At 36.7% G+C, this 141,950-nt stretch overlaps 14 protein-coding genes across 23 annotated transcripts; 6 read left to right on the forward strand and 8 right to left on the reverse strand.

The window, feature by feature from the left end:
* The first annotated feature begins 4,720 nt into the window (after positions 1-4,720).
* LOC130720591 (protein-S-isoprenylcysteine O-methyltransferase A-like) lies at positions 4,721-7,641 on the forward strand. Of its 2 annotated transcripts, none has more exons than XM_057571243.1 (2): positions 4,721-4,947; positions 6,506-7,641. In XM_057571243.1, the coding sequence occupies exon 2, from the start codon at positions 6,619-6,621 to the stop codon at positions 7,210-7,212; it is 594 nt and encodes a 197-aa protein (XP_057427226.1). In that variant the 5' UTR covers positions 4,721-4,947; positions 6,506-6,618; the 3' UTR covers positions 7,213-7,641. The 2 variants fall into 2 exon arrangements, with proteins under 2 accessions (XP_057427226.1, XP_057427227.1); XM_057571244.1 differs by having other exon boundaries at positions 4,765-4,947; positions 6,427-7,641.
* A 1,445-nt stretch (positions 7,642-9,086) lies between these two features.
* Positions 9,087-26,728, forward strand: LOC130716844 (transportin-1). Its single transcript, XM_057566860.1, has 29 exons — positions 9,087-9,494; positions 10,023-10,310; positions 16,887-16,976; positions 17,055-17,132; positions 17,220-17,300; positions 18,217-18,267; positions 18,623-18,708; positions 19,264-19,330; positions 19,410-19,466; positions 19,564-19,593; positions 19,674-19,733; positions 19,839-19,952; positions 20,274-20,387; positions 20,867-20,965; positions 21,046-21,171; positions 21,261-21,335; positions 21,610-21,681; positions 21,836-21,946; positions 22,609-22,692; positions 23,405-23,512; positions 23,866-23,967; positions 24,253-24,315; positions 24,396-24,470; positions 24,649-24,720; positions 24,794-24,918; positions 25,448-25,499; positions 25,583-25,651; positions 25,736-25,795; positions 26,075-26,728. The coding sequence occupies exons 1-29, from the start codon at positions 9,315-9,317 to the stop codon at positions 26,156-26,158; spliced, it is 2,673 nt and encodes an 890-aa protein (XP_057422843.1). The 5' UTR covers positions 9,087-9,314; the 3' UTR covers positions 26,159-26,728.
* Positions 26,729-28,244: 1,516 nt separating this feature from the next.
* Positions 28,245-30,864, reverse strand: LOC130721321 (serine/threonine protein phosphatase 2A 57 kDa regulatory subunit B' alpha isoform-like). The gene is made up of 3 exons (XM_057572092.1): positions 30,383-30,864; positions 29,468-30,223; positions 28,245-28,838 (listed from the first exon to the last, which is right to left on the reverse strand). Exons 1-3 carry the CDS (start codon positions 30,668-30,670, stop codon positions 28,434-28,436), a joined length of 1,449 nt encoding a protein of 482 aa, XP_057428075.1. The 5' UTR covers positions 30,671-30,864; the 3' UTR covers positions 28,245-28,433.
* A 1,812-nt stretch (positions 30,865-32,676) lies between these two features.
* Positions 32,677-34,146, reverse strand: LOC130720023 (probable polyamine transporter At1g31830). The gene is given in 2 exon segments (XM_057570607.1): positions 32,677-33,816; positions 33,818-34,146. Coding segments are annotated over 2 exon segments (1,413 nt in total). The 5' UTR covers positions 34,091-34,146.
* A 1,819-nt stretch (positions 34,147-35,965) lies between these two features.
* Positions 35,966-36,712, forward strand: LOC130720389 (uncharacterized). Its single transcript, XM_057571026.1, has one exon. The coding sequence runs from the start codon at positions 36,016-36,018 to the stop codon at positions 36,430-36,432; it is 417 nt and encodes a 138-aa protein (XP_057427009.1). The 5' UTR covers positions 35,966-36,015; the 3' UTR covers positions 36,433-36,712.
* A 3,189-nt stretch (positions 36,713-39,901) lies between these two features.
* On the forward strand, positions 39,902-44,931 carry LOC130718945 (coatomer subunit delta-like). Its single transcript, XM_057569600.1, has 12 exons — positions 39,902-40,044; positions 40,144-40,198; positions 40,719-40,758; positions 41,038-41,261; positions 41,521-41,763; positions 41,885-42,059; positions 42,224-42,528; positions 43,532-43,730; positions 43,817-43,970; positions 44,274-44,336; positions 44,434-44,530; positions 44,640-44,931. Exons 2-12 carry the CDS (start codon positions 40,196-40,198, stop codon positions 44,727-44,729), a joined length of 1,593 nt encoding a protein of 530 aa, XP_057425583.1. The 5' UTR covers positions 39,902-40,044; positions 40,144-40,195; the 3' UTR covers positions 44,730-44,931.
* A 2,581-nt stretch (positions 44,932-47,512) lies between these two features.
* Positions 47,513-53,887, forward strand: LOC130717111 (uncharacterized). 2 transcript variants are annotated; one of them, XM_057567226.1, is made up of 14 exons: positions 47,517-47,972; positions 49,117-49,228; positions 50,112-50,224; positions 50,486-50,608; positions 50,739-50,947; positions 51,373-51,448; positions 51,525-51,611; positions 51,776-51,856; positions 52,094-52,126; positions 52,204-52,257; positions 52,356-52,397; positions 52,601-52,679; positions 52,798-52,868; positions 53,248-53,887. In XM_057567226.1, exons 1-14 carry the CDS (start codon positions 47,802-47,804, stop codon positions 53,341-53,343), a joined length of 1,347 nt encoding a protein of 448 aa, XP_057423209.1. In that variant the 5' UTR covers positions 47,517-47,801; the 3' UTR covers positions 53,344-53,887. The 2 variants fall into 2 exon arrangements, with proteins under 2 accessions (XP_057423210.1, XP_057423209.1); XM_057567227.1 differs by lacking the exons at positions 52,601-52,679; positions 52,798-52,868; positions 53,248-53,887 and adding an exon at positions 52,521-52,595 and having other exon boundaries at positions 47,513-47,972.
* Positions 53,888-54,316: 429 nt separating this feature from the next.
* Positions 54,317-56,740, reverse strand: LOC130717113 (uncharacterized). The gene is made up of 4 exons (XM_057567228.1): positions 56,503-56,740; positions 56,239-56,408; positions 55,589-55,849; positions 54,317-54,702 (listed from the first exon to the last, which is right to left on the reverse strand). The coding sequence occupies exons 1-4, from the start codon at positions 56,627-56,629 to the stop codon at positions 54,517-54,519; spliced, it is 744 nt and encodes a 247-aa protein (XP_057423211.1). The 5' UTR covers positions 56,630-56,740; the 3' UTR covers positions 54,317-54,516.
* A 6,431-nt stretch (positions 56,741-63,171) lies between these two features.
* On the reverse strand, positions 63,172-63,888 carry LOC130720024 (agamous-like MADS-box protein AGL62). Its single transcript, XM_057570608.1, has one exon. The coding sequence runs from the start codon at positions 63,886-63,888 to the stop codon at positions 63,172-63,174; it is 717 nt and encodes a 238-aa protein (XP_057426591.1).
* Positions 63,889-64,899: 1,011 nt separating this feature from the next.
* Positions 64,900-69,575, reverse strand: LOC130717644 (uncharacterized). 4 transcript variants are annotated; one of them, XM_057567962.1, is made up of 6 exons: positions 69,415-69,575; positions 69,188-69,299; positions 68,620-68,871; positions 68,193-68,336; positions 67,359-68,114; positions 64,900-65,315 (listed from the first exon to the last, which is right to left on the reverse strand). In XM_057567962.1, exons 2-6 carry the CDS (start codon positions 69,296-69,298, stop codon positions 65,070-65,072), a joined length of 1,509 nt encoding a protein of 502 aa, XP_057423945.1. In that variant the 5' UTR covers position 69,299; positions 69,415-69,575; the 3' UTR covers positions 64,900-65,069. The 4 variants fall into 4 exon arrangements, with proteins under 4 accessions (XP_057423945.1, XP_057423944.1, XP_057423943.1 ...); XM_057567960.1 differs by having other exon boundaries at positions 65,172-65,674; XM_057567961.1 differs by lacking the exon at positions 69,415-69,575 and having other exon boundaries at positions 69,188-69,406.
* Positions 69,576-102,071: 32,496 nt separating this feature from the next.
* Positions 102,072-103,834, forward strand: LOC130720985 (pentatricopeptide repeat-containing protein At2g17033). Its single transcript, XM_057571706.1, has 2 exons — positions 102,072-102,477; positions 102,569-103,834. The coding sequence occupies exons 1-2, from the start codon at positions 102,175-102,177 to the stop codon at positions 103,649-103,651; spliced, it is 1,386 nt and encodes a 461-aa protein (XP_057427689.1). The 5' UTR covers positions 102,072-102,174; the 3' UTR covers positions 103,652-103,834.
* On the reverse strand, positions 103,794-116,672 carry LOC130720984 (serine/threonine-protein kinase ATR). 5 transcript variants are annotated; one of them, XM_057571704.1, is made up of 14 exons: positions 116,134-116,672; positions 115,373-115,674; positions 115,158-115,282; positions 114,823-114,967; positions 114,104-114,679; positions 113,900-113,975; positions 112,918-113,233; positions 111,081-112,337; positions 107,300-110,678; positions 106,598-107,167; positions 105,221-105,844; positions 104,748-104,942; positions 104,318-104,530; positions 103,794-104,228 (listed from the first exon to the last, which is right to left on the reverse strand). In XM_057571704.1, the coding sequence occupies exons 1-13, from the start codon at positions 116,561-116,563 to the stop codon at positions 104,363-104,365; spliced, it is 8,163 nt and encodes a 2,720-aa protein (XP_057427687.1). In that variant the 5' UTR covers positions 116,564-116,672; the 3' UTR covers positions 103,794-104,228; positions 104,318-104,362. The 5 variants fall into 5 exon arrangements, with proteins under 5 accessions (XP_057427687.1, XP_057427684.1, XP_057427686.1 ...); XM_057571701.1 differs by having other exon boundaries at positions 103,794-104,248; XM_057571703.1 differs by having other exon boundaries at positions 103,794-104,252.
* Positions 116,673-118,020: 1,348 nt separating this feature from the next.
* On the reverse strand, positions 118,021-122,560 carry LOC130717163 (mechanosensitive ion channel protein 6-like). Its single transcript, XM_057567300.1, has 5 exons — positions 120,645-122,560; positions 119,613-119,736; positions 119,045-119,338; positions 118,739-118,941; positions 118,021-118,647 (listed from the first exon to the last, which is right to left on the reverse strand). The coding sequence occupies exons 1-5, from the start codon at positions 122,528-122,530 to the stop codon at positions 118,362-118,364; spliced, it is 2,793 nt and encodes a 930-aa protein (XP_057423283.1). The 5' UTR covers positions 122,531-122,560; the 3' UTR covers positions 118,021-118,361.
* A 7,195-nt stretch (positions 122,561-129,755) lies between these two features.
* LOC130720614 (serine/threonine-protein kinase STY46-like) lies at positions 129,756-137,130 on the reverse strand. The gene is made up of 16 exons (XM_057571282.1): positions 136,828-137,130; positions 136,288-136,402; positions 135,164-135,264; positions 134,872-134,988; positions 134,397-134,451; positions 134,025-134,135; positions 133,644-133,694; positions 133,375-133,550; positions 133,144-133,251; positions 132,266-132,339; positions 131,979-132,154; positions 131,717-131,812; positions 130,854-130,934; positions 130,717-130,770; positions 130,427-130,561; positions 129,756-130,134 (listed from the first exon to the last, which is right to left on the reverse strand). The coding sequence occupies exons 1-16, from the start codon at positions 137,034-137,036 to the stop codon at positions 130,057-130,059; spliced, it is 1,737 nt and encodes a 578-aa protein (XP_057427265.1). The 5' UTR covers positions 137,037-137,130; the 3' UTR covers positions 129,756-130,056.
* Between the last annotated feature and the right edge of the window lie 4,820 nt (positions 137,131-141,950).

The raw sequence follows: 141,950 nt of genomic DNA on the forward strand, positions 1-141,950 counted from the left end.
TTGAGAAACAGAAAAATGAAAGGGAGGAAAGAGAGGAGTATGAAAAATATGGAAGAAAGTTGAAAATACTTACCATGGAGCAGACGAACGGAGAGAAAAACATGATGGGTTTTTTTCATAAGAAATTCCAAAGATGGGAGGAAGAAGTATAAGTTGAATAGGAAATGGAGGAAAATGAAAGTCCTTACCTTGTTTTCGAGGAGGTATGCACAAAAATGATGCTGAAATATTTTGATTTATTTATGCTTAATTTTTTCCTAAAATAAAATATTCATTATTGGTCAGTGAAAAATTAATCAGAAATTAAACATATCAACAAAATTATTTGTATTAAATGTTCTAAGGATTCATTAATTAAATTATATCAATTTAATTTCGAAAATGTGGAATATTTAATTTTTGAAATTTCAATTCTTTAATTAATCTTGTCTAATTTAATTAAATTTTTTCGTTATTTCTTACAAATTATTTCATTGTTCCAATAAATTATCAATTCTTGAGCATCAAGGTTTTTAAAAATTGAATTTCAAAAGACAATTAATTATACTCATTAATTGTAGGAATTAATTAGAGTCATTAATTTCAATTATAAGAAATCAAAATTGTAGTATCTAAAATAGGAATATTTATTCAACTGCAAAATTTTCGAAAAATTAAAAAAAAAAAAGAAAAATGATGCTAAAATTTTTTAAAAAATATATGTATTTTATTTTCAAAAAATTATTTGCTCATTACACTCATTTTACAACTAATCTAGTAATAATTAGATTTTAAACGATTACTATAGTAAAGGAAATTCGAATTTCAAAAAAATTAATTTATATTTTAAAATCATTTTAACCATAATATTAAAGAAAAACAAATAAATGAATTTTAGAAAAAAAAAATTAAAAGATCCAATATTTATTTCTATTTGAAATAATTACGAATATTTATTATAACTATTTAGAATATTGTTAATTAAAATAAAGGGATTGCAATTATTTTTATGAATCGTATTTTCAAATTTGTCATATTTTTTTAAAATATTTGATTTATCTTAAAAAATAATTTCAGGGAAAATAAAAATTTAATTTTTTTTAATCAGAATTGATTATTTTCAAAAAGTTTAAATCTAATTATGAATTTTTAATAATGGATGAAATGAAATAGGTTTAGAGATGTTCATGTATTGTATCATGTTTTCGAAAATATGGAGGGGAAGAAAATAATATTATTTGGAATTATATCCTTACTTTGATAGTTTTTATAAGTATTACTTATGTTTTATTCTTAATAAAGATTTTACCTATATTAAACTTAGCAATTAATGTGACAAAAAAAAGTGGAAATATATTTTTTTGTTTTGGAAGGAAAATGAATTACTTAAGAGGAGACATGTGGCATAGGTCTTCTAGAAGAAAACCTTCTTTTCATATATATATAGATATAGATTGAAAAATTAAAATAACATTTACGTTGAAAATTAAATTAAAAAGGATTTAAATTAATTTTATTTTCTGATTTTTTATTATTTTTGTTCTATTTTCGAATTCAATTTTTTTTTATTATATTAGATATATTTTCAAATAAAATTCCTAGTAAAGGTTACATAAAAAATTGAAATTAAAATCAATATTAAATATTGAAAATCTGTACTTTCGAAACAGATGAAAAATTAAAATAATAATTACGTTGAAAATTAAATTAAGAAGTATTTTTTCCGATTTGTGATTATTATTTTTTATTTTCGAATTTAATTTTTCTTATCATATTTGTAATGTTTTCAAATATAATTCCAAGTAAAGGTTATATAAAAAATTGAAATTAAATATTAAATATTAAAAAATTAAAACATTAATTGTTGTGATAATTCAATTAAAAAGGATTTAAAATATTTTTGAACTTTTAAATAAAGGTTACATAAAAATTGGAATTACATGAAATGATATTAAATAGGGTGAGTCATGATTGTATGTTGTGACAAAAAAGTAGAATGAATATTTTTTTTCTTGGAGAGAAAATGGATGAATATGGAGGTGCCATGTGTCATAGATCTTCTAGAATAAACCTTATTTTCACATATATATAGATTTTTGGAATATTCCATTTCTTGGAGAAAAAATTCCAGAATATGCTCTAGTTTTTTGGATCAAATAGGATAATAAGGTCCGCTAATGGAAAAATGATGTGTGTCTCACATATAATTAGAGTCATTAATAACAATTATAAGGATAAAATGTTTAATATAGATTAAAATTTCGGAAGAATAAATCAAACTTAATAAAAACATGATGCTTATTTTCCAATTTACCAAAAAATCATGATGCTGAAAATATTTATTTGATTTGTAAACATTCATTTTCTCATCTAAGTAAACCAACAACCAATAATATTAATTAGATTTTCAACAATTATTATAATGAAGAAAGTTAAATTTCAAATGTAAAATTAATATAATATTTCCTTCCAATATATTTTTTAAAAAATTTAAATATATTTTTTAAAAACATGTTAAAGACATAAATTATAGGTTAGGAAATAATGATAGTTTAAATTAAAAGTTTCAATATTTATTATCAACATTGCTGTTGGAGTTGAACAAACAAAGGATTCCAATTTTTGTTGTGTATTATATTTTTTAATTTGTAATAAAAAAATCTAATGTTAGATTTATTTTTAAAATAATTTCAAGTAATTTTTATATTTAAAATTTAAAAAGTGAGAAAAAGATTTCGAAATAATCATTTTTTTTTGAAATAGATTTCGTAATATTACTTGAATTGTCACAAACTTTCAAAAATATAATATTTAAAAATATACATTCAAGTGTATCATATAGGATAAGGAATTATTAATAATAAACGAAATTAAATAGGTGAGAGATGAAATATGTTGTAACAAAAAAGTGGGATGCCTGTTTTTTTCTTGGAGGGAAATTGGAAGAATTTGGGGGTGCCATGTGGCATAGGCTTCTAGAAGGAAACCTTATTTTCATATATATATATAGATTTGCTATATAAATATATTATTTACGTTTTATTATTATTATTTTTTTGTCTTGACTAAGGTATCTCACAACCGACAGTCGTGAGACTAATCCCTCTCCCCACGGTCAGCGCACTAAGCGGTAGGGGCCTGACCCATGAGTTTTTTCTATTCGCAAGAGTTGAGATTCGAACCCCCAACCACTTGCTTAAAGGATGAAGTGCTGAACCACTACATCAACCCACTTGGTTCGTTTTTTTATTTTCTTGAAGTCAATTACAAAGATAAATCATAATAATAATTTTAATACAAAAAACATATGAAACAATTTTGAAAGATAGAAATAAAAAATATAATATTTAATTAAATATGTGATTTAAAAAAAACTATTTTATAATACTTTAGACGTGCTAGTTTTTTAAATATTATATTCTTATTTTTATATAAAATCTATTTTATCATTATTTCGAACATAAAATAAGAAGTCTAGTATTAATATTTTATTGAAGGATTTTCTGAAGCACCAAATTTTTTTTTATTGAAGGGTAAAATAGTAATTATGAAAACACCAGTCTTATTTTTCCTCTCATTTTCTCTCAATTCAGACCACTTAAAAATTATATTATTTTCCTCTTGCTTTATGTCAGCAATCATTTTTGCCTGGTTCATTTTTTTAATCTTAATTTCAATTTATTATAAAATCATAATTATTTGTTTAATTAAGACATATAAATTAATAAATTATGAAAATAATAAGAAAATGAAAATTCAAAATTCAGAAAAATAAAATTCAAAATTAATTCAAAAATAAAAAATTTGTTGCTTCGGAAGACCCAAAAATAATGAAATTGAATTCAAATAACAATTAAAAATAAATTTTGAAAATAATTAAATGAATACAAATTTCTAGAAAATAATAATTCTAAAAGAAAGCTTTGTTTTTTTTATAGGCAAATGTTAGTTGTTAGAAATGTTAGTAAATTTGTCTCTCCTCCGGGTTCGAACCCGGGACCCTTCACCCTCATCCCACCCAACCCTTATGGCCCTAGCTCTTACCACTTGAGCTATCATTCAGGGACTAAAAGAAAGCTTTGTAAGATAATTAGAGAATAATTTCAATAAATAATTAAGAATATTGTAGAGGATAATGATCCCTTAGAAACCCGGAAGGTCAACTGAATCCTGAAAGATTTTATTAAAACTATAAAGCAACCAAATTAGGGAAATAAAACTCAAAATAAGTAAACTGATCCAGAAAGATCTTATTAAAATTAAGAAGCAAACAAATTAGGGAAAGAAAACTCAAAATCTTTATATATCCTCATAAAAATTCAAATATTCTTATTTGAATTAGGAAACAACGAACCCTAGGAAAACCATTATAAATAGAGCAAAAGTTTGTTGGTATACGGACAGGTCGTTCAGAATGAGAGAAAGAGCAGTAGAGCAATCACTTGTGAATTGTGATAAAGATTCACGTTTTTATCATTCAAGTAAGCCTTACCCTCTTTACTTTTGATTTGATGCCATGATATTTCAAATGATTATTGTATGCATGACTAATCCGAAAAAATCATGTAAATATAAAGATACATATACTTTTTTAGTAAGACGTCAATTTCTACGACTAATACTTTATTGACATAGATTATTAAATTGACTGACAAACTATATTTGTTAAGCATGCTAATAAATTTGAAACATTAATCATGTGTATGAATGAATGATGATATCTTGTTAATTAATTTAGTAGTGCATGTGTATTTCGGGCCTGAAGACGCTACAGCCCATTAGCTTAAGTTTAGAACTAGCTTTCAAAAACAAACAAAAAACTCTAGAACTGAACCCTAGGCGTGACTTGTTTTCTCTCCTCGTTCACTCTGTCTTCATTTCCTCCACTGCAGATTTTGATGTTTGAATTTGGGGTTTTATTGTTTCTGGAGCATGGAAAATGGCACTGAAGCTGTTGGGTTGAAAAAGGTAAGTTTGGAATTCTATTCACATTCTGAATTTTTAATGATATAAACTGTTGTGTGTTCAGATTTGCTATATGTTTAGATTTTGTTGAATGTTTGGTTTTCATGAGACACAGTTTTATAGTTAGTGGATTCTTATTACGAGATTTAGGTCGCTTTGTCACTGCATCACAACAGCATGAAAACATTTGAGAATTAGATAATGATAACCCAAATTATACAAAAAACTAAAATAGAGGTTTGAAATACTGGCATGGCATTTATGCATAGATAGACAAGCCTAATTCCACATGGAAGGAGGGGTTTGATACATAGGGTCAGATAAAACGATAAGTTGATGCCATTAAGTTCTATCAAAAACTGAATTTCCCACAACAACTCCGTTTAGGGGTGATTAATCCATTGAACTCAGCCTATGTAATGCTTTGTTACAAACCTTCCATTAGCCAATTTTTTAAGTGAGAGTAGTAGGAAGTCGGCTACTTTATCACATGCTAAATAGATTATCTTTCCCACCACATTTTATTCCCCTTGGAGCGTGACAGCAAAACATGAATAAACAAGCTCCCTTCCTAGCATTTTAGTTGAATGAATTAGAAGAAAAAGAAAACTACCAATCTAATAACTATAAAAATACAGTGACTTAATTGTACTATAAAAAAAGAGACGTAAATGTAATAATTACAAATTTGTGAGAATAAATAAATATTCTTAAATAACTATTACAACTAAAATCACTGATAATGTAAACAAGATGAATCAAAAGTCTAATTAAACATTTCTATCATTGTCGAAATTCATACGGTGGATTGAATCAGATTGGGAGAGTGATTGAATATTTCCCGACATGGCTACAAGAATGGGAATGGTAGCATAATGCAAGTTTATCTTCGGTGACATGGACGATTTCAATTTCAGGGTCTTCGATTGTTGCCGAATTGAAACCGCCGATGACATCGAACATAAACAACCATTGTGCTACCCTACTCATTCTTGTAGCCATGCTCAAAAATATACTTCAATCACTTTCCGATTCAATTCATCGTATGAATTAAGATAATAAAAAAATGCTTAATTTGACATTGGTTCCTCTAGTTTACATTATCGGTTAGTTTAGTCTTTTAGTAATAATTTTTTAAGCATATTTGTTCCCTCAATTTTTAATTTTACAATTAAGTCTCTTTTTTTGAAAGTACAATTAATTAAAGTCTCTCGATCATCATTATAACTACCACCAACGAGATGAATGAAATCATTGAGGGTCTTCTCTGGTTCTCTACTTCTACATGGTCCAATTTAGATCTTCATCACCATTTTCAGCCCATGCCAGTATTGCGAACTGTTATTTTAATTTTTTTCATTGCACCACATATCAGAAGTTATGAACTTATGATTATCTTAGTGCAAACAGTTCCCAAAGTTTTTGTTTGCTTGAGACTTTGAGCTCATTTGTGTTGATCTACACCTATCCATATTTTTGCAGATGTTCTACTTGAAGTATTTTCTTGGTGATGGAATACAATTTAAAGCACTAATTTTATATTACTCCGCATCCTTTTCAGGTCTGGCCTATATCTCAGATAGTTTAATTACCCAAGTCTTTCTGTGACAGCAAATTACATTTGAACTAACCAGGCTGAGAAAGACAAGACTTATTGACTTATTTGGAAAAAAAATGACAGAAATCCTTGGCTACACCGCTTGCAGACAGTTATCTCAGATGTTCTTTGCAATAATCTTCTTTCACGGTTCTGAATATTTTCTAGCAGTTATAATTCATGGGAGATCAAGTGTAACGCTAAATTCCCTTTTGGTTAGCAAACAGTATCTTTTGGCAATGATGTTTTCATTGCTGGAATATTGTATTGAAGTTGTTTTATTTCCTGAGCTAAAGGAACACTGGGTTATCAGTGATTTGGGCCTGGCACTGGTTGTGATTGGGGAAATTATAAGAAAAATGTCAATTATAACTGCAGGGAAGTCCTTTACTCATCTTATAAGGGTTTATCATGATGAGAATCACCAGCTGATCACTCATGGTGTTTATAGATTTATCCGTCATCCTGGATATTGTGGTTTCTTCATTTGGTCCGTTGGCACACAAATAATGCTCTGCAATCCCATATCAACTATTGGATTTGCAGTTGTTGTCTGGAACTTTTTTGCCAAGCGAATACCTTATGAGGAATACTTTTTGAGACAGTTCTTTGGAGCACAGTATGAGGAATATGCCCGAAAAGTTGTTTCTGGTGTGCCATTTGTAAATTGAGAACCAGCTAATCCGGTGTGAGCTGAACTAAACCCTTTCAGCTTCATTCCAAGTAATCAAAAAAAAAACTTGAACTTTGTTTGTCTGGACCAACATAGGGATGTGCTTCACATTGCTGGAGATTTTAAGTGCTTGCTTGCAGCTAGTGGCTATGTCAACCCTTTCCATTATATGCAGCTATACTTGTTGGGAGCATCTGAAAAAAAAATCTGGTTGGGTTCTGTCTTGACCAGTTGTTAAAGATTATTAATATTCATCTGTCAAGCCTTTTGATTTTACCCCATGCAACAGTTCCTAGTTTCTTCTGCTCAAGCATGTTCAAACAAATAAAATTTAGCTTAGTTACTATTCAGTTAGGGCTCTGTTGGTTGTAATGTCTGTAGAACTGTAAAATTTCTGCTATTTTGAGATGTATCTGGCTTCGGAACCTTTTACCTTCTTTTAAAAGGACCCTTTTATCGCTTCTGGAAGTAAATTGCTAAAAGTAAATAATTAGTAAGTCACAAAAATGTGTAGCACCATTAGGCTATAAAAATGATATAATATGCGTAAATACATAATATTACTTGTCATGTGTAAAACTGAAATGCTCTCACAATAGCGTAAAAGTGAATTTTCATAATTTTCTCACAAGTATGTTTCAGTATGTTAACTAAACTACTAGCTAATTTGGTGCAACTTTCTTATTTTCCAGTGTTTATGTGGCAAATTTACTTCATGACTACTACTAAAGTAAAGTGACAACAGAATATGTATATAAACATAAACAGGTAAATAAGGGTGATTATATCTCTATATGCCTATGTTAAAAATTTGAGATGGACGTACAAGTTCTTTCAATCGTAAGAAACAATCGGCAAAAACGTTGCTCCAAGTAGAGAGGAGCTTGATTTCCTTCCACGTTTTGACCGTGTATAACAAAAAATAAGTGATGATATTTGTCTATACGCATTTCTGCATACATTCAAGGGACATAACGGTTTTTAACCGCCGCTAGCATTAGTGACGATTAAGCAATGGTTAGATATCGTTATTAACTCATGTGTCTTGGATGTTCCATAAATTTATCTGTACACCTAACATTTTTTGTCGAGAATTATAGGGGCTCATGACACCGCACAACTCGGGAGATGCAACTACGACTTTGACCCCATCAAGATAAATAATATAACTCTATGTCACAATAGAGGGGAAGTAAAAGTGAGATGTTGAGGGATGTAACTGCGACTTTAATCACCATCAATATCAGTGAAGATGGTGGAAATAGAAAAAAAGTGAACTATCGATAAAATTGTTGCGTCCTTTAGCATTATTCTTTTCAATGTTAAAACATGAGAAAAATTTAACATGAAAATATTCATTCCCATTATTCACACTCCACGATCATCCCTATTTCCTAGCCACATTGTATTGATTTCGTCACCATTGAATAAGAGTAACATTAACGTTAAAGCAAATGTTGAATGAACCTATCATGGGTTAAAATTATACTAAGAGGTATGCTAGGTGATGCAGATTTTCTTTCTTTCTACAAAACCCACAACCATGAACAAAATTTTGAATTGAAGAGTAGTCTTTCGCAGAAATCACATGATCCTTTGTTATTAACCACTATCTAAGAAATAGTGTTTTCCAAATTGTAATAAACAGTTCCAAAAAGTGGCATAATTGAGTGATTAAAGTGAAAACAACAATAATAACACAATGAGAACATGATTTGTGAATAATTATTTTTCAAAAACTTTTTAAAATTTGCAATAAAGATTCCCAATAGAAAAGTGCTATCTATCTATGATTGTGTTTTTTTTTTTGTTTATAATTTTCCACAACAGGCCAACGAAGCAAAGGGCCTAACCTAATCAGAAAAAAGACCCAAAAAGTGTGGAAACACTGTTTTGTGGGAACTCAATACTCATATCATCTCATCATGTGTTTAGTGAAAGAGTGAATTCAATTCAATTCATTCTTCTCTCTTTGCTGCCACAACACAACAACAAAAGTTTATTTGTTTTCTTTAGCGTTTCTGTCTTTCTGCTTCAAATTCGATTCTACTGGAACCACAACCTCAACCACAACCAGAAACCTTGTTTGTTTGATCGGCGATGGCGGCGGCGGCGTGGCAGCCACAGGAGCAAGGCTTCAAGGAGATCTGTGGTCTCCTCGAGCAGCAGATTTCCCCATCTTCTTCCGCTGATAAGGCCCAGATTTGGCAGCAGCTTCAGCACTTCTCCAACCTCCCTGACTTCAACAATTACCTCGCTTTCATCTTCTCCCGTGCTGAGGTGATCCTTCTCGCCAATACCCACTTCTTGTTTTCTCTCGATTTTTTGTTTCCATACTTGTTTGTTTAGTTACCTTCAAAATTGAGGGTTTCTGGGTTCGTGTTGTGTTTAGTGTTGGTGGGAACAGTTAGGATTGCTTGGTGTTGGACTGGTTGGATTGGGAGATTTAGCTTTGTGGGGTGTGAGATTTTTGTTTTAGGTTGATGTAATTGGGGAATTTTGTTTGATTTATTGTTCTGAATGGAATTGTTGGACATGGGAGAGTGATGGGTTAATGATTTTGTGAATAAGGTAGAGTTTTCTGTTTTTGGTTCCTTTGTTTTGTCTGTTAGTAAACTGTTTGATTCCCTCACTATTCAATTTGAAAAGATCAAGTATAGCTAAGATGTTTTGAAACCGTTTGAATTGCATTGCTTCCGTGATAGGGTGGTCATTAAAGTCATGTGGCAATTTATGGTTTAATGGATTCGCGGAATCCCCGGTATTGCGTTGATAATTATACTGCTACAATGATTTTGTTTTGAACAGGGAAAACCTGTGGAGGTTCGGCAGGCTGCGGGTTTGTATCTGAAGAATAACCTTAGAAGCAAGTTTAAGTCTATGCTACCTGCATACCAGCAATATCTGAAATCAGAGTTGCTCCCTTGCATTGCTGCGGCGGATAAGCACTTAAGGTCTACGGCAGGAACTATTATTAGTGTTGTTGTTCAAATAGGAGGAATTTCAGGGTGGCCCGAATTGTTGCAAGCCCTCGTAACTTGCTTGGACAGTAATGATCTAAATCACATGGAAGGTGCAATGGATGCCTTATCCAAGGTATGTTCTCCATTTTAAAGACCGTACCAAATGTTCAAATTATATTTCTAGATAAAATATTATCTTCAATCAAAATGAAGAATTATGTTTGATAAAGGTTTTGTATATCATAATGAAAAAAGAAAGCAAAGATAAGGAGTATTAGGCATCCTCCTTAAAAATGGCAACAGAATTATTCAAGACAAAGTAAATTACACATCAATATAGACCCACGCACAATACCAAGTGCAGCAATTTAATTGTTTCTCAAAATGTGATAAACTTGTTGGGGTCTTTTGCAGTTCGATTGAGAATGGTGTTTCTATCCACATATATTGATCAGTAGTAAAATGGCTAACATTTTTTATCTCTCTTCTTTTTCAGCTTGTATTTAATCCATTTTTGTATTGCTCATTGTTCCCAAAAATATCTTATCTACAAATTTACAGTTATGTGAAAATTAGCACAAATCAATTAGGGAAGAGAAAAAATATTATACAGAAATTGCCACATTTTAAGTGTATCTACATGTAGGTGTCTAGATACCCTGTGTCAGCTTCTCTGTCCTTCCCAATCCCTGGGGTGGGGTGGGGGAGTGGAGGAGGATACGCAGCCCTCAGAGGAGGAGGAGGGGGGGGGGGGGGTGGTTTGAGGGAGGTAGAACAAGTTTTGTTTTAATTTTCAACTGTAACATTAGGAATGATTATGAATTATCTTAGGAATATAATTTTAGATATTTAACGTCCTTTGTTATACACTTATACTCATATTAAATTTTGGGAAAGTTGTATCCAACCCATGCTAGACCAGGTTACTGTTTAATGTTCACTTGGTCCAACATCTGGCAGACCTGAAAAGCATGTGCTGTGTCCTGAAAAGGATTTTTCATAAATTTGGTGGAGGGACTGACCTGAGAGGCTGTATAGTGTGGTGCAATATTTCAGCAACAGTGAGGGTCTGGGTTTATGGGGGATTAGGGTTTTAGCATTGATAAGCTATTCATCAAAATCCGAATTTATGATCATGATTTTTTATGTTTTTCCTGTAGACTTATATCGTTGTTGGCCATACCATGTTAATTTTCATGTCTACTCTTCTCTCTATTCTTCCTGCACAGTTAGTTAAAACAGTATTCCATTGTAAGAGCATGATTCATGTTTATGTAGTAAAATCACAAAACACATTTTAACATATACGCTTAGTCGCCTAGAAACATAAATCGGTATATGTTTCACTCACTATTTCCTGTTTCATCAACAATCCCTATTTATATAATTTATTTTGCTATTATAAGGTAATAGAAAACTCTAACTGTATAACAGAATTGTAATATTGAATTATGAAAAGGTTGATATTACAGAAAGAGATCCAAGCTATATATATTGAGAGAAGAAGCTTGCGCAGCAAGCTATCATAAGGAAAAGCTTAGCTAACTAACTACTCTAACTGATTCTGTTATAGCTTGCCATGTCAGCAAGGCCATGTTGATACATATACTCTAATATCCTCCCTCAAACTCAAGGTAGGTGAGAAACAAGTTTCTCACGCACATTGAGTTTGCTTCTAAGGTCTTCAAAACGAGTAGGAGAGAGGGCCTTTGTAAAGATGTCAGCAATCTGATCAACAGAAGGGACATGATGAACAAAAAGAGACTGATTTTGAACCTTCTCTCGAACAAAAAAGATATCAAGTTCCATATGCTTTGTCCTAGTATGGAGAACAGGATTGTGAGTCAAAGCAACAGCCCCCATATTATCACAGAAAACCTTAGGTACTGTAAATGGAACTTGCAATTCCTGTAATAAGGATTGTATCCATAATAACTCAGCAGAAGTATTAGCCAAACTTCTATACTCTGCCTCAGTACTGGATCTGGCTACCAAGGTCTGCTTCTTAGAAGTCCATGTGACCAAGTTTGGACCAAAAAAGACACAAGAGCCAGAGGTTGACCGTCTATCATCAGGGTCTGACCCCCAATCAGCATCACAGTAAGCCACCAAAGAGACTGGAGAGTGCAGAGAACAAGGCCTGATGTGTAAACCATGATGAATAGTACCTTTGAGATACCTAAGTATGCGCTTGACAGCCTTCCAATGCTCCTCCAAAGGTTGGCTGAGAAATTGACACACTTTGTTCACTGAAAAACTAATCTCAGGCCTGGTCAATGTTGCATATTGCAAGGCACCAACAATGGATCTATAGAGTGTAGGATCTGAAAAATAATCTGCCCCATGTTTACTAAGTCTAGCACCACTAACCATAGGTGTAGAGATGCCTTTAGCTTCAGCCATGTCAGCCCTTTCAAGGAGATCACCTATGTATTTAGTTTGAGTTAGGAGAAGAGATCTATCTTGCAAGTGATGAACTTGAACACCAAGAAAATAATCCAGCTGGCCTAATTGCTTCAAAGCAAATTCTGAATTCAGTTTTTGAACCACTTCTTGAATAAAGGGCAAGAAATTGCCAGTGATGATAATATCATCCACATAGACTAGTATGTAGATGACATTAGACTTGTTGTGAAAAGTAAAGAGAGAGGGATCACAACAACTTGCTTTGAACCCATACTTGACTAGAGCTGCCTTCAACCTGTCAAACCAAGCCCTAGGAGCTTGTTTAAGCCCATATAAGGCTTTATTGAGCTTGCACACAAGAGTTTTGTCAGAATTCTGAAATCCAGCTGGTTGTTGCATGTAAACCTCTTCTTGGAGAGCCCCATGAAGAAAAGCATTATTCACATCCAGTTGGTGAATATGCCACCTTTTGGAAACAGCCAAAGTGAGAATTAAACGAATGGTGATTGGCTTGACTACTGGAGAAAAGGTTTCTGCATAGTCAAAACCTTTCACTTGATGATATCCCTTGGCAACTAGCCTGGCTTTATATCTATTTACTGACCCATCTGCATTCTCTTTGATTCTAAAAACCCATTTACACCCTATTGGATGCCTGCCCTGGGGAAGAGTGACCAAAGTCCATGTATTGTTGGACATGAGTGCATCATACTCTGACTGCATTGCAGCCATCCACTTTGGATCCTTAAGAGCATGTTTTGTTGTAACTGGTTCTGCTTGGGCCAGAAGCAAAGTGGGAAGGAGTCTAGGCTTAACAATACCAGACTTTGCTCTAGTTTGCATAGGATGCACATTGGCCACTTGTTGAGGCTGAGAAGAGCCTGTTGTAGTAGCTGGGATGGAAGAAGCAGAAGCAAAATGATCTGAAGAAGATGTGCTGGAAACTGCATTGGGAGAGATAGTTCCAGAGGCTGCAGGAGGTTCTGAGACAGGGGCAGCACTATGAACTGGTGAATTTGGCAGTGACTGCAGGGAATCAACTGAATTAGGAGATGAGATGCCAGTGGGATGAGAATGATGAGGTGAGGGGATTGGTTGCTGCAAAGAAGGCACATAAGAAATAACAGGAATAACAGAAGACAGAAGAAGGATTGGAAGCAGGAAATTCTGAGGAAAACAAAGTAGAATAAGGAAACTTGAATTCATTGAATTGTACATCTTTAGAGATGTAAATTCGACCATCACTAGCAAGACACTTGTACCCTTTGTGTGAAGAAGAATATCCAAGGAACACACATTCCTGAGATCTAAAAGAGAGCTTGGAAGAATTGTAAGGTCTGAGATGAGGATAGCATGCACTTCCAAACACTCTAAGGATCTTGTAATCAGCTGGAACTTTAAAAAGTTTGTGATAAGGACTAAGATTGCCAAGAACTGGAGTTGGAAGTCTATTTATGAGAAAAGTAGCTGTGAGAAAAGCATGATCCCAATAGGATGTGGGCATGTTAGCACAAGCTAAAAGAGATAAACCAGTCTCCACAATGTGTCTATGCTTCCTCTCAACACTACCATTTTGATGATGTGTATGAGGACAAGTAAGTCTATGAGTGATGCCTAGCTTTAGGAAATGAGGAAGTAAGGGTTTGAATTCAGTACCACCATCTGTTTGTACAGACTTAATTTTTAAACCAAACTTTAATTCAACCATAGCTTGAAACTGAATAAAAACAGTACTGGTTTCAGATTTTCTTTTAAGGAGATAAATCCAGGTAAACCTAGAAAAGGCATCAACACATGTCAGAAAATATGAATAGCCAGCAGAAGATTCACTAGATGCAGGACCCCACAAATCTGCAAAAATTAATTCTAATGGAGCAGTATAAAGAGTAGAGGAAGCAAAGGAAGGTAATCTATGAGATTTGGCAACACAACAAGAATGATATTTTGATTTATGTGGAACAGGAATTTTACAAGTGGTAAGTGCTGATTGCAGTGCCTCATAATGAGGATGCCCTAACCTAGAGTGCCACAAGTCATAAGCTGTGGGACTTGGTACATTATTGGAAGTAGAAACAATAGTATTCACTGCAGGAGATGCAGGCTTGGACAATGAAAAAGCTGAAGAGACAGGAACTTGAGGAAGATCCTTATGAAAGTTTGAAGAGTGCATGCCATCAAAGGAGTAGAGACCATCTGAACCAAGAGAACCTCTGAGAAGAGTCTTACAAGTATCCTGAGAATTGACAGTGCAATGAAACGGGTGAAATTCAAAATAAACACCATTATCCTGAGCAAACTTACTAACACTAACCAGATTCTTAGTAATATTTGGTACTAGCAAGAGATTTTTAAGAAGTAAAGTGGTTTGTGTGTGAATGGGAGAAGAAAAAGAGGCTGAACCAATGGATTGAATGGGCAAACCTTGACCATTCCCCATGTACACCTGATCATTCCCAGTCACTGACATTCCATCTGAAATAGCAGAGGCATCATGAGTAACATGATGAGTTGCACCTGAGTCAGGATGCCAAGTACCAAGAGTAGAAGGTGCAGAGGCTAGCATTGCCTGTGGTGCACGTATCTGTGGTGCTGGAGCTCTAGGAGGCAAACCAAATCCATAACCAGAACCAAATCCATAACCAGGATGTGTAAACATTCCACCAGAAGCATATGGAGAACCAGAACCAAATCCTGAGTTTGGAAATGACATTCCAAACTGTGAGGGAGCTCCATAAGGTTGAAAACCACGAAATGGAGAGTAACCAAACTGAGGCATCATGCCAAAGGAAGAACCAAAACCAAAGGTTGGAGGTGAAGGTGCTTGATTAGTCATGTTTGGCTGAGAGTTAGTAGCAGGAGATGTAGAATTTCCCCGATAGTAGCAAACACTTGCATCATGACCATATTTATGGCAGATCTGACACTGAACAGAAGATCGATCGCCGCCGCGTCCACGGTTGTTGTAACCGCCACGACCACCGCGTCCACGGTTGTTGTAACCGCCGCGATCGCGATTGTCATCAGATCGAGAACAATCGTCGTCACGATCTTCATACGCACGATCATCAGATCCAGTGCGTGAAACGTAGTTGACTTCCGACGAAGGAGGAGCAATCGCTACCGGTGGTGGTGCTTGTGGTGGCGCTGGCGACTGCGATGGCACAAGCGGTGGCGCCTGTGGTGTCGACTGCGGTGGCGCAGTCGCTTGAGCAAGAAACGCTGAAGGCGGTGAAGCTGCATGTTGACGTAGACGCAAACGATCCAAACGCGCTTCGTGCGCAATCACCATCGCTTCTGCTTGCGAGATCGAACACGGAAACTCGCGACTTGTCACGATAGTCATCAGATGACTATAATCCTCTGGAAGGCCATCAAAGATTGCCTCAAGATGTTCACGATAGGTAACAGGATCACCAATGGAGATCAAAGCATTCACTATCGACTTGATCCGCTTCAGGTAATCAGAGGTGTTCTTCGATCCTTTGGTGATGGATCGTAACTCAGATCTGAGTTGTGTAGACTGTGCGAGAGAGTGTGCATGGAAGAAATCCAGCACTGCTTCCCAGATTTGCCATGAATGTTGACAATTCACCACTGTAGGAAGCACAGATGGTGAAAGAGAAGAGAGAAGCCAGGTAAACAAAGCTGAATCCTGTTGTTCCCACACAAGAAAAGCAGGATTCTCCACTGAATTGGCTCGATCTTCATCAGAGAGAAAACGAGGAGGAATCTCAGGCTGATGAAGAAGAAAACTCTGTAATCTGTGAGTGCGCACGATTCCCTCTACATGCTGCTTCCATGAGAGGAAATTCGAGTCGTCAAGCTTCAAGAGAAGCTTGTGAACCAGCGAGGTGGAACTCAACTGTGGAATCGCAACCGAAATCGGAGTCGGAGTTGGAATCTGAGTCGGAGAAGCTCCTTCTGCCATTGAGACGAAGAAGAAAACGGTGGAATCAAAGAGAAAAATCCACTGGATCGTAGCTTGCTCTTGATACCATAATAGAAAACTCTAACTGTATAACAGAATTGTAATATTGAATTATGAAAAGGTTGATATTACAGAAAGAGATCCAAGCTATATATATTGAGAGAAGAAGCTTGCGCAGCAAGCTATCATAAGGAAAAGCTTAGCTAACTAACTACTCTAACTGATTCTGTTATAGCTTGCCATGTCAGCAAGGCCATGTTGATACATATACTCTAATATAAGGACACTATGGTTTCATTTGTCTTTGTAATGCCCCCCTCCCCCTAGTGGGAAAAGACTTTTGGTTGTTGTTAACTTATATAACTGTGCATACAGATTTGTGAGGATGTTCCCCAATATCTTGACTCTGATGTACCGGGGTTAGCAGAGCGCCCTATTAACATATTTCTTCCCAGATTATTTCAGGTGAAATCCGTATTTCCATTTTTATGTTTGTTTTCTTTTGCTTTTTGTAGCTATATCCTCAAACTTTTTTTGTTTCAGTTTTTTCAATCACCTCACGCATCATTGAGAAAGCTGTCATTGGGTTCTGTAAATCAATACATAATGTTGATGCCTTCTGTAAGTGCTGTATGGGACTTTATCATTTCAGTTCTCTGATTATTAAATGTAATTGGAACTGATAGTAGTCTAAATTATTTTATGTAGGCCTTGTACATGTCCATGGATCAATATCTTCAAGGTCTTTTTGTACTTGCAAATGACCCTACTGCAGAAGTACGGAAATTGGTGAGTATTATTTGTATGCTTGTATTTGATTAACCAAAACAAAATTCTTTACTTAATTGCTGATTTACTTAATGCTCCCTTTCCAAATCCATCTTAGTTTTGTAGTTTTGAATTGCGTGTAGTAAGGGCTGGTCCCAAGATAAATCAACCCCTTGCTTTAGGCCCCGCTATTTTTGCTAAAAGAAATAGACCCCGCTGTTTCATTAGCCTTATAATAATTGTAACTATATAATAAACCATATAATATAATCTTTATTATATTAAAAATATATAAATATAAATGACAACTCAGTTATAATTATATAGGATAATACGGTCTATACTTTAGGCCCCGGAATATTTTTCTCGTGAAAAATAGGCCTCATTTTATAGGTTATCCTCTCATAATTAGTAACTACTTCATTTTTCTTATTAATTGACTTTTTTTATCCTATTAATCCTAATTTTAAACTTATATTGCATTATTTATATCAAATCTACCAAAATATTGGCTAGTAACTACAACAGTCCACTAACATTAATCACCTATTATGATAGTTTTAAAAAAAACACCATGTCTCAAAATGTTCAAAAGATAAACTTAATATAATTGTTATAATTTCAATAATTTTTGTTAATTAGCTTACAAAGACCTCATTTTAAGGTTCACTTAATACCTAGATGTACGCTGTGCCAGCCCTACTAGTAGTTGATGGCTTTGGTCTTTTAGCACTGCCCTCTGCTTGGTGTGTATTTATTGTGATGACTGGGGAGAGTCAAGATTTGACCCTCTTCACAAGCAAACCCATTCCTCTGATTTATGATAGCATTTAACAGCAAGGAATTTGATGAAGTGCTACTCACTCGAATCAGTTATTACTATTTCTTATTAATGTTAGAGTCAATTGAAATAATCCTAGTTGCCACTGATGAACAGGTTTGTGCGGCATTCGTTCAGCTAATTGAAGTCCGTCCGTCTTTCTTAGAGGTGGGCTTCTTGCTATTGTAATTTTTCAAGTTAATTGAATATGCTTGTTTTTTGGGAACATTGCACATTGAGATGGTTGATGTACCTTATTCATTCCACCACACTACACTTCATACAGGTGTTTAATTGGTTAAGTAGAAAATTAGGAAGGTGGTCAATTTTAATGCGTTTCTTTCTGAATGCATAGCTATGTTTTACATTATTTTCTGCACATTCTATTATGTATAAATAAACTTTTAATATTCCACCTACTCAAACAAGCAAGCACATAGAAATTTTCTTATTTGCTTTATTTAAAATTAACTTTTTTCTAGCAGCTCCCTTTTATCTGATGCAATTGTTAATCACAATGCAGCCACATCTGAGGAATGTGATTGAATACATGTTACAAGTCAACAAGGACACAGATGATGAAGTGGCCCTTGAAGCCTGTGAATTTTGGTACTACTTGTTTAGGATGTTATTTTCTTAATTGTTACAACTATTAGCTGGAGCACATGGTGTAGCTTCTAGAGTTTGTTATGAATTACAAGGAAAGGAATAAACTTAACTATGTGCTTTTATTTGCTTTATATTTTGGGAAGTGGGGAGAGTGAGGGGGGTTCAGGGGGCTATAATCTACTCTGATTTGAAATGTGATTCCTACAATGGTACAGTTTTTCAATTTCGAATCATGTTGTTATTAAAAGTCACGAAGTACCAATTTCAAATCATTTTTGTCCCCATATTTGGTATAGTAGACAGCCTGATGAATTATTCTGAAATCCAAGCCATACATTGTCCATCTATGTATGTTCATTTTTTACTTTGTCTAATTGATGAATGGGGTAGCGTTTGTCTGGTCTTGTTTATGAATAAACAATTTCCTATTTCTGAAATCAGCACACTGATGCAATACGAGTTTGATATTTCTACTATAATTTATCTAGGTGATGCTATTTGTTTTGTTAAATTCTGGGTGCTTTGCATCCTTTTCTTATGGAACTGCTATTGCAGGTCTGCGTATTGTGATGCCCAACTTCCACCTGAAAACTTAAGAGAATTCTTGCCTCGTCTTATTCCGGTAAACTTAATTGTCCATATATAATTGTTTTTATCATATGAGGTTTGTAATTTGAAATGTATCTGTAACATCTATGTAGGTATTGCTGTCAAACATGGCTTATGCAGATGATGATGAATCAGTTATTGAAGCTGAGGTTTGCTCTTGGATTGATTAGTTTTTTAGATGGGTTACAATCAACTTTTGCTATTCTTGTTTTTATGGCTTCATTTGTTTTTTATTTTATTTTTCAGGAAGAAGGTTCTCAACCTGATCGAGATCAGGTCTGATTGTTTTTTTGGTTGAGTTACTGGACTTTCTTTAGTTTGGGATATTTCTAATTTTATGGGTTTTTGTACTCCAGGATCTCAAACCTCGATTTCATGTATCAAGGTTCCATGGATCAGATGAAGCAGAAGATGATGTATGTTGTATTTGCTCCATTGGTTGCTCATTCTAGTTATTTGATTGATCATTTTGGCTATATGCTTTTCTGATCTAAGCTCAATTTTATCTTACATATTTACAGGATGATGATGTTGTCAATACGTGGAACTTACGGAAATGCAGTGCAGCTGCACTAGATATTTTATCGAATGTGTTTGGAGATGAGATCCTTCCTACGCTGATGCCCATTGTTGAGGTGATTACAGCATCTTCTTGTGGTCATTCTGGAATGAGGTTCAAATTATCATAATGGCCGGAGGATGAGTACCTCTTTGACTGGGGCTCTATCAACTCAAAACATTCTGTATACATGATGATAATGCATCAAACCTACGTGCATGTATATGAGACATCAAAGGCCATAACATTTTCTTTTGTTGGCTATTCCCAGTGCCAATATTATGTTGATTAGTGCTTCTAGAGAGTTACTTCTGGATGCATTATATTGTATGACACTAAATTCTCCTTAAGCTATTCTCCTTTTCTGGATATACTAAGTTTTTATGAATGTGTGCAGGCCAAGTTGTCGGCTGCTGGTGACGATGCTTGGAAAGAAAGGGAAGCTGCTGTTTTGGCTCTTGGTGCCATAGGCGAGGGTTGCATCAATGGTCTTTATCCTCATCTGGTGGAGGTATTATCTGTTTTTTGGTTCTGATGACTTCAATTTTAGTTCCGATGACTTTAATCCAAAACATATACCTTATTTACTGAGGGAAATGAATTTAAGTTGTTCTAAAATTTGATTAAACTAAGCTAGAACAAGTTCATAACTTCCTGTTTTATTTCAATGTTCTACTCTAGTCTTACTGTTAATTCATTCATGCTTCTTTCTTTTTTCCCTGACTAGATTATACTTGTTATTAAGGCCTTCTATGGAACCCAGCCATTGTGGATAATTTCTCTCTTTTAGTAGAGCTGCTCCTGTTTCAGAAAATATTTTAAGAAGTAATTTAAGAAGTAAAATATTTTTGTTTGTTTGGTTATGATATTTGCTCCTTATGCTCACACATTTGTCCGAAAGAATTTTTTTTATGTACATTCTCTTGTGGAGCCCTTATTTCTTGCTAATTAATCTGGAATATTAATCCGTTCATTATTCTGCTTTTATAGATTGTGGCATTTCTTATCCCTCTTCTTGATGATAAGTTTCCTCTGATACGAAGTATTTCATGCTGGACACTATCTCGGTTTAGTAAGTTTATTGTTCAGGTATGAATGTGTTTTTTTCCCTCACCTGCAATTGGTCTATAAATTTCATTTATAGGCCTTAATGGGTTGCTTTGTATTAGGGTATTGGGCATCCCAAAGGCTATGAACAATTTGATAATGTTCTTATGGGTCTTTTACGAAGAATTTTGGATGATAATAAACGCGTTCAAGAGGCAGCTTGTTCAGCTTTTGCAACACTAGAAGAGGTTCGGATTACAATTTCTGTTAATTTTTATTCAATTACTTCATTTATTTCAAATTTATTTCAATCTCAAATTTGGTTTACTTATGACAGGAGGCTGCTGAAGAGTTGGCACCACGTTTGGAAATCATATTAAAGCACCTAATGACTGCATTTGGAAAATATCAGGTGATTTCCTGACGTTGATAGTTGATACATGATCTTTCTTATGTTTCTCGGAAAATAATCATTAATTGGAAGAACAACGCCTCTTTATTCTTAATACTTTTTGTCATGTTTCTTCTCATCTATGTTTGCTTAGACATCTTTAAATATTTCTCGGTAAATGAATTATCTGTTTGAAAACACTTCCTATTTATAGCTACTATATATTGTCATGTTTCTTCTCATCTCGTGTTTGCTCGGACATCTTTAATTGTAGTTTTTTTTTCCTAAACTTTAGAGACGAAACCTCAGAATTGTATATGATGCTATTGGAACTCTAGCTGAAGCTGTTGGAGGAGAGCTGAACAAGGTATGTTTTTTTATAGTAATCCATTGTAGAACAATCAACTTATGGCTCCCAACCCATATTTCTTCCAGGTTATTTGTCATTATTTATTACCAAATATTCTCCCTTTTGTTTCAAGGACATTTCTATACCAACTATATCTCTCCTTGCTTTGCAGCCTGCTTATCTCGACATTCTCATGCCACCATTAATTCAGAAGTGGCAGCAACTTTCAAATTCAGACAAAGATCTTTTTCCGCTCCTGGAATGCTTTACATCTATTGCTCATGTATGAATACCAGTTTTTCTGATGTATTGTACTTGAAAAATGTTTCATCTTGTCTATGTTATTATTTACCTTTTTAAATATTTCTTGTAAATATGCATGTTTCAATGACTATGTTAGGAGACTTGTAACCTATTGTTTGTTTGATCAATCGATTCCCAGTTCTGACATGCGTCAATGAATAATTTGACTGTAATAAGTTTAAGATTATGAAATTGTTAACCTGGCAATGTGCGGTATTTTCCTGATGGCGTTATTAGCACTATGCAAATGACACTTATCTTAACATCCTTCAAATTAGATTTCATTTGATATTGCTGATAATCCTATCTTAAAAGTACCTGAACAATTATGAGCCCATTTTTATACAGCTTACGTGATGCCATTTATGTTGCTAAGTATTTGTTGAAAAATGGTCCACTTTGTTCTGATGGCTAGCATTTTCTGTTGTAGTTCTTTGGCATGTTTTCTTACCATATCAGATTTTAGTACTATCAAAATGATATGGTTACCATTAGGATATCATTCTGGCTCTCATGTTATACTTGCATGTTTTTTTGGGAAACTATCTATATCATTTGGAATGCTTTATATTTGCTGTGTCTGTGCCATCCTATGCATTTTCATGCTCCTGATATGGAATTCGGGTGTTCAATTTGTAACAGGCATTGGGTACTGGATTTGCTCAATTTTCTCAACCTGTATTTAGGAGGTGCATGGATATAATCCAGACCCAACAAGTTGCTAAGGTGTTGATCACTTTTACTCAATTGCTCCTTTTAAATTTAGTTTACATCATGTCTTCATAGAAAGCTTTTAACTTTTTGGTTGTTTTCTAGGTGTTGCCTGTGATTTTATTTGGTACCCTCTTGGTGCTACATATTGTTTTCTTTTTGTAATATCACATTCAAATGAGAGCCTACTATGTGTTCTCATGAGTATATATAGTTTGAATGAACTGTCACGTTATTACTGTAAAGTGTAAACTTTTTGGTTGTTTCCTAGGTGTTGCCTGTGATTTTATTTAGTACCTGTTGGTGCTACATATTTTTTCCTTTTGTAATATCACATTCAAATGACAGCCTACTATGTGTTCTCATGAGTATACATAGTATGTATTAACTCTCATGTTGTTACTGTTAGAATGTGCTATTACCTCTTCTCTTTATGTTTATCGTTGATTGACCACTGAAGCACAACTAGTGCTGGGACTATATTAGATATTGATCCCTGCAATACTATATGTTATTAGATGGGTTAGTGTTATGATGGTGTGCTGTGTCCATTACTATTTGTCTACCGCACTACCATTTTGTCTACAATCTATGTATATTTGAATCTAAAGGACCCATTTCCTTTACCTTCCTTATTTATGATTAGTCTGACAGACTATTAGCAGTGGAGATTGATTTTAAGATTTTATCTTATTTTCTAACAAGTTGAGTGTGTATTTGATTACAGGCTGATCCAGCTGCAGCTGGGGTTCAGTACGACAAAGAGTTCATTGTATGCTCTCTTGATCTACTTTCTGGTCTAGCAGAGGGTCTTGGCAGTGGAATAGAGAGTTTGGTACTCATCCCTAACTTAAATTTCGAAATATGAAAACTTGCATTTCTGTTAGTTAATTACATTTCTTTTTCTTAGATATTATTTTCCTGAAGTATTTTCTTTTATTGAGCTCTAAAAAACTTCCATCAATTTATTTTCAAATTGATTGTGGCTGATCCTTTCCCCTAAAAGGAATACATTGTCTTCAATCTTTACCTTGCTTCCAAACCTATAGTTTTTGTTGTATGCATAAATCCTTGAAATAGACAGTAATTCTGTATCTTCTGAACTATGCTGTTTAACATGCTGATATATGCTTGAGATTTGTTAAATCAGAATTTGTATGATTTCTTGAGGTTATTACTATTCTATAGGTTTCAGATTCTTCTTTGAGGGACCTACTTCTGCATAGTTGTATGGATGATGCTCCTGATGTTCGACAAAGTGCTTTTGCCTTAATTGGAGACCTTGCACGAGTAAGTTAAATTTATAGCTGTGGACTATATAGTTATACTTGAGCCCCCATAGCTAGGACAGGATTATGGCCCTTATAGTCTACACAGGGTGTAGTAGGAAACAAGACATATGCTGATCTACCTTGGTGTATGTTTGAACTTTGAAAGTGCCTTCCTTTTGGAGGGGTGGGATTGGGTGGAAGTATTTGGGAGTCTACACAAACGTGAATTTACATTTTTGTGTAGGGGATTATTCTGTAGATTGTACCTTAGTTAATGATATTCTAACGATGGTAACTTGGCTAGGTCTGCCTGATTCATTTGCATCCTCGTCTGTCTGAATTTCTTGAAGCTGCAACCAAGCAACTGGTATGTATGTTCCTGGTATAAGCTTACATATGTTTGCATCTATAAAATAATTTTATTGATTTGCGGAGCTTGATGTACAGGAAATATCTAAGGTCAAGCAGGCTGTTTCAGTAGCAAATAATGCATGCTGGGCAATTGGAGAAATAGCAGTCAAGGTATGTTAATGTGCTACGTCACACCTAGTTTGATGTGTATGTGTTTGGATTTTTTTTTTACTTATTGTTTCTGATTATTAGTTTGAATAGCTTCTGGTAATAACTATTCCACAATCCATGTCACAATTTATTCATTTTTATGTAGTATTTCATTTGTAAATTGAATTTTGAATTTCAGGTTCGTCAAGAAATTTCTCCCATTGTTTTAACTGTAATGTCAAGCCTGGTTCCAATTCTTCAACATGCAGAGGTTAGTCTCATCACACTAGTAGATTATAATTTTAGTCATGTTTGGTTTCTGATTGTCTTGCTGTACTTCACAGGCACTGAATAAGTCACTTGTAGAAAATTGTGCAATAACATTGGGGAGGCTTGCATGGGTCTCTCCGGACCTCGTATCACCACATATGGAGCATTTCATGCAACCTTGGTGCAGTGCTTTGTCAATGTAGGTTATGGAGAACGTAAAAAAATGAAACTGAACATTAATGTTATGTTTGTTTAGTTTGGTAACTCTAGAACATAATAACTTTATAATGGAATCATAAGTTCAATTACATATATAATCTCGTTATATTTCATGTTTGATTGAGCGTAAAAAAATCAAATTGAATATTTTTTACGATAATGATCATATAAAAGGATTGAACTTATGGGTGTCAAGGAATGAACCCTAGATCAGTTGGCCAGAGACTTCAATACTATGTCATAGACCAGCTATCCCAAAAATCTAAACTGCTGGGTGAAGATTGCCTAGCTTTATAAGAATTACATTGACCATATCACTACTCTATGTGGGATCTCAATAGTAGTTCATATTTTCTTGTATTTAATATATTTCGGAACTCAGAATATAAAGTAGGGTAGACTAATTTTTGAACATCTTCACTTTACAATTGAGCTTGCTTTTAGATGTCCACCGTTTCCTTGCTGGTTATCTTTTTTTATTAGATTTTCTCTTGATTGATCTTTGGCAGGATACGGGATGATATTGAGAAAGAGGATGCATTCAGAGGTCTTTGTGCTCTGGTATGCTCCTATTCACATAGTTGACAGTAAGCGTTTTACTCAGCAGATTGCTCAAGTAATTGGTGTTTTGCATTTGTTTTCAGGTCAAAGCTAATCCTTCTGGAGCTCTAAGCTCACTTGTTTACATGTGCAAAGCCATTGCAAGTTGGCATGTATGTTTCCCATCATCATCATCTTAAAAATCAGAGCTGTTTAAGGTTTTTGTAATGTAACTTCTTTTATATCGATATCTGTAGGAAATAAGGACTGAAGAGTTACACAATGAAGTCTGTCAGGTTTTGCATGGGTATAAACAGGTTAGTGTTGTTTCTCTGCTGAGCGTACATCTGCCTGAAGAATTACATGTTTAAGTTATAGCTGCAATTCTTTCATCATGAAAATGAAACTATAAATTGTGCAACAAACTTGCCGCCCTCTTAATAAAGTAATCCCATGTGGTCATTTGTAAGATAAGAGTGGTGTTAAACAGTGTTTCATTCTTTGTCTTGAATCCTGATTATGCCATGGAAATTTATATCAAGATGAATAAATGCTGTGAACTAACTGGTGCGGCATATTCCATGTTTATGTTTTAGATGTTGCGCAATGGAGCGTGGGACCAGTGTATGTCTGTTTTGGAGCCGCCAGTAAAAGAAAAGCTTTCAAAATATCAAGTGTAATATAACTGTGTGACCTTTGGATATCCACCGGCCTTGTTGGTTATTTGTGTGTTGTCAAGCAGTATTGGAGTCGTGATTCATTTTCAGAAGGAGCTTAGTCCCGGTTCGAGTTTTCAGTCAGGGCTATCAGTACTTACACAATTCGTTTGAGCTTGATGGTTACAGGCAGTTCCTCAAGCCTTCTAAATATCATTTGATGGTGTTTCCTATTAGAAAATGTACAGGGGAATGACTTTCAACCTTTGGAAATGCTTGATTCTTTTTTGTCTTCATTTTGTCGTCTCAGTTTTCCAATATTTTTAGTTGGAGTTATAATAGGTTGTGCCTTGGTTACCCAGTTTTGTACCACTAGAGAGAGAGAAATTGGGGGGGGGGGGGGGGTGATTCTGAGAACTTGAAGCTTCAAGCATGTTTTTTTTGTCAAGCATGTTGAGTTCTTACAGTGTAAGTTGTAATTTTATTTTTGTCCAAGTTTTACTTATTTGAAGCCATCTTAATTGTGTTGCCTTAGGCAGCATCATTTGAATTTTGATTTTGACTCAATAAATATTTAAACGTATGTATACTTCACTGACCATGTTTTTTGCATTCTGCCAAAACGAGATATATCTGCAATTGCTATAAATACATCTAAAGTTTTATTTTGATTTTTCTACAAGTGCAATTTTTTACAATGTTACACAATCCTGTGTAATGTGACTTCTGTAGTTTATGTACTAAAGTAGGTTGATACTTTGATTTCTCGTGTAATTTATATCGTATTCAAATTCTTTTGATGTGCTGATAATATTTTGTTGTGTTAATTTAACAGTTTTATGTTACATTTATAATGGAATAAAATTATGTGTACGAGGTTGTTTGGTAAATAATTGAATCATACATTCTTGATTCAAATCTAGTTAAATATTTTGATTATATATATATATATATATATATATATATATATATATTCTATACCCGACTTAGTAGTGACTCGACTAATTACTTGGTTGGGGTTGATTTAGAATGAGTTTATGCAAAGAGTTTACCAAAAGCGCTAATTACGTAAGCTTATTTAATAAACTAATTTAAATAAACGCAAAATAGCTTAGAAGTTTTTGAAAAATAAGTTATAGAGTTCAAAAGCTATTTTTACAAACGGTTATGTCATATGATAATGTTAAAAAAACTCTTTTCAACACGGTGTTTTGATGAGACATCTAAGTTTATCTAAGTTGAAAGCGAGAATGCTTACGATTTTAAAATAGATTATGCTCATAAAAAGAGATTTATGTAATGTATATTTACGTTGAAAAGTCACTAGATTTATTATTAACTTTTTAAAGTAACATAAAAGTTTTATTTTGGTTATGGTATTCTTTATATTTTAGTTATTCCTTTGTTCTTTCATATAAAGTTACCTTTTATTGAATATCACTTGCATCAGCCGAAAACTGATGGTTTGATGTGTTGATACTTGTCATTTCTACAGCTTAGCAACCTTCAAATAACATAACCATGCAATTGGTATCCTTAAGAAAGGTTGGTGTTGCTAGCACAAATTTGCATACATTGAGTAATGTTTAGTGGGAGACACATATATAACGTTGTGGATAGGGGTGGGAATAGGCTAGGCCTAGGTAGGCTTTGCTTAAATAGGCTTAGCCTGTTTAAAAATCTTAAGGCCTGAGCCTGGCCTATGGCCTATCAAAGGCTTTTTTTCGAGCCTGGTCTGGGCCTTCCGAAAGCCTGGCTTGGCCTGGCAGCCTGTTTAAAGACCCGTTTCACAACAAGAGTTTTACGTTTGTTAATAAATTTATCTGTAAAGAAGTTATCAAACTTATAAGCTAACGGGTTAAATTATACTAAAATAATATTTTCAACAATCAGACTTACAATATTATCAGCTAATAGGTCGTGATGAAACTAAACGAGATTATGTTGGTTTCTTAGAGTTGAAGAGTCAATTTAAAATCACACGCCATATTAAGATATTTAAATACGTCATATATTTATTTTTAAAAAGACTTATAACTTTGAATCGTTATATAAGTCAATTTGCTTAAATATACTAAAATCTCAATAAGTATATAATATCAAGATATTATTATAAATTTTTAATATATAGACATCATCAAGGGTAAAATATATTTATACTTATCATATTTACAATTTACCAAAAAATACTAATCATATTTACTTAAATAGGCTAGCCTGTAAGGCTTACAAGGCTTGTTGAATGGCCTGAGCCTGGCCTTTTTAACTAAATAGGCTTTTCAAAAAGCCTAAGCCTTGGCTATTTACCAATTTGGTCTGGCCTGGCCTGGGCCTGTGGTAGGCTAGGCCATAGGCCCCTACGAACGGCCTGGCCTATTCCCACCCCTAGTTGTGGATTAAGAAACTGGCTCTTAGCAGCCGCCAATTCTATTCTCTCCCATTTCTTTTTTCTCTCCACATCTTGCTTGTGTGCCACTGATTCTTTGGTTTGCATGTCCATCACAACTTTTGCATACAGATCTGGATCCATGTCTTTCAGCATCACCTTCACACTTTCTGTTAGTTGTCTAACACTCTTACTCCAATGCCACTTTAGATTCTTTTCCATTCCTTCAATTATGATAGGAAACACTTCCACTGTTCCGGTTGATGCCATTTTGAAGAACTGCTCATTGTTCCATACATACAGTGCACGTTCTGCCACCTAACCCAAATTTATGTATCACAAAAAAATGTCAAGTGTTTATCAAATGCAAAAGTTATGTGTATTTTGGTGGTTGATCCTGAATATCTAGAATAGGTTCCATATAAAGGGTCAAGCTCAAATCCCTGACCTTTCATTTGAGGTAGAGTCGGGTCTAGCTCGAATTCAAGATTTGATCAGACTCTATCCTAAATTTGTTTGTTGGGTCACCCATAAATGAGACACTCACAGGTGTCCAGCCGTGCAAACTTCAGCGTGGAGTTTGCATGACTAAACATCCGTGATGACCCAATTATGGATGACACACTAGATAGATCTAGAATTTGCTCTGGTATGAATTCAGGTTCCTTATAGTCTGAGATACCATTCATTCACGCAATCGGAGTCATTGATTGGTTCGTATATTTCATCAAAATCGGATATAAGTTCAAAATCTGAGTTGACTTCTTTTGATTGGACGACTCATTGCGTGAATGTAGGCATTACCTGACTCTAGTAAATACATTTCCCTCTCATACTATCATTGAATTCGGGTGAAGTAAATGGCTTAAATTTGCAGCTGAAATAGAGAGCACAAAGCAAAGCATGAGTATAGAAGTAGAATAAATTATGGCCACTAATAGACTTACCTGAGAATTCCAACTGTTTATGCATTTTGTAATTTGAGTACATATGGGCAAGGCCAACTTTCTATATTGATCAGGATCCAAATTCTCCACAAGATCTTCCAGCATCCCAATTAGCAAGATTTCTTTTTGACAGTTTGTGACAGGCCAGTACTTCAAAATCCCTCTAACAATGACTCCTCCAAGCATAGGCTCCTTCTGCACAAACTGTGACACACAGTAAGCAAGTTGCTTATGGTACACTTGCATCCCCTTCGTCTTGTGCAGAGGAATCAGCACTCTCATGAGGAACAACTTGTGTTCTTCCTTCAATGGCACAGTGAAGCCATTGATTATGGTTCCCCATATCTCAAGCAAATCTGCAATACCAGGATGCTTCTCTGTCTCAAACACATAGTTCAAGAGCACATCAGTCATTGATTTCCTCATCATGGAACGGTCAGAGATGAACTTGGAATACATCTTGTGGTACACATTTTTCAAACTCTCACGTTCCCTTGGATCTTCAGATTGGAAAAGTGTTAGCAGATTGAGGAGAAAAGAGTGATCTATGTGCTCTCTTAGTGTTTTGGGGTCTGCACAGCTAACAAGCCTGAGAAGGATTTCATAGACTAGTTGGAGATGAGACCATGAAGGTGAAAATGTGGAGATGGGGTCTTCTTCATCAAGCAAATCTGAGATGCAAGAAGCAGGATTGAGAGGTGGAGGGAGTGGCCTGAAGAGGTTGGCTGAGATCATCGCCACCAAAGGTCCCAAAACCTTATAATCAGGGACAAAACCAGAACAAATGAGTTAGAGTGGCGAAAATTTAACATATTAAGCAAAACTAACAGTTATAGGGAAAATGTAACATTTGAATACTATTCTATTAAGAAAAAAATTCTCTTCGGAGCAACCGCCACCACATTTTACCCCTACCTGTGACCTCTCATGCATTGGCTTCTTGAAGGACTTCAACATGGTCATGAGCCTTGAAAGTTGGTGCCTCTTGGAGTCTCTTTGTGCAGGGGACTCTGTAGGATCAGTGAAGGTGAAAACAAAGGTGCAATAGTGAACAGCAGAGAGAAGTTCTTCATTTGCTGAAGTGGTGGGAGAAGATGGGATGGGGAAAAGAGGCTTTTCCTGCTCAAATAGGTCATGAAGTGTTCTTGGGCTGGTTTTCCTTGGACTACTTGTTGTTGATGTTGTGTTTTTCTGGCTTCCCATGATCTCTTCTTCTCTGCTTTCTCCTTGTTTCACAAAGTTCTAGTTATTTCTGCTCCATCCAAAAGCCTAATTGATATAGAGAATCAGGACATGTTCTTGTGTTGTATATAAAATCCAAGAAGACGGTGATGCCTTTGCACAAGAAACATTGGTATTTCCAAATGTTAGCAAAGCATTAGAACTTCCACATTATTGTGTTGTGAGCTGTGACGTGATAAATACAAAAGACACTTAAACATTGATACTTTATAGATACTCCATTTTTCTCTTTATCTCTCTTATTGTCACATATATCATATATCACATTCATTACTTCTCTCTTTCTTTCTTTCTCATTTTGAGTGTCTGTTGGATGTTTGTACTATACATATTTTTACGAATATTTTTTTATAAATAACTAGACATGGGGAAGGTATCTATACTTCATTGTTTCTAAGCCTTCCATTTGGATGCTTGACACATGGAATTTTGAGCATATTCAATTACCTAGTTCTCATCAACAGGTTGTAGCATTGTTCATCATTGCCTTAAACAACAGACAACCTGCTTATTAATATATTCATCTATGGTTAGTGACCCTTAGTTTCATCAAGTGTCATGCATCAATGCATGTGCCTCATTGGTCAACATTATAGTTGTATTTGTAGCTAGAGATTTGAATCATATTCTTTTATTTGATAACATGACGATGTTGAGTTAGGTGAGAAATACACCCAAAACATATCCTGTATAGGACAGATTATTTCCTGAGTTAGCCCACAAATCCTAGTTGTTTGGCTCATTTCATTGGTGTTAAATAAATAAATAAAATATCTTAATACAGTAAATAGAATGAATGACTTGTGATCATAACTTCTTTGTTTCAAGAAGGTGATTGAGCTTAAGATTTCTCGTCAAATAAAAGATTTATAATTCGGAGCTAAGAAAACATCAATTGGAAGTGTAAAAAAAAAGGCTTAAATGCACTTTTGGACCCTGATGTTTTAACTTTTTGCAATTGTCAACCCTTATATTTTTTTTCTACGAATGAGAACCCTATTCTTTCAAAACACTGCATCGTTTACCCTTCCGTCCAAATCCGTCAAAAACTTGATGGAACACGCTGACATGGCCTTCCACGTGGATAAAAGGGGGATTTAAGAAAAATGGCTTAAATGCACTTTTGGACCCTCAAGTTTACATTTTTTGCGATTGTTGACCCTGATCTTATTTTTAGTTTGAATGGAGACCCTAATCTTTCAAAACGTTGCATCGTTTACCTTCCGTCGGAAGGCCAGGTAAGTGGGTTCCGTCAAGTTTTTGACTGATTTGGACGGAAGGGTAAACTGTGCAACATTTTGAAAGATTAGGGTCTCCATTCGTAGAAAAATAAGATTAGGGTCAACAATCGCAAAAAATATAAACTTGGGGGTCCAAAAGTGCATTTAAGAAAAAAAAAAAAAAAAAAAAGAGATCACACAAGTAGACAGAGAGAAAATTAACCTTTTAGATTTGGAGTCACTAGTTGCTTATTGGACATAGTGAAAAAAACTGACACTGACATCCCCAATAAGATGAATTTGAAGCTCGTTAGTTTCTATAAGGACTTCATAATTAGTTCTTCAAAGTTCAGACCATACTTAAGAATTTCCAAGTAGTGGAACATGTCTTGAGAATAATTAACCAATATCAGTGTGACACACTATTTAAATGCTGCATGAACCAACTTTCATCGCAATTTATAAGAAGAGTTTCATTCACTTTTTGTTTTAAATTGAGTCTAACATCAGTAGGTATCTAAACATAGCCATTGACATTAGTATTTGAGCATTAGCTTAGGAAGAATTGTGCACTAGGGGACAGGAAAAAGGCCTGCATTTAATTGTTAAAAGGTTCCCGTTTTATTAGGAATCAAAAAGTATGAAAATGAGAAAATAACACATCCTCATCCTCAGACACTTGTTCTTCACAAAAAGTAACATAAACACACTTAATGAAAAAAGAAACCTATATATGTACATTTTATTCTAGAAAGCATATAAATCTGCAAGGTTAGGATTGACAGAGAATCTGAGCCATCTTTTCTTCTCCACATACTTCAAACAAGGCTGCAAGAGGAGCCCTGTGATCACAGCTGAGAAGCTTATGATGAAGACCTTGAAAGAAGCAAGAGCTAAAACCACAAATATCAGAAGTGTTGGAGGCACACACATCAAAATTGCACCCTTTCCCCCAATAGGCACTTTATAAGGCCTATACATTGACGGAAGCTTCATCCTTAACTTGACAAATGACACAAACTCCATAAGCATCCCAAAACAGTACAAGAAGTTCTCAGCAGCAACTATCTCTTGGAAGCTCAGCCATGAAAGCAAAACCACACCAGAGGCAGAGAACAAAATCCCAATGCGAGGTGTCCCATAACGTGACCTCTTAGCAAAAAACTCAGGAAGCATGCCTCTTTCTGCCATCCCCAAAAGCTGGAAGGAATCACTGCTCATCTCAGCAACAAACATTCCCATGTTTGACAAAGCACAAGCTGCTTGAACCCAAATTCTCAACCAAACACCTCCTATTAACTTAGCAACTTCTGAGAAGTAACCATCACACCAAACCTCACGGTTAACCGGAACAGCACCAGTTCCTACCAGAAGAGGGAAAAAGTGTCCAAAAACAACCAACATAACAGCATAAAGAAGAGCTTTTGGGAGTGTTTTACCAGGGTCTTCAACTTCTCCTGCAAGAGTACTAATTGAGTCCCAATAGTTCAAGTTCCAGAAAAGTGTGTTCAAGTACAAACCCCAATTCACTTTGTTCAAATCCGCCATGAGCCACCTTGTTGGCTCTATTCTGGGAATTGCTATAACTCCCATAACCAAGAAAGGAAGCAATGAAAAGATTCCAAGTGAAATAGCAGCCCAACCTACTATTGTTAAGCCTCTATAGTTCATGTAAGTGAGAGCTAAAGTTAAAACCAAAACTGCTACTATCCTTGGAAAACCACCTCCTAAAGCTGGAATAGCTGATTTCAAGTAATCTAAGAACAAGACTGGGTATAAAGCATTGTCAATGACACCACTAAGCCATTTCATCCACCCAAGTTGAAAACCCCAGTAAGGACCCAATGCAGATGAAACCCAAACCACATAGCCACTATTCTCTGGGAAGTGGGAACATTGTGCTCATTTCAGCAGTTATCAGTGCTTCTGGAACACTCCATATGAGTGGTAAAACCAAGAAACCAAGCAGGGATAATAATGGACCTGCTGCTCTTACTGTGTCTTCTACACCAAATGGTCCTCCTGATACCTCATAAAAGATCAGGAAGATCAGAGGTATGATTGAAACCTTGTGCAACTTCTTCTCTAACTTTGGAGTGGAACCTTCTCCAAATGCTACATATTCACCAACATTGGAATTGCACTCTGTATCAGTTGGCATTTCCTTTAACTCCCACTAATTCTGCATTTCAAATAAGTTAGTGTATGTTTGATAAAATTTCTGTATTTGATTCTGAACTAGAATAAATTCTGGGGTAGAAGTTTAGGTGAGTATCTTCTGATCTGAATTTCAAAACAGATTCTGGTGATCCAAATATGCTGTTAATCAAGTATGCAGATTTCTAAGCTGTAAAGTTCATAGCAATGTACAATACAATAAGACTAATCTGATTTCATATTTAATGCAGACTTCAGAAATGATTAATCCTTTTTGTTAATTTTTTTAATAAAAATGGTACAACGGAGATAAAATACCTCCCGACTATAGAATGGGACCTCAATGGCATGCTGAGGAGGTCAGCAGAGACTCATTCTTAAATGAGAGCGCCAAGGAGATTTCCTTCGGGGGGGTTATCCACCAATTGAGATTTCACTAAGGGCAGGGGATTTGAACCATTGACAAGGGGTGAAAGTTAAACCCTAGTCCTTCTTGTTATTTTTGTTGATTAGTACTTCACCTTTGAAATCATATACAATCAACTAATGTAATATTTTTAGAACTATAATCTGTTTAAAAAGTACTACTATTATGCAGTTGCTAGCTATCAATTCTGTTTAAAAATTATCAAAAAATTAATACCAGCCAAATTTTGAATGCAAACTCAAACCGCAAACAATACCTAATAATAAAGCAAAACAGATTATCATTAACATGAGAGGAAGAGAGATGATAATGAGTGATGAAAAAGGAACAATGCATAAACAAAAAAAGGAAAAAATGACAATGAATGAACAGGTTTCACCTGAATGGAGAATTAGTTGGTGACAGACAGTAACAACAGAATCTACCAATCCATCAAAAAGAGAACAAGTGAAGTGAAATTAAAGAGAAGAGAATTGTTCCATGCATTATTATCAGAAGAAAAGGGATATAACAAGCGGATGTGGATGTTAATGTGATGAAACGTGTCAAAATGTGAACAAGGTAAGAGTGTGAGTAAGCTAAACAAAATAATTTTCAAGACAAGTGCTGAACATAACAACATCAGCACAAGTTCTGTTTGTTTCAGACATAAGCTAACTAACATCCACGCATATGAATGTTTTGGTCTTTGGCTGAGTAGGTATTTAGTTTCACTTTTTGAATTAAACATAGCTAGCCAGGAAAAAAATATTATTTTTGGTACAAATTAAAATGTTAATAATATGAATATCCTTTTTTATTGAAAGGAATAATATGAATATCCTTGAAAATTCTAATTTGTTGTTTTTTTTAGAATAAGCTTTTTTTTTGAACGTAGAATAAGCTATATTACTTTCAATTGAACAAAGTGTAACATTTCTTTGCTGTTAAGTGTTGAGGACATGGCAGAAATCATATTACCCACAAGTCACATCAAACTCATAAATGAATTGGTATATGTCCAGCTTGCTCAGTGCTCACTGTGAGGTGTAATAAGATTGTAATTACGTGAGTTGTCAATTCATCATTCCATTAACTCTATCATAAATGCTTAATCACACTTTTGTTCTTTCACTTGTAGTTGTAGTACAATCAATCACGTGAGATCTCAATAATTAAGATATTTTTATTAAATCAAGAGATTGAATTTGTAATAAATAAATAAAAAATATTCAAGAAAAAGATGGTTAGTTTAAAACACCACCAAAATATCTCTCTACACACAAACTACTCAAGCTGATCCACCCACCAAAATGCAATCATATTAGTACTGTCCAGTGTCTACGTCAATCTTAAATTCTTTTATATTTTTCCATTCTATATTTTATTTTTCTAGATTGTTCTCCACCAAAAAACAAATTTTCAATATATATTATATTAGAAAAAATAAATAGTGAAAAAAATTGAGCATAATAGAGATTTTTAGTTAGTGGAGAGTGCTAATCCAATCTAAAATTTCCAACATGGAAAATCCTTCTGAATTTCCATCAACTCGTTCTCATTCTCCCACGTTTGAAATTGAGGTTGTCGGCGGCGGCGGAATAGAGATGGCGGCGGCGCCGACGGCGGCATCTTACACGAGTCTGAGGGACATCATGCCACACCCAAACAATGACAGCTGGAATGAGATACCGATCAAGAACCATCTCCTCAAACAAGCAGCTCTCGCTTACCTTCAGCCCATGTCCACGCCCCCGCCGGAGGTTGGGAACAAAGGCTTCCTCCAAAAGTTGAAGGAAAACTGCGTCTGCTTCCGGTGGCTTCACGGTGGAGTCTTCAGTACCTTGGGGAAGTTTGTTGGGTTGTTTTGTGAAAAGAGGAGGATAAACAATGAGGGTAGGCGGCGTGAAGAAGAGGATGATGGTGAAAACGTTGACTGAAGAATTAAACAGAGGGGATGGAAGGGAAGGTCGTGGTTTTTGGAACTTTCTGTTTGACCATTAGATGAGTAGTATATTATTTTTTCTGTCAGAAACTTGTAAATAAAATAGGGTTTTTGAAATTGATTTGGGTTTATGTGATGAATGATGATTACTTTTGAGAAAAATTACCATATTTTTAGAACTAGACTTGACTTGAGTAGATTATCATATACACACTTGGTGGCCATGATAGGATTAGAGCAGGATATGATAAATGACTGGATAAGGACAAGATATGATTAGAGCATGATAAACTTTTATCCTATCTTGCGTTTGAGGTGGACAAGATATTGATGTGATATAATAAAAACAATGAAAAATGTATTAAATTTTCATTTGAAATGAAAAATTCATAATATTCATAAACTGATATCTTATCATGTCATGATAATTTCTATCCTAACTTCCCTCATGATAACTTTTACACATGACATACAAGATAGGATAAGGGACATGATAGTGTTATCTTATCCTGCTGACGTAACAAAAAAACATATTACAGCAGGATATGATTACTACTATCATATCATGTCTGCTTATCTTGTCCACCAAACAGACCCGAAAAAGACAATTTTGTGTTATGGTGCAATAAATCACATAAGGTAAGTATCAACCCTAATTTTAGTTGGTTTTTTTTTTAAAAGGAATTTTAGATGGTTAATGATATTTAAGATAAATGAGTTAGGAGGGAGAAGAGGGTAGGTGCGGAGTCAAGCGGTGGGTTTGGCTTGTTGAGATTGAGTTGGCCTATTGAGTGGCAAGGGTTGTGGATCAGCCATTGTTGAGATACACTAACAAATCTGTATGAGTAGCGAGGGTTGTTTCTGTTGTTACTTTTGCAATTTGAGGTTCTTTGTGTTTGTGGAATGTACACAAAACAAAGATTTTAGTGTAGTCAAAATGGTTTCAAGTTCTTATTTTCTAGACATTTTTCTTTTTCTATTACATCACGAATCATATCATTCATTTCTTTTTTTCTTTTCTTCTTTATAAGTGTTTTAGTAAATTAGTATATATATATATATATATATATATATATAGATGTATCATAGGAGAAAGGTAATCTCATGTGAGGAAATGATAATAGGAGAAAGGTAATCTCATGTGAGGAAATGATAATAAATCACAGTTATATATATATATATATATATATATAATAAATGTATTTTTTATTGTTAATTGATCTCAATTGAAATTTTAAGAGTATTAACACAATAGTTCAAATTTTTACTAACCCACCATAAATAAAACTAGTTTTTCATTTTTTTTTCTTTCGTATCACATGTTATGCTTCTTACTTTACTCTCTTCTATTTATATCTTAATCTAAGTAAGGTTAAATTTTATGTGAAAGTAATATTTTCCATATTTTATGGATCACAATGATGATTGTTTCCCATAGATATTATGCAAGGAAAATTATGTTAGCCGTAAGGCATAAACTATGATACCACGGTAAAGAGTCTACGGCCATGTGATGTTCATAACCATGTGAGCCATCAAATCATGGGGACCCAAACTGATGTACCTGGTTTTGGCTTCTTTGGGACTTAAAAGAATGATTGACTTCATCTTAAATTGAATAGTTTTAATTTAAGATGTGAAAATTATTACTAAAAATCTAAAATAGGCTTGGACTCTCTTGCCTGAAACACATCTCCACAATGGATGTTGAATTTAGCGACGGAATAAATCCCTTAATAGAAATCCGTCGCTAAGTTCACCTCCTTGTAACGGCTTTGTGACGGACAATATATCCGTCGCAAGTGTTGAGGGATTTTTATGACGGATAAAGTTCTGTCGCAATTCTGTTGAAGATTTTGTGACGGAAAAACGTTCGTCGCTAAATTCACCTCCTTACAGTGATTTTGTGACGGATTTGACTTCCATCACAAACCTTCAATGTGTTTGCAACATAACTTTATCCTTAGACACGGATTTGTCTTCGTCGCAAATTTGTAGACAATCCTGAAACTGATTTTCTGACGAATTTATTTTCTGTCGCAAATTATTTTATTTGTACATATTAGTATATTAAAATAACCTATTCAAAATTACCCACACCCGTGGATGCCCACGAATAAAAACCCGTTATGGTAAAATTACCCGCACGTACCCACGAGTATCCATGGATTTATTTAATGGATATTTTCATTATCCATTTATTAATGGAGTGAGTATGGATATTTGATGTATCCGTACCCATGAATACTCACCCAATATATAAAATATTTTAATAAATTTTATTTATTTATAATATATATATAGATATATAAAATATTAAAATATATTTTATTTATTTATAATATATATATATATATATAATCTAGCAAGAGATTTATATTAAGTCTAATTATTTATCTATAAAAAAAAAAGTCTATGATGAATTTATGTTTGAATTATAGTTCTCATGAAGTAAACTTGTATAATAATAATGGTAAAAAACAACCCTTAAACCCAAAAAAAGTAGGAAAAAAAACATTTTTCTTTACGCATTGATAACGGTAAAATCTAATCTTAAATTTTATTTTTAATATTTTTCATTTAAAATATATATGCGTAATGGATGTCGGGTACCTATGGTCTATGGATATTCACGGATATTTTAAAATCATGTTAAAATCCACTTAATGGATATCTATGTGGGTATGGAGCGGATACATGTGTAAATTTTTACCTGCGGAGCGGGTGGTGAGTATATACTACCCATGCCCACCCGTACCCATTGACATCCCTACTTCTGAAGATTTACCATTATATTGGTACCTTTTTTTTTTGCTACGGGAGGAAAAGTAACAAATTAAAAAATAAAACTAACTAACTGCATCTAAACACGAAAAAGCATAAACAAATGACGGGGCGCCTCCAAATTCGTCTATGGGCTCCGGACAAACTAGCCTGATGCGTCAAACAATCTGTTGTATTATTCTTCTCACGTTGAACATGTAAGAATTGCACCTGCAAGAACCCGAGAACCATATCTCGGATTCACTAGAGGACATCTCTAGCCCATAAACTATTGAAATCAGCATTGCTTTGAAGAGCGGCAACCACAATCAAACAATCAGATAAGCACACAACACTATGACATCCCAATTCAAGAGCATGCTCCATTCCTAGCTCGACAGCCAACGCCTCCACCATGAAAGCACTGTCATTGCTTTAGCTTTGGGCAACCCTTGAAACTCAATCACCGTCCTTATTCCTAACCACCGCCGCACATCCCATGCGACCCAGCGTCGGGTTCCAACTACCATCCACCCACCATGCCCGTCCCGCGATCAATGATACTCGTGCTTCTGCAGTCCGGAAGATGATGAGGTTGAAGGTACCAGGTCATTTTTATTATTTTTATAAGAAAAAAAAAATTAATCATTTTTATTGATATACTTATATAAAGTTCCATTAAATAAAAAAATCACAAGATACAAATAAACATTTTCGTTTTCTTCTACCTCACTCTCCCCCGAACAAACAAACGCTCACCCTCCTCATCACTCACAGACACCACACCAGTCAGTACCTCCGCCGTCCAGATTTCAGATCAGCCAGACCGAGACGCCTTGGATCAGTAAACTCTCTTACCCCTCTCTCTCTCTCTCTCTGCGATTTCGTCATTCAGTTTCCTCGGGATCTGATCTCACTGCGATTTCCACTTTTTGTTTTGCAGATTATTCAATCGAAGACAATCAGCATTTTCTTCGATCAAACCAAAAAACAAAATGGTAACTATTTTGAAATTCCCTCAAGGATTTGCTGTACCTACTCAGATTTTGTCATGTGCATGCAGTTTTAATATGTGATCTGGATATAAAACCCCAACCCTAGGAACTTATTAACAATATTGAACTGTTTGTAATTAAAATTGAAACCTCTGCCATGGTGATGCTTTTAGCTTCAATCTGTTCTACAATTCTGGACGATTTTTTCATTTTCTTTCACCTCGATTTTAGTTATATAACTTCGAATGTGTAATTTCATCTTAACTTGATTGTACTAGCAATTTGCTTGTCACTTTAGTGTAGCTCAACCGGTTAGCCCGTGGCATGGTTTACACAGAAGCCATTAGCTAAATCCTTTATGACATTTGTAAACTGAAAAAGCAAACAGCTCACTGCTTAGGAAAATTAAAAGAAAAGTTCACCTAGGAATGGGAATGCTATGTTTTTTCTTCTTTTTATCTTTCCTGATTTCCGCTATGCTGTATTAGACGTTTTTCCAATTTTATTTTTCTTTGTTGTACAGGTTGTCCTTGCTGCATCCATTGTCAGCAAATCTGGCAAAGGTGAGTAATCGGCGTCCCCTAACGTGTCCTGGTTCTTTTTTTCCTAGTATCTATCTAGATTGCTTCCGATTTTCTTTCAGTGTATTGTACCTCAGTAAATGACAATTCCACTAGAGGGAATAGAGGAAAGAGAAACATTAGATATATTGTATTCAAGCTGAGATTATTTTAATCCAAATTGACATTTTGAACATAGACCATGGACTTGATATTTGCCTAAATAATTATGGATTGAACATCAATGCTCTTATGCCAATAAACCGATTGCTTTGTTTGCAGTGCTAGTTTCTAGACATTTTGTGGATATGACTCGTATAAGAATTGAAGGTCTTCTAGCAGCATTTCCCAAGTTGGTAGGCACCGGTAAACAACACACATATGTTGAGACCGAGAATGTGCGCTATGTTTACCAGCCAATAGAAGCACTGTACCTGCTTCTCGTAACAAACAAACAGAGCAACATACTGGAGGATTTGGATACTCTGAGACTTCTCTCTAAACTGGTATCCTTTTCCTGATGCTTTTAGTTTGACCTCTTATATTCTCAAGTCCATTTGTTTTCAATTACTTAGTATTTTTTTTTCTGGTTAGGGTCATTTTTGGTTTTGTCTATTATTTTTATAGGAAATTTTCGGTCTGATCAAATGGTTTGTAGTTTGTACCTGTAGTTATATTAGAGTTATTTGGTCAGTTTTATAGACATTTAATGAAATTTCAGCCAAAATGTTGTGCTAATAGCCAGTTCATTCTTAATACTTTTAGGTGCCCGAATATTCTTACTCCCTTGATGAAGAAGGTATTTGCAAACATGCGTTTGAGCTGATTTTTGCATTTGATGAAGTCATCTCTCTTGGGCACAAGGAAAGTGTGACTGTTGCACAAGTTAAGCAGTATTGTGAGATGGAGAGTCATGAAGAGAAGCTGCACAAGCTGGTTATGCAGAGCAAGATCAATGAAACTAAGGATGTTATGAAGCGGAAAGCTAGTGAGATTGATAAAAGCAAGGTACCATCTGGGGGACTTTTAATATTTTGTTTATATTTAAAGTCTGGGAGTGCACATAATTTATTTAAAATTAATATATGCTTACCAAAAAAAAATTAAAATTAATATATGCATTTGGCAGATTGAAAAGAATAGAGGTGATAAAGTAGGATTCGGTCCATTACAGTCAATGGGCTCAGGAAGAATTGAAAATAGCTTTAGTGATTTGAGCATATCTAGCAGTGGAACTGGTTTTGGAAGTGGCTCTGGTTTTGGATTGACTCCTGATCTTGATTCCTTTTCTACCAAGTCTAAAGGTTAGTTTTCATAGATTTTCATGAATTCTTCTGGAATGCTTATTAATGTATTGACTTAAAATGAAAGTAAAGCATGCAATATCATTGCTACTATGTTCAAATTAACATGTTTCTAAATAAAGTGTAATCTTTTCTTTTACCTATTCTTTCATTTTCTTCTATAGCTCGTCCAACTTCATCTGCCACTGCTCCGCCAAAAGGCCTTGGAATGAAGCTTGGTAAATCTCAAAGGACAAATCAATTTTTAGAATCATTGAAAGCAGAAGGTGAGGTCATTGTTGAAGATGTTCAGCCAAGACTTGGCCAGTCTCAGTCAGCTGCCCCACCACTTACTGATCCCATCACTTTAACTGTTGAGGAGAAATTAAATGTGACATTGAAAAGAGATGGTGGAGTCAGTAATTTTGATGTTCAAGGAACATTGTCTCTCCAAATTCTTAACCAAGAGGATGCGCATATTCAAGTTCAGGTATTGCATTCTCATTTTCTCTTCCTCGGTCGTATGTCCTACTAATTTGCATAACCTAAGTTTTTTTTTTGAATAATTAATCATTCATTGACATGAAAATTGACAATGGTTTCTTTAAATATAATCAGCATTTGGAGAAAGAAATTCATGTGAAACAGATTTCTTTTCCCGGCTTAATTTCTTTTGTTTTGTCATGTTGTCAATGTATTTTCCCCCTCAAACTCTCCTCTCGTGGTCTATATCTATTTTGGATAAACAACGAACTACTTCTCTTACAGATAATTTCTAAAAAGCAGCCTTTATTTAAGTTCCTGGAGGCTCAAATGAGTCCATAATAGGTTTTATCTAGATATATTATTGTTGGCGAGGCATTGACGTTATGCCCAAGATGAGCTTTTTTTGGCGTGTTTTATAACCACTGAAATTATCTTCTAATGCACAACCAGCAGTTTGAATTGTTTTGTTGAACATGTCATATTCTTTTTTCTTGAAAAACTGAGACTTTTGAGCCAAGAATGATGACAAAAAAGGCAGAAAAATAAAAGGGATGAAGATTGAAGAAAAAAAAAATGGAAAGGGGTCCAGATTATAGTGGCTTTGTGGCTGTTTTGTTAGGCAGAAAGGTTGTAATTGAAGAATTTAATGGGTTTTAAATAGCTGTGGTTCTTTGGTTGACCATGAAGAATTTGACATCTGACGTATATTTAGGGTTTTCACTGACATTGTCATTTTGCTTATCATGAATTGATAATTTCTTTTTCCAATGAAGAAGAAAAATGAAGTCATTTGCATATTGGAAATACAAATGACAAATATTTTCTGTTTGATCAATTTTATTGGTTTTCTTTCTCTAGATTTTCCAAATATTTTGTGCATCATCCTTCATTCTTAGGTGCTCTTAGTCACCCCTCCCTTGTAGACTGGTTTTAAATGCAAATATCACTTTGGCTGTTTGGCGCAATTAACAGTATTGGTCCTCGCATATTGTGCCTTGTTTTTACAGGTCCAGACTGGCGACAATCAAGCCATCTCTTTCAAGACTCACCCTAACATGAATAAAGAATTATTTGCCAATGAAAACAAACTAGGCCTAAAGGATCCAAATAGGCCTTTCCCCACTGGTCAAGCCAGTGATGCTGGAGGTGTTGGTCTTCTAAAGTGGAGAATGCAAAGCACCGACGAGTCAATGGTGCCACTGACAAGTGGGTTTATAACTATCACTGATGTGTTTTACAACTTTGTTTTCATGTCTTAATAACTTACTGTGTACTATATATGTCTATTGCAGTCAACTGCTGGCCCTCTTCTTCTGGAAATGAAACTTATGTCAGCATTGAATATGAGGCTTCATCAATGTTTGATCTGCGGAATGTTGTAATCTCAGTACCTCTTCCAGCTCTTCGTGATGCGCCATCTGTTTCACAGATCGATGGGGAGTGGAGGTGTGGAATTTTTTTTTCCTTCCTCTATAAATATTAGGACATCTCTGATTTTTGTGCTGTGTTTAAGCTGGTAGTTGTGTTCAAAACTATTTCTGTTACACGCTAGTGGTTTGCAATCTTTTTTAAGTATTTAGTCTCCTAACCATGACCAGATTCGCATGAATTTGAAAGTTCCATGTAGCCCATTATTTCGTCAGATCATTAGTTGATTGTTTCGAATATTTTAGCAATGGCTCTAAATCATTTTATCCCACGTTACGATTTTGCTTGGTTCACAGTCCTTTATTTTAATTGGGTTTGCAGGTATGACTCTAGGAATTCCATTTTGGAGTGGTCTGTCATTCTGATCGATAATTCTAATCGCAGGTTTGCTAATTTTTGAGTATTTTAACGGTTAACTTATGCTGTGTTATTATCTTTGTATTTCTGGACTTATTTTGTCTGACTTTAATGTATTTGGCAGTGGGTCAATGGAGTTTGTCGTTCCACAAGCGGACTCGTCGGCATTCTTTCCCATTTCAGTTCGTTTTATGGCAACTGATACATTTAGTGAGCTGAAGGTTTGGATTTTCTATTTTCTGCAACGATGGATTATATACTTTACATACTGTTTCTGAATATTTGATTAATGGGAGCTCAAACATGCCCTTTTGTTTTCTCTCTTTGCAGGTTACAAACATCTTACCACAAAAGGGTGGTAATCCTCCCAAATTTTCTCAGAGAACACAGTTGATAACGGAAAACTACCAAGTTGCATGATTGGTTTTACTCTCTGCTCTGAACTTGTATGACAGTTTTGCTTTTATAGTGGCGTTCTTTTATCAGTTAGCTTTTTATTTGGCAAGTTGCATCATTTGCTACTAGTCATGAATTTATACTTTAGTTTTAGTACTTCACATAATAGTATGTTGTAAAGTATGACTTATCATAATCAATACTTGAATAATGCTTTGTGACCTGAGTCTTACAGCTAGCAAAACCCGTTTCCTACTGTTAAAGCTTTCGGGCTTGTCTCGATCTTTTGGGCCCAATTTCAATGAAAGTTTATTGAAAGAAAAGGACTACTAATTTGTAAAAAAATAAAAAATTGTAAAGCAAAAATAAATATATGTAAACAAATCCGTAACATTGAAAAATAAAAGTTACTAAAAGAATTACTGGCAGAACCTAGATACTTCAACTCCTGCTGAAGCATTCATGATTTTTAGCCGAAATTCCAAAGTGCTTGCTTTTTTTTTTTTTTTTTTCCTTTTCTGGGTCCAACTTGCTTCTTTGCTAAAGTAGTAGAAAGTTAAGGTCTTCACTCATCCTGAATCCAGAGTTCTTTATCCTCTCTGCCTTTAGACTGTAACGCAGTAGGATGAAATCAATCAATTTCAGTGTAGCCTCTTTTCAAAGACAAAACTGTAATGCCACGGCTCTTTTTATGCACATCTTGAATATTCTGAAGTTTGCTTTTTCTTTTTGAAGGAAGAGTAAAGGAATCCTGTGTTTTCTTTCTTTGTTTCATAATAAGCATTTTGGCAAACAATTTAGTTTACTTGCATGTGTAAACTGAAGGTGAATCACTGTTTTCTATTTGTATAATCTTCCTTTTGATGTTTTTGTCTCAATGTTTATATTTTTTTTTTCTAAATTTTAAAGTTGTAACGTGTAACAAATGTAGTTAGAATGAATGCTTTCCAAACACATTACTGACAATCGAATTCTCTGCGTCGTTGTCCTTTGTCTGTTGCATATATTTAACCGTTTCTTATAGGAAACTGCAAAGGTCATTTCAAGTTCTTGTCATTTTCATGACATGGTCCACTAATTCCCCACTAGGTTAGGCTCCACCACCACTCACCGTATAGTTCTAGATATAAAGCATACATATGTTATTCACAATTCAGATCATGAACTAGAAATATGGATATACAGTAAAATAATTATGGTGAATAGAATTAACTTCTTTTAGATTCTGTGGTTATTTATTGAGTTGCTATGCTGTAATTTTTTCCGTGTATTCTAATATGCAGTGGAAAATGTTACATTTGGAAGTATTTACATATTTATATGTTTATGAGGGATATATGTTGGATAACTTGGTTAACAACTACAAGGTTGAATCATTGATCCTCCTAAGTAGTATCGTTCACTCCAAGCGAGTAACTTGCGCCACGCGACCCACTTATAATTATCATTATTTCGGGCTTCAATTATCTTTCTGTCACTGTCGATTAACTCCTAGCCAAACTGTTTTCTCAATCCCTTAAACATTTTGGCGAGCCTAATTTCTCTTCAAATCCAGCTCAAAATAAGAAAGTACTACTAAAATTAATATGTTTGTGATTGGCATTTTATTCAGGGTGTTTCTACTTTATTTTCTGTCCTTTTGAATAAGTATTTCTTGTTCTTACATTTGTTGCTAGTATAACTTTACTTTTGATCCATATCTAACTTTTTTTTTTGACGGATCCATATCTAACATTTTTTTTGACGGAATATCTAACATTTTCTTGCTTAGCCGAAAGTGCAAACGTATCACACCCCCAAAATATTTAATGAGAGTTATGTTGGGGAGCATACCTATCTATAATGGGTATTTAAATTGAATAATTCTTGTACGAAAAGTGTTACTAATAAAAAAAATTAATATAATTGTATTAACTTATTATTATAGTAGTAGTTTTGATACAGATTCAATGTTAATTTACTGCATCATTTGGAAAAATGTTTGCAATACTCTCTTTTCAACACTTTCTTGTTCATTGGTTAAGATTCAAGTGAGGTCTACAAAAAATGAGATATATATGAATTTCAACAAATTAATGAGAGTGTTGTTAGCAGTTCTCTAATTATTTGATTCAAAGCTACCATTTGGTATCAATAGCTACCAATAGAAATTGTAAAAATAATTTCCAATTTTTCTTTTAAATACAAATATTAATTAAAAATTACAAAATAAAATAAAATTGTAAAGTGCTCTCCTATAGAAACCATATCAATGAAATTTGTTCCAAAAAGTACTTGAAGCTTTGGATTTGTGGTGCCTACATATACTGTGCTCCTTAGAATTGCTGAATTGATTGAATTCAAGATAATTTTCAGTTTCACCTCCAACTATTTGTGTGGCTATATCTCTTTCTTTTCTTTTCTTTTCTTTACATTTTCTAACGTAAAAAAGTGTGTTTAATGTTTAATAATATACTAACGTAACTAATTAATCAAAAGTGAAGAGTTCATTAAAGTGGAGTTTAGGGTAGTAATAAGCCAATTTAAGTTATTTATCAGTTTCTATTCTATAGTATTCCTTCCACAACGTAACTAGGAAGAAAAAAGGAGTATATAATTATTATCTCTGGGAAATAAAATGGAGACAAAAGGTGGCGGTAGAGCAGGAAGGTGCCAAGTTATAAAAAGCAAAGCATGGTAAATGCTAGTAATATTGCTCTGCTCCCCACAAATTAACACAATGGTTTGGTATACCAATTAGTCAAGGTTACCACACACACACACCAACACAATAGCGAAGGCATGCATGAGCAAGGTTTGGTTAAAGACGATCGGTCCAAACAGAGCACCTTCCAAGCTACGTTTCCTTGCTTCGTCACTTTGTCTTCCATAGTTAATATCTCATCTGATATATATCCTTCTTTAATAAAGGAACCTTTGGAATCTTCTCCCTATCTCTCTCTCTTTCTCTCTGTTTTCTTTCGTCACTCCCTATCCCTTTCTCTTTGTCGGTCCCCTTCTTCGTGTCACACTTATTTATAGTACTAGTACCCGATCACCATTCACCACAGAGAGAGAGGGCACATACATACACCTTTTCTGAATTCATACCTAAACATGGTGATGGAGGGGTTAACAGGGCTGAGCCACCTTTTCGTGACCATGTTTCTTACGGGTTTTGGCGGCGTCATAGCTATTCCGGCGATCACAGATATCACCATGGCTGCACTCTGCCCCGGTCAGGATGAGTGCTCTCTCGCCATTTACCTCACCGGTTTCCAGCAAGCTGTCAGTCCACTCTCTCTCTATATACCCAACTCTCCCTCTCTCTCTCTCTCTCTAATTTCCTGCATTTCAATTTTAACTTTTGTGGGTTGTGCACTAGTGCATAATGCTCCATTTTTTAATTTTCAATTTTTAAAAATAAGAAAACATACTATATGGTTTGAACTTGTGATTATCAATTCATACTATTATACCTAGTAGTCTTATCAATTCATACTATTATACCTAGTAGTCTTAGTCATTATATGCCATATTTGGGTGTGTGCAGATCTTACAAGCAACCCCCCGGCTTTGCCTTGTCTCAAATATATCTCTAAGAGAAAAAGTTTGATGCACCGACGGTATAAAGTTTTTTTACACCGTCAACCAATCAGATTTCAAGAATGTGAGAAAATTTTTCTTTTCATTTAATTTCTTTAATTGACATGTTACATCCTTGAAATCTGATTGGTTGACGGTGTAAAAAAACTTTACACTGTCGGTGCATCAAAATTAAACTCTATTTTTAATATTCTTTATCTTAGACAAACAATAATAAATTAATTAACTTATATGTATGTCAACCTCTCCTGCAATTGCGTGTTTTTATATATTGGTATTGAGTTACTGATTTGCCAACAAGCATTTTTTGTTGCATTACCCAATCAATTCAAATCAGTTTACTTTTTAATCACCAAATTCAAGTTAATTTTTGCATGCATAAATCACAACCTTACAATTAATTGATGGGAAGTCACTTCAATATAATAGAACACCCAAAATTAAGAGATGTGTATGTCTCTTTTTGACTTTTTACAAGCATTACTTCTTTTTCCCGTGCAAGCTACGTTAGTTACGCTTTATAGATGTTCCGTTTGCATCACACACATATGTGATTGCACCAAATTCTAGTGAGTAGCTTAAAGTGCATAGTTTCATCTTGTCACTATAGTATATAGTTGATGCACTTTAGTTTTACGGTTTATAGTTTACATCTTATTGCACAAGAAACAAAATTCGTTCAACCAACCAACACTGTAATTTATTTCTTACGCTCATAGCTTGGCAAATATACATTATGAACTCTATATACTAAATTAATCTGTGAAAAATATATTCGATTGGAAAACATTAATATGATTTTGGGGGTGAATATGTATTGCTGCAGATGATTGGAGTGGGGTCAGTGGTGACGACGCCATTAATAGGGAACTTGTCCGACCGATACGGTCGAAAAGCCTTACTCACACTTCCTCTTACTGTGTCGGTCATTCCTCAAGGTCTGTACATATTATTATATGCACATACATTGTTTCTTTGGTTTTCATTATTTAAAAACTCTTTAATTTAGGAACATTTTTATCATAGACGATTTTACACGTAATGGATCAATCAATTTATATACACATAACATAATTAGTTACTCCACGCTTGGAGGTTTTTTTTTCTTTCTGAAATTGGTTTGTTGTTAAGAGAGGCCTGTGATTGAGAGCCCAGTCCCACAAAGTATGGGCCCAGCTGTACCATGCTGTGTAGTGGATGGCTACTATCGTTTTCGTGTGTTTTGTTTTCTACAATTTTGTAGTAACAACAATCATTACCCGTGGATTTAGTGAGGATAAAATAGGTGGTATTGCATAATCACTTCTATATAAGTTCTTATGTTCTCATCATGGGAAGCCTAATCATGAATGATTCATCCATAAGCGACCAAAAAATATCTTCGGGTATCTACTAGTAGTACTACCATTTCATGAGATGTCCAAATCTTTCATCTCTTGCATTTGTGACTCTACAAAGAAAGATTCCCATACTGTTTGGCACTCAAACCAACCCTATCAATTGATCCAAACTTTGACCACAAAAAAAAATCATCAATTAATCTTATCAAACGATCCAAACTTAGTTACCAATAATTTAATAATTTATCTCTTATTGACATATCTTTAAAATGTTACTGAATAATAATAATAATAATAATAATAATAATAATAATAATAATAATAATAACTCAGAAGTTATTTGTACAAAACAAAAAATACTAATTTACTATATATACCTTCAATTACGTGAATCGACATTTATGCATGTGGAGGATACTAACTTGTATAAGGTTAATTAGCAACGCTAACTACATATAGTAATGTGGTATTACATCTGCAGTGATATTGGCATATAGCAGGGATACCAAGTTCTTCTATGTGTACTATGTGGTCAGAACTCTTGCTGCCATTGCAGGCGAAGGCAGCTCCCATTGCCTAGCTCTTGCATATGTGGTACTTCCCAATCTCATAAACCTTATCAATGAGGCTCATACACTCACACAAATGCTTCATAGCTACTCAATTAATTGGTTCAAATTAGAGTTTAATATCTACGCACTTATAGAGTAACAAATCTTCAATCAGGATTACTATTTTTCCATAACAAACCTTCAATGCCAGTCAAGATATGATTGAATGTTACACATGTTGGTGTATATAAATTAATTCCTTCAGATTATAACATATATTGGCATTTTGATGTGGTCATATTAGGCAGACAAGGTTCCAGATGGGAGAAGGACAACAGCATTTGGAATACTTGCTGGTGTAGGATCAGCAGCATTTGTTGGTGGTACATTAGCTGCTCGTTTCCTACCCACTGCTTTGATATTTCAGGTTACAGGGTCAAACTTTCTGTCTATGGTTCTTCATCATTGTTTAAATACTTAAGAATTTCTTAGCATGCTGCTAGTTGTTTCTCATACCCCTTTTCTTATTTTCCTACATTTGTAATTGGTTTATTCAGGTTTCTGCAGTCTTCTCAATGATTGGTTTGGTATACATGAGAATTTTCCTTAAGGATAGTGTACCTGGTGGTGGCATGAGGCAGCCATTATTGAAGGAGGCTGAGGAACCATGTCTTGAACAGTGTGCGGATGATTCATCGAACAGGACAACAGGAACATTTAAGAAACTGCCTTCGTTGGGGGATGTAATTTGTTTGCTGAAGTGCAGGTACCTTACACAGAAATGCCTCTTGAATTTGGCCACGATTGAAATAGATTGTTTAAGATTATCTTATAGCAAAAACAATTATGCAAATGTTTAGGTAATCTTATGAAAAGAATTTGTGACATACCTACAAACTGTTTTGAGTTTATTTTTCAAAATCTGCTCAGATCAGCTTATGAATAAGCGCTTACACCTGCTTATCTGTTTTGAACTTATTTCACTCAAATTAGCTTATGGTTGTTTACACAAACACTAAGAAGTGCTTATGTGATGAGCACTTGTGGCTGTTTAGTGTTTACCCAAACACACCATTAGTATAGATTAAGGGCATTAATACTTTTTTCACAAAATCTCTTTGTGGCTACCTATTACCAACTCAAGCAACGTATTTGAAAGAGTTGTTGATCATGCAAGCTTCATGTTTGCAGCCCCACATTCTCACAAGCAGCGGTTGTTTTTCTCTTCAATAGTCTTGCAGATGGTGGCTTGATGTCTATATTGCTGGTAAATTATTCATTACTTTCAAATAAATACATTAGAGTCAAATTCTGTTACTAATTAAATTTCCCACTACATGCAGTACTATTTAAAGGCGCGTTTTCAGTACAACAAGAACCAGTTTGCTGATTTGATGATGATTACTGGGATTGGAGCAACTCTCTCACAAGTAGGCCTTAGTTCTAAGTAGCTGTTTTGTTATTTTGAATTTTTTATGTGTTGTGAAATTTATTCAACTAACATTTTCACTTTCAGTATCCGTAAATGTCACTACAAATGTTAATGACTAACTTTTTGTGGTTGGTTTTGTGTATTTGCAATTCCTTTTCCCAGCTAGTTTTCATGCCCATTTTAGTACCTCTAGTAGGAGAGGAGAAGTTACTCTCAACAGGGCTCCTAGTTAGCTGCATAAATGTAAGTTCAAGCCTCACTCTTCTCAAGATTTCTTATCTGAACTTAGAAGGCATGCAAATATGATATGATGGTAGTATTAGAGGTATTACTCAAAAAAAAAATCTAATTATATTCAGTTGAATCAATTTTCAGATTTAATTTAACAACTGTTCCGATTCAAATTGAACAGAACTCAAATGCATATACATAATTTTATGAAGATACTGATGATGGTTCATAATATGTAATGTTGTGCAGATCTTTATTTACAGCATATCGTGGTCAGGATGGGTAATTATCTTCAAATACATTCTTAATTGTTTATATCTTTTCAAAACAAGCCTTCAAGACTTTTGAAAACCATGCAGGTTCCTTATGCTCTAGCAGGTTTCTCTGTTTTTGGTGTTTTTGTGCGTCCAAGTGTAAGTTTCTTGTGTCCGCTGCCCTTCCTACTGGAATTGGTTTTGTTCAACTACAATGAAATAGTACTCTAATCTCTCACGTTTCATATTTGCCACAGATATGCAGCATTGCATCGAAACAAGTTGGACCTACTGAACAGGTATCCCTAATGAGAAAATGGATTTCCTGCAGTGTAACACATTCTTAAACTGTATTTTCAGAATGTTCAGATTATAACATTGAAAACTGATACAATAAATCTGTTGTTAAATCTATTTTGCAGCATTGAGGGACAACTTAATCTTTATATGTGTGAATTTATATCCTTTTGCTTTTAGCCTAACTCATCAGCCTTTGATTTAGGGGATGGTTCAAGGATGCCTTTCAGGAATTAGTTCTATTGCCAACATTATTGCTCCGTTAATTTTCAGTCCAATGACAGGTACAACCATAATTAGGAGCAAAGTCCAAGGACATATTATATATATATATATATATATAGTACCACTGAATTGAGAAGAAAAACATCAGAAACTAATAAGCTTCTCCATGGTGTGCAGCCTTGTTCCTGTCAGAAGAAGCACCATTTAACTTTCCCGGCTTCAGTCTAATGTGCCTCGGGCTAATACTGGTAAGATGATTCTTCCATCTCAAGATCCAAGATTTATAGCATGTTTGGATTAGCTTATTTTTTCTCAAAATCAAATTTGGTTCTCAAAAACTACTCGTAGAAGTTTCTCCCTAAAATCATTTTGGCTTTAGAATCAATAATAGAGTGATTTCCAAACATGCTACTAGTGGGGATTAACGGGTTAGTTATTAGCTGTGTTCACTTTCCACTACACTAAGAAGCCTACCAGAGTATTGATTCCTATCCTTGAGAAAATTTGGAGTTTTATCAAGCCATGATAAGAACAATGTCTATCAAATACTGCTTAAATTGTCATCATTCATCATGTTCCAATTAGTTTTTCCAATGTTCCTTAATCATGAAATTCATTGTATTTCAGATGACAGCATTTTTCCTTAGTCTAATGATCCGTGCTGATCCCCCTATTGCCAATGACAAAGTTAGTAGTAACCGCTGCGCGCCTACATTGGCTTAAGGCTACTATTTGTACGCAGAAGCCACAAGCATTAAATTTTCAGCCTCATTTTAATCGGCAAAATTGTTGTTCATAACCTATCAGAAGGTAAATTAGAAGAATAATAGAAGGAACCGCACTATAGGTGGATGACATGTATGCTTTGACTTGGTGATCAAGAACATTCATATGGCAGAATATACAGAAAGTGAAAGGTGAAGTTGGTTTTGAAAAATAGTTTAAGGTGAATCAACTGGTAAAGTACAGATGTTCATGCAGATATGAAGAGAAAATGTGGGCTCCTATTAATGAGCCATAGCGTCTGATCAGTTATACTTAAGCCTTTCAAACATAGCAATGTTAATTATTGTATGTATAACCCCCTTTAGATTTATATTGTTTATATTTCTAGCTATTATATTCTTCCCCAAGTTTCCTCTAGTTAGCTTTCTAGGCACATTATTAGTCAAGGACTTTGTAATTCTGTATGTGTCATGTCATGGATGATTATTTTAAAAGCATGTGAATATGAATTGTGTAATGTAATGATTGATTTTAATTTTAATAGTTTTTTTTTAAGATAAAGTGTTTTAGTAGTGTTCACACAGACAGTCCATTTCATTCACACAAACACTAGAGACCTAATTATGGACAGACACCAAGAAATCATGTTGTGCAGTTGCCAAAATAGATGCATGTTTCGTATAGTCTTCAATACTATTGAGACATTCCACATTCACCAGAGATATGATTAAATAAGTCTTTATAAAGGGTAGAGCAATCCTCACACATGAACTAGCTTTTGGGGTAAAGTTAAGCAAAACATGCATTTTAAGAAATTCCATGAAATTTTCCAAAAGGAAAAGAAAAGCAAAGACTAGGGTGTTGGACAAATAATTGAAGCTGAACTGTCAGATAGCTTAGTGAGGAATGGCAGAAAGTAAAAAAAAAAACATCCTAACTCGATATCACAGAATAAAGAGAAGCATAGAAATTTATGTAATGTATTGTACATTATCAAATTGATGATCATACACATGAGTTCTGAAGCTGTATATAAACATAACTACTATACAAAGAAATCCCGTCCTTGACAATTTTCACTATTAAATATGAAAAACACAGAATATACAAGACACCTAAACTAAATATCCATATGATCCGGCAGCAAGCATATCCTCCATTAGCAGGGAATCATTCATGAAATGGGGGATATTCATCATCATCATCATCATCGCTATCTATGTCCATATACCTCAACTTAAGTTCATCATTCCATACTGGACCTTTGTAATTAAAACTTGAATTCAGATAGCAATTTGTCTCCTGAAACAGGTTCAAGTGATCCACTAGCTTATGATACGCATTGCATCCACAACACTACCAACAATGAAAAAAAATTGGTCAGCTTTCTTCCTTTCCCTCTCCACTAGAAATTGGACATGATATTCTAACTTTTTTTATTCCTCCACATAATCCACACCAATGTCTTTAGAACTTGTTTTAAAGTTCAAGCGGCAGGATTTAACTGGATTTTTCACACACACAAACATACATGTATATATTTACATAAATATGTGGGGATATGTTAAAAAGTATACAATATATGTAAGTGCATACAACTAAAATCGTATATTACTTAAACGTACAACCAAGGCCAAGAGTCTTTTAGGAAAATGGGCTTAATATGACGACTGAAGAAGGTATGTATCAACTTATGAAGACACAAAGCCCCAAGGTCAAGAGTCTTGTAGGCGAATTGATCTTTATATGATCACCCAAGAATGTATGCATCAACTTATGAAGGCACAGTTATACAAAATAGTTGTAAGAATATCATCTTCCTTAGAAATTTCAAGGTTGAAAAGGTTGCGGAGTTGAGTGAAAGTATAACAGTATTAAATATAAAGCAAACGTAACTTTACTCTAAGCTTCGTAATCATATAACAGAAAAATGAGGTAAGTAGCGGTGAGCCCTCAGAGCGCTATGCTATAGCGCCGCGATAACCGCTATTTGACAACAAGCAAGAAGACCTTAAGTTTCCCATCCAGAGCCAAATCAATACTTGCAAGTAACATTTAAAAATTTCCAACTTCTCAATTAAATTTTCCCTTTCCTTGAAAGGTTAAAGCCAAGATCAAAGTATTTTGGATGCCATGCACACACTCCTTGTTTTACAATTTTGTTCCAAATTCAATCTAAGAAAATATCAAAACATATGTCAAGATAGGGATTAAGGCTCATCATAACAAAACAAATGGTTACCTGGACAAAAACAGTGCCATCAGTGTAAGCATGGGGATTAATAGCCCGTGTAGTTCGTTGGCCACAGATGGTACAAGTAAAAGCCACAAGCATCCTTCGCCGAGGCGATTTTGTGAAGAGAGACCACGGGAAAGTGGAGATGTTTCCTGTCCCTGATTCATTATCCCTTCCAGCAGCAGGAGCTGAGGGCCCTTCCATCCCTGAACCTGTAGTCCATCCTCTCCCCATCGCGGCACTCAACACCAGCCCCATCGCAGCATCCTGACCCGAAAAAAACTCTCATCAGAATTGAATCATTTTCACAACCAAAAATCAAACCTCTTTCATCCATAGCAAGTTTGGATCAGCTTCTGTTTCTCAAAATCAATTCTGAAATTTAGAAGCTACTCACATAAGCTTCTGCCTAGAATTGATTCTGAATTTAGAATCAATAGTAGAAGGGTTTCCAAACATGCCTAACACAATTGACCCTTTGAAATTTCAGATACTTTAGGTGAACAAGCATTGAAGTTCAGAATAAATTGTCACAAAAAAACCTTAAAAGCACAAAATAAAAAACAAAAATTTAGCACCAACTATACGTAATGCATGCAATTCAGCCTATGAAATTTGAGATATGATTGATACAGGGGAATGAAAACTAGACATACTTTTGAAAGAGGGGAAAGGGAGAAGCAGCGGCGATCACTGAGAATTGGAAGGTTGTTGTTGTTGTTGTTGTTGTTGTTGTTGTTGTTGTTGTTGTTGTTGTTGTTGTCATCGTTGTTGGTGTTGATTCCCTTGGAATTGAATTGGGTATCTGAATCCTGACCATCATCACCTGAAAACAAAACCAAGTCACAATTTTGAAGACCATGATGATCGTAAGAAAATATGAGAAATCAAACAAAAAAAGAGAGGGGTTGATTACGCACGCTTGGAGGCTAAACGAAAGTGAAGGGACTTGGGAGAAGGGGAAAGTCTTGATGATGGGAAAATGGAAAAAGGAGAAGAAGGAGATGGTAGAGTTGCAGAAGAACATGTTGCCAAAGTTTCCATCATCGTCTTTGTGTAATTGTGTTGTGATTCTGATTCTGAATCAAAACAAGGGTCAAACGAAACAATCAAACAAAACAACCTCCTCACCACAAAAAATATCCCAACACCGCAAATAATAATCATAAATAAAATTGTTCTATATTATGTTATGGTTTTTGTTCTTTTTTCTACTTTGACTCTTTGAGGCTTCAACATGGTGACTTTTTTTTAAGTTGAATTATGTGATACCCACATATTTTTGGTGTGATACCCATATTAGGTGGTTTAGTAGATCAATGACATACGGTAATTAGAATTATAAAAATTTTGGTGCAATAGCGTTTTCGTTTATTGGGCAACTTGATTGTCTTATAACGACCTTTGTTGACGTCCACCGCGACCTTGAAGTGGTTGCTTCGAATTTCGATCCTAGCATTGGACATGAGCACCATAGTTTCGATAAAGAGAGAGGTTAATACTAATTGATTCAACGCCATTAATCTTAAGGTACATTACTGGGAAAATACAATTGTTGACTTATGTGATACATCAGTCTTTATTACTATGACAACTTATTTTGGGTACCATACTTTAACCTGACTTAAGGTATCACACTTTTTTTAATATAATATATATAAAAAATTATTTACCAAACAATTACAAAGAGAGAGATGAATTGCGACGGAAAATAAATCCGCAAAAAAATCTTTGTCAGCATATTTGCGATGGAATACTTATCCGTCACAAAAACCTTGGCAGCAAAATGGTGCAAGTAGTCCGTCACGGAAATCCTTGTTAGCGAAATTGCGACGGAAATCGATCGGTCACAAAATTCTTATAAAGGTTCTTGCGACGGAAAGTGTGTCGTCACAAACATTTGCGACGGTAGTTAAATCCATCACAAAATCCTTTTAGCGACCGAATATTAGAATCGGATTGTTTCCGTCGCAAGGTCCATTATCATTGATGGACCAAAGTGGTTATTTGTCAATCAGACATGCGATTTTGTGACGAGAAATCCCTCTAAGATTTTGTCGCTAATTTCATATCAAGTTCATTGGGACGGATTAGTTTACCGTCACTATGGACCTGTGTTAGACTGTTAGTAAATTGTTTTCAAACTATAATTTTTTTGGTAATTTTTTTTATTTTTTACATTATTATTTTTTAAAAAAGAACCCACATTGGTCATTGGTTGTGTTCTTTTCTTTGTTTTCCTTTTCGTTTTCCTTTTAACAATAGACTTTTGATCAAGAGGTTCGCACATTTCACAATAGGCTATGCATAATAGGCCAGGCCTAAAAGGTTTGTTATGGTTGTGTGTGTGATTGGATGGAGTAGAATGGACGAGATGAATGAGAGATGCATTGTTTGTATTGTTCAGAAAATTGATGATTGTTTTAGACCAAATATTTGACTATATATATCAAGGACCTGGAACATTAATCCTAAAATATATTTTGATAATTTTTAGAGGTATTAATTTTTTTTTCAAACGTTTTTTTTAGGCAAATGTTAGTTGTTAAAAATGTTTGTAAATTAGTTTTAAAAAAATATATTAGTAAATTAATTCTTCCTCCGGGTTCGAACCCGAGACCTATGACTGCACATGATTTGAGTTGGATGAATTTTCAGACTAATCAGGATCCGAACCAATCAAAATTGTTTGGGTTGGGTTGGGTTGGGTTGGGTTGGATTTCCTTAATTTTCACCTACAGACCCAAACCAACCTAATCTGACAATCTTCGGGTTGTTTGGATGGATTGATTGGATCGCCATATTAAAATAAAAATAAATCTGGAATATTGAAAAAATATTAAAAAATAAATACTCCAAGTCTATAACATGCAATTACATCATAAGTTCATAATAACTACCGTCCACACACATCTATACAACAACACATAACTAAACAAGTACTTTAAGTATTTAAACATAACAAGTAATTACAAACAAACTAGTCTCAAAGTTTCCTAAAAATCACTCTAATAGTAGGACTCCAAGTTTCCATAAAATACATACCCTACAAGTAGGTTAGGTAAAAATTAAAGTTATTAAAAATATATATTAAATAATATATTATTATTATATGATTGGATTTCGGGTTAGGTTTGATGAATTATTTTGGAATCTGATTTCCGATCCAAAGATGATTGGATCGTAATAAAATCAATCTGATTGACCCGTTTACCCAATCCAACCCGCATTTTTACCATTGGATCAGATTGGGTTGAATGGTTTCATTGGATTGGCCCGACCCATGTGCACCCCAAGCGAGACCCTTCACCCTTCATCTCACTCAACCCTTATGTCCCTAACTCTTACCACTTGAACTATCCTTCGGAGACAGTTTTTTTCAAACGTGTTATCCACATTTAAATGCTTTCAAAAATTTAATCCCACGTCTAACATTTTACATAATAAATTTTATCTTAGTTCTTCAAATAATCATCATAAATTAAACTAGGTATATTATGCAATAATTTTAGTATTCAATATTGTTTAAAGACAAAAAAAAAATCATTCAATGTGTGTATTCAATATTTTTTTGGAGGAATGATTTACACCAATTCAACAGTTTTTATTTTTATTTTTAAAGAAACCAAATATACTGATTAAATGGAAGGTGACATAGACGCCAAAACATCTGCAGACACAAACAGTACTACCTCCGGCGACATTTCCTCAATCTATACAGATCCTGGGAAAGATGAGACATGCGTGGCCAAGTAGTCTGCAACCTTATTATCAGAATGACAGACAAAAATAACAGAAACAGAATTAAACTGAGTAACTAGAGAATGGCGATCCCCTAAAATAGTAGAAAAATAAGAGGCACCAGCAATAAAGTTCTTCCATCCATGGTAAAGCTGCAAACAATTTGTCTCAAAGCAAACAGTCCGGAACCCAAGCTCACGCGTCATGATCATAGCCCAACGCAAACCTTGAGCTTCCGCCAATCTCAGGGATAAAACCTGCATCGTATGCGACGTTGCAGCAGCTGCGACTTCACCCTCATAATTTCACACCACCATCCCAAAGTGAGCAGCTCCTCCATCCCTGATTGAAGCATCCATATTTATCTTGATGGTACCTTGATGTGGTCGATGCCAAACCGAAGGCAGCGCCGTTGTGCTCCTCCCCTGTGGTTGCTGAACCCCGTGAGGAACATCCATGAGGGCCCCAATACGCAACAACAAAGGTGTGATGGCCAGCTGCTTATCATGAAAAACTGTTGTGTTCCTAGCCTCCCACAACACATACAACAGCGTCTGCAATTGTTTTTGGTAAATTTGGAAGATAAATTGCCCTCTAGGGATTGATCTTTAGACCCCTCTCACTCAACACATATGTCCCCTAACTCTTACCACTTGAGCTATCATTCGGGGACACACCAATTCAAGAGTTTAATTTTACTATTAATTACCCTATTTAGTACGTTTTTGAAAAAAATTATTCTATAATCACTTTTAAATTAAATTAATGTTTTTATCATACTAATAATACTAGTATTGATCTCGCACCATGCACGGATGAAATAATAATACTTTGTCGGCATACATCAGACCTTTTTATATTTCCTACTAGTTTTTCTTTGGCTTAAATGCACTTTTGGACCCTCATGTTTTAACTTTTTGCGATTATCAACCCTTATCTTTTTTTTTTCTACGAATGAGAACCCTATTCTTTCAAAACGCTGCACCGTTTACCCTTCCGTCCAAATCCGTCAAAAACTTGACGGAACACGCTGATATGGCCTTCCACGTGGATAAAAGGGGGATTTAAAAAAAATGGCTTAAATGCACTTTTGGACCCTCAAGTTTACATTTTTTGCGATTGTTGACCTGATCTTATTTTTAGTTTGAATGGAGACCCTAATCTTTCAAAACGTTGCACCGTTTACCCTTCCGTCGGAAGACCAGGTAAGTGGGTTCCGTCAAGTTTTTGATGGATTTGGACGGAAGGGTAAACGGTGCAACATTTTGAGAGATTAGGGTCTCCATTCGTAGAAAAATAAGATCAGGGTAAAAAATCGCAAAAAATATAAACTTGGGGGTCCAAAAGTGCATTTAAGCCTTTTTCATTTTTAAGTACGTTTATCACATATTTAAGTATTTTTTTCTAAACCTAGTTACATTCTAATTTGTTATGCTTTGAATAAATATACTAAAATCATTTTAATCTTCCAGATAAACATACGAAAATATAAAATATAAAAAATTTGAGTTAATTTCCAAATCAATCCTTTAAAACTATTTGATATCAATTTTTTATGACATATTTGATATCATTTTGAACGTAAGACTACATTCAATTTTTTATTTTATTTTGTTATATAAAAAATAACCATAATCATAATAAAATATATATTTTGTCAGCATATATACATCTTAATAATAGAAAAGTCACAATTAACTTTTATTAATTATTCTAATGTCATTAAAAATCATTAAATGTCAAATTAATACAGTAGTTATTTTTGAAAAAAGTCACAATTGACTTTTGTTAATTATTTTAAAGTCATTAATAATTATTCAATGCAATATTAAATTATTAATACATTAATTATTTTTTAAAATATCAAATTATTTAATATTTAAATTACTAAAAAAGTCATAAAATATAAATATGACATCATATACCTACTAGTTATAGTATGAGAGAGAAAACTCATAAAAGAAAAGACATAGAATGAGGGAGTGACGTAGCCACTCTTTGATTTCGAAAATAGTATATAGTATATGATTTATAAAATTTCATATAATCCAAAAAAATTTAATGCATCCCTAATATATACTAATATTAATGAAAATTTTATTTTTGAAATATATTAATTCAATTATATTTTTAGTGAGTTTAATTTTTATATTATTTGAAGGAAATCATAAGGAAAAACTATTATTCAATTTTTGGCTGGTAAAACTAAATTTTACTAAATTTGAATTATTAAAATTTACAGTTAATGGTCATATTAAAAAATATTATTCAATTGTTTGATTGAATAAAATATTAAAATAACATTTTATGGAATTTAAATTATTAATGATGAAAATATATTTATATATATAGATATATATATATACACACACACATATATATAAATAATAATCATAATGAAAAATTATTATTCAATTGTTTGATTGAATAAAATAATATTTTTTGGAAGTTAAATTATTAATGATGAAATATACACACACACACACACATATATATATATATATATATAAATAATCATCATAATGAAAATTTATTATTCAATTGTCTGATATATAAAAAATTATTGAATTTAAATTTATTATTCAATTATTTAATTGTTTCATCATTCAATTATTATTGCTAGATTGATTTCCTCTAAAAAGGTTAATATAATAATTTTTATCATTATAATAAAAAAATTAAAGGAAAAGTTTGGTGGATAGATAATACACTTAAAATTAAATAAATTTAATAATAGAAAAAAGAGAAATGAGATATTTCACGAATGATGTAATTGAAAAAGAAGAGGAAAATCAAAAGAGAAAATAAGATAAAAAAACACCGGAATGTGAATAGATTGAGAGATAATTTAAAACTTAATCATCTAAAACATAAAGCGGTCCTCCTAAATAGTCATGTCAGATTAAAAAATGACATAGCAAATTGTCATCTTATACGCTTCAATACAATTTATTTTATAGTTTTGGCTAATCTTAAAAAAACCCTCACCATTAATCTAAATTACATATATTCTAAAAAGTAACACAAACAATTCTATTATTAATATCATCAAAGAAGGATCTTGAGAGCAACCCTCTAGTAAAGTAAGCATATATATCATAGGAGAACTAGCCAAAATGTAGCGCATAGAAAGAGATAATTTAAGCATAGAAATTAAACCTAGGCTTGTAGCATAAGATAAACTAATAATATGAGGATATAATAACTAAATGAGAGAGCTATTTGAGGGCAAATAACAAAAATTGTGAGGAAACCATAAAAAATGTCACCCATTCGAGCAAATAAAATCTGCAAAACCTGGCATGAACTAAATTTTCATCCAAACGAAAATTTGAGGCCAAGATAGAAAAACGTGAGAAAAAAATTGATGCCTGAAAAAGTGACTTCTGATCGAGTTAAAACTAGAATAAAGACTTTCCTTCATTCTCGCAAAAGGTTTCGACTATTTGGTACAATATCGCGTTAAAATTTAAGTATAAATTGTTTTATAAATACTTTTGTCTGATTTTAGCACATATCTTTATCATAATCATTCCATACTTAATAATTTCAAAGCCTTAACCATTTTAAACAACCAAACTGATTCACATGAAGGAATAATAAAACTACAGAGAGAAATGATATAAAATAAACATTTTACTTCAATAAGATACCCTTTATTTTAATAAATTATGTTCGGGAACTACAATACAAATAGTTCCGAACTACAAAATTCATGAAAACTCAAATCCTAAGCAGTCATAACCATATCACATACATGAAACTAGTTAAGCCTATGTGCTGTAGGAAATTGAAAACAACATTAAACTAAAGAACATATAGGGCATCATCATCATCAAGGGATGCTCTCAGAAGAACCTATGGGTTCCTCCATACCCTCCCATATTATTGAAGCCAAACAAGTTATGAGCATGTAGCATGGGCCCTTGAAAAAACTGTTGTGGAAAAACTTGAGGAGGGGGTAGGAGTGGGTGGTGGATAGGGACCATGGCGTTTGCGGAACCACTAGCAACAGTAAAAAATGGATGGGTTGGTGGAGTGGTAGCTGCAGTAGCACCATAGCTAGTGACACGCTTCTTGAGCTCATCCAGTGCCTCCCTAAATTTCTCAAGTTGAGACTTGTCCATCTCCTCAACTTGACTAGCCGACCAGAATTGGGCTTGGGTCGTCTTGCATAGGCGGTTCAGCTCCTCGCCATGCTTCTTGTGGGATTCTAGTTGGTTGTTGATATGAGTGAGTTGCGCGTTGAGCTCAAGCACGTTGGTTCTTCGTTGAGCCTCAATGTACCACATGGTACTGGAGGTTTGGTATGGGGCATGGGATACGTAGCGTTGAATGACAGCCTCCATGCTGGGGTGGCCAAAGGAGAAGGCCTTCCCACCAGGTGAGAAAACAATGAGAGCAAGCTCTGCACCACAAAGGGTGCATAGCTCGCTAGCTTTCTTGAAGAGCCCAGTACGGCGCTTCGAGAAAGTAACTTGAAGATGACTCTCATTAGTTATTCTTTTCATCTCTATCTTTTGTCTTCCTCTGGTTTTCTTTCCAGAAGTTCCAACAACTGACATGGCTGCAGAGTGAATGAAAGAAGAGAAATGACAGGATTAGAGATTAGAGAATGAGTTGTAGGCACATTTTGGAATGGGGTAAGAAAGGGTCTTTTATAGGCATTTTTGTGCATAAATTTTCATTGCATTGAAAGGTTTTTGGATTGAGATATTGTGCGTATTCCCCTTAAAATGGTAGTACTTTCATTGCAAAGGACTGGCACTCTAGAGACAGTTGTTCATAGTATGTTTATCCTTACTCAGTAGTGCTGGGATAAAATTCAAGAAATAGCTGTAAATGATTTGTCTTAAGATAAAAATTAAAAAGTCATTAAAGCAGTTTATAATTACATTTATATAATTATTATAATTTAAAAATGGAAAAATAAATTTGTTAAGATAATTAATCATTGAAAATTATATTACAAAATGTATATGGAAGCTAATTTAGATTTTAAATGTAAATAATTAAAATAGGTTGAGTATTGCCTATTAGTCACTTCATACAAAAAGTCAACTTCAAAGTCCTTGATTTTATGAAAGATTTATCATCATCATAATCTTCTTCTTCTTATTAGTTAGTGTGTGTGTCCAGCTAATTCTTACTTTTTTTTTTTAAATTTGTTATTGAACCTAGCTAAAGATAATTAACTTTTAATTATGCTAACGATAATTAAATTAAATATGATACAGAAGAACCTAGATAAATATCTAAAGACCTTACAATCTATTTTGATAATTAGACACCCAAAAGTAATTTTGATCAATACAATCCAAACCGTGTTACCCTATAAAAATCATACTGTCCGCTAATGAATCAAAATATAAATAGTAAACACTTCACCGTTAATCACTTAAACTAAAATCAATTCAACAAAATTCATGCAAATATTTCATTAGGATTCCTATTTTACCAAATCAGGTATGTGAAATGGTTTAGAAGGGTGAAGATCTGGTATTTGACATGATTCCGAAGGATAAAATGGTCCAGAAAATCAATTTACGTCACACAAACACAAACAACTAAACCTGTGCGCAAAATAAACAAAAATCACAATAAAATGACAACAGATACAAACTTAAGGGTGGTTATATTCATAAATCCTAATGTTTAGCCATAGTATGCAAGATTCCATCGACTTATTTTTAATCCTATGTTATGTACAATTGCTACCATTCATTTTGAAGGCATGGTGTATGGCTCAACTGAACAAGTCCTCTTGGCTGGTTGCGTCTCCATCATCATCATCACCACCATCATCATCATCATGGTTTGAACTGTCACTATTGGCATTGAATGTTAATATCATCTCCAGAAGTTCTCGGTCAGTAGTTGAGCTATCTGGATTGTGATTTGTCCTAGGCCTCCGTCTTGGAAGTGAAAACAGTTGCAACATCAGGTCTTCTGGAGAAGCCATCTGGTACATCCAGCCCCTAGCCCTGGGTTTCTGTTGGACACACAAAATTTTCATCAATTTCATCATTACAAACCACCAGAAAAACTATCATCGTTGCCATTTTCATCATTATTATCGTCACCAACACCAATATTGTCATCATCATTACAATCATTGCCAAAATCATCCATACAATCATCATCCTCACAACCGTTGTCAGCATCCTCCTCCAACCCCTCCTCCCCCTCCTCCTCCTCCTCCTCCTCCTCATCATCATCATCATCATCATCATCATCATCATCATCATCATCAAACATATCATCATCAAACATATTGTCATCATCGTCTTCGTCGTCGTCATCATCATCACCATGAATGGTAAACCAATGAATTTGATCAAACACGGGAACCTTTTTCAAAGAAGTCAGTACCAACAGAGAAATTAGTTCCTCTGCTGCTCAAACAGTTCAATCATGTAACATAAATATCATTACTACTGTGATTTATCATCTAACATAAGCAGACCAGTATTGGTGTTCAAATCATGTTATTCTAGGACTTCCCTAACAAATATAATAAATTTTCTTTTAAATCAGTGAGTAAATATTTTTAGGTAGATGATGAATATTTAAAGATGTGCAATCACTCGTTTGTAGATACCATTTATCATGCTTTGTATTTATAAAACCTACCCAACTCCCCATGGGCAGCATTTCAAACTTCAGACTATCAGTTTTAGTGTACTTTTGGATATCAATTGAGTTAACTTGACGGACTTTCATCCCAATCCATAAAAAGAGATCTGTTCACTTTGACTCAAAGTGAGTGCTTACGTCTTTTGCACTGATGCCAAAAGGTATCCAACTCATTTTCAGCATGACACATGATCTAAGTGGGAACCGTTCCGAACAGAAACAGTACCAGTTCAGATGTTTACTGCAAAAAAGCACGGTTCACACTGGTTCTCAATGAAATCAGTAATTAGGTCTTAACTATGCTGAACGGCTGATACCTAGACTAGTTCCCAGTTACCGTGGTTAAATATTCAAATAAACCCAGTCTATCATTTCAAACACTGCTCTACAAGAATCCCCAAATGAACTGCCCGGGCAAGAGAACTCAGTTAATCAGTTTTCCCTTAAAAGTTTATTTTATACCAATATCATGTGATGCAAGGCAACCACAAAAACGGTTCTGGAAAATAAATATTCACAGAAGGGATATTCTCATGGCGAATGAATGGTTAATTTGGTCTCTGAAAGACTTTGCCGCTAGCAAGTTAGTCTTGAAAAGAAGGATATACATTCAAAAGAATCAAAACTCAAAAGTCCCTGAATGTGTAAAACGCCAATAGGGTCTAACTTGACAGACGTTTTGGTTGACCAAATCCGACCATAGGGACTAATTTGACCGACGTTTTACACATTCTAGGACTTTTTAACATATTTTCCTTCTTCCAGGGACTAACTTGTCAGCAGCAAAATATTTCACGGACCAAGTTGACTATTCACTCTCTCACGGCACTCATATTTTAATAGTTCCCTAGATTTTCATAACATGCCAGCACATCATCACGAAAATGTCTAGGCTCTCAGCTCTCAAGTCTTGACTACTGCAATCCTTCAATAAATCACCCTCCAAAAATCACTCTGCTAGCACATATTACTCTTTTTAGAAAAAAATATTGAATACTGCCTTGGCAACAACTTTGCTGGTAAGTAAGCACTATTTTGTCCTGTGCTACTGCTACATAATCAAATCAACAATGTCTGGTGATCAAGGGATGGTTCGCAAAGAATCCATCATTACATAGTAAATGGGAAGGGTTTTCAAATTTATGGTGATATTAGTCTTTCGGTTCTTGAACTGGTTGAGATTGAAGAGGGCCAAAAAAACTATAGACAACATCTTCACATTACTTATTGGGTTCTTATGTTAAAAAAAAGTTTTTTTATAGAAACAGGCACAGTCAGGAATTTATATGGGATACAAAAGCTTCCTACACATAAAAGATATCATCCTCAGATAATAATATGATTTTGTGCTTCTGAGTTTTGACTTGCGATAATTAGCTCACGAAGACAGAATTCATACCTGCTCAATATTTTTGGGCAAAGTAGCTTTCTCAAGGGCCTTTGGAGTCCATATCTTGATGTCGTGTTCAATACCACTGCTTGCAAGAACCATTGTATGAGGATGAGACTCAATGCAGTTCACAACATGCTTATCTGCTTCCATGACACGAACAAGCTGACCACCTTTCTTTTTCCAAATGAAAATCCGACCACAGTCTGATCCACTCACTACATACTCACAATTAGGTCCAAAAAAGTTAACACCCTTTACTGTCTCGCAATTCCTGTGTCCCTTAAAAACTTGCGGGGTGATTTTCTCATCAGAATCCATGTTTGATGGAGATGCCGCAGATCCATGACTACCTCCCATTTCACTTGCATCACTATTCAATGAGACAGGGGACCCGGGAGCAGCAGGGTTCAGTCCCAAACCCATATCATGTGTAAAAAGGTAAATGAACTCATCATTGTAGGACACAAGAAGCTCCTTTTGTTCAGAAAAGGCCAAGCCTGTTATTCCCACTCGCTCATCCCCAATCAAGTGTGGAGGGCAAAAGAAGTTGGTCGGCTGACCGAAATCAGTTGATCCATCCCACGTGTACTTGCGGATATCATAAAGTCGAGTATACTCATCAGACCCAGCAACTGCAAAGAGATTTGGGTTCCTTGGATCAATTGCAATTGCATTAAGATGGATTACTGGCATGTAAGTCCATCGATCATTGATTGGCTGGCATGTAAAAAGTTCTGTTGCAGCCCCAGTTCTCAGATCAAACTGTAAAAATGCTTAATGTGAGATAACTAAAGGATGAATAATAAAAAAATTAAAGGAAGCAAAGAATCAATTACTCACATGCTGTACCACTCCATCCTCGCCACAGGTATAAAATATATGAGGGCTACCAGGCTCAATAGCCAATTTATGAGCCCGTCCTTGATGTTTGGCTAATAACTTGGTTTCCACTTTTCCTTGTTCAAGAATTTGAGCATGTCTCACCTAAATTGAGAGGTTGCATAAGGAAACACACTTCTTTTATCAAAATGGCCTAAGAAGATTTATTATGCATGTACATTGCATGATAAAACAACATTGTATTTAAACAAGTTTGGCAAACAAACGACCCCTCCTGAAACCAAAATTTGGAACGGGACCGTTCACCACAACCACAATGTGACATAGATGAATGAGAAATGCACATGGTCTATTAACACATTCAAATGGAACAAGAAAAAATCCAATCGTAGAGTCAAAGGATTTGAGATAAAAGGGTGTAGTGTACCTGTCCATCCGCAGCACAAGTGACAATGCTTCGATCATCGGAGTGAGGCATCATCTTTGCCTGGAAAACATTGTTCTGGTGACCAGAATGGAAAGACAGCTTAATTTTCCCAGTTTGCCAGTCCCAGAGAATAACCCTCCTGTCATCAGAACCCGACACCAGAATGTCACCATCTGCATTGAAGCTTACAGTGTTCACACAACCTCTGTGCTTTTCCAGCTTCGTGAACTGTTCAAGTCGAAGCACAAGATCCTAAAAACACACAACATTGATCAAAATGAAGCTTAGAATTTCATCACAGAACACATTAATATCCACAGATGTCAAAATAAAACAATGGTAAATTCAAAAGAAGCCCTAATGCATGTTTAATCATTCTAGAATTGATTCGGAGAAGCTTGTGTTGTGTGAGTGAGAATTGAATCAAACATGCATGGTATTATTAATCCGAGACCCAGAACAAGATAAGAAGGTTAGGTTTTCAATTTCAAAATCCCTAATAATCGATCAGTGTTAAGAATTGAGTGCAATCCATGAATATATAGGAAAAGACGATGAGAAATTGAACCTCGGAGCCGCCGAGACGGTGAGGGAAACTCCGGGCGGGAAGCTCGCCGAGTTCGCGATTCCAGAGATCGGGAAGAGCCTTGTTGGCGTAGGGTCTGGGTCTTTTGTTCATCCTGCGGAACATGAATAGAAAGAAAGAAAGAAGAAAACAACGATTAGGGTAAGCGAAGAATGAAAACCCTGTGAATATGAATGGTGATTGATGAATGGGTTGCGGTGGAAACGAACCTAGAAGAACAAGAAGAGGAAGAAGAAGAAGAAGAAGAAGAAGAAGAAGGTGAATGGGTTCGGTGTGGTGTGGTGTGGTGTGGTGTAGTGAGAGTGGGGTCCTTCGATTTGTGATGGTGATGGTGATGGATGATGGTCACGTCAAAGTGGCGGGGGACGTTTATACGTGGCACCAACCCTCCTATTAATAGAAAACTTCCTCTTAATAAACTTTTTTTATCGCACTCGTCACGAATTAATTTCGGACTCCTCCTACTCAACTCATATGTCTCCCGACTTCCACCTCTTGAACTTTTTTTTTAAAAGTCCACCACTTGAACTATTATTCCTATACAATATAATTATAATATTCCAAAAAATGATAATATTTTAGTACTTTTACTTTCCCAAACATTACACTATGTACGTGATTATTCTTTCAGGCTTAGAGCATCTCCAATGCAAGGTTTTAGTTCTTATTTTTGAGTTAAGAACTAAGGACTAAGTTATTAACCATTGGAGGGGGTTGACGTACAGTTTTTAGTTCTTAAAAATAAGAATAGTACTTATATAAAGAATTTTACTTTTTGAATTCTTAGCATAAAAAATTAAATTTTTCTCTTTCATTCATCAATTGATCTAATTTAATTATTGAGTTAACATTTAAATTTAAATCAAATTATATGAAAATAAAAAATATCACTAATATAATGAGATTGTAGGGTTCATTTAGTGTACACAAGAATTCCATTCTGCAATGTTACACAAGTCTCATTTTTATCTGTTATTGTAGGTTCCTTGCAGGTCATATATTTTTAATTTAAAAATTTATGTATTTACTTTATCTCTCTCCACCACCTTCCTCTCCTCAACCTCCACCACATCTGCCGCCGCCGCCACCACCACCATCAGATCTTCTCCCCCCCGCCCCCCCCCGACTAATCTCCACCCCTTCCTTTTCTTACAGCACTACCACCACCAAAACCCTCACCCAAAAGCACTACCACCAACCATTCCATTCCTTCATTCTAATTTCATCATCCATTCCTCCGCTCCTCTCCTCTGTTTCCTGATGTGTGACTCCTTCAAAATTACAACCTTTAACCTTTCCACATCTTTCATAATATTCAAGAAAACCCAAAACAAAATAGTTTCTTCTTGAAATCCCAATTTTCCCAAATATGATACCTCTTTACCCAAATAAAACAAAACATTGTTTCTCTCTGTCACCTTCAATGTTCACTTTCTCATCACTCCCTACAAGTTGAATTGGAACCCAAACCAGATTTGTGAACCCAAAACGTTGTTTTCAAATCACCATGGAGAAATTCTGTTTTCCGGGAGGCTCGACAGTGATATTGATGGAGAAAGAGGCGAGGGTGTGGTTGGGGAAAGAGATTTCGTTGTGGTTGCAAATGCGTGAGGTGGAGATGAGCGTAAGTGAGGGAAACGAAAAAGAACTAAAGTACCAGATTGCTTGGAGAATGAGTTCTGCGTGAAGAACCATTGAACATGGGGGGAGGGAGAAGAGATAAAGATCTTGTGGTGGTGAATAGGAGGTGGAGGAAGAACTTTATTTTTTTATTAAAAAAAAAAGAATTAACCGCATGAACCTATGATAAGGGGTCAGTCTAGGTTTGTGCAACCTTACACAAGAAAATTCTTGTGTACACTAAATGAACCCGAGATTGTGGGACCAAATAAATAGTGTTAAGAACTAAGAGCACATGGTTGGAGCAAAATCTGCAAAGAGTTTCTTAAGCACATGTGACAGTCCGAGCCCACATGAAAAGTGCTAAAAACTAATAACTAAGAATCTAAAGTTGGAAGGGAAAATTGGTTTGTCATGTCATGCCTCGTTGCCCAAATGGTTTCCCTATGCAAAGGTGCACCCGTGAGCTCTCATTTCAAAATTTGAGAATTCTTGCCCCGATGATAGATTTCCCAAGGCTAACCAATGCGAATTTTGGTGAAAAATGACTTTTCAAGGAAAAATCTCAATTTGGAAGGGAAATTTGGTTTGCCACGACATGCCTCGTTGCCCAAATGCCTATGCCAAGGTACACCCCTGAGCTCTCATGTCAAAATTTGAGAATTCTTACCCCGATGATGGATTTCTCAAGGCTAACACCTATGCAAATTTGGGTGGAAAATGAGTTTTCAAGGGAAAATCTCATGTTGGAAGGAAAACTTGGTTTGCCATGGCATGTCTCGTTTCCCAAATGGTTTCCCTAAGCTCAAATTTCAAAATTTGAGAATTCTTGCAACGATGACGAATATCCACAGGCAAACCTATGTGAATTTGGGTGGAAAATTAGTTTTCAAGGGAAAATATCAAGTTGGAAGGGGAACTTGTTTGCCATGTCATGCCTCGTTGCCGAATTGATTTCCCTATGCCAAGGTGCCCCCGTGAGCTCCCATGTCAAAATTTGAGAATTCTTGCCCCGATGATGAATTTCCCTAGGCTAACCTATGCGAATTTGGGTGGAAAATGACATTTCAAGGAAAAATCTCAAGTTGGAAGGAAAACTTGGTTTATCATGTCATGTTTCATTGCCCAAATGGTTTCCCTAAGCTCTCATTTCAAAATTTGAGAATTCTTGCAACGATGATAAATATCCCAAGGCAAACCTATGTGAATTTGGGTGAAAAATGAGTTTTCAAGGGAAAACATCAAGTTGGAAGGGAAACTTGTTTGCTATGGCATGACTCGTTGCCGAAATGATTTCGCTATCCCAAGGTGCCCCCGTGAGCTCCCATGTCAAAATTTGGGAATTCTTGCCCCGATGATGGATTTCTCAGGGCTTACCGATGCGAATTTGGGTGGAAAATGACTTTTCAAGGGACAATCTCAAGTTGGAATGAAAACTTGGTTTTCCATGGCATGCCTCGTTTCCCAAATGGTTTCTCTAAGCTCCCATTTCAAAATTTGAGAATTCTTGCAACGATGATGGATATCCCAAGGCTAACCTATGTGAATTTGGGTGGAAAATGAGTTTTCAAGGGAAATTATCAAGTTGGAAGGGAAACTTGGTTTGACATGAAATGTCTCGTTGCCCAAATGATTTTCCTACGCCAAGGTGCCCCCGTGAGCCTCCATGTTAAAATTTGGGAATACTTGCCCCGATGATTGATTTCTCAAGGCTAACCTATGCAAATTTGGGTGGATAATAAGTTTTTAAGGTAAAATATCAAGTTTGAAGGGAAACTTGATTTTCCATGGCATACCTTGTTGCCGAAATGGTTTCCCTATGCCAAGGTGTCCATGTGAGCTCCCATGTCAAAATTTAAGAATTATTGCCCCGATGATGGATTCTCAAAGGCTAACCTTCGCGAATTTGTGTGAAAAATGACTTTTCAAGAGAAAATCACAAGTTGGACGGGAAAATTGGTTTGCCATGTCATGCCTCTTTGCCCAAATGGTTTCCCAATGCAAAGGTGCCCACGTGAGCTCCCATGTCAAAATTTGGGAATTCTTGCCTCGATGATGGATTTCCCAAGGCTAACCTATGGAAATTGAATTTTCAAGGTAAAATATCAAGTTGTAAGGGAAACTTAGTTTGACATGGCATACCTCGTTGACGAAATGGTTTTCATATGCAAAGGTGCCCCCGTGAGCTCCCATGTACAAAAATTTGAATTCTTGCCCCGATGATGGATTTCCCAAAGCTAACCTACGCGAATTTGTGTGTAAAATGACTTTTCAAGGGAAAATCACGAGTTGGATGAGAAACTTTGTTTGCCATGACTTGCCTTGTTGCCCAAATGGTTTCCCTATGCAAAGGGGCCCACGTGAGCTCCCATGTGAAAATTTGGGAATTCTTGCCCAAATGATGGATTTTCCTAGGCTAACCTATGCGAATTTGGGTGGAAAATGAGTTTTCAAGGGAAAATATCAAGTTCGAAGGGAAACTTGGTTTGCCACGGCATGCATCGTTGCCCAAATGGTTTTCATATGCCAAGGTTCCCCCGTGAGCTCCAATGTCAAAATTTTGTAATTCTTGCCCCGATGATGGATTTCTCAATGCTAACCTATGCGAATTTGGGTGGAAAATGACTTTTCAAGGGAAAATCTCAAGTTGGATGGAAAACTCGGTTAACCATGGCATGCCTCGATGATGAATATCCCAAGGCAAACCTATGTGAATTTGGGTGGAAAATGAGTTTCAAGGGAAAATATCAAGTTGGAACGGAAACTTGTTTGCCATGGCATGACTCGTTGCCGAAATAATTTCCCTATGCCAAGGTGCCCCTGTGAGTTTCCATGTCAAAATAAGGGAATACTTGCCCCGATGATTGATTTTCCAATGCTAACCTATGAAAATATCAAGTTGGAACGGAAACTTGTTTGCCATGGCATGACTCGTTGCCGAAATAATTTCCCTATGCCAAGGTGCCCCCGTGTGCTCCCATGTAAAATTTGGGAATTCTTGCCCAAATGATGGATTTCCCAAGGCTAACCTATGTGAATTTGGGTGAAAAATGAGTTTTCAAGGGAAAATATCAAGTTGGAAGGGAAACTTGGTTTGCCACGGCATGCATCGTTGCCCAAATGGTTTTCATATGCCAAGGTGTCTCTGTGAGCTCCCATGTCAAGATATAAGTATTCTTGCTCCGATGATGGATTTTCAAAGGCTAACCTACGCGAATTTGTGTGGAAAATGACTTTTCAAGGGAAGATCACAAGTTGGACGAGAAAATTGGTTTGTCATGTCATGCCTCGTTGCCCAAATGGTTTCCCTATGCAAAGGTGTCCACGTGAGCTCCAATGTCAAAATTTGGGAATTCTTGCCTCGATGATGAATTTCCCAAAGCTAACCTATGGAAAATGAGTTTTCAAGGTAAAATATCAAGTTGGAAGGAAAACTTGGTTTGCCAGGGCATACCTCATTGTCGAAATGGTTTCCCTATGCTAAGGTTTGAAGGTATGAAAAACGGTAGAAAGGGGGGGTTTGAATAACGTTTTCAGTATAAAGCTTCCACCTTAAAGATTTTGACAAATCTTTCGAGAACTTAAGTGCTAAAGATAAGAGATAGAAAAGCACACAAGGATTTTATCCTGGTTCACTTGATAAATCACTCAAGCTACTCCAGTCCACCCGTTAAGGTGATTTCTTCCTTCTTAGAATGAAGGCAATCCACTAATCAGGTAAGAGTTACAACTGCACTTGAAACCTACAAGTGACTAACAATTACACTGACTTAGCTCACACTAAGATTCACTCTCTTAGTCTTCTCTAGGATCCGATCAACCTTGATCTCCTAAAGGAACTAAACAAACTGTTTATCAAAGAATTGTTTACAAGAGATTTGCTTCTAAAAAGCTAATAGTAAACTCAATGAATTTCAGATGAAAGAAAGCTTAGAAGAATTTGAATTTGTCTTGCGCGTATGTGAATGCTTCTAGCCGCTTCTTTCAGTCTTCAGCCTCTTTATATACTCCAAGGATTAGGGTTGAGCGTTGCATGGGAAATGCTACCGTTGGAGGGAAGTTCTGGAAAATCCAGCTTCTGCTATGTCTGAGACTGTTAGGTAGGTCGTCAGGGAGGTACAATTGCTTTTGTACTTGGATAGCGACTTGACCTTTAAACCTAGGAGACTTCTGATCAGGGGAATGCTTCATATTGGAACTTGTGAAGCCGGTTGATCAGAGTCAGAGGGAAATCCCAGATCCTCTGACCATTGTTTCTTCTGATTCTGAACTCAGAGGGAAGTACATGGTCTTCAGAGTATCTTGCTTCTGGACATCAGAATTTCACTAATCAGCTTCTGGATCTTCAGAGTCTTCTACAGCATCAGAATATCTGAGCCTTCAGTGTTTCTTGGTTATCAGACTTTCTGGATCTTCAGCACTTCTAGTGACTGAGTCCACATCAGAGTTTGTATAACTTCAGAACTTCTGAAGCTTTTCCACTGTTCATACTGAACATGGTGAATGCGAAAGCGTTGCTTGGGTCGCTCTTTATACACAGTGCTTCTGATTTGTGTGAGATTGAGTTGAGTTCAGAGCCTGTAAATAGCACACTCAGAAAAACACGTTAGAGTACCACAATTGTTCATATCAAAAGGTTAACTTGTAATCATCAAAACATAGAGTTGTACTACTAGATCAAAACTTGATCTTACAAGGTTCCCCCGTGAGCTCCCATGTCAATTTTTTTGAATTCTTGCGCCGATGATGAATTTCCCAAGGCTAATCTACGCGAAGTTGTGTGTAAAATGACTTTTCAATGGAAAATCACGAGTTGGAAGGAAAAGTTTGTTTACCATGACATGCCTCGTTGCCCAAATGGTTTCCCTATGCAAAGGTGCCCACGTGAGCTCCCATGTCAAAATTTTGGAATTCTTGCCCAAATGATGAATTTCCCAAGGCGTTACCTTTGCGAATTTGGGTGGAAAATGAGTTTTCAAGGCTAAATATCAAGTTCGAAGGGAAACTTGGTTTGTCATGGCGTGCATCGTTGCCCAAATGGTTTCCATGTGTGAAGGTGCCCCCGTGAGCTCCAATGTTGAAATTTGGAAATTCTTGCCCCGATGATGGATTTCCCAAGGCTAACCTATGCGAATTTGGGTGGAAAATGATTTTTCAAGGGAAAATCTCAAGTTTGATGGAAAACTTGGTTTTCCATGGCATGCCTCGTTGCCCAAATGGTTACTCTAAGCTCTCATTTCAAAATTTGAGAATTCTTGCAGCGATGATGGATATCCCAAGGCTAACCTATGTGAATTTGGGTGGAAAATGAGTTTTCATAGGAAATTATCAAGTTGGAAGGGAAACTTGGTTTGCCATGGAATGTCTCGTTGCCCAAATGATTTCCCTATGCCAAGGTGCCCCCGTGAGCTCCCATGTTAAAATTTGGGAATACTTGCACCGATGATTGATTTCCCAAGGCTAACCTATGCAAATTTGAGTGGATAATGAGTTTTTAAGGTAAAATATCAAGTTGGAAGGGAACCTTGGTTTTCCATGGCATGCCTCGTTACCCAAATGGTTCCTCTAAGCTCCTATTTCAAAATTTGAGAATTCTTGCAAAGATGATGGATATCCCAAGACTAACCTATGTGAATTTGGGTGGAAAATGAGTTTTCAAGGGAAATTATCAAGTTGGAAGGGAAACTTGATTTCCCAATGAATGCCTCGTTTCCCAAACGATTTCCCTATGCCAAGGTGCCCCCGTGAGTTCCCATGTTAAAATTTGGGAATACTTGACCCGCTAATTGATTTCCCGAGGCTAACCATTGCAAATTTTGGTGGATAATGAGTTTTTAAGGTAAAATATCAAGTTGGAAGGGAAACTTGGTTTGCCACGGCATACCTCGTGGTCAAAATGGTTTCCCTATGCCAATGTGCCCCTTTGAGCTCCCATGTAAAGAGTTAAGAATTCTTGCCCCGATGATAGATTTCTAAAGGCTAACCTACGCGAATTTGTGTGGAAAATGACTTTTCAAGGGAAAATCACAAGTTGGACGGGAAACTTGGTTTTCCATGACATGTCTCGTTGCCCAAATGGTTTTACTATGCAAAGGTGCCAACGTGAGCTCCCATGTCAAAATTTAGGAATTCTTGCTTCGATCATGGATTTCTCAAGGCCTATGGAAAATGAGTTTTCAAGGTAAAATATCATGTTGGAAGGGAAACTTGGTTTTCCATGGCATACCTTGTTGCCGAAATAGTTTCCCTATGCCAATGTGCCCATGTGAGCTCCCATGTCAAAATTTTAGAATTCTTGCCCCGATGATGGATTTCTCAAGGCTAACCTACGCGAACTTATGTGTAAAATGAATTTTCAAGGGAAAATCACGAGTTTGAATGGAAACTTTGTTTGCCATGACATGCCTCGTTGCCCAATTGGTTTTCCTACGCAAAGGTTCCCACTTGAGCTCACATGTTAAAATTTGTGAATTCTTGCCCAAATGATAGATTTCCCAAGGCTAACATATGCGAATTTAGGTGGAAAATGAGTTTTTCAAGGGAAAATATCAAGTTCGAAGGGAAACTTGGTTTGTCACGGCATGCCTCGTTGCCCAAATGGTTTCCTTATCCCAAGGTGCCTCCGTGAGCTCCAATGTTAAAATTTGGGAATTCTTGCCCCGATGATGGAGTTCCAAGGCTAACCTCTGCGAATTTGGGTGGAAAATGCCTTTTCAATGGAAAATCTCAAGTTGGAAGGAAAACTTGGTTTGCCATGGCATCTCTCGTTGCCCAAATGGTTTCCCTAAGCTACTATTCCAAAATTTGAGAATTCTTGCAACGATGATGAATATCCCAAGGCAAACCCCAATGCGAATTTTGATGGAAAATGAGTTTTTAAGGGGAAATATCAAGTTGGAAGGGAAACTTGGTTTGCCACGGCATGCATCGTTGCCCAAATGGTTTCCATATGCCAAGGTGCCCCCGTGAGCTTCCAGACTAAAATTTGGGAATTCTTGCCCCGATTATTGATTTCTCAAGGCTATCTATGAGAATCTCGGTGGAAAATAACTTTTCAAGGGAAAATCTTAAGTTTGAAGGAAAAATTGGTTTTCCATGACATGCCTCATTGCCCAAATGGTTTCCCTACGCAAAGGTGCCCACGTGAGCTCCCTTGTCAAAATTTGGGAATTTTTGCCCAAATGATGGATTTCCCAAGGCTAACCTATGCGAATTTGGGTGGAAAATGAGTTTTGAAGGGAAAATATCAAGTTTGAAGGGAAACTTGGTTTGCCACGGCATGCCTCGTTGCTCAAAAGGTTTCCATATGCCAAGGTGCCCCAGTGAACTCCAATGTCAAAATTTGGGAATTTTTGCCCCGGTGATGGATTTCCCAAGGCTAACCTATGCGAATTTGGGTGGAAAATAACTTTTTAAGGGAAAATCTCAATTTGGAAGGAAAACTTGGTTTGCTATGGCATGCATCGTTGCCCAAATGGTGTCCCTAAGCTCCCATATCAAAATTTGAGAATTTTTGCAACGATGATGAATATCCCAAGCCAAACCTATGTGAATTTGGGTGGAAAATGAGTTTTCAAGTGAAAATATCAAGTTGGAAGGGAAACTTGTTTTCCATGACATGACTCGTTGCCGAAATGATTTCCCTATGCCAAGGTGCCCATGTGAGCTCCCATGTAAAAATTTGGGAATTCTTGCCCCGATGATGGATTTCTCAAGGCTATCTTTGCGAGTTTGGGTGGAAAATGACTTTTCAAGGGAAAATCTCAAGTTGGAAGGAAAACTTGATTTTTCATGGCATGCCTCGTTGCCCAAATGGTTTCTCTAAGCTCTCATTTAAAAATTTGAGAATTCTTGCAACGATGATGGATATCCCAAGGCTAACCTATGTGAATTTGGGTGGAAAATGAGTTTTCACAGGAAATTATTAAGTTGAAAGTGAAACTTGGTTTTCCATGGAATGTCTCATTGCCCAATTGATTTCCCTATGCCAAGGTGCCCCCGTGAGCTCCCATGTTGAAATTTGGGAATACTTGCACCGATGATTGATTTCCCAAGGCTAACCTATGCAAATTTGAGTGGATAATTAGTTTTTAAGGTAAAATATCAAGTTGGAAGGGAAACTTGGTTATCCATGGCATGCCTTGTTACCCAAATGGTTTCTCTAAGTTCCTATTTCAAAATTTGAGAATTCTTGCAACGATGATGGATATCTCAAGACTAACCTATGTGAATTTGGGTGGAAAATGAGTTTTCAAGGGAAATTATCAAGTTGGAAGTTAAACTTGATTTGCCAATGAATGCCTCGTTTCCCAAACGATTTCCCTATGTCAAGGTGCCCCCGTGAGTGCCCATATTAAAATTTGGGAATACTTGTCCCGATAATTGATTTCCCGAGGCTAACCATTGCAAATTTTGGTGGATACTGAGTTTTTAAGGTAAAATATCAAGTTGGAAGGGAAACTTGGTTTGCCACGACATAGCTCGTTGTCGAAATGGTTTCCCTATGCCAATGTGCCCCTTTGAGCTCCCATGTAAAAAGTTAAGAATTCTTGCCCCGATGATAGATTTCCAAAGGCTAACCTATGCGAATTTGTGTGGAAAATGACTTTTCAAGGGAAAATCACAAGTTGGACGGGAAAATTGGTTTGCCATGACATGTCTCGTTGCCCAAATGGTTTTACTATACAAAGGTGCCAACGTGAGCTCCCATGTCAAAATTTGGGAATTCTTGCTTCGATCATGGATTTCTCAAGGCCTACGGAAAATGAGTTTTCAAGGTAGAATATCATGTTGGAAGGGAAACTTGGTTTTCCATGACATACCTCGTTGCCGAAATAGTTTCTCTATGCCAAGGTGCCCATGTGAGCTCCCATGTCAAAATTTTAGAATTCTTGTCCCGATGATGGATTTCTCAAGGCTAACCTACGCGAACTTATGTGTAAAATGAATTTTCAAGGGAAAATCACGAGTTTGAAAGGAAACTTTGTTTGCCATGACATGCCTCGTTGCCCAATTGGTTTTCCTACGCAAAGGTGCCCAGAGCTCAAATGTTAAAATTTGTGAATTCTTGCCCAAATGATAGATTTCCCAAGGCTAACATCTGCAAATTTGGGTGGAAAATGAGTTTTTCAAGGGAAAATATTAAGTTCGAAGGGAAACTTGGTTTGTCACGACATGCCTCGTTGCCCAAATGGTTTCCTTATCCCAAGGTGCCTCCGTGAGCTCCAATGTCAAAGTTTGGGAATTCTTGCCCCGATGATGGAGTTCCAAGGCTAACCTATGCGAATTTGGGTGGAAAATGACTTTTCAATGGAAAATCTCAAGTTGGAAGGAAAACTTGGTTTGCCATGGCATGTCTCGTTGCCCAAATGGTTTCCCTAAGCTCCCATTCCAAAATTTTAGAATTCTTGCAACGATGATGAATATCCCAAGGCAAAACCCTATGCGAATTTGGATGGAAAATGAGTTTTCAAGGGAAAATATCAAGTTGGAAGGGAAACTTGGTTTGCCACGGCATGCATCGTTGCCCAAATGGTTTCCATATGCCAAGGTGCCCCCGTGAGCTTCCAGACTAAAATTTGGGAATTCTTGCCCCGATTATTGATTTCTCAAGGCTATCTTTGAGAATTTGGGTGGAAAATGACTTTTCACGGGAAAATCTTAAGTTGGAAGGAAAAATTGGTTTTCCATGTCATGCCTCGTTGCCCAAATGGTTTCTCTAAGCTCCCATTCCAAAATTTGAGAATTCTTGCAACGATGATGGATATCTCAAGCCTAATGTAACGCCCCAATTTCTCGAGTGTCACACAGTAACCAAAACGTCGTGAATTTTTGTCGTTTAATTAATTAATCTTCAATTTGTGACAAAAGTTCAATTTTACAATATTCTTGAAACTTAACCATTTCAAACTCGCGGAAATAATCGTCAACGTAAACCCCAAACTTTATTTAATCATTGAAAAGAGCATGAAATAAATATCCGAAAGAAAACTTCAAAGTAAATTACATCAAGTTAAATTATCCCAACTAAAATAAAGTAATAGTTCAATGCTTCCAAAACTCGGTACTCTCAATCCCAAAAGAAAATGGATGTCTCTCAACCCAACCCAAACCCTTGGCCTCTTTCTCTTTATCTTCTTCCTCTTTATCTGAAGTGTAGTCGTCATCCGGTAGTGACTCGTCACAGAGTATCAACTCCCAAGAATGGGTCGTCGCCGTTATCTTCACGACCATCTACCCCCCACAGATAACACATAAACAAGTAGCGCAAGGGTCAGGTCGCAAACAAGATAATCATAAACATATCATAAAGCACAATAATCATTCGCTTATGAAATTAAGTTTTATGACAATTAATCAGTTAGACTAGCGCATCCTCACATCACACAACCCACCAAACCTTTCTTGGCCAATCTCGATCATCCGCAGATGAACAATTATCGGAGGGGACCGCAGTACAACCCTCAATCACGTGGAGACCTAACCGGCTCATCCACAAATCACTCAGGGAGACCCACACAGCCAATCCCTATCCCATAACTAAATCATGGTTATCACGTGGAGACCTAACCGGCTCATCCACAAAAACACCCTCGCGTGCAAGCCCATCGTTCTCATGGACCATAGTCTACCTGACCTATGTCCGCTAATTAATTTCACTTGCAAGCGAGTCACAACATTATTAATTCTCTTTATCTTTGTTCTTAAGGCTCTAAAGTCAAACCTAGAGTCTTATTTTTCTCTTTATACAACCACATTCATCGCATAAATATAAAAATAAAGCGATCACAGACACATCGGGAATTACAGCTAGATGAGCGACCATTTTTACAGAATAATCCAGCCAGTAACAAAATACATCAATACCATACAAGTAAATTAGATATTCCAAATTCAGAAAAACATCCAACCAAAAACCAGTAGATTCAAGTTTTCTGAAAACAAGTGTCCTATTCATTTTCTAAAAAAAACAGCAGGAACAACGATCACGAAAAACGATCTCCCGAACTCAATTCTCAACCGAATATGACATACTATACATGCCTAGAAAGCTATTTCGAAAATCTACCACTTTATAGTTTAACACTTTTTCTTTTGAAACCCAGAACTTGGTGATATTAGACTCTGAAGCTCGCTGTCCGGTACAGGGAAAATAACAGGTGTATCAGTCACTAAAACCGATCTCCATACCTCATTACTAAACCAAATTTTTTGTTCTTTATACGCTTAGAAAGCTAATTCAAAGATCTATAACTTCCTAGTTTACCACCTTTTCATCGGAAGACCAGAAATAGGTGATATTGGGCCATGAAGTCCGTTTCCCAGTACAGAAAACTGGAAGGGTCACTTCTGCCCTAAATTAAAATTTTGAAGATGCAAGTGCAAAGTTTCGAAGCCATTTTCCAGCAACAAAACATCATATATTCATGTGGAATCACCCTAAGAAAATATTTCAGAACCTAACACATCTCAATCATCACGTTGGACAAATAAATTTCATGCCAAACTTAGCAAGTATTGCATGGGATCTTCACAAAGCATCAAGGTCTAAGGCAAGAATAGCAAATAGTGAAACAATAACACATGGTATCTCATGGCAAAATCCGGCAAGCATCATGATCATAAAAGTCCAGCAAGCTATCCCATAACCAAACCCTCATGCAAAACCCTCCAACAACAAAACTTTTCACAACAAATCATGGCAACAATTTCCTAACAACCTACCCAATCCTAGGACCAGCCCTTACCTTGATTCTTGATCTGAAAAGAGAAGAGAATGAAGTTTGGAAGAACAATCTCTTGCTGTCCAAGTCCCCTTCACCTTACTTCTCCCTCGCGATTTCTCTCTCCCTCTCGCAAAGCTCTCTCTCGCGCGCGCGACGGCGTCCCGGCGGTGGTGGCGGCTTGAACGACGGCCTCCCCCCTTGCTCTCTCGAGTTCTCTCTCTGGTTTTTCACCTGAAGAGATGGGGTGCAACTTCTGTTTTCTGATTTGTGAAGAAAATAGGTTTTTCCCCCCTTGACTAAAACCCCATGCAATCCAACTTGTGGGCTAGGGTTTGGCTTTTACCTTTTTAAGACCAAACCACTTAAACCTATGGCCCACTAATTAACACTAATCAGGTCTGAACATAATTAAAACCCAAATATTTTTAATTATAAACCCAACCAAATTCGGAATAAAAAATAAAAACACATTAATAAATTCGCTGGCACTTTACAGCCAGAACCCTGCTCGGTAAATTCGAATATCTCGAGCTGCAAAGGTCGGAATGACCTGATTCCACTTCGAGAATTTTCTACACTTAAAGGGCTACAATGCTCAAGAAGGAAGTTTTCCCAAATGATATCGTTAAGACCCTCTTAAAACTCATACAAGTTGACAGGCGTAATCTGTCAAAACTCAAACTTAGCCAAAAGTCTCATTTTATTCAATCTATCACTTAAGCATTACATAAGAAAGTCTACGGTCTTACACCTAACCTATGTCAATTAGGGTGGAAAATGAGTTTTCAAGGGTAATTAACAAGTTGAAAGGGAAACTTGGTTTGATGGAATGCCTCGTTGCCAAATGATTTCCCTATGTCAAGGTTCCCCCGTGAGCTTCCAGACTAAAATTATGGAATACTTGCCCCGATTATTGATTTCCCAAGGCTAACCTATGCAAATTTGGGTGGATAATCAGTTTTTAAGGTAAAATATCAAGTTGGAAGGGAAACTTGTTTGGCCATGGCATACCTCGTTGCCGAAATGGTTTCCCTATGCCAAGGTGCCCCTGTGAACTCTCATGTCAAAATATAAGAATTATTGCCCTGATGATGAATTTCCAAAGGCTAACCTACGCGAATTTGTGTGAAAAATGACTTTTCAAGGAAAAATCACAAGTTGGACGTTTGTTTTTCCATGTCATGCCTTATTGCCCAAATGGTTTCCCTATGCAAAGGTGTCCACGTGAGCTCCCATGTCAAAATTTGGGAATTCTTGCCTCGTTGATGGATTCCCAAGGCTAACCTATGAAAAATGGGTTTTCAAGGTAAAATATCAAGTTGGAAGGGAAACTTGATTTTCCATGGCATACCTCGTTGCCGAAATGGTTTCCCTATGCCAAGGTTCCCCCGTGAGCTCCCATGTCATTTTTTTTTAATTCTTGCGCCGATGATGAATTTCCCAAGGCTAAATCTACGCGAATTTGTGTGTAAAATGACTTTTCAATGGAAAATCACGAGTTGGAAGGAAAAGTTTGTTTACCATGACATGCTTCGTTGCCCAAATGGTTTCCCTATGCAAAGGTGCCCACGTAAGCTCCCATGTCAAAATTTTGGAATTCTTGCCCAAATGATGAATTTCCCAAGGCGTTACCTTTGCGAATTTGGGTGGAAAATGAGTTTTCAAGGCTAAATATCAAGTTCGAAGGGAAACTTGGTTTGTCATGGCGTGCATCGTTGCCCAAATGGTTTCCATGTGTGAAGGTGCCCCCGTGAGCTCCAATGTCAAAATTTGGAAATTCTTGCCCCGATGATGGATTTCCCCAGGCTAACCTATGCGAATTTGGGTGGAAAATGATTTTTCAAGGGAAAATCTCAAGTTTGATGGAAAACTTGGTTTGCTATGGCATGCATCGTTGCCCAAATGGTTACTCTAAGCTCTCATTTCAAAATTTGAGAATTCTTGCAGCGATGATGGATATCCCAAGGCAAACCTATGTGAATTTGGGTGGAAAATGAGTTTTCAAGAGAAAATATCAAGTTGGAAGGGAAACTTGTTTGCCATGACATGACTCGTTGCCGAAATGATTTCCCTATGCCAAGGTGCCCATGTGAGCTCCCATGTCAAAATTTGGGAATTCTTGCCCCGATGATGGATTTTTCAAGGCTATCTTTGCGAATTTGGGTGGAAAATGACTTTTCAAGGAACAATCTCAAGTTGGAAGGAAAAATTGAATTTTCATGGCATGCCTCGTTGCCCAAATGGTTTCTCTAAGCTCTCATTTCAAAATTTGAGAATTCTTGCAACGATGATGGATATCCCAAGGCAAACCTATGTGAATTTGGGTGGAAAATTAGTTTTTAAGGAAAATATTAAGTTGGAAGGGAAACTAGGTTTGCCATGGAATGCCTCGTTGCCCAAATGATTCCCCTATGCCAAGGTGCCAATGTGAGCTCACATGTCAAAAATTTTGAATTCTTGCCCCGATGATGGATTTTTCAAGGCTAACACCTATTCAAATTTGGGATGAAAATGAGTTTTCAAGGGAAAATATCAAGTTGGAAGAGAAACTTGGTTTTCCAATGAAATACCTTGTTGCCGAAATGGTTTCACTAAGCCAAGGTGACCCCATGAGCTCCAATGTCAAAATTTTAGAATTCTTGCTCCGATGATGGATTTCCCAAGGCTAACCTACGCGAATTTGTGTGTAAAATGACTTTTCAAGGGAAAATCACGAGTGGGAAGGGAAAAATTGTTTGCCATGACATGCCTCATTGCCCAAATGGTTTCCCTACGCAAATGTGCCCACGTGAGCTCCCAAGTCAAAATTAGGGAATCTTTGCCCAAAGTATGGATTTCCCAATGCTAACCTATGCGAATTTGGGTGGAAAATGAGTTTTCAAGGGAAAATATCAAGTTCGAAGGGAAACTTGGTTTGCCACGGCATGACTCGTTGCTCAAATGGTTTCCATATGCCAAGGTGCCCCAGTGAGCTCCAATGTCAAAATTTGGGAATTCTTGCCCCGATGATGGATTTCCCAAGGCGTTCTATGCGAATTTGAGTGGAAAATGACTTTTTAAGGGAAAATCTCAAGTTGGAAGGAAAACTTTTGAAATTCTAGATCCCTTAGAACAAATGTCCTGCACGATGCTGGGACAATCGATTAGAACATCATACAACTGAAAGACCTGAACACGAAACAACAAACAACTAAAAGGAAACAAGACACAGGAAGTTGTTAACCCAGTTCGGTGAAACTACACCTACGTCTGGTTAGCTTTCGCCCAATGAAAAGGAATTCCACTATCTCAAGAACTAGGTATTACAGACCCACATGAACACATCAAGTTCATTGTTCTTAACCTATTCTACCCAGTGGTATTCTACTTAGAACCACAGCCTAAGTATGAGAGCCCCTCTCACTTTTCCTCAATCACTGCCACAGTGATTGGTGAACAACAATAACACAGAGTTTGTTTGACACTCAAACACAACACAGAACTCAGTCTCACTTTATAGAATCAGTGAGCAAGACGAGTTCACAACTAACAAAGACAAAGAACAACTTACACTCTTAAGAACACTTGATCTTCAAGGTAATTCTCTCGATCAACATCAAGCTTCAGGTCTTTGTCAATATATATACTTCAGCAGAGGCGGCTAGGGTTTATTTGGGCTGAAGAACACTTTGATCCAACTCATATCAGCAGAGAATCTTTCAAGATCTGATATGAGTGATCAACAAGTAAAAATAGAAACAAATCTTTTTAATCACAGATTTGCTTCAACAATTACAACCCGCAACTGGCTCCCAACACACAGTTACTTGACCTTCAAGTAAGCACAGATCATACCATAAAGCATAACCACAAGGGACCCACTTGCATGCCAGCAGGGGCGGATGTCCTGGCCTTCATCAAGGCAGATGTCACAACATCGGCTAGGACATCAGGTTGTTTTTTTTTTACAAAATTGATGACAACAAAGGAACAACAATCTCCCCCTTTGTCAAATTTTGACTAAAAACAACTTCACTACCAGAGAGGGAAAAAATATCAAAATCATCAGAGTCAGCAGCAGGAATACTCCCCCTCAAACCAATGCATCCACAACAGCCAAAACATGGAGGAACTCCCCCTCAAAAGATGCATCCAAATAAACACTGCATAAAGTATATAGAACCCATATGCAACACAGTACAAACTAAGCAAGCACACTTGGTACTACTTGAACAGAAGCTAGCTTGTAGCACTTGAACACTTGAACATAAAATATCTCCTGAACTGGTCTTGTCTTGACAAAGCTGCATACTTATTACATAACATAACCAGAATACCAAGTCTTCAAAAAAAAAAACAACCACAACAAACTACTACTCTACTACTACTCCCCCTTTTTAGCACAAATTTGGCAAAGATGGAAAGAATTGAACCAAGGCCAACTAAAAATCAACAAGGAGATGCACTAAACACCAGAAGAAGAGGAGTGTTCCTCATCATTTTCTGCAGATCCTTCCCTCTCAGCATCAGCTGCATGCTCACCCTCTTGACCAGCTTCCTCCTTGAGAGTTTGAATGAGAGCATCCACCTTAATCTTCCTAGCAGCAGCAATCCTGATCGTCTCTTGAAGTTCCTTGGAAATGGCCTCAAGTTCAGCAATGACACTGTGAGTGCCTGAGGCAGACATAGAGGCAGGAACAGATGTCCTACTGGATGGCAGATCAATGTCCAGGACATGAGGGTCCAGGAACAACCGTTGGTCCAAGGTGATGGGAGGGCCTTTAGGCACAGGAACATCATCAACAGTGAGGATATTAGGATGTTGTTTCAGAATGATAGCAGTCAGTAAAGAAGGAAAAGAGATGGGGAGTTTCACTGCACAGGTATCTGCATGCTTCAAAGTTTGGGAAAACACAAAGTTGCCAAAGTCATAAGCAATTTCAGTCCCAATGCGATAGAGAAGCTTGGCAAGCATAGCAGAAACAGCAGAAGTATGGTTAGAGGGAACCCAATTCACCACTCCAATCCTATTCAAAATAGCATACTTCACACTCAGAACCCCAGTTGACAGAAGCTTCTTAGCAGGCCACTTCTTTACTCTTCCAGCAGTCAATTCCTCAGCAACCGTATCCAGAGAAAGTTCTTCTTCAACAAATTCAACCACACTTCTTCCAAGGGTTTGGTTGATGATAGCAGGAGAGAAATTCACACACTTACCCCTGACAAACACTTTCCTGAATTCAGGACTGGCAGAATTATTAACATCATCAGAGAGATTGACAATAAATTCCTTTACAAGCTTGTCATAACATTTTCCTATGTTCATCACAGTCTGCCTCAACCCTGCTTTTGCTATCAAGGCAATGATCTCTTTGCAGGCTAACACATCAGAATCAATCTCCCTTTCTTTAGCAACACGTCTTTGATAGACATATTTCCATTTGAAGGCATTTTCTGGAGCATGAATAGACACATTATCTAGAGGAACATTAGGAATATCTGAGGGAATACGCTTACCAGAGAACATTTTCTTCTCCGAGGCGGTGATGTCCAGGACATCGCCTTCAACATCTGATTCAGTCTCCAAATCGATTCTGGAACCTTTATGCTTTTTCCCAGTAGTCTTCTTGGCTTTCTTCCCTGATGATTCCACAGCTTTCTGCTTGCCTTTCCGTGACGCATCGGTTGCCCTTGATTTTGAAGATCCAGTAGGGATCTTGGTTTTCTTCTTCTTGACAACAGGGATTTCTTCAACAGATGCTCTTCTTCGCTTAAGCATTCTGGCAGCAACACTTGCCAGAGGCACATCCTCTGAATCTTCATCATCAGAGACATCATGAACAGTGGGAGGGGTCTTCATCGATTCCTCTGACAAGACATCCATTGAGTTTGCAGCCTTGGAATCAGAACTCTTGGATGAAGAGGAAGAATCCTTTGAGAGTGAAACTTCCTTGGCAGGCTTATCAGACAATGTCGCGACATCGTCTTCAACATTTGCAGAGACAGAAGTATTGGAGACTTCCTCAGGCACAGGGGCTTCTGGGTTTTGCATTGGGGTTGCACGAGACTTGTAGTGCTTCTTGGAAGGAGTTCTTGAGTTCTTCTTAGATTGAGAGGAAGAACTTGTGTGCAAACCCATAACCCTAGCACCACCAGCAGTTCTCTCTATCTTTCCTTTCACAGACTCTTTCTTGCTTGAAGACATGATGAACTGGTAAAGCAAACGAACAAAAACAAGAAATTGAGAGAAACGTAAGTGATGAGAATCAGAAATTGTTAGAGCAAGATTGGCAACTTGTGGTGAGAATGTGATGAAGTCATTGGTGATGATTATATAGCAGTTGAGTGAGAAGGAAGCAATGATGTCCCAACGGCAGTTAATGGTAGTTACGAGGAAACTAGCCGTTAGACAGAAAAGGGGCTTTAATTGCTAAGCTTCTTCGAAGAGGCAAATCCCAAGATTTCCTCTTAATTTGTCAAATGTAGCAGCATCTAAGGGTTTGGTAAAGATGTCAGCCAATTGTCTCTCTGTGGGGACATGTTCCAAAGTAACAATTTTATCCTCCACTAATTCCCTGATGAAGTGATGTCTGATATCTATGTGTTTGGTTCTTCTATGTTGTATAGGGTTCTTGGCAATATTGATAGCACTCAAATTGTCACAGTACAATGTCATGACATCTTGCTCAACTTCGTATTCCTTGAGCATCTGCTTCATCCAAATAAGCTGAGTACAACTGCTTCCAGCAGCTATATATTCAGCTTCAGCTGTGGATAAAGACACGCAGTTTTGCTTCTTGCTAAACCAAGAAATTAAGTTGTTTCCAAAGAAGAAACACCCTCCAGATGTACTCTTTCTATCATCAGCACTCCCTGCCCAATCTGCATCACAATACCCTACAAGGGAAGAATTAGTATCATTTGTATAAAGAATCTCATAGTCACAAGTACCATTTATGTACTTAATGATTCTTTTCACTTGTAAGAGATGACTGGTCTTTGGAGCAGCTTGATATCTTGCACAAGCACCAACAGCAAAGGTAATGTCAGGTCTGCTAGCAGTGAGGTACAACAAGCTTCCAATCATGCTTCTATATAAGCTTTGATCAACATCCTCTCCCTAATTGTCTTTAGACAGCTTGATATGTGTAGCAGCAGGAGTCCTTTTATGTCCAGATTTTTCAAGTCCAAATTTCTTGACGATGCCCCTAGCATACTTACTCTGGGAAATAAACATTGAGTCTTCCATTTGTTTGATCTGAAGTCCCAGAAAGTAGTTCAATTCACCAACTAAGCTCATCTCAAACTCTGACTTCATTTGTTGGACAAAATGTTCCACCATCGAGTTCGACATCCCACCAAACACAATATCATCAACATATATCTGTGCAATCATGAGTTTTCCTCTTTCATTTTTCACAAATAATGTCTTGTCTATTCCTCCCTTGCAATAACCATTGCTCACCAGAAACTCTGTAAGGCGTTCATACCAAGCTCTAGGGGCCTGTTTTAATCCATACAGGGCTTTCTTGAGTTTGTAGACATGTTCAGGATGATGTGGATCTGTGAATCCCTTTGGTTGTTCAACATAAACTTCCTCATTCAGATAACCATTTAGAAAGGCACTTTTAACATCCATTTGGAATAATCTGAACTTCAAAAGACAAGCAACACCAAGCAAAAGTCTTATGGATTCCAACCTAGCCACTGGAGCAAAGGTTTCATCAAAGTCTACTCCTTCAATCTGAGTATATCCTTGAGCCACCAGTCTTGCTTTGTTTCTAGTTACTACACCATTCTCATCTGACTTGTTCTTGAAAATCCACTTGGTTCCTATGATGTTTACTCCCTCAGGCCTAGGAATGAGATCCCATACTTCATTTCTTCTGAATTGATCAAGTTCTTCTTGCATAGCATTTATCCAGTATTCATCTGTCAGAGCCTCCTTGACATTTTTGGGTTCTACCTTGGATATAAAACATTCATGAGCAATGTAGCTTCTAGCCCTGGTAGTAACTCCTTCTTTGAGGTCACCAATAATATTCTCTTGAGGATGATTCTTTTGAATTCTGATCGATGGAGCTTTATTGGGGTCATCTGGTGATCTTGCTCATCAGAACTGGTTTCTGATTCAATGTCGAGGTCAATAGTTGGGACATCGGCTGTGACATGTGGACCATCATCATCTTCAGTTGCACCAGTGTCTTCTCTTTCATTTGGTTGATCATCAATAGAGACATTTACAGATTCCATCATTACCTTTGTTCGGGAATTGTACACTCTGTAAGCTTTGCTGTTTGTAGAGTATCCCATGAAAATTCCTTCATCACTCTTAGGATCTAGCTTTCTTCTTTGTTCACGATCAGCCAGAATATAACATTTACTCCCAAAGATATGAAAGTGTTTCACAGTTGGCTTCCTTCCTTTCCAGAGTTCATATAGAGTGACTGTGGTTCCAGCTCTAATGGTTACTCTATTGTGAATGTAACAGGCTGTGTTCATGGCTTCTGCCCAGAACTTGTTGGAAATCTTCCTTGCATGAAGCATAACCCTGGTGGATTCTTGAAGAGTCCTGTTTTTCCTTTCAACAATTCCATTCTGCTGAGGTGTAATTGGAGCTGAGAATTCATGGCTTATTCCTTCTGAATCACAGAAGTCAGAGAATTTGGAGTTCTCAAACTCTCGTCCATGATCACTTCTGATTCTTACTATAGAGCAATTCTTCTCAGTTTGAAGTTTCAGACATAGCCTTCTGAATATGTCAAAGGTTTCTGATTTTTCCTTCATGAAGTCAATCCATGTGAACCTGGAATAATCATCAACACAGACATATACATATTTCTTACCTCCTAGACTTTCTACCTGCATGGGTCCCATCAAGTCCATGTGAAGAAGTTCAAGGACTTTTGTTGTAGTTGGATGCTGAAGCTTTGCATGAGATGTTTTGGTCAGCTTTCCAATCTTGCATTCTCCACATATTTTTTCTTCATCTATTTTCAGTTTTGGTAGCCCTCGTACAGCATCTTTAGAGATAACTTTCTGCATACTCTTGAGATTGATGTGACCTAAACGTTGGTGCCATAGATTCAACTCATCCACTTTTGATATCAAACATCTAGACACTTGGGCTTTCTTTTGTGGAATCCACATGTAGCAATTGTCTTTGGACCTGACACCTCTCATCACAATCTCTTGATCACTAGTGGTAACCATGCATTCAGTCTTGCTAAACTTCACATCCAGATCTTGATCACACAACTGACTTATACTGATTAGATTTGCTGTCAACCCCTTGACAAGAAGAACGTTGTTCAGACTAGGAGATCCAGTGTTTACCAACTTCCCAATGCCTTTGATTTTTCCTTTAGCCCCATCTCCAAAGGTGACTGATTTACTGGAGTATTCCTTGAGATTTTCTAGATACTCCTTATTCCCAGTCATGTGTTTTGAGCAGCCACTATCAAAATACCAGTCTTCACTTGATGAGACTCTAAAAGATGTGTGTGCTATAAGACATGAAACTTCTCCTTTGGGTACCCAAGCTCTCTTAGATGTCTTGAGAACCTTCTGGATCTGAGGATATCCGTATAGCTTGAAGCAGTAGGGCTTAATGTGACCAAACCTACCACAATAATGACATCTCCATGGAATTTGAGCAGTAGCCTTCTGAGTAGTAGGATGTGGAGGCATATGTTGTGACATCGGGCTTGACATCTGATAGTTCTCTGGGTTTTTAAACTCAGAGTTTTCTTTAGCTCTTACAAACTTCCTTGATGCTTTCTGATTTCCTCTACTCCCAGACTGATAACTGAAACCAATGCCTTTAACACTCTTTCCTTGCTTGCTTGTTTCTTCCAGAATCTCTTCAAGCATATTAGATCCACTATTCAGCATACGCACTGACTTGTAGGTATTTTCCAGTTTGGTTGTCAATGTAGCTACTTTCTCTTGAAGATCAGCTATGGTTAACAGAAGCTTGGCTTTTTCAACAGTTTCAACATCCTTTAATTTTGAGTTCCATTTATCCAAATCATCTTGCAGTTTATCAATGGTCTCCCTTAGGTTTTCATTTTCAGTCTTAACTTGTTTCATCTCATCTTCTTGCTCCTTCAGATGTTTGCAAGTTTCCTTCCATTTAACATGTAGGAGTTTGTAAGTCTCTTCCAAATCCTCAAATGTCATTTCATCACCACTGGAATCTGAGTCATTGACAGCCCCTGAGAAAGCATTAACCTTGTTGACAGATAATTCTTCCTCATCCTCAGTATCTTCATCTGACCATGTCACTACCATGCCTTTCTTCTGTTTCTTCAAGTAGGTTGCACACTCATATCTAATGTGACCATAACCCTCACATTCATGACACTGAACACCCTTGTCTTGGCCTGATTTATCCTCTTCTTTGACCTTTCGCTGGGAATTGTAGGTTTTATAGTTGTCTGACTTAATGTCCTGGACATTTGGCCTAGTCCTTCTGTCTATCTTCCTTAGAGCTCTGTTGAATTTTCTAGCAAGAAGGGCCAGAGCTTCAGATAGATTCTCACTTTCACTATCAGCATCATCTCCTTCAGTGGTGTTGGATACAAAAGCAATGCTTTTGGTCTTCTTTTCAGGTTTTTCACCCAACTTTAACTCATAAGTCTGCAGAGAACCAATCAGCTCATCCACTTTCAAACTGCTGATATCTTGAGCTTCTTCAATAGCAGTGACCTTCATTGCAAACTTGCTGGTTACAGACCTCAAGATTTTCCTCACAAGCTTTTCATCTGACATAGGTTCTCCTAGAGAAAATGAAGCATTTGACAGATCACGCACACGCATGTGATATTCAGAAATAGTCTCATCTTCTGTCATTGTCAAGTTCTCAAAACGAGTAGTAAGCATCTGGAGTCTAGACATCCTCACCCTGGTTGTACCTTCATGTGCTGTTTTCAAAATCTCCCAAGCATCTTTGGAAACAGTGCAAGTATTAATCAATCTAAACATGTTTTTGTCCACAGCATTGAAGATAGCATTCATTGCTTTTGAGTTTGCCAGAGAAGCTTCTTCTTCAGCACTTGTCCATTCATCCTCAGGTTTTTCTTCAGGAGTAGATGTACTTCCTTCTGCTTGAGCTTTGACAGGATGCTTCCAGCCTTTGACAACAGCCTTCCAAGTTTTGATATCAATAGACTTGAGAAAAGCTATCATTCGAACCTTCCAGTAATCATAATTGGAGCCATCCAGGATTGGTGGCCTGTTGATCGATCCTCCCTCCTTATTGTCCATGAGATCAAGAAACTATCTCCCTGGAGCTCACCCACACAGAACAGGGGTGCCTGCTCTGATGCCAATTGAAATTCTAGATCCCTTAGAACAAATGTCCTGCACGATGCTGGGACAATCGATTAGAACATCATACAACTGAAAGACCTGAACACGAAACAACAAACAACTAAAAGGAAACAAGACACAGGAAGTTGTTAACCCAGTTCGGTGAAACTACACCTACGTCTGGTTAGCTTTCGCCCAATGAAAAGGAATTCCACTATCTCAAGAACTAGGAATTACAGACCCACATGAACACATCAAGTTCATTGTTCTTAACCTATTCTACCCAGTGGTATTCTACTTAGAACCACAGCCTAAGTATGAGAGCCCCTCTCACTTTTCCTCAATCACTGCCACAGTGATTGGTGAACAACAATAACACAGAGTTTGTTTGACACTCAAACACAACACAGAACTCAGTCTCACTTTATAGAATCAGTGAGCAAGACGAGTTCACAACTAACAAAGACAAAGAACAACTTACACTCTTAAGAACACTTGATCTTCAAGGTAATTCTCTCGATCAACATCAAGCTTCAGGTCTTTGTCAATATATATACTTCAGCAGAGGCGGCTAGGGTTTATTTGGGCTGAAGAACACTTTGATCCAACTCATATCAGCAGAGAATCTTTCAAGATCTGATATGAGTGATCAACAAGTAAAAATAGAAACAAATCTTTTTAATCACAGATTTGCTTCAACAATTACAACCCGCAACTGGCTCCCAACACACAGTTACTTGACCTTCAAGTAAGCACAGATCATACCATAAAGCATAACCACAAGGGACCCACTTGCATGCCAGCAGGGGCGGATGTCCTGGCCTTCATCAAGGCAGATGTCACAACATCGGCTAGGACATCAAGTTGTTTTTTTTTTACAAAATTGATGACAACAAAGGAACAACAACTTTGTTTGCTATGGCATGCATCGTTGCCCAAATGGTGTCCCTAAGCTCCCATATCAAAATTTGAGAATTTTTGCTACGACGATGAAAATCCCAAGGCAAACCTATGTGAATATGGGTGGAAAATGAGTTTTCAAATGAAAATATCAAGTTGGAAGGGAAACTTGTTTGCCATGACATGACTCGTTGCCGAAATGATTTCCCTGTGCCAAGGTGCCACTGTGAGCTCCCATGTCAAAATTTGGGAATTCTTGCCCCGATAATGGATTTCTCAAGGCTATCTTTGCGAATTTGGGTGGAAAATGACTTTTCAAGGAAAAATCTCAAGTTGGAAGGAAAACTTGAATTTTCATGGCATGCCTCGTTGCCCAAATGGTTTCTCTAAGCTCCCATTTCAAAATTTGAGAATTCTTGAACCGATGATGGATATCCCAAGGCTAACCTATGTGAATTTGGGTGGAAAATGAGTTTTCAAGGGAAATTAACAAGTGGGAAGGGAAACTTGGTTTTCCATGGAATGCTTAGTTGCCCAAATGATTCCCCTATGTCAAGGTGTTCCCGTGAGCTCCCATGTTAAAATTTTGGAATACTTGCCCCGATGATTGATTTCTCAAGGCTAACCTATGCAAATTTGGATGGATAATGTGTTTTTAAGGTAAAATATCAAGTTGGAAGGGAAACTTGGTTTGTCATGGCTTACCTCGTTGCCGAAATGATTTCCTTATGCCAAGGTGCCCGTGGGAGCTCCCATGTCAAAAATAAGGATTCTTGCCCCTATGATGATTTCCAAAGGCTAACCTACGCGAATTTGTGTGGAAAATGACTTTTCAAGGGAAAATCACAAGTTAGACGGGGAACTTGATTTGCCATGTCATGCCTCGTTGCTCAAATGGTTTCCCTATGAAAAGATGCCAACGTGAGCTCTCATGTCAAAATTAGGGAATTCTTGCCTTGATGATTGATTTCCCAAGGCTAACCTATGGAAAATGGGTTTTCAAGGTAAAATATCAAGTTGGAAGGGAAACTGGGTTTGCCATGGCATACCTCGTTGCCGAAATGGTTTCCCTATGCCAAGGTGCCCCCGTGAGCTCTCATGTTAAAATTTTAGAATTCTTGCCTCGATGATGGATTTCCCAAGACTAACCTACTCGAATTTGTGTGTAAAATGAATTTTCAAGGGAAACTCACGAGTTGAAAGGGAAACTTTGTTTGACATGACATGCGTTGTTGCCCAACTGGTTTCCCTATGCAAAGGTGCCCACGTGAGCTCCCATGTCAAAATTTTGGAATTTTTGCCCAAATGATGGATTTCACAAGGCTAACCTATGCGAATTTAGGTGGGAAATGTGTTTTCAAAGGAAAATATCGGGTTCGAAGGGAAACTTGGTTTGTCACAGAATGCCTCTTTACCCAAATGGTTTCCATATGCCAAGGTGCCCCCGTGAGGACCAATGTCAAATTTGGGAATTCTTGCCCCGATGATGGATTTCCCAAGGCTAGCTTATGCAAATTTAGGTGGAAAATTAGTTTTTAAGGAAAATATTAAGTTGGAAGGGAAACTCGGTTTGGCATGACATGCGTTGTTGCCCAAATGGTTTCCCTATGCCAAGGTGCCAATGTGAGCTCACATGTCAAAATTTTGGAATTCTTGCCCCGATGATGGATTTTTCAAGGCTAACACCTATGCAAATTTGGGATGAAAATGAGTTTTCAAGGGAAAATATCAAGTTAGAAGGGAAACTTGGTTTTCTATGGCATACCTTGTTGCCGAAATGGTTTCACTATGCCAAGGTGCCCCCATGATCTCCCATGTCAAAATTTTAGAATTCTTGCTCCGATGATGGATTTCCCAAGGCTAACCTACGCGAATTTGTGTGTAAAATGACTTTTCAAGGGAAAATCACGAGTTGGAAGGGAAACATTGTTTTCCATGACATGCCTCATTGCCCAAATGGTTTCCCTACGCAAAGGTGCCCACGTGAGCTCCCATGTCAAAATTTGGGAATTTTTGCTCAAATGATGGATTTCCCAATGCTAACCTATGCGAATTTGGGTGGAAAATGAGTTTTCAAGGGAAAATATCAAGTTCGAAGGGAAACTTGGTTTGCCACGGCATGCCTCGTTGCTCAAATGGTTTCCATATGGCAAGGTGCCTCAGTGAGCTCCAATGTCAAAATTTGGGAATTCTTGCCCCGATGATGGATTTCCCAAGGCTAACCTATGCGAATTTGGGTTGAAAATTACTTTTTAAGGGAAAATCTCAAGTTGGAAGGAAAACTTTGTTTACTATGGCATGCATCGTTGCCCAAATGGTGTCCCTAAGCTCCCATATCAAAATTTGAGAATTTTTCCTACGACGATGAATATCCCAAGGCAAACCTATGTGAATTTGGGTGGAAAATGAGTTTTCAAGTGAAAATATCAAGTTGGAAGGGAAACTTGTTTGCCAATGCATGACTCGTTGCCGAAATGATTTCCCTTTGCTAAGGTGCCCCTGTGAGCTCCCATGTCAAAATTTGGGAATTCTTACCCCGATAATGTATTTCTCAAGGCTATCTTTGCGAATTTGGGTGGAAAATGACTTTTCAAGGAAAAATCTCAAGTTGGAAGGAAAACTTGAATTTTCATGGCATGCCTCGTTGCCCAAATGGTTTCTCTAAGCTCCCATTTCAAAATTTGAGAATTCTTGCAACGATGATGGATATCCCAAGGCTAACCTATGTGAATTTGGGTGGAAAATGAGTTTTCAAGGGAAATTAACAAGTGGGAAGGGAAACTTGGTTTTCCATGGAATGCTTTGTTTCCCAAATGATTCCCCTATGTCAAGTTGTTCCCGTGAGCTCCCATGTTAAAATTTTGGAATACTTGCCCCGATGATTGATTTCTCAAGGCTAACCTATGCAAATTTGGGTGGATAATGTGTTTTTAAGGTAAAATATCAAGTTGGAAGGGAAACTTGGTTTGTCATGGCTTACCTCATTGCCGAAATGGTTTCCTTATGCCAAGGTGCCTCTGGGAGCTTCCATATCAAAGTTAATAATTCTTGCCCCGATGATGGATTTCCAAAGGCTAACCTACGCGAATTTGTGTAAAAAATGACTTTTCAATGGAAAATCAAAAGTTAGACGGTGAACTTGATTTGCCATGTCATGCCTCGTTGCTCAAATGGTTTCCCTATGAAAAGGTGCCCACGTGAGCTCTCATGTCAAAATTTGGGAATTCTTGCCTCGATGATTGATTTCTCAAGGCTAATCTTTGGAAAATGGGTTTTCAAGGTAAAATATCAAGTTGGAAGGGAAACTTGGTTTGCCATGGCATACCTCGTTGCCGAAATGGTTTCCCTATCCAAAGGTTCCCCCGTGAGCTCCCATGTCAAAATTTTAGAATTCTTGCCTCGATGATGGATTTCCCAAGGCTAACCTACGCGCATTTGTGTGTAAAATGAATTTTCAAGGGAAACTCACGAGTTGAAAGGGAAACTTTGTTTGCCATGACATGCACCGTTGCCCAACTGGTTTCCCTATGCAAAGGTGACCATGTGAGCTCCCATGTCAAAATTTTGGAATTTTTGCCTAAATGATGGATTTCACAAGGCTAACCTATGCGAATTTAGGTGGAAAATGAGTTTTCAAAGGAAAATATCAAGTTCGAAGGGAAACTTGGTTTGTCACAGCGTGCCTCGTTACCCAAATGGTTTCCATATGCCAAGGTGCTCCCGTGAGCTCCAATGTCAAATTTGGGAATTCTTGCCCAGATGATGGATTTCCCAAGGCTAGCTTATGCAAATTTGGGTGGAAAATTAGTTTTTAAGGAAAATATTAAGTTGGAAGGGAAACTCGGTTTGGCATGGCATGCGTTGTTGCCCAAATGGTTTCCCTATGCCAAGGTGCCAATGTGAGCTCACATGTCAAAATTTTGGAATTCTTGCCCCGATGATGGATTTTTCAAGGCTAACACCTTTGCAAATTTGGGATGAAAATGAGTTTTCAAGGGAAAATATCAAGTTGGAAGGGAAACTTGGTTTTCCATGGCATACCTTCTTGCCGAAATGGTTTCACTATGTCAAGGTGCCCCCATGAGCTCCCATGTCAAAATTTTAGAATTTTTGCTCCGATGATGGATTTCTTAAGGCTAACCTACGCGAATTTGTGTGTAAAATGACTTTTCAAGGGAAAATCACGAGTTGGAAGGGAAACATTGTTTGCCATGACGTGCCTCATTGCCCAAATGGTTTCCCTACGCAAAGGTGCCCACGGGAGCTCCCATGTCAAAATTTGGGAATTTTTGCCCAAATGATGGATTTCCCAATGCTAACCTATGCGAATTTGGGTGGAAAATGAGTTTTCAAGGGAAAATCTCAAGTTGGAAGGAAAACTTGGTTTGCTATGGCATGCCTCGTTGCCCAAATGGTGTCCCTAAGCTCCCATTTCAAAATTTGAGGATTTTTGCAACGATGATGAATATCCCAAGGCAAACCTATGTGAATTTGGGTGGAAAATGAGTTTTCAAGTGAAAATATCAAGTTGGAAGGGAAAATTATTTGCCATGACTTGACTCGTTGGCGAAATGATTTTCCTATGCCAAGGTGCCCCTGTGAGCTCCCATGTCAAAATTTGGGAATTCTTGCCCCGATGATGGATTTCTCAAGGCTATCTATGCGAATTTGGGTGGAAAATGACTTTTCATGGGAAAATCTCAAGTTGGAAAGAAAACTTGGTTTTTCATGGCATGCCTCGTTTCCCAAATGGTTTCTCTAAGCACCCATTTCAAAATCTGAAAATTCTTGCAACGATGATGGATATCCCAAGGCTAACTTATGTGAATTTGGGTAGAAAATGAGTTTTCAAGGGAAATTAACAAGTGGGAAGGGAAACTTGGTTTGCCATGTAATGCCTCGTTGCCCAAATGATTCCCCTATGTTAAGGTGTTCCCGTGAGCTCTCATGTTAAAATTTTGGAATACTTTCCCCGATGATTGATTTCCCAAGGCTAACCTATGCAGATTTGGGTGGATAATGTGTTTTTAAGGTAAAATATCAGGTTGGAAGGGAAACTTGGTTTGTCATGGCTTACCTCGTTGCCGAAATGGTTTCCTTATGCCATGGTGCCCCTGGGAGCTCCCATGTCAAAATTAAGAATTCTTGCCCCGATGATGGATTTCCAAAGGCTAACCTACGCGAATTTGTGTGGATAATGACTTTTCAAGGGAAAATCACAAGTTGGACGGGAAACTTGATTTGTCATGTCATGCCTCGTTGCTCAAATGGTTTCCCTATGCAAAGGTGCCCACGTGAGATCTCATGTTAAAATTTGGGAATTCTTGCCTCGATGATTAATTTCCCAAGGCTAACCTATGGAAAATGGGTTTTCAATGTAAAATATCAAGTTGGAAGGGAAACTTGGTTTGTCCTGGCATACCTCGTTGCCGAAATGGTTTCCCTATGCCAAGATGCCCCCGTGAGCTCCCATGTCAAAATTTTAGAATTCTTGCCTCGATGATGGATTTCCCAAGGCTAACCTCCGCTAATTTGTGTGTAAAATGACTTTTCAAGGGAAAATCACGAGTTAAAAGGGAAACTTTGATTTCCATGACATGCGTCGTTGCCCAACTGGTTTCCCTATGCAAAGGTGCCCACGTGAGCTCCCATGTCAAAATTTTGGTATTTTTGCCCAAATGATGGATTTCACAAGGCTAACCTATGCGAATTTAGGTGGAAAATGAGTTTTCAAAGGAAAATATCAAGTTCGAAGAGAAACTTGGTTTGTCACAGCATGCCTCGTTACCCAAATGGTTTCCATATGCCAAAGTGCCCCCGTGAGCTCCAATGTCAAATTTGGGAATTGTTGCCCAGATGATGGATTTCACAAGGCTAGCTTATGCAAATTTGGGTGGAAAATTAGTTTTTAAGGAAAATATTAAGTTGGAAGGGAAACTCGGTTTGGCATGGCATGCGTTGTTGCCCAAATGGTTTCCCTATGCCAAGGTGCCAATGTGAGCTCACATGTCAAAATTTTGGAATTCTTGCCCCGATGATGGATTTTTCAAGGCTAACACCTATGCAAATTTGGGATGAAAATGAGTTTTCAAGGGAAAATATCAAGTTGGAAGGGAAACTTGGTTTTCCATGGCATACCTCGTTGCCGAAATGGTTTCAATATGCCAAGGTGCCCCCATGAGCTCCCATGTCAAAATTTTAGAATTCTTGCTCTTATGATGGATTTCCCAAGGCTAACCTACGCGAATTTGTGTGTAAAATGACTTTTCAATGGAAAATCACGAGTTGGAAACGAAACTTGGTTTGTCATGGCATGCCTCGTTGCCCAAATGGTTTCTCAATGCCAAGGTGCCTCAATGAGCTCTCATGTCAAAATTTGGGAATTCTTGTCCCGATGATGGATTTCCCAAGACGTTACAAATTTGAGTGATAAATGAGTCTTCAAGGGAAAATATCAAGTTGGAAGGTAAATTTGGTTTGTCTTGGCATGTCTCGTTGCCCAAATGGTTTCCCTATGCCAAGGTTCACCCGTGAGCTCTCATTTCAAAATTTGAGAATTCTTGCCCCGATGATGGATTTCCCAAGGTTAACAAAGGCAAATTTGGGTGGAAAATGACTTTTCCAGGGAAAATCACTATTTAGAAGGGAAACTTGGTTTGCCACGACATGCCTCGTTGCCCAAATGCCTATGCCGAGGTGTACCCCTGAGCTCTCATGTCAAAATTTGAGAATTTTGCCCCGATGATGGATTTCCGAAGGCTAATATATGCAATAATGGGCGGAAAATGACTTTTAAAGGGAAAATCTCAAGCTGGAAGGAAAATGTTTGTCATGACATGCCTCATTGCCCAAATGGTTTCCCTAGGCTACCATTTCAAAATTGGAGATTCTCTTAGAAATCACGTTAAATTTTTTTATATTTAAATATTAGTAGTTGTTAGTAAATTAGTTCAAATTATCCTTCATTATTAATGAGTAGTTGGTTGAAGTGGTTCATGCTTGATTTCCTTTAAGTAGGGTCTCACGTTTGAGTTTCGTGGATGGAAAAAAACTTCGTTGGGAGAGTTAGCCCCACTATAATGTGAATGTTTTCGGCTCGAAAGGATTGTCTCCGAATGAGGACACTTGTCTTACAATTTTTTTTTTATCTCTCCTTCGAACCCCGACTCTTCACTTTCAATTACTTTTAGTTCAACCATTTGAGCTACACAACCCTCATCATCTCGTTAAGTCGGTAGGTTTCTCGCAACAAATATTTTTTGGAAAAACTCTTCCATTTAAGTATTTCTCTTTGCACCCATTTTCGGTTTGATCTTACCGAGTACAGACCTGATAAGGTTTTTGAGATACTGTTGTTGGGAGTGACTTGAAAGTGTGCTTCTGTAAATGTGACCAACAAGAAAGAACGTGTGAGTGTGTAAGGAACTAAGGATGTCGATGATGGCGATGAGATGCCAACTCCAAATCCAACAACAATGTCCACCTCGCGAGACACTGTCATGGAAATGGAAGCAATCCCTGTCTCTCTCTCAAGCTCGAGTTAAGATGGAGAGTTGCACTCTAACCAAACAAGGGCAACGTTTTCTGACAAAGCTGGCCACAACAACCACCACCACCGACCACCTAATCCGAAAATTCGTAGCAGGCTCTCCCAAATCCGTTGTCCTCTCCACTCTCTCCCACCTCCTCTCTCCCTCCACCACCTACCCCCACCTCTCTTCTCTTTCCCTCCCTGTAAGTTTATCTCTATCTAATGCAAAAGGGTCATCTTCTATTTGTTACTCTAACGCAAAAGGGTCATCTTCTAATCCTTGAAACTTCGCAGCTTTACTCCAGAATCAGCGAAGCACCCTGGTTCACTTGGAACCCCTCCATTGTGGCTCACCTGGCTGCGCTTCTGCACCAAAATGGACACCACGAAAAAGCTGAAACTCTGGTTTCTGAGGCCAATTCCAAGCTTGAATCTCGCCAGCGAGAGCTTGTTGTTTTCCATGGGAAGCTGTTGGAGTCACACTCCAAGCGAGGTTCGGAAACAGGGTTCGATGCTGCTTACTGTTACCTGAACCAGCTTGTTAGATTTTCGTCCTCTGTTTATGTTAAACGCAGGGCTTATGAGTATATGGTGAGTGGGTTGTGTGCAATGGATAGGCCTCGTGAGGCTGAGGATTTGGTTCAGGATTTGAGAGAAAATGGAGGGCTTCAACCTACTGCTTTTGAGTTCAAGTCCATCTTGTACGGGTATGGAAGATTAGGTTTGTTTCAGGATTTGAATAGAGTTGTGGAGCAAATGGAGAAAAGTGGGTTTGCTATTGACACTGTTTGTTCCAACATGGTTCTTTCAACTTATGGCATTCATGGGGAGCATGTTGAGATGGTTTCATGGCTTCGGAGCATGAGGAATTCGGGTGTTCCCTTCTCTATCAGAACTTACAATTCAGTCTCAAATTCTTGCCCCACGATCATGAGGAAGATGGTGGGTTTCAAGGACTTGGCTTTATCAGTTGAAGAGTTGAGTGGAAGCTTGGAAGGAGAGGAGGCTATGGTTGTTAAGGAGTTGCTGGAGTGTTCCAGGATATTGGAGGAGGTAATGGTGTGGGATTCTTTGGAGACTAAATTGGATTTGCATGGATTTCACTTGGGTTCATCCTATTTGATTATGTTACTTTGGCTGGAGGAGATGCATAGAAGGTTGGATGACTCAAGTTATGGAATTCCTGCCGAGATCACAGTGGTTTGCGGGTCAGGAAGGCATAGCAACGTTAGAGGAGAGTCACCGGTGAAAGCCTTGGTTAAAGAGATGATGATTAAGATGAGAGGTCCACTGAGGATTGATAGGAAGAACAATGGCTGTTTTATTGCTAAAGGTAAAGTTGTGAAAACTTGGTTGTGTGAAATAAGGAAGTCATAATAGAATGAATGAACACCTGCATATTGAATTTGCCTCTGGGGGGTTGTAGTAGAAAGCTTTTACCCTAAAGTTTGCTACATGAAGTCAATGTTATGACCAATAGAGTTTCTTAAGTGCTTATAACTATTTTCGTTAGGCAAAGTGTCAAAATCACCCGTTAAGAGACTGAACAGAGTTCATTTACATTGATTAGAAAGCAATAACTCCCCTATTACGGGACTAATATCTCATTCCTTTTTTTCTGAGTAACAATATTCTAATTCATATAGAAAGGAAAAAAAATCCCCTATTAGTATTACCCTAAAGTATGTACAAACAATTTTCAGAACCAGTACTTCTAGTTCTCAGCATGCTTCTATGGGATGTATCCTTGTTAAGCAAAGGAGCACAGTTGCAACTATGTAGCGTCAAGCTCCATTCAGCAGTGTCCTAGCCCAACCACAGAATGAGGTCAAAATATCTGTTTCCCAAAGTTTGACTGTTCAAGTCCTTCACATTCTAAATTCTAACTTTATACAACATTCAGTCATCCCTGTGACCAAGAAAGACCACCTTGAACTACTCCTTCCTCTGTTTCCTGCTAGCATCTCCAGATCACTGCCTTGTATATAAACATAACATTCAGCAATTCAATTGTGGAACGAAATGGAACTAATGACATCATACCTGTTTGAATTAATATGGGAAGATCTTTTCAACCCATCCAAATCTTCAAAACCAAGGCATCCACCATATGTACATCTTTCCAAGATTCTTGTGAGAGACTGCTTCAGCAATTAGTCTACGAGCTTGACCTTCCACGGCTAGAGGCAATGACGGTGCAGCTCCAACACCAACAACCACTCCTTCCAACCTTGCCTCAATATTGCTAATGGCTCGCTGATAAAGTCCATGAAAAGTAATTGCAATAATTATTTAAGTTGCTCTACTCTTTTGCAAACCTTAACAAAGGAAACAGGTTATCTACTTAAAGGAATATACAATAAGAAAAAGCACATATAATGGAACATTTTGAACTAAGAGCAACTTTTCAGAAGCAGCTAATATATAACCTTAACTTGTTGCACTTGCACAACAAAAACAGAGAATATCAAACCTGTGCGTGTGGATTCTGAACTTCTACACCGCTGGACTTGTGAGATTTTGTCCATTCCACGAGAGGATCATGGATGAAGGTTTCAAGCACGCTCATGAGAGTCTCCCTGTGTGTCCTCAGTACAGAGAGTGTAATTTCACAAACCCTCAAGAATGTACCCTCATATCCAGTAATGCCTAAGCCATCAATCATGTTCTGTAGGAATTATTGCAGAATCCACAAGAATCAAGATGTCAGCGTTCACACATGAGGAACAAAAATAATTAGCAGTAAGCAAATGCTTTAAAGTGCTTTATAATAAAAGTTATAAATTAACTAATAAGTGATGGATTTTTTTTCAATATTACATCGTTTGGAGAAATAAGATATATGCTAATCCTAGCCAATGATATATGTGCCTAACCAGAGGGAAAAAAATAAAAAATCGTATAAGCTGTATTTGCAAATATTTTCTAATTACATGCTTATCTTACCTGGGTTAATCTGAAAGGAACAAGCTCAGGTTTCTCCAATTGCAAACCTTTGTCAAATAAGCAACTGAAATCAACGTGAACACAATCACCACTGGTAGAATCAAAAAGAATGTTTTCACCGTGCCGGTCACCCAGTCCCACAATATGCCCAACCATGGACCAAACTGCAGTTGTGTGAGCATAAGCAACACGAGCCCTGAACCAGGCAGCAGGCTCAGAAAATGTTGTCAAGAACCATTTGTGGAAAACAGGAGGAAACATTGGAAGGATTTTGGTCTTCAACATCTCATCCTCTGGCATTTTACCTTGGCATTGATCATAAATTCGTTTAATTTGAGGATTAGTTTTCTGCCTATCAAATTTTCCACAGGTAATATATATGTCTTGAAGTATTTGTCGAAGTCCACGGGTGTGGGGCACCCACTCTATCATGCCACAGTCCTCTGTCAGTGGAATCACAGCAAACGTGCGGATATAGAGCTTCCTTCTACGACTTTCAGGATATTTGGACAGCAGTCGGTTAATCATTGCAGTGAACTCCATCATGCGAGCATCTTTGCGGAGGTCATCCTTGGGTTTGCAAAGAAACAGGTGCTCAAGGCCATCACTGCCTAGTAGAACGATCTGTAATACAAAGGCAGTCGTTAAAGATGATACTTACAAGAAAACAGATAACACTGAAGTTAGGTTCTACAGAAAACAAGTTCTTCAGATCTACCCAGTATCTTGAACAATTATCGTTTAACATGAAAATTTGATCCCTCCATTAAGTACAGAATGGTCTAGTGGTTTGAATCAGCACTGTGATCTTTGCAACGAGCTTGAAAATATGAGGCCACATTCATCTTATGGGAAATCATATTTGTCAATTGTCATGATCAATAAGTGGAAAGTAACCCCACAATAAAATTAATAATCTTTATTAAAAGTTGGGTGCCATGAATCATACGAATCCAGACACCTCTTATTTCCAGCCACTCTCCCCTAATCAGAGAACACCCCTAATGACAATCCTCTTACTATAGCCAGGTTGGACCCTCAGATTAAAATCGTTCTTAATGGAATGTATTTTCCTGAGATGAACTGATTATATGATCATTTTTCCATGAAGTTCGAAAAACATAAGAATTAGCACACATTAGGGGATTATCCCCTTCAAATCCAAACATTAATGTACAACTGATGCTATGAAGATAGGGTAATAAAATAAGCAGTACCAATGCTGAAGTTTGGTCTTATCAGTTATGATGCCTACTTTGTGGAAACTAAAAAGCAGTGTGGTACCCCACACCATGCATGTAAACAGTGAACTACCTACTAAATAATCAGAGAGATAAACTGTAAGGGCATCTTTAAGGGAGAAAATCAATAACATACTTTCTTAGGCCGCTGCAGTGACGACAGAATTTCAGCCTCATCAGCAATGCCTGATATTGTAGGAAGGTCTGTGGCAGAAAACATATTAGACATTAGAGAATCACCCAGATTCCCATCATATGTTGGCAGATTAACAGTTAGAGATTGTTGAGTTGGCATTATAATTCCCAGTGGCATCATCCTCTTTAGAGCACTAAATTCAGTTGCAAGATTAATCGTCTTCGCTCTTGACTGACCCGCATGGAAGCATAACTTAATCAGATGATCAATCAGGCTAGCAAATTGAACAAACAAACTGTACTCATTACTTCCTGGACTGAAACCTTTACGTGCAGATTGTATAATTTCAGCTGCTGCTTCCCGCCTTGAAGGAACAGTGGATTTTGAAACCGCAGCCATAATCCATAGGCCCTGTTGTGGATATTGGCGGAGAACAGAGGTAATGATAAGTTTGACCAGTCGAACAATTTCTTCATTCTGGTGGCAAATTCTTGAAACTAACTGAGGTAATACTGTCAACCAATGGTATATTGGTAAATCCTTCAAACAGCCTCTCATGATACTCATTGCCTGCACAAGTAAAAGACAGGGAATGTAATTAGTGCAAAACTACAAATGCAAAAGCAGTGCCCACGAAACATTTCTACGTAACAAGACAAAAAAAAAAAAAAACAGAAAGAGAAAAGAAAGTTCCCTGCCCACCTTCACATGTACATTCTTTAAATCCTTGTTTGATGAACCAGTTCTTAGATACATGCTCCCAAAGTCAAACCACAGAGTTAATAACCTTGGAAGTGCCTGAAATAGATTCTTGTGCCCCCTGTGAAGTCCTTTTGCATAGAATAACAGCACATCAGGAACATAGGACCACCAACGCCTCTCATTATTCAAGTTTGAAGAGCCAACAGCAACAGCTGCTTGTCTAGGACCAAGTTCAAAATTCTCCTCCTGGCGTTTCCTAGCATCACCCAGCACTTCATCACAATACTTAGCCATGTAGAAGTATCCTTTCTCCCATTTAGGCTGCAGTTCCCTCACCCTGGTGTAAAGACTTATCACATCTTCCTTCTGTTTCTGCCCAGTGTAATGAGTCCACCTTGAATACAGAAGAAGAGTCTTGGCAATATCTCTGTTTTCATTTAGGGCTTGACTTTCACAAACAATAGGCACTGAGTTAAGTGGCACAAGGGAAAGGCTAGTAATAGATGACATTGCAGCGGAGCCTAAAACCTCAACAGGCATATTCAAGAGAGATTGTTGCAATACTGCAATGGCACCATCAGACCGACGGGTGCTCCAAAGAAGTTTTGCTTTTTCCATGTGGACATTAGGTGCACCAGATGCCTGGGCTTCTAAAATTGCTCTGTTGGCTGTTTCATAATGACCAGCCAAGCGACATAGTTTTGAATACTGAAGCCAGCAATTTCCAACTTGAGCACCAAGACCACTTGCACCAAAAACCAGTCTCCTGAGTGCCAAGAGTGGCTCCCTAGCCCAAAGTGACGACTGAGTAATTCTGAGTCGGTTGTCCCAATTTTCCACCAACTTAGAGAAAGCTGGATCATCTAAGTAAAATGATTTATCCAAGAACGAATCATCACCCAAAAGAGAATGGAAGTCCTCCAATTCCCGTAGAAAGTGAAGTTTTACGGCAAACGGGTAGGCCCTCATGTAAGAATCCATTCCTGCAGCAGCTAGGGGAGCAATTAGCGACTGCTTGGACAAAGCGATTTTCTCTGCAACTGAGAAGTGGTCCTTCTTCATCATTGCCTGCAGAATCTTTGCGACACTCAAGTCAAATGAAGCATTATTTTCAGAGCTACTGCAAACTAAACCATCTTCTTCAGCTCCACTAAGGTACTCATCCATCAAACCCCACCTGCCAAGCCTCCAGGCTGCCTGCACACCTTGCATGCACCAAGCTTTCTTGTACTTACAAATCCTAGAAACTAAACCATCAACATGAGTCACCATGGCCTGAAGGTGGCACATGTTTAGTAAACAGTTAAGAACATCGGAATGGCTCTGAACTGACTCTGGCTCCATCTGCAAAGCTTGTTCACAGGAAGTTAAAACATCAGCCCAATTCCCGGCCTTTTTGTTCATTAACAGCTGATCCTTTAACCTCAAAGATTTACTTAAAGATGATAAGCCAGATAGACCATCTGGTTCATCCAAACAGCTGTATATTTCCATAAGATGTGAAACATCTTCATCCTCAAAGATGGCACTCTTCTCAGCAGCAGGGTTGAAAGCACCTGACTTTCCCCTCACATAGGACTCAAAGTACATAAAGGACCTAGCATAGGCCTGACACCTAAAGGAAGCACTAGCAAGAGTCACCTTCGGAATTGCATATAGAAGCTCTGAAACATATTTACACTGTACAAGGAGTTGGTCCTGATCTGTCATGGAATTTGAACTTTGATTCTTTGACTTTTGTTGTTTAGAGATTGATGATTGAGAAAGGGTAAGAGCAAGCTCTTGTTGAACATCATCCACCCATTGTCCTAGATTATCAAGAAGAGTAAACACAGATTGAATACAAACTTCACTTTGACCGTCGATGAATCCGTGAACTGAAGCACCGCTGTTCTCTGATGCAGCTTCATCAAGAACAGATAAGATTTCTTCCGTTATGCCGTGCCGTGCCTCCTGAGTACCATGGCAAACAGCATTGAGAACTAAGTAGGGAAGCAAATATATTGCCGTTTGCATATCCTGGCGTACAATACCTCGACAGGCATTGAAGATGGTTGCACGAGTTCCAGTAGCATGAACAGTCAGTTTTTTTATCCAACTGAAAATCCAGTCTCTAAATGACATGGATGGGCGGTAAATAGGGCCAGCAGATGTTGAGTCAGAAACTTTAGGAAGCTGAAACTTAGATGTTAAGCATGGGGCTATTATCTCTTTCACATAATTAGAGAAGCGGTCCCATAATTTCTGGCCCCTATTACTCACCCCACTACTACCAGTGGAAGTTTTTATCTCAGATGCAAAAATGTTGCAATTATCTCCATTCTTTTGTGGCTGTGATGTTTTAGTTGAAGCATTCTCATCAAGTGACGCCTCACAACCAGCAAACTTTAACAGCTCCTGTATAGCTAATGCAGCAGAGTCTTGAATAAGAGTATCAGGTGCAGATCTAAATGCCCGAGCTAGATGTTTGTGGATCAGCTCAAATATGAGGTCATCATCAGAGCATTGAATTTTGAAACGTTGACATGAAAATACTTTTACTTTAGCTGGGTCAACAGCACCAAGGGATCCAATGCAATCAGCACAGACTAACTTCAACCGCTGCCCAACTGTTTTCCTTGATTCCTCTGCGCATCCTCTTAATAATGATGTGATCAAAGAACTCAAGACATCCAAATCTGAACCAGCTTCAGCAGTAATTAGAGCTGTAACATCCTTCCACCTCAAATTCAGAAGCTTGCGAAGCTCACATGCTACCATGTACCTCACATTTAAGTTCTCATGATTTAAACCATCAACAATGTCTCGCAATTGATCCTTCAAAGTCATTGTCCCACGAGCATCCTCAATTGCTTTGATCACTTCCGTCAAAGCAGGTATGCAGGGCAAAGGGGGGAACTCACATATATGCTGCTTTAGGATAACCTTGTTCCTAAAAACAAGTTCTTCTAAAATTTGTACCACTTTGTCCAAATGTATTGAGGGCGTTTCTTTGTCTCTCTCCAGGAAGGGAAGAAGAGAAGCAAAAACTTGAGAAATTATATGTTTAATGCTAGATGGTGATACCTTACCCAATTGCTTTATGAAAAAATGCAAAACAGACAGACCCTCCATTTTCAATGATTCTTTATCTATAGCATGCAAGAGAAGAACCATCAATTTTGGCACATAAGTATTAAGATGAGAACCCATCATTCTAATCAGCATCTCAATACGGTTCAATGCCTGTTTTCGAAGCACAAAATCATCAGAATGGAGCATTTTTCTGTCTATACTTTGAAGAAGGTGAGCAAAATGATTCCTTAAAAAACATGGAAGATCTTCCGCACCAGTGAGAACTTTAGCAACCCCTTTAACCATCTGAGGCACTCTAGCTAACCTGTCAACAAAGAGAAGAATAACAAGTTAAGGACAGCAAAACTCATTTACTCGTAATTGCCATTATTTTGTTTCCTATAGCTCCTATTATAACTGTACGAAAAAGTATGAGCCCCTTTTTTGCTAATTAGGGAAGGCTATAGGAGTATTATGAAACAAGTAAAAGTGTCGGAATTACTATAGTTGATAGTCAATCGCCACGGTGAAATAAACCAGTTGCTGTTAGTCAATATGAGTGAATACATACAAACAAATAATTATATAGCTAAATCTGAGGCAACAACAATTTAGTTCCAAATACTAATATCCAAGATTGAAGGCTTTCAAGTTTCAACCACAATGTAATCAACAAATTCCAGCCAGAAACCAAATAGCAATCAAGTCCCAGAAACCATTAAATTACCTTCTGCTTATCTCATCTGAATCATCACCATCCGTAAAGCATATAAGTTCATCTAGAAGAGCTGGTAAAGCCGCCGCAAATAATTCCTGCTTGTCAGAACCAATCCGTGCATGGTAAAACTGCACGGCAGAAAGCAAATGTTGATCATCTGTTTGATGAAGAGCAAAAGCAAGCACTTTGGGCAGCCAGTGAACTATTAGAGAGTCCATAGCAGTGTTCAAACACTTGGCCAACTCAGATAAGGTATCAACTGCTTGAGGATTACACTCCTGAGATACAATAAGCTTTGGGAGAACAAAAGGAATCATTTTCTGGACAAGTTTTTCAGTCTTAACACCAAAAACTGCTTCTGCAAACTCCCTCACTAAGACTGACCGGCTGGCAAGTCTCTCGGACAGATAATCATACAGTTCATTACGAATATGAACATCTTTAGAAAGAATAAGCTCAAGACCCCCTTTAAGATGGAAATTGCAAGACTTGTGTATTAACCTTGATGCATTCATTCTCACCGTCACATGTACACTATCAAGCTGATCAATCAACAGTATAAGACAACATAAGAACAATTTGCTACCTATATCAACAGCAACCATTATTTGTGCTATACATTCCATTAAAGTCTCTAATATACGTGGACTTTCGGCAACTTCCATGGCATGTTTAATCAAATCCAATAAGTTTTGCTCCTTACTTTTGTCAGTGTCTCCAGCAAATATTAAACTAAGAATATGATCATCCATAAAGGAACTGATCTGACTGCAAAATGTTTCTCTCAATTCCGTGCTCCTGCTAGTCAGAATAAATTTTACACATTTTATCCATTCAAACCTTGTTTTGAGCAGAATATCAGGGGTTACATGTGCAAGGATCCGATGAATAACTTTCACACAGGAAATCTGGACATCTTCTGAAGATTCATCAAAAAGAAGTTCAAAAAATAAAGACTGCAGTTGATTGAAGTTACAGTCCAAACTAATGTCTGCATCTGCATTATAAGTATCAGATCGAAGACTGATTGGAGGATGCTGGCCTTTGTGATTGCAAATAAATTTTTTGTCACATTTTGAACAGTTAAAACCTTGCAGTAAATGATCTACTGTCCAACATGTTCTTCCACTTTTCACGTTCAGAAACAATTTGCATTCGTTTATATGTAGACCAGATACAGGTCTTCGGCATCCATAAAGACATGACAATAGGCCAAGCGAAAAGGGAAGATATTTCTTAACCGTCTCATTATCTCCTTTTAAGTACCTGCACAATGGGTGGGGAGTAGTAAACAACCGGAGACTTGTCTCTACATCATTTTCAAGAGATACAAATTCCATCCATGAACATTGATATGATAGGGAAACTTACAAACAAATACATGATTGAGAAAAAAGAAAAAATACTTAAGAACAAGGAACATCCGTCATAAACTTAAAACAGGAAAACAATTGAAAACCAAGTATTTCATTTTGACGAAAAGAAGAAATATAAAATGGATGGCTCAAAAAAAAAGATTTTACCATTTGAAAGTTAAGGATCATAAATTGAATCCAACAAGACTAAATGACATTGAAAAGCAAGTCCCAATATATATGTGTGTGTGTGTGTGTTAGTTTTAAATAACAGAAAATCCATCCTAGGAAACCAGCAATTCAAAAGAAAGAAAAATAATTCAGCAAGAATATGTTCATTTAATCAGCTCTTGCAATTGATAAGACATCGAAATTAATAATTGAGAAGTTTCATGTTGATCATACGCCTATATTCAAACTAACCAATAACCAGGTCCAACCAACATGTTACTGAAATCATGTATGTAAAAACAACCACTCAGATTTCTTACTCCATCCTTTTAAAGACAGGAGATGATACATCAAGACCAGACCACAAAACCATCACTGGCATAGAAATAGCAGCTTCAGCTCTGACTTCTTCAGCTTCATCACGAAGACCCAAATCTAAAAATTCAAGGACAACTTCATTGTTCAAGCTTGGGCCTAGCTTCGATACTACTTGAAGAGAAAGGCATTTTGTTTTCCATGTACAATGATTATCAGTAGCAAGAAGCATGTGAGTCCAGGGAAGTTTAAGCAAAACAAGCATAAGGTCTACATGGTAATTCCCATCTTGTAATGGATTGTTCTCTTTGAAAGAGCCACCTGATTGAGTAGTCACAAGTGATGTAGGTCAGGAGCATAAAATAGCAGGCCACATACATGAAGTACAGTAAAGGATACAACAAGAAAAATTAGTCAAATCATCATATTTGGTTGCTTATCATCATTATATGCCCTAGAAGAACCTAACTCAACCCTCACTTAACATGCAGAAGGGCAACTCAGGACTGTGCTAGAAACCTAGAATGCTATTAGCAACAAGATATCAAGAAATGAAAGAACATTTGAAAATAGTCATGTTTGACAATGGAAGACTATGTCATACAATATATTTTAATAAGATTCTATTTACATACATAATGGACAAGAACTCCACATGCAATATATTATTTGAAAGAACAAGCTAGAAGCTACTGCTCCATTTCCAAGTCATAGTGATTTTGTGTTTAAGACATGGGTGACATTAGGTGAGAAAGGGTAAAATGAATTGCTCATTTATAAAAAATTGCACCAGCCAAAAGTCAGAATCCAATTCTGACCTTTAAGAGAACTGGTCAGAATGCTAACAGTCCTTATAATTTACTTACTACGAAACAAAGTCACAAGGCAAAGTAATGTCATCGCCTAGAAAGAAGTATAATTTTTTTATATTAAGGAAAAGGTAGAAGTTAATTCACAGTATCGATGAAGGTAAGGTCAAAAGCTTACTTCGCAAAAGCAACATGCTGTGAATTCCTTCCAGGTAGGTGGTGATATCTACAGTCATGGAATTTCCTTGTTTTGCCTATAATGAAAGACAACTTTATTGGAAATGAAACAAATTATATAACAGGAATTTTCCTATGATGACAGATGACTTTATTGAAAATGATACAAATTATATAACAAAACTTGCACCTATAACCTACCTACCTGATCAGCTATCCAAGGAAGCCATGCAAGCATCTGCTGAAATATTCTGAGAGACAGATCAGTCTCTGGATAAATAGAAAAGGCAATGCATAGCATGCTAAGTGCAGATAAAGCAATATCTGGCCTCAAAGAACCAGGTCTGGAAGCAGGGGCATTCAATGATTGAACAAATGAAAGAAGAGATTTATTCATATGGTTAGCATAATCTTCTACTCTATGGCAAGTAACTATACAACTATATTTGCATTCCACCTCAAGACTTGCATCTTCAACAACAACTTCATTAATTTTTTGTCTCTTGAGCTTTACATTATCCATACCCTGAATCGGCCTCTTTTGGCCAAGCCTCATGCTTTCATTTGACTTATCATCATATGCTAACATGGTTAAAGTCTTATTATTTCCTTGAATTCCCCCAACAAGACGCGGACCAAGAGTAGATACAGCCACTTGAAAGCACTCTATTAGAGGCCAACATGGTTCCGGCTGATAGAGAGCAGATATGAGATATTCTGGCTTCCAGACATGAGGGGGGCAAACTTGAACAATCCTAGCATAGGCACTGCATAAGGCAACCTGAAAATGATACAATTAGAACCTCTTGAACAATTCACTGTCTGAAGTCAATCAGCTTGCAGAAAAAGGGGCAAGTATCTATTGAATAGCTAGCTCCCTAGTTAAGTGAGCTGTTCTAACAAAAAGCAAGTACCAATGTTAACCTTAAGTTGCTGGCTTTTGGTTCTCCACATCGATTGGAGGAATACACCGACCAAATCAGCAGCTGTTAATTTGACAATATCTTCTGAACAGGTAGAGTAGAGTGCATTGAGGCAAACAGCCATCGATGAATCATAAGCCGTGTTCCTGCAGGTGGGTTTCATCTTATTGTTGTAAAAGAATTTAATATTTTGCATTTACTTTGTCCACTAAACTGAATTTCTCCAACAGAAAAAAGATAACCTAAATTTAAGTATAATGTAATAAAAGCAACATTTTAATCAAAACGGGAAGCAGATTCATATGAAAATGAAAAACAAAGCAAACACATTCGAACCTGAAAACAGGAAGCCCCTCCTTGTCCAAACTCAAGATAGTAGCTATTGAGCGGATTAAATTCTGATAAGGAATGACATCATAGTTTACGACGGTTGAAATGATGTGCACGAAGTCAAAGCACGCCTTCAAAAGAGACAAAAACTGCTTGTCAGTAAAAAAAAAAGTTTAAAACAAACCATGAATTTCAGTTTTCATCAACAATGACACCCCCACCATATGCAGATCGCCATCCCCGTAGCATAAAAGACAACAAGCAGCAGAAACAAACGGTGCATGGATCAATCCTTCAACATAGAGTGTTCCTTCTGTCAGACATTTACTGAGAAGCTTCATAATCCAAGTGGCAAAAGGCAGCCACCTGCTTCGACCACTGAGGTCAACCAACAACCCGCACCCATCAACCGGTTTGTTGGTCGATGGAATATCTTCGATTCCAGAAAAGGACTCGCGAAAACACTTCAATGTCACCCTTGAGGATCCATTTACATCAAATGATGACGCCACATGCAAAATATCTACAAAATTGAAGACAATCAAAATACTAATCAACATAAACACAAGCATGCATTGGAAAATAGGAATTAAGTTAGAATAAGCATGAAGGGTAATTAGTTTCATAATTTCAATTTTCAAGTTTCTCGCAATTGCAGCAGCAACATCAAGGGCTTTTGAGTCTCCCTATCGCGATTCGCGACTGCAATTGCGCGAAATCGATACACATTTATCCTCAATTTTGTGACAATAACTGCAATTTCAAAACTGGTACTAATCAACATAAACACAAGCATGCATTGGAAAATAGGAACTAAGTTAGAATAAGCATGAAGAGTAATTAGTTTCATAGTTTCAAGTTTCTCGCAATTACAGAAGCAACATCAAGAGCTTTTGAGTCTCCATATCGCGATTCGCGACTGCAATTGCACGAAATCAATACACATTTATCCTCAATTTGAGAACGGTGATTGAATTTGTACCTTGAATGAGGAGCATGGAATCAAGGAAGAAGTGTCTGTAAGCATCGCGTGCACCGGAGCGAAGCAAGGAGAGGAGGGAACCAAGAGCTTCAAAGAAGACACCATGACGAGAGCGGAAGAGAGGGTCAGCGAAGAAAGGGAGGATCCGAGCGAGGACTGGTAAGACGGCGGAGGGCTCGCCGCGGAAGAAGACGCCGGGGAAGTTTCTGGCGGTGTGAGAGATGAGTTTGACGACGGCAATGACTTCTCTCTCGTTGCCGGAGGAAGAAGAAGGGACGACGTAAGCATGGAGGAGATTAGGGAGGACGGTGCGGAAGCGAACCTCCAAAGCTTCGTCGTCGGAAGGGTTGTTGGGAGTGAGAGTGGAGGAGGATGCTGCTATGCGCTCTCGGAGTTCGTGAACTAGGCTCGCTAGATTCGCCTTTGCCATCACTCACTCGTTTCCTTTCCCTTTCATTCTGTTTTTGGTTTCTTGATTCTTCCCTCCTAAAATCTCATATCATTTCAATTTCAATTTCAATTTCGTTTTCTCTTGTTCACTCTCTCTGGTTCAATTTGTTAAGACTAGAGAAAGTGAAACGTGACTAATAGAGAAGACTAGAGGACACAACTGACTGGGCCTGAATACTTTGTCCCTTTTCTATTTTGGCCCAACAATAACAGAAAAAAAAACAAGGAGAAAAAAAGTCTATATAGCACTGTAAACTACGACATTCACAAGGCTTTCGACACCATTGTTGTTGTCACCGCCACCGCTGAGTGTGATGCAACGTCACCACCGACGTGAAGAAGTGCGTTCCGATGTCGCCACCGATTGTCATTTGACACCCTCTACCACTTGTGTTACTTATGGCTTAATTACTATTGTTGTCGTTACCACTTGAAACCATTTACCCTTGCTGCTCCACTCGAGAACTTTAATGACAAAGGGTGGAGGGTGTAGGTGGTGAGTGGTAGAGAGGTGGGTAAAGTGAGATCAATAAATTGTATCACAAGACAACGATGAATATGAAGATGATGGTGGTAGTGAGTGGTAGAGAGGTGGGTAAAGTGGCATCAAGAAATGGTATCACAAGATGGCGACGGAGGATGAGGATGATGGTGGTAGAGAGTGTCATGCAACAATGATGATGATGGTGAAGTATGTCAATCAGCGACGATGGTGCTCATTAGGACTGTTCATGGTTCGGTTCTTTGCTTGAACCGAACCGAACCGCACCTGAACCAAAATTTTGGTTCAAGAAAATCGAACCGAACTGATATAGTATGGTTCGAACCGAACCAAACCGGTTTCAAATTTTGGTTAACCAGTTCGGTAAAATATGCATATTTATAGATGGTTCGAACCGAACCGAACCGATATACTATGGTTCGAACCGAACTGAACCTGAATTGGTAGTTGATATTTTGGTTCGGTTACCGAATCGGTTTTTCAATTTAGGTTCGAGTTCGGTTCGGTTCTTAAAGGTTCGGTTCTTGAACGGTTCGGTTTCGGTTCTTGGTTAGCTTCGGTTCTCAGAGAACCATGAACAGTCCTAGTGCTCATAATTTAAAGATCGACAAAACTTTATTACGGTTAAAAATCATTAAAAAAAACTAAAAGTACACTATATCATAATAAATAGTGTTTGATCAATTTGTTTCTTTACAATTTAAGTGATTAGACAAATAACTATTGAGTCGGGTGTTTTTCATTTTTAATAAAAAATAGTCAAAAAAAATTTCGAAATGAAAAATTAGTCAATTTTTTACTTGTATGGTTTTTGGATTGGTTAATAATTTTAGTGTGTTTTTTCACTTCCTTTGATAATAAGTACTAATGCCTTTAACAATCAACTAACTAAAGCAATTTGAGATCCAACATGATGATAGAGACGAGGGAGCGACTAATACTAATACTAATAATTTAATTTCAAACAAAACTGCATGAGAAGCATGTAACCAAGAGGCTTTATCAGGTACAGATTAACCGTAGAAGATATTTATCTAACTAGCCTAAAATAACCCAAAGAAACTCTCTTTACAACATAATCCCACCCTGCTATAAAGTAACACTTTCTAGCAGATGATGCCGCGGGGTTCCACGCAGCTTCTAATTCCTCAAAATCAATTCTGACACCCCAGAAGCTACTCATGTAAGCTTCTTCCCATAATTGACTTTGACTTTAGAACCAACTGTAGAAGGATTTCCAAACACGCACCAAATTACATGAGTTTTCTTCTTCTGCTCAGTTTGTGATGTTTGCCCAACTAGGTGGAAGCCTTTCAGAAGTGGTAGGCAAAGCTCTAACGTTAATGTCGAGAGGCAGGAGACGGTAATGAATGTCAAGCTCCCGGAAAATCTTGATCATTTCTTCAAGCAAAAGGGATCTTCTGACAAACCTTTCCCCCATGTCTTGGAAGTTCATTCTGTGAGTTGGCCAGATCGCCATTCTCACCATGTTTAGCTGTTCATGATCCTTGAACACTATAAAAGGTGAAGGATACCAGTGCTCCTTCTTGTTATCAATGTAACTGCATTGTAATCATTAGGAGTTTCAGACAATCAGAAACACACACACAAACAATTATAAACATGACAAATGAGGCAATTTTCAGCACATACCTCACTATTCTGTGTTTCATAAGAGAAATCTTTTCAATAGGGGTAGATACATGTATACAGAATTCAATAGCATCTCCCATGTCAGGACTACGGTAGAAATTATGGATGGACTTGGTGGCAAGGACACTGTTAGGGGTCATAATCTTCTGATTATCATATCTCAGAAATACGGTTGTCAATATGTTCATTTCTTCTACAACCATCTGATATTAGTCAGCAAAGATGGAAAAATAACGCAGAATTAGGCCATGTTTACACGGAAAAAAATAAAAAGGATTTATACACTCATTAAGAGATAAACATTACCTGGACCCCATCAATTTCACATCTATCTCCCACATCAAACGGGTGCATGACAAATAAGAAAACGATGGCTTCAAACACGGTCTTGCAGGTGTTTCCAAATACAAATGCAACCAAGACAAGCTGTGAGCTCACAAAAAGAAGAAATTTGGTGGTGGCAATTTCCATTATCAAGAGCCAAATAACCAATATAACAATGGCAACTAAGATATTGAGCATCCGATGAAGTTTGTTCACTGCTGTTTTGGTATCATTCAATGTCAAAGCAAGTGCTCTCCTCTCCCTAAAGGCATTCACCTGGATAATTATATGCAAGATAGTTCTGTAAATACAATAATAAAACTTAACACAAACAATTGCATGTAAGAGATCATCTTGTAAACATATTGAGAATGTGCTGAAAACATCAAGTAAGCCCTACTCAATTTGCTTACATACATTAAATGATATTCCATATGTGACAGCCAATTAATGCAAGACACTTATAGGTAACTAATTGTTTAGACATGAAAGTAAGTATATCCACGCAGTTCTTCGAAATTATGCTTCATCTGAAGTATTTAATTCTTACCACCCAGTTCTTCAAGGCTGCTTTGCTGATTTTCCCAGTTTCAGAGGCTCCTTCAAAGAGATTTACGGTTTTTAGAGTTTCATCTTCTCGCATAAAACGCCTCAAGTCATCCACGCATATAAACCTGCAAAAAATAAAGCCATGTAATTATAAAGAAAGAGAAAGGATTAATAAACTAGGGAAAACATGTCATTTAATTAATGCATATTAATTCAAGGATTAAGAAAAGACACAGATGATGGAACCTTGTAGAAGGTGATTTGGTCATGGGAGAAGAAGACTAAAACAGAGACTCAAATGCAGAAAAAGAATAAAATGGGAAAGGGAAGAGGAAGGTCAAGAAAACCATCAGTAGAAGGTAAAAATCATTAAAAAACAAGACAGACAATTTAGACTATTGATCTAGCCTAATCAAGCTCATCAATTGATCGATACACATAACCAAACCCGACTATGGGGATAAGTTCTTCTGATTACTTGTATGTTTGGAAAGGTAATTATGGCACTAGAAAACAAGATTTATGTCTTAAGCATACAGTTTTTGCACATTCTATTGAAGTTTAGTAAAGCATAAGTTGTGGAAAAGCTTCTAAAGACATGAGTAAATAAGGTTTGTGAATCAAACTTCTAGAGAATAAAAACATTCACCCCGGGAAAACTCATAAATAAGAGCAAGAAAGAGGAGTTAGGCCCCATAGCTTATTTCAGTTTATCTTACAACACAAGCGCTAATGCAAGTGCTTGGAGAGCTTACTTGCATATAAGTTGTTTTGAGCTTATTTTGAAAGCCTCTCAAATTAGCTTATGAGTTATGAATAAGCAGTTATACCTACTTAAAACTTATTTTGAGATTACTTCAATAAGTATCTCAAATTAGCTTATGAATATGCGCTTATTGCCAAAAGCGCTTAATTAAGCTGCTAACTCAAACGCACCCTTAATCATGAAAGAAACACAGCTCAAAAGTAAAAAGATTGCAAATGCATAAAAGATATAGTCAAACAATATAACAAGTTTTTAATAATGAATAACCTGCACCCACGCCTTGCAACATTCTGAAAGATTTTCTTTGCGGCTGCTTTTGCCTCATTTTCACTTCTAATCTGTGTGGCATTCTCATCATCATTAGGCGAATCAATTATCTGCTCGTCCAATGTAGAAAGGGTCCCGTGCCGGACCATGTTAATCAACCTTTTCATGTTCCAGGCAGAGACATTATCTGGATTCAGCATATGCAGATGATCAATAGTTATCCCATTCCCCTCATCACTCTTCTTAGAAAGTGGCCGCGAAAACTTGCCACTCTTAACTCTGGGGCTTTTCTGTAGCATTCCACTCCTCAACCTCCCACTCTTGATGTTAGAGAATGCAGACTCTCTAAGATCAGGGGGAATTGTAACGCCAGCACTCTGCAGCTTCTGAACCTCATCAGCAAGCCTTTCCTCCTCCTCCTCAGCCTTTCGAAGCTCAATCAGAGGCGGCCCAGAAAGTGTTTCAATCACAAATTGGTTAAACAGTGACTCCTGAATCCTATCAAAGTATGTGCTAACATGGAAAGAAGAAGCCAGAACCTTGACCATGAGGGTTTTCACCAACCACACCACAGTACCCACAAGGAAACAAATCAAGACCTTGGTGACATTTTTAAGGAAATTACCCCGAGTCTCCCTCTCAACTCTCTTATCAAACAAGAGATGCCATGCAACCAAAACAAGCCCCAACCACATGCACTTTTGAACAGGCTTCTTCACCCCATACACAAAATAAAGCACCCTCTTCCTCAAAAGGAAATTCCTCTCAATGCAGAAAACAGCAATCCTTATCACCCAATCAGAAACCAACCTGCCACAGATCAGAACCAGGATCATCATCTCCCATTTCCACAGGTTGAGCTGCCACAGCTTCTTGTCTCTCAGAAGAGGAATGGTAAGCGTTGTTACCAGAGCACCAATGATCAAAATCAAGCTCAACCATTCAAGAAGAACCCAGATGCTGAAGTGATTCTTTTTATACTCATCTGGAAGATCCTCTTCCAAAAACGGATCATCTTCATCCTCCTCACCCTTCCTACCCAGCAACCCGGATAACAATTGCCCTGACCTCGGAACCCGGCCCGACCTCTTCTCCGGCGGATCCTCAGGCGGGTCCATCAACCTGGACTTCGTTTTGGTCTTCATCAACGTAGATCTCCTCTGCATAGAAAGGTTCCGTTCAAACGAAGCGTTGGCAGAGCACATAACAACCTCCCCATCACGACCATTCCCCGCCGGAGACGGCGACCGGCGACGTTCATGATGCTGCGGCGGATGCGGAGGCCTCTGAAAATCCGCCAGCGACGGCGAATCCTTACTAGGCCTCCTCCTCACATGCTCCCCAGCAGGCTCCACCACATTGGACGTAGGCTCCTCAAACGAAACCTTCAGCTCCCTGGATATCCGATGCGTCACCGTCGGAGATTCCTCCACCGGCGCCAGCTTCTCCCGGGCTTCATTCTGAAGCTCATCCATCTCCAAATCCATATCCAGCGAGAAATCACCAGACGCCTTCTGCTTGTGGAGAAACCTCCCAATCAGCTGCGACGGCGGATCCTCCGCCGACTTGCGGCGGAAATCAAAGCTCTCCTCGCGGGCATTGTCACCGCCGGAACCGTTTCTGTTCGACCAGAAATCGTAGCTGGACTCTCTCCAAATCTTGCTAGCTTCAATGGTTGCAGGGTCTCTGTCGTCTCCGTCGTCGTTGATCTTGACGACGACGTCGCCGGCCATGGGAAAAGAGTGGTGGTGGTGGTGAGGGGTTTCCTGATCGAGAAGAATAGGGTAGTGTTCTTGGTCGGTGTCAGGGTTTCCGGTGGCGGAGAACCTTCTAGAGTGTTTGTTATCGGAACCATAAGATTTGAAGGATTTTCGGATAGATTGCATTAGGTTAGGGTCACCGGTAAATATATATATATATATATATATAAACTAGGAGTGGTTAAAGATCATAATCATAATCATGGTCATAAATATAATAAGAATAAGAATAAGAATATATATAAATTGATTGAATATGAATATGTGAATGTGGTTGTGGTTGTGGTTGTGGAGTCAGAAAGTGGGGTTTGGAAAGGAAGAAGGTAGGTCTTTGTGTTTTGGTGACCAAGAAATTAAAATATGACAAAGAAGAAGAAGAATTTCAGGATTGATTGAATTTTGAAAGTGGGTCTTTCTAGGACAATGATGGAAAGAGGACGCGTGTTGTGTGCTGCCAGATGCAAAAATGCTGCTGCAACTGTATATTGATGTTGATCAGGCGAGGCGAATAATGTTGTTTTATATTCATTGTCGGGTTGAGAAAATGAGAGAAAGAGGTAGGTATTCTTTTTACTAAAATATCCTTACGGCCGACCGTCGTTGAGACATTAAAATTACGTTAAGTGGCATGTCTCGACTCGAGTCTCAACCTAATAAACCTTTCTCTTATTGGCTGTTAAGATAATCGATTAAATGTTTAAGAAACTCAGTTATTTATGGAGTGTGGTGGTAGGGTTGTGTTGATGGTCATGTAATGTTTGTTTCAATGTTTTATCTGTGGTTTCTGTTTTGTGTAAATGCGGTGGTCCTTCTCCAACGATGGCGTATCCTTGTTTCTATCTTCAGGAGCATGGTTATGGCCTGTGGGGCTAGTGGATATTTTAGGAATTTTAGTTTTTATTTCCTAAATAAACATACCAGATGAAACGAAATTTTGATTTGTTAACAAAAAGTAAAAAGAGATGAAACGAAATTCTGGTATCATATTGAATACGGAGTATATTTTATGGGTTCTTCCCTCCTGTAAAAAAACAATATTTAATTTATTATACTATATCAGTGGATCTAATTGGATCCTTTCCGTTTATAATTAATTAAGCATGTTAATGGAGTGTTGGGATGGAATCTAAGGTTGTGTTTGATTAATTTATTACCTTAATAATTTTGTTTGGTTTCCTGATTTCACCTTCGCCATTATTACCTTATTGATTTTGTTTCGTTTGATTTAAATTTTTTTTTAAATGTTGATTGAATTATTTATTACCTTATTAATTTCGTTTTGTTTTCTTACCCCCACTTATTATTCCATAAAAAAATACTCCTACTAAGCATGTCCATAAATTTCGTTAACTATATTCTATTTTTCCTATCTTAATTGATTTGGATTTTTTTTGTTTTGAGAAAAATCATTTGTTTTTTTTTAACATAAAACAAATCATTTGTATTATAGTACTTAAATGTTTTGAAATATTTTTTCAATCTTTAAAAATATTTATACAAAAAAATAGATTTAGTACTTTTTTGAATAATTAATTTAAATAGAAAAGAATTTACTGAAGTCTGTCGGTTATTCTGCATGGTTTGCGGTTTTGTTGGGAGCGTGGTTTTACACGTTGATCTGTTTTCCGACTCTACTGTGACATTGAGTTTGTTGCTTAAGGAGCCTCTTGTCTTTCACTGTTATGCGCCTATTGTTAATGAGATTAAGAGCTTGCTTTGTCGGGATTGGGTTGTTCATAGACATCATATTCTCCAGGAGGGAAATGTTGTGGCAGATTTCTTAGCCAAACTCGGTGTGGCGTCAACCTCTCCTAGTTTGGTTTGGGATTCCCCGGTGGATGGGGTTGTTGATTTGTTGAGGGTCGATCTCATGGGCACTTCGTTTGTGATAATCTATTTTTTTCTCTTTTTTTCTTTTTCTTTGCTCTTGTATCAAAAAAATTAACTGAAAAAATGAAATATGCAATCAAACCTGGGTGTACGTTTTATTTTTTTTCTGTCACTTTACTAGTTGTTTTCAACGGTCAATTAATGTTCACTGACCGCCATAAATAACGTATAATTCAATCTTTACCTCTTTTTGTCAGCCGACGATCATAGGGCAAAGCCCATTTTATCGATAAAGTTTACCTGTTGGGTTAAGCTAGTACTATACAATGAGAAGGCACGAACAAGGAGCGACTTTTCGTAAGACTTATATGTGAAGGAGAACATGATTGAATTGTCTTCGCACCAAAACGAGAGGCCAGGTATTCCAATATATTGTATAGGTTTAAGACTATTAGGAGGGCTTGTGAGTTTTAATATGTACTAGTGTACTACTCACAATTAATAACAAGGTGCATATTTTTTTCGAGTGTTGAGTTTATATAAACTTCAAGGTTGGGAATGATCAATGTTTGGAAGAAATTATATAAATGACTTATTCAAAAGTTATCTTTTTCTATAAGTTCAATATTGATATAAGTTTATTCACCAAGTAAGTCAATGTAAACGTTTATTAGCCAACACATGGGGCCTCCACTTTGATTAATCTTGGGGAATTGTTATTCAGACCCCCCCCCCACAGCTATTCAGACCCAAAACATTTTCAGAAATCCAAAAATACCCTTGTCGAACGCACTTTGAAAGTGCGACCCCTCTCTCACTTTGAAAGTGAGACAGGTGAAAGTGATGTCTCACTTTCAAAGTGCGACAGTTGTCTCACTTTCAAAATGCGACAGGTTGCAGAAAAAAAAAAGAGCAATTCTAAAAACGACACTTTAACAGTAGAAAAGAAGAGAGAGAGAGAGAGAGAGAGAGAGAGAGAGAAAGAGAGAGAGAGGAGAAGATGGAGGTTGTTGTTGTGGTGGTGGTGGTGACAAAGGTGGTGGTGACGGTGGAGAAAAGGGGAAAGAGGAGACAGATAGGAGAATATGGAGGTTGTTGCTGTGGTGATGGCGGTGGTGGGTGGTGGTGGTGGTGGAAGAAAGAGGTAAGGAGAGAGGAGAGAGAATGTGAGTGAGAATTTTTTTTTCATTAAGGGCATTTTAGTATTTTTACACATTTAAGGGGGGTCTGAATAGCTGTGGGGGGGTCTGAACAACAATTCTCTTAATCTTGATGTAACACCAGCAATTTTATCTACTTCTTGAATGGAAAACAGAAGTTCAACCAAAAAAACTTCACGATTCATATGTCATCAGTAATTTAAATAATGCTATTTTTATGAAAGAAAGATGATTTAAATAGGATGCTTAAAAATTAAAATTAAAAATGAATAATTTATATAGCATGTATATAAAGAAGATGCGCTTTAACAATTCCATTATATAGTACCGTTACCAAGTACATACAGCTGGAATATGATAGTCACACTCACATCAACGAAGAGAAATTTCTTTTCTTTTTGTCTAATTGCGTATGTATGCTAACACCATAACGTTTAACCAATAAAAATGGCTTTCGCTTATATCATAATAAACCAATTATAACATGACGAATAAGCTAATAAGATGTGAAATGGTGAAGAACAAGACAATAATATACTCCAAAATTGATTCATCTGAGATATGATGGTCGCAAATTGTTTGTATGATTTGATAGACACTTGTCTTCAAGGAATAATAATATTGGTTTTTATTACTGTGTGGACACCCAAGTTTTAAGTCCAAAGACATGGAATATAATAATTTTTTATAACATTTATTTGTTTACGTTAGCAACAGTAATGTAATGTAACGTGCATGTCAAATGTGAATGAATAGTATCATATGTAAGAGTTGTTTGCTTTATAATTGAAGTCAAATTTGCACACATAGACAACTCATGAGGTGTCTCTTTTCCCGTCATCATCGCCGCATATGTTCCGGCCACTTCCCTTATTTTCTCCCATTGTTCGTTGTTTTTTCATTCTTTTTTTCTTTCCAATTAGTTGTTTTTGTCTTTACTTCTTAGTGTCGAATTTAATCTTTATTTTATCAACTAACAACTATTTCGTCGAAGTATTTCTATTTTTCATTTCACACTCACCGCAGTCGCAACCTCAACCGCCACCATGCCGCCTCCATCGCCACCAATCACCACTATCACCACTGTTATCAACAACTTCATCGTTGTCGCCGCCACTGTTGATGTCATTACTGCCGCCTTCACCACCACAATCAGTGTTGTCATTGTTGTGTCGAGAATCATTGTTTTGGCAACCACCATCACCGCTTTCATCTCACTACTTACAATCTTTTTATATGCACTGGAAATGAAAATATTATTTGTTTTATTTTCTATTATTATCATATTTAAGAAGAAGAAAAAAAATACTCCAAACATATGAAGTAGACAAACCAAATTTACTCGAAGGTTGTTCCCTTGAAGTTGCCAATGCCAATTAATTAGCTTTATTTGGAATATTATTAATTTCCATGTGTAAACCTGAAAATTTTCACTAAATTAAATTGGACTGTTATTGTTTTCTAAGATTAGGGAATTTTGTTCCCTAGAAATCAATATAACAACAAATAAATCTAGTTTATTTTAAGTAAAAGGTGTGTTTTTAGTTATAACTAATTTTCATTTTATCTTTTACAAAATCGCACATGGGAATGTGTAGAGATGGCAAATACATTAACATGTAAAAGTTTTCCCATGTTATGTATATATTAATTACCACCAAATAAAGGTTGCCAATCAAATTCAAATTTGTTTACCTCAACTTTTATAGGTATAGGCGTATAGCTTGAAACATTAAGCTTCATGGACATTACGTGTAAACTGTTGAATTCTAATCAACTTTTAGGTGTATCTTAAAACATGTAGGCATATATAGGGCTTACCGGAAAAAAAAAATGTAGCCATATATAGGTTATCATGGGTGAACTGTGAACTGTACAATTAATAATTCAAGCCAACTTCAACATTTCATTTTCATTAACCTTCCAACCATTACAGCTGGAAACTTTTAATTGCACATTATGAAACAGAAGAAGAGAAAAAAAAAATCAGGAATAAGCAATTTCAGTGTGTCTTTCAATTTTATTGAACTCAACATTAATTCATATTAAAATTAAAATTAATGAGGTGTTAGGATGTAGTATAACAGTGTATACCTGGAATATTCGTTTGGTTTGCAGTTAGCAACATAGCATGCACGTACATGAAGGTCAACATGATCTTCTTTACCACAAAAAGGTCAAGATGATTTAGTTTCTTTAAGATGTCCCTCCATTTGAAGTCAATGATCGATGCAGGCAGACAGATCACGAACAAGGAAGTGTCTCGTCTACCGTCATTAACGCACTTGGTACTTGAAGGCATCTTTCAATTCGCTAGTACATCACATTTCAATATAATGAATGCACCACAATTTAAGCTACAATCAACTAAATAAAAAATATTCATTATTCTTCTAGGCTTTTTGCATAAGGAAATAATTTTCTTTGTTGTATTTTCTTTTTCTCACATGAATGATTCACAAAAGTAAATTTAATTTGTGTTGAAAACATTCACATCACGATGGAGCTAACTCTTATTCAACATAGGTTTTTTCCATTTCACATGACTCAAACTCATGACGTTGTATCTTTTCTTGCAAGAGCAATGATGCTAATTTTTTAATAAAAAATAAATACTCATGCAGTTATATGAAAAGGAAACACAATCCAAAATGCGAGGAAGTATAAAAAAAATTCACATGAGTAATGAAGTTTTTTGGCATCACACATATGAATTTAGATGCATCCATGTATATGCTGAAAAAAATTCATTCACTCCAGCACGCTGATATATACAACCACATGGAGCACCAAGAAATATTCATAACATGCTAGAAAAACCCCGACATAGAGATAATAATTCATCATTTATACGATACCAAAGTTGATTCATTTATATTTGGTTTCTTTAAAAACCAGCTGCCCAATCTCCTAATGCTGTGTCAGCACCATTTAGATCCTTATCTGTCTCAAACTCGATCTTAATAGTAATACTCCCTCCGTTTCAAAATGTAGGTTGTTTTGGGTTGTGCACATTGTTTAAAGAGCTCATTAATTGATAATTTTTTTATTATTAAAATACTCCTATTTAAAGTTGTGTTATATTAAGGAGAGAGAAATGTTATTATTGATTAAGTGGATAGTGAGAGTTGTGAACTTGTGATAGATGAAAATTGAATGTGGTAATTAAGAGATATAATATTAAATGAGGGTATATAAGGAAGAGAGAGAGAGAAAAAGTGTATTGCTTTTGCAAAACAACTTATATTTTAGAATATGGTATAAATTCTAAAACAACTTACATTTTGGAACGGAGGGAGTAGTAATTAATTGATCTCATCCTGATTTTGATTGAAAATGAGAATTTGGTAGGAACGAAACTTATCTAACACAACCCAAATTAACAATACTGTGCCCTTAATGTAATCAACAACTTCGTAAATCTCGTCAATACCGTGTCTCAGCCGCATCTCACCACCTCCATCAAATTCAGATCGTGTGTTTGATTCTGTTGTTGGAACTTGGAAGCACATAATAATATCTCAACTTTTTTTTTTTGATTAATTTTGTGTCATATTTTAATTTGATGTAATTGAATGACTGTGTAAAACTTTTTACACTATCAGTACATAGAAATTAATCTCAATAATTAATCAGATTTTGCCGTCAATACACACAAACTTTAATTTCATGATGTGCTTTAACTTTTCCGCTCAATCTGGCACTTAGTTGTTGTCATTTGTTGAGATAAGTTATTGTAATCGGACAAATGATGATTAGGAGAAAATTGCATTAGTTTACATTAATCCACAGGCACTCTAATTGTTCCCAAAATAATACAAAGGTGTCGACATAACACAAAATCAACAAAAAAAAGCACGCAAAATATCTTCCAGCTTGTAATGTAACGAAACGACAGTCAGAGTTCAATCAATGGTTCATCCAAACGTGGTATATGACATGCTAAAAATCATAACCAATAGTGAAAAATGTATATGTTTCTAGAGAATTGCCAAACTACACATGTTCTAGTCATAGGGCCCTTTGAGTTAATAGAAGAAGAAAAAAAAAGGCCTGGGGTCCAAATTTGTCGTAGATTTTCACATATAAACAATCAATTATAGCTGAATTCATTTTGTTTTTTTGTGGCTAATAATCATAGTTCAATTATTGTCACAATTCTACAATAGCACATGCTTCAAGATGATTTTTTTTTTTTTTTGGTCAATACTTCAAGATGATTTTAACAGATAGTGAATTAATATTACTCAATGGGCTACCACCAGTTCATCATTATTTCCATGACTTGGGCTTAGTAAACCCTATTGCATTTGATTGGGCTTAATATGCAGATGAAGACCCAAAAAAAAAGCCAAAAAATATAATTCTGTAAAAACAATCAAATAAAAAGCTCATATAATTCTGCAAAGACTACACATTAGTAGCATTTTGCTGAAAACATTTAGGCGCATTGTGTTCATTTATACCAACACCCTCTTCTTACACATATAAATAGAATAGAATGCCGTCATAAAATTAGAAGAAATGGCCGAGAGATATAATATGAACGCAAGCAGGTAGGTAATTGAAGAAAACTGTACATGTGTATATAAAAACAAATGGGAAATGGCCCTTGTGATTCATTGATCCTAGCTAGCTATCATCTATTTCATTAACCTCTTGTCAGTGATGACCACGCCTAAGGGCTGACAGAAATCCTCCCGATTTGTCCCTGCGCCGATCCTCTCCATCATCGCCAACCTGCTCTTGCACACACATAAAGTGTTATCCATTTCATCATCAAATTCAATACGTAATATTATTGTACTGGCAATTGGATTTAAGTGATTGGCATATCAATTCAAAATTATTTAACAAGTATTGAGATACATCAAAGTTAACATCAAATATACTTTAGAATTATATGAGGAATTATGTGAGGAAGTGTTTTCCCCTTCCTCACTCACTCTGTGTGTACTGTGCACTCACGTATGCATTATGCATACACAGACATACACAATAAAAACACATACATAAAGTAACCTTGCCATACCTCCTTAGCTAGCTTCTGCAGGATGTCAATAATTTCAGAGAAATCGGGTCTCAATGTTGAATCTTGCTGCCAAGACCTCTCAAGAAGCTCAACAAACTTTGGATGAGTGTTCTTGGGAATGGTGGGCCGCAGGCCCTGAAATCCATTTAAAGTATGTGATAAATACTCACTTTATATTCAACATGTGTCTTTCTGGTCAATCATGTAAAATTGTAAAGCACTTTCCTTTAAGTTTCCAGAATTAAGAAGACATTAGCAGCTTATTCTGCCAACCAAAGTAAAAGAATTACCTTTTGAACCACTCCTATAGCTGCCTGCAGAGGAGTCAAATATTCGTACGGAAGCTGTCAAGAAGTACACAGTAATTTGCATGAGAGGAAAATAATATTGTAATAGTAAGAACTCATAAGCTGGTCCATATAATTACCTTTCCAGTGAGCAACTCCCATAAAACAACTCCAAAACTAAATACATCAGCCTTGTGATCGTAGGGCTTGTGTTCTATGACCTTCAATACAAAGGAATCATGGTTAAGAAAAGATGACAAGATGAGCTACGTCTCCCATCTACCTGTGACACCAGAAAAAACTTCACACACGAAAAGGAAAGCCAATAAAAAGCATATTTTAGTGGGCTTAATAATACTAACATTCAGGGCATTAGATATGTCAAAAAAAATGAAGATTTCAATTTATACTACGCCTCTCTAAATATTAAAAGAGTTTATACCATTTATCCTATATCTACAATTGAGAAAAATTTCACCAATAGTTTAATCACATAGTTATGAAATATAAAGCTGCATTTCTGCAATAATCCTTTTCCTCACACCAAATGAATCAGTACAATTAAACCTCACAAGATGTTGGTAATCTGGTGTCTGGTTGAGCCAATGGGGGGAAAGATCAGGTTGAAAGTCAAAGCTGAACATTTTAGACCATTGTTTCCTAAAGACACTTGGACAAGATGATGAATGCAATATACTTTTCTACAGCCAATATGACCACATGTCCACATGATTGGAGTCTCACCAAAGTGGCTCATGAGTAACATCACCAGCTTCATTTGTTATAAATTTCCAGAAAGAAAGGACTCACTAAAAAACATCAAATTAGGATACACGCACTTTTTAACATTTATTTAGGATGAAACAACCAATTCTAAAAAGTACATATGCATATGGGAACATGACAAGTAAACAGGCAATGGGTGTTAGAAAAGTAAAAACCCAGCAAGAACATGCAAACTATTTGAACAATCAAACTATAATAATATGAGAAGATTATATACCTCAGGAGCCATCCACCGATATGTCCCAGTTTCTGCAGTCATAACTCCAGATTGAGCTTTCACTCTAGCAACCCCAAAATCAGCCACCTTTACAACCTGCAATGGAGCAAAGGCACAACATTCACTTTTACCTCAGTATGCCTAGGTTATGTTATTCATTGCATTTAGCCAAACATAAGGTTATTTTGTCAGGGGGGGGGGGAGAGCAGAAGAAGCACTGGACAAGTTAAATGACATAAATAAGTTAATGGAAACACCATACACCATTTTCATCCATCAAAAGATTGGCTCCCTTCAAGTCTCTATGGATTATGTTATGTTGATGCAAGTAGTTCATCCCTTTAGAAACATCAATTGCAACTTTGAGCAGGGAAGGAAATTTAAAAAAACCCTTCTGCTTATGCAAGTAGTCATACACACTTCCACCAGACATAAATTCTGAAATTTGACAAGGAAACAACCATTACAACGGACGTTGACAATAGCTTAGTATTTAAGATCACACATATACCATTATTCAACAACATAATGTAATTCACTGGAGTTCACCTGTTATTATGCATAAGCGAGGAGGCTTGGTACATGCTCCTATGAATTGTACAACATTCTTGTGTCGAACCTTTCTGCAAGTTCCAGCAGCGAGTTTAATATGGTTGTGCATAATTTACAAAAATTGAAGACATCCCTATAACCAATTTGCATTTTGCATATTTTCCCTTAATTAAAAAACCCAAAAATTAGTGAATACGCCAATTACAATAAAAGTTTGGTATATCATGACTAGTACCAAGAATCTAGAACATAATGCAACTGTCAAGTGTTCCTGTAAACTGCTGCTGTTTCTAGAACTTCCATATAGAAGAGATACATAAACTTAACCTAATATTCTTCATTTGAGCAAAGTTTCCCCCACCTGTTAATACTTCATATTGACTTGACTGGAACTATTGTTTTTTATCTAATGGTATGGGGAGAAATTATAAAATAAACAAATCCTGGAAACATTCAGGTCATTTTGACCAAAAAGTCAAGATTTAAGGAAGAAATTCAGTAAGGGAGTTGACACTAAATTTGAAAGACAATAATGGGCCTTTGGGTTTGGGTTGCTAAATTGGCGACATGAGAACGGCTATGAAACTCAACTGCATATCTCAAAGTGGGAGATCTTGAATTACAGTCCATAATTGTAAAAAAAAACTAGAATTCAAGAAGTACAAGACATAGCATGGATATCATTATGGAAAAGGTAACAGAATTATCCCATGTGAAACTATTTAATTCACACGCACTAAATAAATTGCATGTTCTCGTTACTCATTCTACTTTGTCCTACTAAAAATGAGCAAGCTTTTAGACATGGTCAACAGTTAATATTTTCAAAATCAAGTTCTTGCATAAGAAAAATATGCAAGTTTTATACAACAAACCTCATGATATAGACTTCCTGCACGAACTCTCTCTGCATTTCTGCATTTACATGCTCACCCTTGAGAACTTTGATGGCTACTTCCTGACTACAATATGTACCTTTAAATCTGATTTAATTAAAAGAGCTGGTTAATGGCAAATTGAATTAATATCTACACCTAATAAGAAATCCAGAAAATCTGTGGAACTAACAAAAAGAAATGCATGTTTCTGGATTGCTATTTACTCACAGTTCACCATATGACCCAGATGCAATTTGATTTCCATATGTCAAGTGTTTTGCATCTATTTCCCAAACATCTGTCCCATCATTTGGAATTGTAAGATGATCCTGTTCATGTTTCATCCTTGCTTGATCAGGCTCATCAGCAGACGATACTGATTGTTGATTGGACCTCGCCTGCCTCTGAAAGCAGTGGTCAAATAAGAGTTTAATTACAGGAAATTAGTCAAATTGGCTCCAGCGGTCATCTAGAAACACAGTAAAGGGCCTATTTACCTCAATCTTCAAGATTTCTTTTTCCAAAGCTACTTTTAACTTCTCTGTTTCCTGTTTTAGTGCCAATTCATCAAGATGTGCCTCATGAGCTAAGCCTCTAATAATGTTAAACAGTATAAAAGACAATGAACTAGTGGCAAATATTAACATGACAAGGTATTCCAAAATATGAAAGAAGTTACTTTGAGCGAGTATGGTTGCTAAGCCAGTGCTTGCAAATACGGTTGCTAAAAGGTGGTTTAGATGAATGTGGATATTACAATTATGTTTTTCAAAATAAATACAAGGGTCAATGACAATAAACTTTGAAAGAAACTGCTTATATATTTAAATATTAAGTATCCATCCCAACAAATTCATAGCAAATGAGTATAAACATACCTCATAGGGCCATCCATCAACAACAAAGACATCTAATGAGTAACCATCGGAAGTGGAAAAGGCATGTGCCTCTTGGATGTTCAGTCCAATCTCAGCAAGCAAAGCAGTTAACTGCAGGAGGAACCAGACCTTTGAGATACTCTCATTTATCACATGGGGTTCAAAGTTACTCCTAATTAGGTTTATCTAAGTAGGGTGATTATGAGTAAGTTGTTCTTAGATGCTATTCGAGCCGGGTAAAACGCTGCCTCAACCATCAATTACATCACATGTTTTAATAATTTATGGACAGAGAGAAATGCACCCCAAATTTTTGCAACTTGTGAGATACTTCTAACCTACACTATCTTGAATATAAAAGCTATAAAATACCTGACTGAGAAGCTTTGGCTTGTCTTCCGTTGAGAAAGTGATTTCATGCATGGGCCTACACATTGTCAATGATACAGATGTTTAATATCAAAGGGAAAAAAGCATAAAAATCAATTAAAAGACTTAATGGAAACTTCACAAATCATACAAGTTTAGATAGGCATATCTTGGATAGATAAGTTCTTAAATTTGTATTGTACATGATTGGCAAAGGAAATATGTAAATATTAAGACCAGACTAGCATATAAATCACAATTATCAGCTCCTCAACCTCAACAGTCAACAATGCCATATAGTTTATAATATAATTCAAAAGAACATAAATGTAAACTACTAATACTACAGACCAGCTGAGTTACAACTTCAGATTTGCCTCAATATGAAAAGAAAAGCATACATGGTCTAGATTTTAGGCCATCATTCAAAGAAAAAGTCCAAGCATAGGCCTAAAATAGCTTGCAACAGAAATTTCACCGTGAATATTGTACACTGGCATGTACAGATCTTTCATCTATGTCTTCAGAGTTATTTTCTTCAAGAGCCAGTGCTTCAAGATTAGGGGAAGAACCAAACGCAGGAGGTGGATGTATGCTAACAAATACAAAGAGAGAAAAAGTCAGAATTGCAGAATTATAAGGATCACACCCTACTAACTAGAATAATTAGCAGTGCTTTATACAGAGCAGTTACTTGAGTTTTATGAATTAAGATAATAGAGGCAAAAAGGTTTAGAAGGATTTTATGATAACGAGTCAGAAAATGACACCTCTGTCTGCTTGAGTACTTTGAAGAGCTTTGACCAGATTCTGTCCCAGGAGAATCAGAGTGGAAAGAGTCAGCTGAGTTTCCATCAGATGTGGGATGAACCTGCACAAAGTTACCAACACCAAAGCATACCACTCAAAATATGAAAATTGAAATTAAAAACATGAATACCGTACTAGGGGGGTAAAACAAAAATCATTACAAATTTAAAGGCATGAACATTATGTGCTGATTAATCAATGAGACGATTCAACCAGAAAATGAAGGTTAATTTGCTGACAAAAAGTATTTACAGACATACTGATGGTACATTAACCAAAGAGACTTGTACACATTTTCTTATGTTAAGGGACTCAAACAAACCATCAATAATGCTATATGAAAAAATATGTTGAAATTCAAAAAGAACTCTATTTCTCCATATTCACATGCTAACAATAACTAACCTAAAAGACTTTTGCAGGTTTGTTTAAGTTAGTACATTGAGAGTGGCCCAAACGAACCATCCACAATGCTATATGAAAAAACATGCTAAAACAATGTAATGAAAAAAAATCAAGCCACGCTGGTTAGAGTATTCAATCCACATAGATCACACAAAAGTAATTGTAAATTGTGATCATGGCACCCAAGTCATGACCCATATGTTTAAATTGGAAGCACTAGCAATGTCAGTCACAAACAAGCATGTCACAATAAAATTGACTTTCTAGCATAAAAAAACGTTAATTAGTTTTGTTTTTTTCTCTTCACCTTTCACCTTCTCATTGGTATGCCTAATCAGCTTAACTTCAGAACGCATAAAATTATAAAGCATAAGCACAATCAGATATAATTGTAGAAATTTTCCTTTCCAAATCTTAGATAAATTAAAATTAATCCGGATAAAAAATCTTTCTACAAGCATTATGATGGAGACTTGGAGAGCAAGGGAGATTCCACAACAGCCAATCTAATTGCAACATATACATCTAAAATAGCCATCCTCATCTCAACAAAGCACAGCAAAACAACAACGTCGCGCCAACATGCAATCACTAAGAAGCAAAAAACTGCAAGGACTCGAAGTAATATCACAAAGAACACACAGCACTACTACAGTCGAAGAAAGGAGGCTCACGTTACCTGCACCAAGCGAACTTCAATCGAAGGCCTATTAGCAGGATCGTGCGCCAAATGCAGTAATCTCTTGTGCATAAGAACATCCGCCGCCCTCTCCACATTCACATCCAACGCATACCTGCAATGCAATGCACAATATCCTCAAATCTCTCTCCAAACCCCAAAATCCAAAAAGAAAAAATGGCAGACCTAATCAACCTTATAGAATCAACAAAACAGAATCACAACAACAATCCAAGCCACTGATTCAAATTCAAAATTCTTCATACACATTCACGAATAATAAAAATAAAAATACGGTGAAAAATTTTCACTGTTGATTCTAGTCCATGTATTCGCGCTTCAAACGAAATCAATCTACTGTGAAAATCTCAGATAAACAGAATTATATATATACAGAATGATGAAGCAAACGGAAATGAGAGAGAGATTCAATGTTAGGAGGTTAACAAAGTGGTTGTGACTGTGAGAGGAAATGGAAATAGCGTAATTCGCATGTGTGTATGTGAAAGCGAAGAGAACAGAGGGAGAGAGAGGAGAGACCGTGCGGGAAGACGGTTGAAGTGAGCCCAGAGCTGATCGTGGAAGCCAGGTTGCAAAGCCTCAGGGTTGCCGGAATCGTTCAAGCGGCGAAGAATCTCATTGTAGACTTCGACCTTGTGGCGGTGTTGGCGGGTCTGCGACGGAGACGGCGTGGCACGGTGGTTGCTGGTGCCGGAAGTGTCGTTGTCATCCACCACCACCATCACCATCGAACGAAGAGAAAATGCGAAGCGATTCGCTGTGTTCACGTGAAATGAAATGAAACAACCAAACTTTGCTTGCTTTTATTGTGTGAAGGTTATACAAAATTCAGGCTTATAGCATAGCATGTATTAGTACCCACCTGGGGTGGGTTTATCATTTATTTTTTTAACATTTAATATGTAATATGTATGTATGTATGGATTATTATTATTTTTTCAAGATGTGTAATATTAATATGAAGGTGGAAATGGAATGACTCAATCTTATTAATTACATTAATTGGGGAGAGAGCGAGATAATGATCTTATCCTTTTATATGTGATTCCTTAATATAAGCTTAAATACCTACTACAGCGGTTGGCTGAGTCATCGTTGTGTCAACATCTTTAGCGTAAATTAATTATATTTTGAATGAATTTGTAATTTTTCCTTTTATAAAATGTAATTTTGAATGAAGAAAAATCATTTGATATGAGAAGTTATAAAAAGTGTCACAGAAAAAGCAGAATATTTTCCTTTTAGGGAAAACGCAAAAAGAATGATGCTTAGAAACTGAATTGCCATTATGGGGTAGTCATTCAAGTACCAATTCAAATGACGTGGCATATTTGAGGTCTAGGTGTCCACATATATATTTGGATAAGCTCATTGGGAAAGGACAGTTCAGGCGTTCTCAAGAAAAATTTGGTTGAATGGCATCAATGACAATTGCGCATGTCACATGTATACTTTTGAAATTTTGCCGGGCTATATATGCTTTGGAACCTAATTTAACACATGATGAGAAATAGGATAAAGTTAAAAGGAAAAAAAGTGTTAATATTTTTTTATAGAGAGATTAATTTCTATGCACCGACGGTTTTACACTATCATTCAATCACAACCTTTCATTTTTTATTTTATATATTATTAAATTCAAAATTAATTATGAACTAACAAAATAAAGAGATATGATTGAATAATAGTGTAAAACTTATTTAAATTTTTAGTACATAGAAATTAATCTCTTTTATAAAATAGTCGAATTTGTAAGATATAAATAGTAAAAACAAATTTGCTTTTTTTTTCGATGAAGTAAAAACAAATTTGCTTAATCAAGGGTTTTAATATATAGCATAATTTGAATATGAAGCTAATTTATTGGTCATGTAAAATGAATTAAGAGATGGCCGTAAGGCGTAAACAATGCAATTAGTCAACAATTTATTTTATTTTACTTCATAGTATTTCTATTATCATTACTCATTAGTATAGTAGATCTTTGATTAGCATTAAAAAATGGAACAATGTTTTGGTCAATTTATTCGGTTTCGGAAAGCACATATCGATTGTGGAACAATCAACTAGGATCATGGGGATTGATTTAAAAATGTTATCACATTAATCGGATTGTCTTAGTTAGGGAATTAATTAGGAACAATAAAAAATGGATTAGTGAGAATTATAATCACGTGGTGGGATGAGGAAATCCGACATCGCGAATACACGTGGCAAACACGAGGGGACCCACAACATGCAAGGAAGGATGTGTCATGAGATTAGCATCAAACCGCCACAGTGGAAAAACCAAAACCTTATTTTCGTAAAATTAATGTAAACCTAAATTGCTATGTTGTGGAGTATTATTATTGTTAGTATTTTTTTGACGATTACGTTGCAAATCTGAATCACATTTTTAGAAGGAATTGAAAGTACTTAATTACAAAAATTTGTATAAATCTGAATCACATTTTTTCTTCTCACATGTATTTTTTATTTATTAATTAAGAGAGAGCAAGACTGCAAGATTAACTAGATAAATATAAATACTGATCATATGGTGTTGTATTTTATTTACAATAATGATTTGTTCACACCTCTCTTTTGAGGTGGAGAGGTGGATTGATGAGAGATAGAAAGAAAAGAAAAAGTAAGAGAGAGAAAATATGAGATGTGATAGATGATAAGATGAGAGAGATGAGTAATGATATATACCCACCTCATTTTTAAAACACTTCATTTCCACCTCTTTTTGTTTCTATCTCACTCCTCTTATCATCTATCACATCTCATATTTTCTCTTTCTTACTTTTCATTTTCTTCCTATCTCTCTCATCATTCCACCTCTTCCACCTTAAAAGAGAGGTGTGTAAGTAACATTACTCATTTAATAAGAGTACTTGATGATAGAGTTGGAATAGGAATTGGAAACGTGGAAGCATGCAGGTAGGTAGAGATGCTGAGGTGGCAAGGTGACCCTTGGATGCGACGAAGGGACACTGCATTGCATTGTGAGAAGAAGAAGTAAAAGGGGAGCACAGCACAACAGTGTCACTGTGTCAGCTACAAATGTTCAAAAGACAGCAAACTTGAAGCAGCCAGTAGTGGCGGCTGCGGCATGCCACACCCTCCAGCATGGGTCTCATCACTCTTCCACGTTTACAAATTAAACCACATTAATGTTCACAAACAATGTATCAGGTTCGAGTTCTTTCAAATGTAGTTAAACTAAATTCTAATATGGTAAGCTTTGTCACTCATGACCGGTGCTTAAACATGATTAGAAAATCATTGGTCAGATCCACTATTTAACATGCTTATCTTGAGGTGAGGAATTAGTATCACAATAATAGAGTTATGAGAATATGTTGGTAAAAAAAAATGAAATTATACCCTCTCTCGAATGACAATCATGGAGATTTTTATTTTCATTTAATTCCGTGACTTTCTCCTTTATTTACTACATGACTGTCGTAGCTTACATATATATATTTTTTTCATCATACTCGCACATATTAGGTATATAAATAATATATATGGTGTATCTCCGTATCCCAGCGAGTGATTCAACCATTTTTCATAAAACCATGCATGTGAATATGTGATAGCTAGATCATAGATCAGAATCATGTGACTTTCTTTTAGGTCTAGCATTTTAATTACTCACGGTTGAGGATATTCTTTTATATATCCTTGGTATAAATCTCCATCTAATCCGGAAATATTTTATCATCATTATCAAAAACTTATACTTTCTTTTTGAATTTGAAGTTGGGGAACCAAGTTTAAATCTTTTCATACAAAATTCAGGTTTGATGTGAACATTGGAAATGAGTTTTAAGCAAAACTAATAACCATTGCTATTGTACACACCAAGAGTGAAATGAAATAAGTAAGACGGTCACTATCTAGAGGTGTCCTAGTATAAAAGGGTTTCAAGATTTCAAAAACTTATGCTTTACTCTACTAACTTGCTTTCCTTTTTATTAAAAAAAAAACTTGGATGTAATTTTAGTCCATTTATTTTTTACCTTTCAATGATTTTTTAGACCCCTTGCGTTTAATTGTTTAATTTTTGTACTCTTATTTTTAGCTTGGAGTTATTTTTTTGTTACTAAAGAAAAACTAGCTTTAAGTAACTTTAATCCTCATATTTTCAATTGCTCAATTTTAATCCCTGTATTTTTTTTCTAATATTACAATCAAATTTCTCTGTTAAAATTGTCATTCAATTTTAAGCTAATTTTAATGATATTTATAATCAAAGATAATCCATGTGGTGACTGATGTGTTAAAAGATCGCAAATAATTTTAAGCATAGCTGAACTTTCTCAACCCATGCCATATGTTTTAAAATATTCTAATTATTTTATTAATGATCGATGCAACTTGTACTCTTTCTTTAAACTCAAGCCTTAATCTTTAATTTTCAACATGTTGATTGCTGAAGGTTGAGGATATTCTTTGATCCAGGGTACAAATTATACTCGATGCAAGTGTCCAACCCAGAGTATTTTATCATCATTCAAATACCAATAACTTAGTAGTACGAGTATATGGTAATACTGCTTGATAAATAACAACAATATTATAAACTTCTAACATTATCTAAAGAATACTGACCGAAGTGTATTTGTTTACACTTCTGAATTTGAACATAGTAATATTTTAAAAAACATTTGAAAGTTAAAAATTTGAAAACATATTTGTTTGCATTTTCAGAAGTTAAACCAAATACAATTCCGAAGGTTCAAGATCCTGAAATTAAATTTTTTTTCCGAAAATTCAAGTTCCAAATAATTGTGTCCCAGGGGCCAGGAGTTCAACTTAAGGAAGTGTAAACAATGACAACTTGGAAAATAAATTTTATGGGTGTGTGGATAGCAGTCATATGATGTGCCAACAAAAAGCATAAAAAATAAAAAATAGCACAAAACAGATCTTTGTTTTGTTTTTTCTAAATAACAAAAGACCTTGGTGCCCAAAACAAACGCGATCTTGGACAACAAAAACTGTAACACTTGTAATTTTCGCCCCAAATATTCTGTCTTCACTATTTGGGCTTACGGTAGCCACTAGCCAGTCAACCCACCTCGCTTGTCAGCTTTATATTCACCAAAATCAGCTTTTATTTGTTGACAAAAAAAAAAATCACCTCTTATTTCAATGTTTGAGAGAAAACTCTTTATGAATTGGTATAAAAATCTGTTCTTACGATCAACTGTATTTAAACACATACACTAAGTGATAAAGATAGGAGAACATAACTCCATGCGGTGTTCAAAGTAAAAAAAAAAAAAAAAAGGCTAAAAATCACTTTTGACCCCTGATATTTTAAGTTTATGCAAATTCTGTCCCTACTCTATTTTTATCGATGTTTCTACCCCTCATGTTTTCAAACAGTGCACCGTCTACCCCTCCGTTAGTCAGACGTTAACAAACTAACGGTATGAGCTGATTTGACTTTTTTTTTTAATATTTTCTAGACATACCACGTGGATATTACAAGTGAAATTGGAAAAAGGGGGCATGAGAGATTCAAACTCAGGACCTGTAAGTAGCAAAACATGCATTTAACCAGTTCAGTTACATACATAATTGATATACACATCAAGCAAATTTAATTTATATCATTTCCTTGATCATCATCAACTTCATAT

This window comes from Lotus japonicus, chromosome 5 (genome assembly GCF_012489685.1).
Source record: "Lotus japonicus ecotype B-129 chromosome 5, LjGifu_v1.2".
In the NCBI taxonomy this organism is placed as follows: domain Eukaryota; kingdom Viridiplantae; phylum Streptophyta; class Magnoliopsida; order Fabales; family Fabaceae; genus Lotus; species Lotus japonicus.

Coding starts and splice junctions, on each gene's coding strand:
- LOC130717113 (XM_057567228.1), bottom strand. CDS start 56,629: ATGATGGAAACTTTGGCAACATGTTCTTCTGCAACTCTACCATCTCCT. Junction 56,409..56,502: donor CTTTCGTTTAGCCTCCAAGC/GTGCGTAATCAA, acceptor TTTTGTTTTCAG/GTGATGATGGTCAGGATTCA. Junction 54,703..55,588: donor ATGGCACTGTTTTTGTCCAG/GTAACCATTTGT, acceptor CATTGTTGGTAG/TGTTGTGGATGCAATGCGTA.
- LOC130721321 (XM_057572092.1), bottom strand. CDS start 30,670: ATGGGAAGCCAGAAAAACACAACATCAACAACAAGTAGTCCAAGGAAA. Junction 30,224..30,382: donor CAATGCATGAGAGGTCACAG/GTAGGGGTAAAA, acceptor CCTGATTATAAG/GTTTTGGGACCTTTGGTGGC. Junction 28,839..29,467: donor TAAACAGTTGGAATTCTCAG/GTAAGTCTATTA, acceptor AATTTGGGTTAG/GTGGCAGAACGTGCACTGTA.
- LOC130720591 (XM_057571243.1), top strand. CDS start 6,619: ATGACAGAAATCCTTGGCTACACCGCTTGCAGACAGTTATCTCAGATG.
- LOC130717163 (XM_057567300.1), bottom strand. CDS start 122,530: ATGCAATCTATCCGAAAATCCTTCAAATCTTATGGTTCCGATAACAAA. Junction 118,942..119,044: donor GTGAAATTGATGGGGTCCAG/GTAATGTTTATC, acceptor GACTAATATCAG/ATGGTTGTAGAAGAAATGAA. Junction 118,648..118,738: donor ATGAAACACAGAATAGTGAG/GTATGTGCTGAA, acceptor ATTACAATGCAG/TTACATTGATAACAAGAAGG.
- LOC130718945 (XM_057569600.1), top strand. Junction 40,759..41,037: donor TGTCAGCAAATCTGGCAAAG/GTGAGTAATCGG, acceptor CTTTGTTTGCAG/TGCTAGTTTCTAGACATTTT. Junction 43,731..43,816: donor GTCAATGGTGCCACTGACAA/GTGGGTTTATAA, acceptor TGTCTATTGCAG/TCAACTGCTGGCCCTCTTCT.
- LOC130716844 (XM_057566860.1), top strand. CDS start 9,315: ATGGCGGCGGCGGCGTGGCAGCCACAGGAGCAAGGCTTCAAGGAGATC. Junction 9,495..10,022: donor TCATCTTCTCCCGTGCTGAG/GTGATCCTTCTC, acceptor TGTTTTGAACAG/GGAAAACCTGTGGAGGTTCG. Junction 21,947..22,608: donor GCTTTACATCTATTGCTCAT/GTATGAATACCA, acceptor AATTTGTAACAG/GCATTGGGTACTGGATTTGC.
- LOC130720614 (XM_057571282.1), bottom strand. CDS start 137,036: ATGGTGATGGTGGTGGTGGATGACAACGACACTTCCGGCACCAGCAAC. Junction 133,252..133,374: donor TCTGGGTCATATGGTGAACT/GTGAGTAAATAG, acceptor TAATTAAATCAG/ATTTAAAGGTACATATTGTA. Junction 130,135..130,426: donor TGCAGAAGCTAGCTAAGGAG/GTATGGCAAGGT, acceptor GTGCAAGAGCAG/GTTGGCGATGATGGAGAGGA.
- LOC130720389 (XM_057571026.1), top strand. CDS start 36,016: ATGGAAAATCCTTCTGAATTTCCATCAACTCGTTCTCATTCTCCCACG.
- LOC130720984 (XM_057571704.1), bottom strand. CDS start 116,563: ATGGCAAAGGCGAATCTAGCGAGCCTAGTTCACGAACTCCGAGAGCGC. Junction 115,283..115,372: donor GGGATGGCGATCTGCATATG/GTGGGGGTGTCA, acceptor TCTCTTTTGAAG/GCGTGCTTTGACTTCGTGCA. Junction 105,845..106,597: donor CACTGCAGCGGCCTAAGAAA/GTATGTTATTGA, acceptor TTTGTATTACAG/ATCGTTCTACTAGGCAGTGA.
- LOC130717111 (XM_057567226.1), top strand. CDS start 47,802: ATGGTGATGGAGGGGTTAACAGGGCTGAGCCACCTTTTCGTGACCATG. Junction 50,225..50,485: donor GCCTAGCTCTTGCATATGTG/GTACTTCCCAAT, acceptor TGGTCATATTAG/GCAGACAAGGTTCCAGATGG. Junction 50,609..50,738: donor CCACTGCTTTGATATTTCAG/GTTACAGGGTCA, acceptor TGGTTTATTCAG/GTTTCTGCAGTCTTCTCAAT.
- LOC130720985 (XM_057571706.1), top strand. CDS start 102,175: ATGTCGATGATGGCGATGAGATGCCAACTCCAAATCCAACAACAATGT. Junction 102,478..102,568: donor TCTCTTCTCTTTCCCTCCCT/GTAAGTTTATCT, acceptor GAAACTTCGCAG/CTTTACTCCAGAATCAGCGA.
- LOC130717644 (XM_057567959.1), bottom strand. CDS start 69,310: ATGTTCCGCAGGATGAACAAAAGACCCAGACCCTACGCCAACAAGGCT. Junction 68,115..68,192: donor AGGATGGAGTGGTACAGCAT/GTGAGTAATTGA, acceptor GCATTTTTACAG/TTTGATCTGAGAACTGGGGC. Junction 65,675..67,358: donor TGCCCAAAAATATTGAGCAG/GTATGAATTCTG, acceptor TCTTTGAAAAAG/GTTCCCGTGTTTGATCAAAT.
- LOC130720024 (XM_057570608.1), bottom strand. CDS start 63,888: ATGTCAGTTGTTGGAACTTCTGGAAAGAAAACCAGAGGAAGACAAAAG.